The sequence below is a fragment of the Chelonia mydas genome, chromosome 4 (genome assembly GCF_015237465.2).
Source record: "Chelonia mydas isolate rCheMyd1 chromosome 4, rCheMyd1.pri.v2, whole genome shotgun sequence".
NCBI classification, from domain to species: Eukaryota; Metazoa; Chordata; order Testudines; family Cheloniidae; genus Chelonia; species Chelonia mydas.
The window spans coordinates 125634787-125756682 of NC_057852.1; the positions used below are offsets into that span (position 1 = coordinate 125634787).

Below are 121896 nucleotides of genomic sequence, written 5' to 3' on the forward strand. Positions count from 1 at the left end.
AGCCCTCAGCCCCTTAACTCTGGAGGAACCTCTTCCAGAGCTCCCACCCTTAGGAAATACTGCACCTCTTGGGCTAGAACTTGCTCCTGAGAAGGGTCCCTGAAGAGGGATGGAGAGGGAAGGTGTGAAGGGGGGAAAACCGAAGTGAAGGGTATATACCACTGCTATCATGCTTAGCACCCAGTGGTCTGTTGTAATATGGACCCATGCCTGTAGAAATGGGATAAACAGTCTGCAAATATTGGGGAAGTTAGATCCAGTTTCCATCCTGGTACATCGTCCCCAAGCGTCCCATCAAAAGGCCTGCTTGGACACACCAGAGTGTCTGTGGGAAGCAGGCATGGACATGGATGAAGGTTAGGAAGGAGGTCTTCTCCTAAATCCCCTGCTTCTCTTCCTGTGATCGTCCTGCCAGGCAGATGACTGAAAGAATTGAGAGGCCAGATTAGGCTTATAATGTTTCCTTGTAGGTGCTGGTGTATAAAGTCCTAAGGACTTCAAGGTAACCCTGGAATCCTTTAGACCAATAGTTCTCAACCAGAGGTACGGGACACCCTGGGGTGGGTGGGCCTCAAGCAGGTTTCAGGGGGGCTGCCAAGCAGGGCTGGTATTAGACTTGCTGGGATCGAGGGCAGAAAGCTGAAACCACACCGCATAGGGTTGAAGCGCAGGGCCCTGAACCCCATTACCCAGGGCTGAAGCCAAAGCCTGAGCAACTTAACTTCGTGGGGCCCCCCGTGGTGCGGTCTTAATGCTGCCTCCAGTAGGATAAATTTCAGTCTGGTGTCTATCTTTTTGGTGCAGGCCTCAAGTCCTTACAGATCTTATAGCACTCCTGCAGGTGAGCTTCTCCCAGGCACTTCAGGTGTTGCTCACAGGCACAGGCTTGTAGCATGAGGCACAAGGCTTAAAACCTGGAGACACAGGCATGCCCTGGCAACGGGCAGAGAATAACGCTGCTAAACAGAGTTCCGCTAACCTATCATAGAATCATAGAATATCAGGGTTGGAAGGGACCTCAGGAGATCTAGTCCAACCCCCTGCTCAAAGCAGGACCAATCCCCAAATAAATCATCCCAGCCAGGGCTTTGTCAAGCCTGACCTTAAAAACTTCTAAGGAAGGAGATTCTACCACCTCCCTAGGTAACGCGTTCCAGTGTTTCACCACCCTCCTAGTGAAAAAGTTTTTCCTAATATCCAACCTAAACCTCCCCCACTGCAACTTGAGACCATTACTCCTTGTCCTGTCATCTTCTACCACTGAGAATAGTCTAGAACCATCCTCTTTGGAACCACCTCTCAGGTAGTTGAAAGCAGCTATCAAATCCCCCCTCATTCTTCTCTTACCTATCTATCTATTAACAATAACTTTACTACTATGAACAAGAGGTAACTATATATAATAAAGAGAAAAGTCCACTGAGAGTGTATTTGCAGATTGCAAGGACAAAGTAGTTCCAGCGACCGTCATGGGCAGTAAGAAGGAACTGAGGTGGCTGTGGGTCAGCAGGGCCCTTTATATTGGCACTATGAGCACGTGACTCTAGGGAGTACAGAGCCTACCCGATGGATACCATTGAGGGACAATTTTCCAGCGGCTGTATTCCTCTATATGGTGACTGGCAGGAGTCAGGATTGCAAATCGACATTTTTGTTGACTCTGAATAGCCTCGGTTTTCCATAAAGCTTCCCATTTTATCACTTGGATAGCGGGGAACTGATCTGTCTGTGTGTCTGATCCCAAGGACCAAAGCCCCATACACCAGCATGAAATAGATTTGAATCTTATTTTCTTTTCTCCTCTCTTTCCATGGAGAATCCCTTAGAATCGATTTTTAAGTTGAGAGGGACCATACTTGAAATACTGTTCACCCATGTTAGCATTGCTTGTGAAAGCATACGTGGCACGTAGGGTGCCAGATGACAGTTTGTATTTATTTTTGTTGGCCTGATACCATCTGAGAGTTTTCATGCCCAAAGGAGGGGGCTGAGACTACACCTGCCAAGTGCTGGCTGCTTCTGAAGGCCTGTCCAGGACATCACTCTTTACAGATGAAAATCTCCGTCGGTTAGAAACACCAAGGCCCTGACCACTGAGGAAAATAGACTCAATCTTCAGTGTGTACCACTCAACATTTAAATCTGGTATCAGTACAAGGGACACTTCTAGCCTTATAAAATGGAAACCAAAAAAGAAAGAAAGGAAGAAATATTGTGTTGAGGCCCTTGATTATAGGCTGATTCTTCCCATATCTGGGCTGCTGTCTCTCTCACAACTCCATAGCTATCTGCTGAGGGTAGGAAGCGATGAGGCATGGCACCATGCCACAAAAGGTAGAAACAACAATCTGGACCATAGGGCAGGCTATGCTGACTTTCAGCAGCAGCTGGGAACATCAGCCCAGTATTGTCTCTGAAGTGTAAAAATATCATTAGGAAGGCCAAAAAAGAATTTGAAGAACAGCTAGACAAAGACTCAAAAAGTAATAGCGATTTTTTTTAAAAAGTACATTAGAACCAGGAAGCCTGCTATAGATAGAAGTGGCACCTGAGGGTGCACGTTAGGCCTGAAGACCCTTCCTGCATTGGCAGCATCCATACGGTGTCATCCATGATCCACAGCGAAATGGAGGAGGGAGGCAGTTGAGTTCCACAGTCAGAAAAGTAGCTGCTGGAGTAAGTTATAGGGACCCAGGTGCAATCCTCTACATGGTGCATTGCCCTTCTGGCTTCACTCCCTTCATGGAGATGGGAAAGGACAAGTGACTTGCCCTGGAGCCTATTCTTGTCCAATCCTGACTGCCTCCTCTCCTGGTTGGGGAGTGTGTTTGTGTGTGTGGGATGGGGGCAGCAAGGCAACCCCAGTCAGTCTGAACAGTGAGGGAAACTGCACTCTGCCCAGCAGAGGTCCCCCATGGGACAGTAAGGGAAGGAAAGAGAGCACAGGACAATACAGATCCATCCTTTTGTCTCTCCACATCACTCGCTCCCTGAAGCCAACAGGGGCTCCAGCCACTGCAAAGGCCTCAAAAGGGGAAGCAGAGTTGAGAGGACAAATTCCCCCAAATTTAAATTCAGCCTGGGACTGCTAGGAAGCAGACATTACTAAACTGAATTGTTAGTCTAAAACTTTGGAATTTCCCTCAGAAAAAGCTCTGCAGCGGGGAGGTCTGGGCGAGCCGCCAGCTGCTGTGGGGTAGAAAAAACCGAGGGAACTTCAGGAAGCGTGGCACGCTGCCAGGACCAACCAGCCTGGTTCCAGCTCCAAAGTGCAAGCAGGCTGAAGTACCCATTGTAATGGAGCTGTGAATCTTAGCATTCAGAGTCCTCTCCTGCATCCACCTGACTTGAAAAAAGAACAAAGGGCCATCAGAAGAAACCAAGTACCAGCACCACAAACCTCTGGGTTTTGGCTGAGAGAGGGGATTCTCCACCACTGAGCTTAGGAAGCAGGAAAAAAGAAGGGTCTCAAAGGCATTTGAGGGGAGATTTAGAATAGAGCAGGCCTGAACCAGGAATTTCCAGTTCACAGGAAATGTGAAAACAAAACCAATTTCTTTTAAAATGTCCTGTGAATTGGAAATTCCAGAAAGTGTTTGTTTTGGAAACTCTGACTCATTACATGGAGCCAGGCTCCTACATTTAGTGCCCTGGCTGGAGCCGGGGCTGCCAGCCTGCGGGCTCAGCAGGAGGGCAGTTCGCATGAGTAGGCTGCCCTGTTCCAGGATTCCCAGCAACCCCAGGAAACTAGGCAAGTTTCTGTTGGAACCCTGCTTGTGATTTGATGAGTTAGCTGAACCTGAGGTGTTTCTGTGAACATTTTTGGCATTTTCTGGAGTTTATGTTCATTGACACTCCAATCAAGGTGGATAAAAATGGATATTTAAAAAAAATTGGACTTTTAAAGATTAAATACATTTTAAAAGCTTTAGTATTAAATTTAAAATTGACAACCTGTTAAAGCCTAAAGTTACTGTAATCTACTAAATATCATTTAAATAAAAAAAAATGCTACCTCAAGAAGCTATCCTCAAATTATAATGAGTTAAAGGGTGCTGCTTTTTAAATTATATACAGAATCAGGGTGTAAACATCTTTATCTTTTGAGATCAACTCAAGCTTTATCGATGGGACACAAAGCTTGTGTCCCCTCTTCCAGTGTATGAATAAGAACCAGGTGGGAAAGGATGGGATCTATATCTAAAAACTTGAAGGATGGGAGGCCTGATTCTCAAACATTTAAGTGCCTAAACATGCAGATAGATGCCCAGTGGGATTTTCAAAAGTACCCAAGCAGGTTAGGTGCCTAACTCCCATTTCAATGTACACGCGTTGGGGTTTTTTGCATTTATTTATTTGGTGAGGGAGGAGTCTGAAATTGCTTTTGATTCATTAAAAAAAACCAACCCTTTCCTTCACCACTCTCACCTATCGTAGTGTGCAGCAATAATCCGTCAAAGACAACAGAACACAGTTCCATTTGGATCTCAGCAATGCTGCTCTTTCAGAGAGGCTTGTTAGTGAGTAATGTGCTAACTCTCCAAAAGGCAGAACGCACTGAACTCACAGTGTTTCAATTTCTGCTTCAGTGGGTTGCCACCTGGCTGGTCTTTGACAAGCCTGGCTGGTTTTAATACTACCTTGCTGGTTGCCTGTCAGAAGTAAGGTGCTCGTTATTTTGCTGAGTGGACAGCCAGCCAACCGTGCCTGGCACACTCTTAACTACCAGCTACGCTTGTGACAGCTGGGAGTGGGCTGAGGCCACCGAGTACCCATGTCCTGTTCTGTGGGGGCAGCTTGCCTGGGGCAGACACCAGCCAATGGGAGAATTGGCACCCTAGTCCTACCCCCAAATCTTGATTAGCTTTTCAAGAGCTCAATCCCTCCCCATGATTTCCCCTAGCCCCACCCACAGAGCAGCTGGTTTTTCTGTGCCTCAGAGTTGGCAACCCTAGGTTCACACTAACATTAGGGCTACCACATGATTAACAAAAATTAATTGTGATTAAGCATGCAATAAAAACATTCATTGCGATTAATCGTGCTGTTAATCGCACTGTTAAACAAAATAATATTTAAATAAGTGGCATTTTTGGATGTTTTCTACATTTTCAAATATATTGATTTCAATTACAAAAAATACGAAGTGTAGAGTGCTCACTTTATATTTATTTTTGATGACATTTGCACTGTAAAAAACAGAATAGTATTTTTCAGTTCACCTAATACAAGTACTGTAGTGCAATCTCTATCATGAAAGTTGAACTTACAAATGTAGAATTACGTACAAAAAACCCCTTGCATTCAAAAATAAAACAATGTAAAATTGGACAAACAAGTTTGTTTACATTTGCAGAACATAATGCTGCCTGCTTCTTATTTACAATGTCACCTGAAAATGAGAACAAGTGTTTGCTTGGCACCGTTGCAGCCGGCATCGCAAAATATTTACATGTCAGATGTGCTAAAGATTTGTATGTCCCTTCATGCTTCAACCACCATTCCAGAGGACATGCGTCCATGCTGGTGACGGGTTCTGATCAATAATGATCCAAAGCAGTGCAGACCCAGGCCTATTCATTTTCATCATGTGAGTCAGATGCCACCAGCAGAAGGTTGATTTTCTTTTTTGGTGGTTTGGGTTCTGTAGTTTCTGCATCAGAGTGCTGCTCTTTTAAGACTTCTGAAAGCATGCTCCACACCTCGTCCCTCTCAGATTTTGGAAGGCACTTCAGATTCTTAAATCTTGGGTCAAGTGCTGTAGCTATCTTTAGAAATCTCACATTGGTATCTTCTTTGCATTTTGTCAAATTTGCAGTGAAAGAGTTCTTAAAATGAACATGTGCTGGGTCATCATCTGAGACTGCTATAACATGAAACATATGGCAGAATGCAGGTAAAACAGAGCAGGAGATATACAATTCTCCCTGCAAGGAAGTTCAGTCAGAAATTTAATTAACGCATTATTATTTTAACAAGCGTCATCAGCATGGAAGCATGTCCTCTGGAATGGTGGCCGAAGCATGAAGTGGCATATGACTCTTTAGCACATCTGGCATATAAATATCTTGCAACGCCAGCTACAACATTGTCATCTGAACACCTTTTCTCACTTTCCGGTGACACTAATTAAGGAGAGGGCAGCATTATCTCCTGTTAATGTAAAAAAACTTGGTTCTCTTAGCGACTGACTGAACAAGAAGTAGCACTGAGTGGACTTGTAGGCTCTAAAGTTTTACATGGTTTTGTTTTTGAGTGCAGTTATGTCACAAAAAAAAAATCTACATTTGTAAGTTGCCCTTTCATGATAAAGAGATTGCACTATAGTACTTGTATGAGGTGAATTGAAAAATACTATTTCATCATTTTTACAGTGCAAATATTTGTAATAAAAATATAAAGTGATCACTGTACACTTTGTATTCTGTGTTGTAACTGAAATAGATATATTTGAAAATGTAGAAAAACTTCCAAAAATATTTAATAAATTTCAATTAGTATTCCATTGTTTAACAATGCAATTAATAGGGATTAATTTTTTTTAATCGGGATTAATTTTTTTGAGTTAATCGTGTGAGTTAACTGCGATTAATTAACAGTCCTAACTAACATATATTGATACTTATATGTATCTACGAATTACCCATGCAGCACCTTCTTTGTCCATTTCCCTCTGCCTCCCACAGGAGTGCACCTCTCTGCTACTTCCAGAAACACTTCCTCAGCAGACACTGAGTGAAACTGAAGATATTTCCAACAAGAGGGCAAGAAAATAGGATTCGCTGCCAAATTTACACCTATTTACACCCATGTGATACAATAATTGCACTAGCTTATGTGCATCAATAGTGTGTGTGTTTAAACACTCCATTCTCAGCACCTCTCTCAAGGTTCCCGCTGTATCTACCCCCTTCCACAGACTGGCTGCCACATACAGGATTAGAATCCGTAATTGTGAAACATTGCGGATGCCACACAACTGCATTTTCTTGGAAGGAGGCGCTGTTCAGAACTGCTTAAGGAACTATTGTGTTGATATATCCTCCAAAAGTAGTTTAACAGTCCACCAGAATATCAGAAAACCCTATTTGAGGAAATGCTGGATGGTGTTTGGATAAGGCTGTGAATTGTAGCACTTTTTTAAAAATCATATACAGAGTGATAATTTTAAACTAATCATGGTGATCTGGTCAGGTTGCTCAGTTTTAAAAGCTTGAAGAAAACTGTTATGACCAAAGATTCTCCTTAATTTTTTTCCACAAGATGACTGCTAAAGAAGGGGAACTTCCATTTTCAGAGATGTCCTTATAAAAGGGGAAAGAAACTTGTTTGCATTATAAATACAAAGCATCTTTCTAATTTTGTATCATTAAGAAATGGAAAACAATTTTTATTAACAGGTTTTACATGTACAATCTTTTATTAGCTAATCAACATCAACATGCAAAAATAAGCGCTAAATACAAACCTCTACAATATGGTTTTGTTTAAACTACAATGGTTTATTCTCTTGAAAAGTCATAAGGGTGTGTTCTGTAGTAATTAAAACTGAACTATTAGTTTCAGTAATGAATACTATTTAGACCCTAAAATTATGTAATCATCCTGCAAGGCATCTTCCAAACTGTGCCCAACACTTAAGGATACCAGCTGATTTTCATGTGAGTACATTCTCAAAGCAAGAAATAAGGCAGTAGCACTAATGATTTGATATTGAACCCTATGCACATAACTAATAACTTTAGAAGGACTTTAACACTATGGTAAACTGGAAAAAGAACATCCAAACAAGCAGTGTATTTTGCCTGAAATGTTCTCAGTTCCTCTTGATATTTATGCAACCTCCTTAAAAAATTTGGTTTTGGGGAAAAAAAAAGATTTCATACTCCTTCAAACCAGTCTCTCATTGATCCTCCAGTGAAGCCAGTCTTGTGTCAATGACATCAGTATCTTCCCATGGAACTAATTACAACGACCCATTTCAGGATTATTACTTCACAAGAGGATCAGAAAAGAAGGCAAAGAGCAGCTTAAAGGAGAACACACTCGTATTAACTGAAATCTTCGATAATTAACAAAAGGGCCTTGGACAATTGTGAAAAACGGAGGGAAGGAAAATGGATTTAGTTTCAAATCTATTGTAACGTTTCCCCCAGTGCAAATGTCCATCTTTAAAGAAAATTCTCCTTTGAAAGATGAAAGTATTTTTGAGATGAGTCCAATTTTTGACCTTATGTTACAAAACGCTAACAATCAAAATTTGTTTTATTTTCAAGTACAAACTTAAGTCATGTTTCCTCTCTTTTTAAGAGTGTGTACTGTTGCTCATTGATCTTTGGTCGCAAGAAACAATAATGCCACCGACAGGTCTGATCCCCAAGGTGGCAGATTTTGCTTCTTTGCCACACATAAGGCCGCCCTTCTCCAGGGCATGCCAATAAATCCTGTGTCAAAATTCCAGCGGCATTTCATCATGTATTTTATGGACCTACATGATATAGACTTTCTCAGCTTGTGAGAAGTTGAAGACTTCTTTGGTTCTTGGGCAAATTACTTTGTCATCTTGACGAATAGAAAGCAGGGACTGAAAAAAAAGCCATGAAAAGTGATCAGATTTTGAACAGTAAACATAACTGGTCAATACATTAACTTTCAACAGTTAGTGAACAAAATGTATGCTGTTTGTAGTAGCTACTTTATAATGTAAAGATGTTTCACAAAAACCTTGCTCAGTAACTTTTCGTGATTAAGAGTTAAAGATTCATCCCAACCCCATTTGGTTTCACATTTAAATTCATATTTAATAATTTCCTGATCAAATAATAAAAATAAAGTCTCTTAAAACAATGTTGTGAGACTCAATAGTTCACCCCATCCTTTAAACATACAAGATGCCTCAGATTTGCCTTCCGACAAATTCAAGAGCTCTCATATGCTACAGGATGTACACCCACCAGCCGCTCAGACTTCCAGGAGTCCCTACACGAAACACTTACATTGTATCCATAGACATATCCATTTGGCAACATCATGGGAGGATTATTTTCATTCATTACATCCCCTGAAATCTTGCAGACTAGTCGGGAGTTGGCACAATGTGCCATAGGCAGAGGCTGAGCCAGCTTGTTCAGAGATTTGCTACACACAGGGCAGTCTGGGTTTTTTGAACTGCCATCCTCTTTATAACACTGTCTGTATAACAGCAAGTCAAAGAACAATAGTCATCGAATGAGTCAAGAGTTAATTTGTTAGGACACTGAGTGAAAATGGCTGATAAGTTATCTGCTGTACACACGAGGTACGTATTCTTATGCAATTTACAGAACTTCAGTGACCCATGAGTTTCTTTGTTTCAACTTCACAAGCACATAAAGGGTAACTGATTTTGTACACTTCAGAACAAAAACAAAATAAAAAAAACAAGAATAAGCAGCAAAGGGGTGAAGCTTCTGATGTGGGAGAGGGATCTGCAAGAATCTTGTCTATTGCAAGCATGAAGGCCCCGGTCAGAATTCCTATTTTAAATGTTCTGAGGGAGGGACTGGTTAAGAAATTCAAAGATTTAGCACACTTCCTTGTATATTCACATACTCTTTACCCTAGTGCATTGTATTTTATGATAATAAAAGGAATTCTTTTTAAATTCTGATTCTAATCAACAACTACTGCAAATGTATTATTTCTAGGTCAAACCAGACCGCCGGCCAAGTATAACGTGTATACACTGTATGTAGCATCTGTTGTATTTTGGGGGTTTTTTTTGCATTTTGTTTTTAATTGCCTCCATTTGTTTTTACTAAAGTTTTTGTTTTAGCAGAGATATGCCCATTTATACTCATATTTTACAAATGAAAAGTGAAAGTATTCAAATTTCACATATATTCTTCAAAAAGTTTGTCTACAAGGCAATTTTTTTAATGCTTTTCACATTGGTATTCTGCATTAAAGGATACGGTGTTTTTATAGCTGAAAGGCCTGCCTGGAGTGTTATAGTAAAAACAGAATTGTTCCCCAGCTGATGTAGTCTGTAATTATCATATCTAAACTGCTGAATCAGCATTCTCCATCGTGCAGGGTCCAAGAGATCCTGTTTGAAAAAACACAGCTGTAAGTACTTTCAATATAGTTCTTGCAGAAAACTGTTTTAAAGTAGCAAATTACATACCACTCCCCCATGACTGAAATTAACATAAAATAAAGAGATAGCACCTTATAGCACTGGTGTATTAGGAAAAAATAAAAAATATTTTTACAAAAAAAGTCTCAGCTTTAAAACACGCCTTCCACTTTATACATGTAAATGCAATTGTATAAATATAACACCTTGGCTCAAAGAAAATGCTATAGTTTATATGGGACACACAACAGAATCAATTTATAGAAAAGGTTTGAGAAAATGATTGTTCTCAAAGATGCTTTGTATATGTGTAACAGTACATACACTCGTCCTTGCCCCCATCAAAAACAATGATCTGTGGGTGGTTCTAGATATGTTTGACTCCTTTTCTATTAAAGGAGATTATACGAACTCTTTAATGCCTGCTACCATTGTTAGTATTTAATTTTCTGGAATGTTGGCCCATTTATTAAACAAAATTAATGCTCTGGAATGTCTATTTTAAAGCCAGAAAACAAATGTCTGTTGAAAAGGCATGAACTTTTCCATTTCAAATCAGGCTAACCCTGCTGATGCTTGTTTGCAAGACAGGACTACATGGATGGTAATAAACAGTCTAATGCAGGCCATACAGCTCAATCTTTTTTTAAGCATTAAAATTCAACAGGAAGGTTGTTTAGTTTCAGAGAAAAGCCTTTGTTAATTTGAAAGCTTAGCATAACTTTGGTTTAGAGAAAACGTATGGTATGAGTTTGTTTCTGTTTAAGAATTCCCCTCCTCCCCCTGCATCCTTACAAGTACATTGTAACCCTGTGGAGTGCATATATAAAAAAAAACCCTGTAATTACAAAGCAGTTCATTTTCATGAAAATAAGACAGGGACGTTACACTTCATAACGGGAGTTCTTTGAGATGCGTGGTCCCTATCTGTATTCCGCATGTGCTCCATGTGCCTGAGACCAGAGAATTCTAGCAAAGAGCGTTTGTTGGCGTGACCCTTGCTCTCCTCATGCTCCATTCTGAGGGTATATAAAAGGAGCAGTGTGGACCGATGCCTCTCCATTTCTTCCTTACCACAAATCAGAGACTATTTGAAGCAGAGGGGAAGGAGGGCAGGTAGTGGAATACAGATAAGGCCCACGCATACTGAAGAACTCCAGTTACAAAGGGTAAGTAACTTCACTTTCTTCTTTGAATGCTGGTCCTTGTGTATGTTCCACTGTGAGTGAATGACAAGCATTACCCAGTGGAGGAGGTGTGAGGCTACAGGTGGTACAGAATCCTAGAAATACAGGGCTGGAAGGAACCTCAAGAGGTCAAGTCCAGCCCCCTGTGCTGAGACATGACCGAGTAAACCTAGACCATCCCTTTCAGGTGTTTGTCCAACTTCTTCTTTAAAAAACTCCAATGAGGGGATTCCGCACTTGGAAGTCTGTTCCAGAGTTTAACTTCCTTTGTAGTTAGAGATTTATGCGCATCCCAGGTTCCTGGGTCATGCAAGTGCTCTGCGCAGTGTGACTGTCCATGTGAGCCCCCCACCCTATCACACAGGATTCTGAGACATCCTGTTGGATATGGGCAGATGGGAAAAGCACGCCCATGCACAATTTTGCTAGATCCTTCCATGGGGTCAAAGGGGCCCTTACCATGGTGGGGACTGTCACTACAGTGTTCACGCTCTGTATGCTCGGTAAAAATACTGTTAGAAGCCAATCCTACTTACAGCAGAGGTGCAATCTGACGAATGGTGTTATATAAGTACATCATGCCATGTAATCCAGGAGAGAGAGAGAAATCTGGTCTGATGTTTGAAAATTGTGCATGATCTCATCTATCAGTCTGCCCATGGCTTGGAATCGGTCGATGAGATAAGCCCTTGCTTTTACTGTGTCTAAGGTAGTTCCTATGAAATGCAGAGACTGGGCTGGAGTCAGGGTAGACTTGTCCATGTTCATTGAGATTCTCAGAGATGTTAGGAGATGGAGCAGTGATGACAGTGAAGCTACAGCTTCTGGACGTGTTCTGCCTGTAAGCAGCCAGTCATCTAGATACGGGAAGATGGTGGAGCTGCCCTGTATGAGTTGTGCTGCTACTACAGAAAACACTTTGTGAAGTGGATGCAGTTGCTAAACTGGAAGGGAATACCCTATATTGATAGTGGCTGAGACCCATCACAAATCTAAGGAATCTTCTGTCAGTAGGGTGAATACTGACATTCAGGGAAGGGTGGGAAAATAAGAACTCTGCTCCCTTAGCTGGGACAGAGTACTGCTTTTCTGCCCTCTTTGGGTAGGGACACAGGTAGCTGGCATTTGCCATATAGTTCTTACCAGTTCCAGTATGGCCTCATTGACTGGGAGTGCCATTCAGGCAGATTTCATGGCTATAGGATGTCCAGGAGCTTGTGTTGTGAGTCCTGGACCACCTCTAAAGGAATCTGGAGCTCTTGTGCCACACTCCAAAGTGGTGCTTGGAACTGTTTGTGGCTGTCCTGAGGAGATGGCAAGGCAGGAGCAATTGCCTCATTGAATGAGGAGGATAGAATATTTGTGGGAACCAGTGGTGCTGGCAGATCTAGTTAGTATTCCTCCTCCTCCACAGGCTCAGGAGGCTCTGGTTGGTCTCTTGGAGGGAAGGAGTGGTAAGGATCCCAATTGGAGCACATGACCCTCAGTAAAGACAATATGAGGGATTCAAAGTAGACTGTAGTTGTCCCCAAGGCATTGGGTACCATCAGTTCTGAGAAGGGAGTCCCCACTTGGAGGGATGGGGATGGGAGTAGGAGACTATCTCGATCTGGGCTGACCTCCCTGGGAGGAGGGAAAGATGGTTCCACCGGTATGTCTGACTCTCCTGATGTTGGGAAGCTCAGGTCCAGTACCAGTGTTGGGAAGCTGCAGCTTGTGGATGGAAGATAGGCTTTTCCCTGTTAGAATCTCCCTGGTGAGGGTCTGCCCCAACAATAGGGGAGACTGGAAGAATGAAGATATCCTCAGGTGTGTTGTAGGATACTGGAGCCTAGGAGGCTGCATCTCATTGTCTGTTGCTGCTGGAGTCAGTGTAAAGGGACTCTTAATAATCAGTAGTTCCTTATGGGGCTCTGATGGTATTGCTGGTGAAGGAGCTTCTGACCACGTGGTCATCATCGGACAATTCAGTCCTTCAGTGCCCAGTGCTGGTGCCATGGTCGGTGTTTGATGACGATGCAGCAAATGGTATTGAAGGAGCTTTCATTCTATATGCCTTTGGATCACAGCCACACGGCTTAGGAGGACTTAACTCCTTGTGTCCCGTGTGCGAGGACTTGCCCGACCTGGATGAGGTTGGGAAGTGATCCCTTCTCTTAGTAAATCTAGGAGGGGGATCTGTTTTTATGATTAGGAGAGTGCCCCATACTCACATGACAAGTGACCCAGACAAAGGGTCCTTCACTCTAGTCATTCCCACTCCTCAGTCAGACACCAAGCCAAGAGGCGCACTTCTCTGTCACAGACTGACGTACAGGGAGGTCTATCCAGCCTGGAGCCTCATGGCATGTTCCATTAGGTGCTTCTGAAGCCAGAGTTCTCCTGCCTGCCATGTTTGACTGGGAAAGAAGTGTCAGATACTGCACTTAGCAGAGATATAAGTTTCTCTGAGGCAGTACTGGTGATCACCGCTGACTGAAAATATGCAGGGGCAGGAGACACAAAGATTATGCCCAGGCTTTAAGAAAAGTCCCATGCCGGATTTCCCAAAGCAGGAATTCTAACTAATTACTAACCAAACTTACAAAAAACTATACAAACTTTGAAATATTTGCATAAAAAAATTATCAAAGTGTCAGTTCTGAACACTGGAGTTTCCAAGCCAGGCCATACAGCGGTAAGAAGGAACTAGAGAGGTACTGGTCCACAGCGCCCCTTGTACCCTTGGCACAGAGCACAAGGAAAGCAAGAGTACAGGTGCAAACCAAGGGACACTACTTGCTAGAATTCTCCATTCTCAGGTGCATGAAGTGCATATGTAACCATAGTAGAATACACAGAATGACCAGCATTTGCAGAACTGTACATTATTCACAAAAATAAAGTTTATTTTGTACTCGAAGATTCTGCCTAGAAATGTTCTGCAGCAAAATGAAAACATATTGCTTATTAGTTTCTCTCAACGAGTTTATGTATGTCACACAAAGCTAAGGAATTCATCTTTTTTTAAACATGCCTTCCCTCTCTTTGTATGTATAACCTACAGTTGCTGCCACATGAAGTCTCTTCTACAGTAGTCACATTTTAGAAATAAACTTAGCACATAGTGTATACAGGTGTGATATTCTATACATCATTTAGAAATGAAGAAATTTGGTATCAATGGAAATGGAATGAAGAAATAAACCACTATAAGGTAAGGATGACATCACCAACTAGAAGACACTGCCACTAGATAGTTTATTGCTTAAGAAATAGATTGTGACTACCTCACCATTTTAATAGTTATACAAAAAACTTCTCATTAAAAATTTTTAGCTCCATTACTGGGAGAAAAGGCAAAAAATGATCTGTCCCCAACTTTAGAAAATGGTCTCTGAACATGTTTTGCTATATGCAACTTTAAGGATATGTGATCATAATAATTGCTGGGCAATAATGCTTATATCTCAAAAACTGCTTCCTTTGTATTACAGCCAGCTGTATATTATATGTACAGTTCTAGAGTTTTTCTGCCAAGAACAGAGACTCAGGAGGATACTGGAAGCAGATGAAATACACAGTACTCTGCCAAATAATTTAGCAGACTTTTGATAATCTAGTTTGGGCATCAACTTGTAGATCTCCCTTGAAATTGGGAAAGCTATGGAAGGCTACAGTTTGCTGCCAAAGTAAGGACAAGGAAGGATTGCAGGTAGAGGCTTGCCCTTTACTTACGTTGTACCCAGATATCCTTTTGTAGTGCTTGAATACAGAATTCCACAGCTAAACTAGAAGATGCTCTTGGGAGCTCTTTAGCCTAGTGATAAAATTCTGCCATCTTATTGCAGGAATGGTTGGGCTGAGTTCTCTACTTCTGATAACTTTATCCCCTCTGGAAATTCCTAAAATCATCTCTCCAAGAGATTACTTGTTTCTGGGGCTCACAAATATACCTCTGAAGAGTTTAAAAAAAAATTGCTTTTCGAAGGTTCATGAGATTGTGTTGGGCATTTAGTATTTTAAAAAAATCCTAATTTCTGTACCAAATTGATGACTGTGCTACAAAGCAACAGAGGGGGATTTTCAAAGTTAGTGGGAGCCTAACTTCTCTTTGTGCCTATGAAAATCTCCCCTGCATATATTTAGGCAGTAAGGTCAAACATTTCCAGCAAACTGCATGCCCAGTGATTTTGTCCTCTTCCTGGGTTATTGCTATGAGAAATCATTTTTGTTTAAATAGCTTTCCCCAGCTCCTTCTTCTCTGAGAGTACATGAACCCTGGCACATGGCTTATTACTGTTTAAAAAGGGAGAAATAATTCTCTGTACCCCTTGTTAACAGTTAACAAATCCCTGGAGAAGACTTGAGGCTTCTGATACGTTGTTACTAGGAGGCTGTGAAGCTTTTCTGTGATTGGCAGCGTCACCTCTAAACAATGTCTGAAACCATTTCCAAAGCAATCTGCTACCTATGGAAAACAAATAATATATAAAAATGGTCTCCTACCCCCTCTCCCAATTTGATGTCCCTTGCCCCACTTTATATTTAATGATTGATATACATTTTGATAGTGGATTCAGTAAGGGTGCACAGATTTTCTAGTGTCTTTAAATATCCTTTATAGTCTGCATCAATGTGACTATAATCTAGAAAAGTATTTTAAGATGTCAAAGAGGCTAAAGAAAAAAAAAACTCCTACTGAGTTCAAAGATGATCTGAATATTATTTCTTGGATACAAGTCAAATTCCAAAGATGTCTAATTAGGATTAATTCTAGGCACTTATAAAGTCAACAACAATGAAAAACCGTCAAAATAGGCCCCAGAGTTGGGAGCAGGCACTGACATCTATACCAAAAGCAAAAAACAACACCCCCCCCCCCCCACAAACATTCTTGTCAACATCCTTGTGATGTGGCAGCTGCCCCACACAGATTGATGGAGGGTTAAAGCAGCCCTCAGGGAGGCTGTGCAAAACCCAACCAATAAGAGGAGGGCTTGTGGACCCCTCTGCCTTTCCCCCCCCTCACTTGCCAAGGGGGGGGTGGCGGCCAGTATTCAGACTGAAGTTTACCCCTTGAGGTGAAGGGCTAGATCGAAGGCTGCAGTAGGCCACAGTGGCAAGCTGATGGACTACAGACAGCTGGTTCCCCCAGAAGGGAGGGGAAAGCGAAGTGGGGCACAGCCGCAGGGCCGTGCCCAGAAGAGGACACCGCAGTCTGGGGAGTGACGCAGGTCTTAGAGGTGGAACAGAAGTGATGGCAGTGAGACACCACTAGAGGAAGGTGCACTGGCAACCAAGAGTTAATTCCCAGTACAGCCAGCAGGAGGCGCCGAGGTGGTGAGTCCCGCGCCATCACAATCTTTATGTAGATTTTTATATAAAAATAATCCTTGAAGTACTATTTGTTCAGTACAACAATCTGGCTGAACAAACACTAGAGCATCTCTTACATAAATCAGGAATGTAAGCACTGGTTAGAGTCAGTGTGGACAAAAGCAGATTTAAATTTTTTTGGATTTTTATTTTTCGCTTTTTAAAAATAAATCTATTTAAAATTAAATTTGAAATAATGACAACCTATGTTAAGCCCTAAACATATTATAATTATTAATTATTTAAATTCAATACAAATAATATTAAGCACTATATGGTTGCTGTCAGGTTTCAAAGAAAGTCAAGCAACTGAACTGGTAGATTCACTGGCTAAGCACCTAGAACCACAGTTTGTTAAAGTGCTAAACCAACTTTTGACAGCAGTAGCCTCTTCTGCAGAGTATTTTCACGAGGTCAGTTTATTCAACCAGTTCAAGTAAGTCACTAATTCACTTGAAGTTGAGAAACTAGGAGTTGATTTTCAGTTTCCGTTCAAATGCAGCTCAACTCAAATTACAAGTAAAAAGTGAATTTAGTACATAAGAAATGTCATTCACCATTTTCTAATTAAAAATGTAAAACTTAAGCATGTATGTTAATCTATATAATTGCTTGAATATGTATTGATATTGCCTATCCTCATGGTTAGCAAAAAGCAGCACCAAATTTAGTGTAAAGGTTATATTTAGTTGCAAATCAAATGTGTTTTAATGATCACCAACCAATGAGTACCAACTTTTCTTTAGAAAAATGAAGTATAAAAGCCAAGCAAGATTAAAATCCATGATTGAAAACTAGGTTTCCGACTTGATTTAACTCACCAATTTTAATTATTATGTAAATCACTTTGAGTTAAAAACAATCCACTCTGGGATTAGAGTATTTCTATAATGCCCGCAAGATATTAGAAAGCAAGTTGAGATTTGGCTAATAAGTGCACGTCTGCTCTTCCTGGCTCTCAATTTATGAAAATGATCATTAACGAATTAGCACATAACCCCCCCCCCCCCTTTTTTTTTAAAATTAATTTCCAGAAAAAAGCCTGCATCATAACATTTGCAGTGTCCTTTGTTCTGAGATATTTATTTATATATATATATATATATATATATAAAAAAAAATAGGGTCATAGTATAATATCATAGTAGTTTCTTTTCTTGTACCATCACATTCAAATTCTGCATTTCTCCAAACTGAGATTTGCAGCAAAAACACAGGCTCCACGAAGGTCTAAACTCTCTGCTTGTTCAGCTAAGCAGAGCTTCATGAAGATGCACATGCATTCTCCTTCTGGTAAATAAAAATGTCATCTTAAAAAATAAGTGCTTTACACTTTCTACCCAGTAGTATGGTTCAAGAGAGACTTCTGGAAGATGATCCAATCTGTTTTCTCTCAGGCCTTTGAAATTAAAATAAGTTTTTTTTTTTAAAATACTGTTACCAACACAGTAAATTTTATTACTTATTTAAAGCATTTATTTACTAACTAAAATATTACTGAGTGTTTTGCTTTGTCTGTTCAGCTAAGATTTATACAAATGGCCAACAGCACAGCTATATTCACTTATGTAAAATGAATTGTTTTATCATTTTCTATTTTCTTGTCTCGAATGTTGAGAAATACTATTTAGCAGGTTTTCCTTTTTGGCATGCAAAGGAGATAATCAAAACTTCTTTATAAATAGGAATGTAATGTAAAAGGTAATTATGATTTGCAGGAAGTTTGTTGGTCATTGTTAACTCAAGTCTGGGTGTGGTTACTACCAGTAATTACTATATCTATACACCTAGTTTTAATACTAGACAAATATTGTGTGTTTAGACACTTCCTGTCATCATCTCTCCACTCACAAAGTAATGGATTTAAAAATGCAATTAATAAAATGAACCTAGTTGGATTGATTTTTATAAGCAAAAATTATTAAAATTAAGGACTATAGTGGATATTTAATGGATATTTTATGATGGATACTAAGCAGTGAAAATTAAACACAAGAATATTTCACATACAATTCATCAATATATTGTCCCAATGCTTACCTTGCAATTTTCAACCTGTTATAGATAGAAAAATTACCTTATAGGGGGAAATATGAGTGTCTGAAGGAAAGGCCAACATTCCCATCACTTGTCGGACCTCATCCAGCTGACTTCCTTCAGCCTGACTGAAATGCTTTCTTGCATGTCTGAAATATCGAATGTAGAACACTTGAATAAATATAAACTCATTTGAATGGATTTCTTATTGAAAGATAAATGCATTTACGTAATCTGTACAAAGGATCTCCACAAAAAACAAAGAGGGTTTAACTGTAGATTATGCACTCAGTACACAAAATCCAAAGATGACAATGTGTTTGAAATGCTTGAAAATACATCCCGCAGATTTGAATGCAAGAATGATTTTAATCTCAAAGAATTTATCCCATAACTTTCTAGGCTCCCCATGAATATTTCTCATCACAGCATGTATTCTATTACAGTAATACTTATGACACTCTATAAATATCAATTACACAAACTCAGGAATTCCTTATATTCCTCTTGATTCTATCAGAGAGTCTAGATGTGTAATACTTTGTACACACAGTATGCATGAGAGGAATGAGGGGAGAAAAGAAGTATGAACCAAGCATTTCAAGTTATAATATGTTTTCAAAAAACAAATTCATAATATCAGCATGTGGCTTGCTGGGACAAGACCATTACAAAAGCCATCCAGAAAACAAATCACCCATAACATGAGAGCATTTATTTAGTTTTGAACTACAGGGTCTTCAGAAAAAAAAATCACTTCCAATGAGGACTATTACAAATCACATGTTAATATACAATAGTGTAAAATTAGTAAACCTTCAATAGGAACAGTTGTTCCATGCAGACATATGTAAACATTTAAAATACAGAACTTCATACAGGAAATTAATTATACACACACACCCTGCTAAGTGTTTGAGTATTTAGAGGAGCAAGACAAAGTCTGAGCTACTGTATGCCTAAACAAAATTATGTTTGCAGTGTTGCTGTAGCCATGCTGGTCTCAGGATAAGACAGAGTGAAGCAGTATCTTTTATGAGACCAACCTCTCTTGGTGAAAAAGTTTTCGAGCTACACAGAACCTTCTTTCAGTTTGGGAAAGGTAATCACAGCATTATCAATTCGGACAAACATTAAGCGATGCCCTGTGTGACCAAATTTGTCTTTGGATTACACAATGACCGGATTGGGAAAAAGTTACTGATTGTATCAGTGCTTACATTCAAGAAGGCTGTTGAAGTAGCTATCATCATGGAAACCACATGGAAGAATCCTCTAATAATTTAGTGTGAACCGCAAAGACTACCACCTGAATAGGAAAGAATAACATAAGGAATTTCTGTGTGGTCACTGTGCACAAACTATGCATTCGTGAAGGATTGCCGGGCACACTAGGTCATTTGCAGGAAGTACAAGGAAGAAAGGACGCATTGCCATGACCTGTTGCACAGTTCAATGATCAGCTAGCAACTGTCCATTCAAGAAGACACCTATGATGACTGAACCTAAGAATGAACGAAAGTTGGAGATTCATAATATGGAAAAAGGCAAAAGCTCTAGTGATACTGACTAAGACCTAGCACTGCATGTGTTGTCAGAAGTTGGCATAAGGATCACACCCTCGATCGAGGGAGTTCCTACAAGTATGGAGCTTGATATGGAAGCTGCTGTTTCACTGACTTCTGCATCTACCTATCACCAGACTTTGTCACAAATTCCTTTGGAAGAAACCTCCACTTATACCATAGAAAAGTTAGTCCCAAAATGGATACTCCAAGTGAAAGTTCAACTAGATCAGTTGTTTTACCTTGGTATGTGGTTTGAAAAGTATCCACCATTATTTAGCAGAGCTTGGCCTGAGAAGCACAAGGTAAACTGGACCAAGATCAAGGTGATCACAAAAGCACCTCAAAACCTTCAAGAAACACTGGACAGATTTTCAAAAATTTTCAAAAAGAACTTGGACAGATGTGCAATGTGGCCGTGAAGATCATTATGTCAGACAGCCAGCCAAAATATTTGCAAATTACTGCAATATTGCTGAATCCATTGGACATGTAACTGATGCCATGGGCTTAAGGAAATCGCCAGAGAAAGAGAAGGGATTCTGCAAGTTCTCTGGTGGTAGTGCATGTCACAGTTATATTCATTCTTAGGACTGATTAACTAACTACTACAGTAAACTTCTGACTAATTCGGCGACAGTACTGGCACTTTTACATGAATTGTTACATGCCAAAAAAAAGGAAAAAGGATTAAAGAACGTGAATGTGCATTTAAGAAAGCACAGGAACTGACATCAGCCAATGTTCTTATGCACTTTGATGCCTCACTACCATTGCAATTAGCTTGTGATGCTTCACCATATGAAATGGGTGCAGTTTTTTCTAACATTTTTCCTAATGGCAAAGAGAAAGTAATTGCCTTCCCTTCACAAAGACTCACCGCACCTGAAGAACTATACACAAATGCAGCAAGAACTGTCCATCCATAATGCTCTCAGCGTTATCTTCAAAATTTGGAAGTTCCATACCTATCTGCATGGCAGACATTTTACCTTGCTGACAGATCACAGCTCATTAACTTCAACATGGAATTCTCTCATTAGCTGCTGCTTGTATGCAATGCTGGGCATTGCTATTTTTAGCTCATTCCTAGACTATTCAATTCCATAAAGGGATTCAACACAGCAATGCTGATGGGCTGTTGCACCTACTATGTCCAAGCTTCTGTCAACCCAAAGAAACCTCAGATAAAGTGTTTTATCTCAGTGTGATTTCTTTTATGAAAGAAATGGTACGACAGGGTACAGCGTCGATCATAAAAACCCCCAGTTTACACAATTCACAGCGTCATGTGAATTATCTGTGATTCATGGTTGCATTTACAGGGCCTGAGAGTGATCATTCCAAAATCACTTATGTATGGATGAAAGCCAAAGCCCGGAGTCATGTGGCCAGAGATTGACAGAGACATTGAGAGGAAGGCAAAGTGCTGTATTATGTGTCAACAAATTCAGCATAATCCTGGCTCAGCTTGTCTACACCTTTGGTTGTGGCCTGAGACTCCTTGATCACATATTCAGGTGGACTTTGCTGGACCATTCGAAGCTTGTATGTTCATAGCGGATACCCATTTACTGCAGCTACCAAGATCACCGCACATCTTTGTATCTTGTTTAGCCTATATGGTCTACTGTTACAGTTGGTGAGTGACAATGGACTTCAATTCTGTTAAGAAGAATTTCATTCAAATGGAATTCAGCACATTGTACTGCTCCAAACCATTCTGCTATACAAAGACTAGTGGAACACTTTGTCTAGACACTTAAGCATGCCTTAAAAACCGAGTCTATTTTGAATCATCAGCAGAGACTGGACAATGTCCTGCTTGTCTACAGGAACACACCACATGTTCTACACAGGAATCTGCAACTCTTTTTTGAAGCAATCTTTGTGTACCTGTTTGGACTTGCTACATCCTGATGTTACCTTTACATGTTGCCAGATACCAAGCTATGCAAACTGATTGATGATATGAGACTTGCCATTGTTCTTTTCAAGTTGGAGACTTAATGTGGACTCACAACTACGGTTGTGGAGTGAAATGGATACCTGCAGAATAGGTACAGGACAGGTAAAGGACATTTGTTGTCTGTGGTAAAACTATCCAATGGTACTTCAAAGGAAACGACATATGGGCTAGTTGCAGCCTTGACAAGTATCAGAGTCCGGGGTGTTCCAGCAGGATTTTCTGTTCCTGAAATTGAATCTTCTCCTGTTACAACTCCTAATGTCAATGACTTGTTGGAAGGAACTCTGGTACCAAAGCCAGTTGATTCCTTACCACCGACTGTTTCTTTTGTACAGAACAATACCATACCACCACCACCACATCATCAAGAGAGTGTGAAAATCAGTGATGTGCCTGAATTTATAACCTGTTTAGCTAGTGAAGTGCAAGCCCAGGGCAGATTAATCCCTTACAACTTGAAAGTTTGTGGTAGTCCACCCACAACTTTTAGTTAGGTTATACAGTGTTTTATGTTAGCCACATAAATGACAATGTATATATAGTTGGGAAGTATTTTTTAAAAATAGGGTGGAGGAATGTCATGCCATGCCCTTTTAAATGCTTAGGCACTCTGTACTCAGAGCAGAGCTTCACTTTTGTTTCTTGCCAGACAATAGTCACCACAGCAGATAGCGGTGTTTAAATCAGCTTCCCCCTGTGTCTGTCTCCTTCACTGCTGGGTCCAAATATAACAATTGCGTCACCCACCTTGTGTCTCAAATAAATTTTGTCTACAAAGACTAGAAAACGAACCAAAATAACTTAGTCAAAACAAAACTAAAAGTGATTTTAAAAAAAACTTTGAATGGATTAACATTTAAAAACTCCTTGAGAAACATGAAGTTACTAGGGCTTGCAGATACTTTAGGACTGCTCTCAGGAGCCTCTATACAGCACACTTAAAGTAGTCATCTTACGAATGCCCAGTTTTTTCAAGAGCTGACATTTTAAAAACAATCAATTAAGAAACAAAGCAGTATATTTGTGTGTGAGTTTACAATAGTATCTGCTAACCTTTAACAGAGCTAGTTCAACACTTCCACTATAAATCCCCTATTTTCAGTAGGATGCTGATTGGTCTAGTGGACTGATGACCATGTGACAGAGTCAGGAGATCTGTGGTTAAGGGGCGACCTGATTACAGTCCATAAGTACCTATGTGAGGAATAAATATTTAATAATGGGCTCTTGAATCTCGGAGAGAAAGGCATAACATGATCCAATGGCTACAAGCTGAATCTAAACAAATTCAGACTGGAAATAAGGTGTAAATTTTTAACAGTGAGGGTAATTAATTATTGGAACAATTTACCATGTGTCTCAGTGGATTCTCCATTGCAGACAATTTTTAAATAGAGACTGGATGTTTTTTCAAAAGATATGCTCTAGGAATTATTTTGGGTAAGTTTTATGGTCTGTGTTCTATAGGAGGTGAAACTAGATGATCACAATGGCTCTTTCTGGCCTTGGAATCTATTCCCGTCATCTCACTTTGACTATGGGCAAGCCACTTCTGTGCCTTGGTTTCCCCATTTGTAACATGGAGAGGATAATTAAACATCTTTGTAAACTGTTTTGAGGCCTTTTGCTCAGAAATGTTATGTTATGTTAGTGCAAGGTATTATGTTTGCTCTAGGCTGTAATAATTCTGTCCATTTTATACTTCTGGGGAAATTCTGCACCACTGCGGCACAGCAGAAAAATCGGAAAGCAAAGAGAAGCTGCACCAGTGCTCGCTCACCCCTCCCTGGCAGCTGGGGGACAGGTAAATCACTGGAGGCATGCGGGTCTGGGATATTAGTCCCAGATGGGTGGGTAGAGAAGGAGGACGGAGATTGAATTCCCCCTCCCCTGCACAGAGCAGCCGGGGCCAGGTCAGATCAACCCCCAGAAACTTCCCCTGGCTACAGGAAGCTCTGCACCATGGGATGGGACTTGGTGGTGGGGGTGGGGTCTGGGTGTGTAGGGGAGTGAGACTCGGGGTTAGGGTTCTGTGTGTGTGTGTGTGGGGGGGTGAGGCTCAGCAGGAAGAGGGGTAGGGGAGGTTCGGATGCATGGGGGTTGGATGGACAGGGGAAGCAGCTCCCTATGCACTGACCCCTTCCCCCACCCATGCACCTGGAACCCCCCTCCACTGAGCCCCCCTCACATCAGGAGCTCCCCCCACCCACCGAGTCCCCCAATCCCCCACCTTGCCAAGTCTCACTCCCTGCCAGACCCGGACCTCCATCCCACTGAGCCCCAATCAGCTGTACCCTGACCCCCCACCCCACCAAGCCCCACTCCTCCAGCCCCTACCCCCTGAGCTCTAATCACCTTCACCTGGACTCCCCTGCAGAGTCCCATTCCTCCTGCACCGAGCCCCTGTGCCTTCCAATTCCCCCCTGCACCCAGACCTGCCACCGAGCTGCCTGCAACCAGAACCCTGGTACTCGAGGGAATTCTGTGCCAAAAGATTTTAAAAATTTAAATTCTGCAAAGTTATGAATATTTTAATTGTCAAAATAACACAATATAATCACACCATTTTCAGTTATTTTGGTAATTTATTTCAAAATACTTGTCAGCAAATAATTGAAAATGGTGTGATTATATTGTGTTATTTTGACTAATAAAATATACAGAATTTTGCAGAAGTGTAAAATATTGTATACAGAATTTTTAATTTTTGGTGCAGAATTCCCTCAGGAGTACATTTTTAAAAATGCAAAAAGGAAAAAGCTAACCAGTTTCAAAATACTATTATAAATTCACAGCATTCTGCCGCTGCCCATCTTTTGGCTGAATTCAAACTGAAATTTGGAAAGTTATGTTCAAAAAGAATTTTATAAGACTCTACATTACCCTAGTTTTGGCCAGGTCATCAATACCATGAGAACACTCGTTAGCGATATTTCAGTATACCCACTTCCTCTTCTGGCCCAAACCACATCATCATAGAAATCATATAGGACAGACTGTTTCTACACAGCTCCCTATTTTGGATAAGTAATTTCAAGAAGGCAAAAATTGTTCTGAGTCCTGACTGTATTATGGTAGCAGCAGTCTTACTTTGATAACTTGGAAAAGGGGACCAGCCTCAATGTATTAAAAGAAAACTAGGAGGCAAAGACCCTCATCTGTATTCCACAGTGGGTACACGTGCACTCCATGTGGCTGAGCACAGAAGATTCTTGCCACTATTGTTCACTGGTCCACCCCTCTGCTCTCTTTCTCCTCATGCTCTGATCAGAGAATATAACAGATGGTGCGGACTGATAGTTGGCTATATAGAATTGGAGGCTGGTAGACATGAATGCTTTCCTCCCTAGGAGGTCCAAGCATTTGGCTTCCTGGTCTATAGGGACAGATGGTTTTCTACTTCTCTCTGTATCAGCCTGAATCACCAGAGAGTTTTGGTCAGGATGAGTCAAGAGAAATTCTGGTCCCATGGCAGAAAGAAAGTATCTCTCCTCTGCCCTATTAAAAGTGGGTGCACATATTGCTGGGGTGTCCCATGGCTCTTTGGCCAGGTCTAGGATAGCCTTGTTGATTGGGAGTGCGAACCTAGTACATTCTATACTTTGCAAAATGTCCATGAATTTGTGGGATGACTGACTTCTTCAAAGGAGATCTGGAGGACATCATCAACCCTTGCTTATGATTGTCTGGTGAAGACAGTGATGCTGGAGTAGGGAGGAAAAGGATGCTGTCAGGAGAGGAAGACTATGTACCTGACTGTAACACTGAGTCCGGTTCTTCTTCCTCCTCCATGGGTTCTGGGGATAGTTCAGGCTGGTTACTCAGAGGAGAGGTATGTGATGTTCTTTGTGGGACCAGACGGATTCAGAATAATGAATCTACAGGTTCCGCAGTCCCTAGTAGGGCCAGGGAGAGGGATCTATCATGGGTGGGAGTGGACCCAAAGGCATTAGGTACCACAAGTCCCGGGGGGGGGCGGGGAGGGGAGGGGGAAGGGGAGCAATCCCATCTTATGTGGTCATGACGGGCCCTCAGAGATTTTGGAGCCTCCATTCAGGCTCACGTCCCTTGGAGGTGGTGTTGAGAGTTTCTCTCATATGCCAGATTCACCCAATGAAGAAATTGTGGGCTCCATCTCCAAGGCCATTGCTGTCAGAACTGTTTGAGGAATGATACCAGCTGGTAGAGGAAATAGAAGACCAGTCTTTTCCATAATATTTGTGGCTAGATGGTGTCAGAATCTCCCTTGGAAGGATCAGTTCAGATAAGAGGGGAGGATTCCAGATCTGGCAGAATGGTGACGTCCTGCGAAGTGATGCATTTGTCAACATGATAAATTGTGTCTCTGTGAACCTTTAGAATTGGCACCGATGATGTATGGGGTAAACATTTGTCCACCAATACCAAAGACTCTACTGACTGATGCTCATACCTCTCTTTACTCTGTACCAACGGTCCTGAGTCCTGCTCCTACTGGTGCTGCTGAAGAGAGAAGTTTAATCACCGAAGTCTGTCATTTGGAACACCTCACCCCGCTACACAGATGAGTCTGCACAGCTCAGATATGACTAAGACCTGATAGCCTGCTCCATAAGTTGCTTCCTGAATTCCCACACTTGATGGGTTTGGGAAGGAGTGGTGGATTCTACACTTAGTGGAGATATGAGCTTCTCTAATACAGCAGAGGCACCTCAGGTGGTCATCACTGACTGGGAAAGATCAGAGGCAGGAGACATGAATCCCGGGCCTAATCAGTGTATCATGCCAGGAAGGAAGAGGGGGTGTACTCCCCCAAAATCTAACTAAGAAGAGTTTACAATATTTACAGTTCAATATTTACAGGAATGACGCTGAAGGGTTAGACCATGGACACTGGAGTGTTCTGTCTCAGACCATGTGGTGGTAAGAAGGAAATGAAGAGGTGGAATCAGTCCATACCATGTCTTATACCCTTGGATCAGAGCACAAGGTCTTCTGGTCTCAGGCACATGGAGTGCATATACGCCCAGTGGCACGCACATGGGGACCAACACTCAAAGAAGAGCTGAGAATTATTGTTATTAGTTATGGAGCCAAAGGGCAAATGTCACCTCAGTTCAGCAGCAGTCTATAAAACTAGCCATTATGACTTTTTCTTCTTGACAGTTCACTTTTAGTGGGAGCGTTCCAATCAAATATCACTCACTATTACACGTGCCAGGCAAACTGATAGGGATATCAAGTACGGTCCCAAGTTCACTGCACATGCAAAACCAAGCCAGAATTAATGCTGAGCATGCAGGGTCTTTTTCAGGGAATCATGAACCAAGCAGTGTTCCCAATTCAGTTCATTTGCATAAGCCAGAGAGCAAAGCTTATTTGTTTCTATTTATCTATTTAAATGTGACTACTCCATATTGCAGAAGACTGGAGCAAATAAACAGAAGCCAACACAAAAATCTCAAACATTTTCCCACAGTACGTTAACATGAAGGTTGTCCTATTTCTGTTGTTGCCAGCTGGTAAGTTTCTTCTCCAATTCCCCACTCCCACCTTTTTAATCTTTCCTCTCCTAGAGCCTCCTCTCCTAGAGCCCCCCACCTCCAATTAAAGGCTGAATTCATTACTCAGGCAGGCAAAAAGGGAGGCTAGAAATAGATGCAAAGTAACACTTGAGAAAAGGGAGGTGAGTTTGCTGCCCAAAGCCCCTGCTGTGAAGTAAGGGACAGTTCTCCCATACAAGGATATAAGACCATTAGATAGACTGCGGGCTGTTTATCTCCTCCATCCCTCTGTGTCAACTTTGTCTATCCTCTTCCATTGGTGTCTTACTTTGTCTCGTATGCTCCCATACACACCGTGCGTGAAACGATAAAGCATGAGATTTGATTGACTGAATTTCTGCAACTGTTATTGGAGCAGATGACAGAGTCTCATACAGAGATAATTTAATAGTGTGGATGGTGGAAGGGTTTTGTACAATACTTAAACTTCTATCCAAAAGAAAGTAATTTTAGTTAGTCAGGTCTATTCTCAGCAGCCTGACCAAGTACCATCAATAATTACCACTCAAGGAAAGGTCGTATCCTATCACACCACACCGACAACAATTCCTTCAGCTACAGGAGACAACTAAAGTCAGCAAGTGAAATTCTGGCCTTACTGAAGTCAGTGGGAGTTTTGCCACTGATTTCAATGAGACCAGAGCTTCACCCAGCATTTATACGATTAAAGTAAAACCCCCGAAGATTATATACTGGCTATTCCTTTAAATTCTTAATTGACACTGCAGGCAGATAAGAATACTGAACTAACTGATCACATGAAAGCTCAGATTCCTAACTGAACCTCGCCAAGTGAAACTCCTTCCTTCCCAAGAACTCAGTGAAGACATCTTGAAATGTTTATAGTATCTCTTAGGGCTATCCTGTTGAGTTCAAATTTTTAAAAGGGCTGCTACAGTCAAGAAAGTAACTGTAAAAATGGCACATCAGTGTGGCTTGAACACCACATTCGCTTACTCTTCTGATGGACCAAGTTTTTACTATCATTAACACAGGTGAATCAATACAACTATGACAGAATGCGCTATAAATGTATTCTGCCCAATACATCACCAAAATTGGTAGCTAAATTCTCATTGCAGATCATGGTGTAATAGGCAGAAAGAGCAGTTTACTCAAATCCTAGGATGAGTTTGTCAACTTTGGGGCAAGGACCTAGGTTTTTTATTAGATTTCTTTGTGAAGTTGACATACCTATCATGGGAGAGAAGCAATTATATAAAATAACTTCAATGCCATCATTATGTGTGTGTGTGTGTGTGCGCGCGCGCGCGCAGGCGCGCACGTGCGCGTGCACACAATTTGACACAAAACCAGAAACCAGAGCAAATCTGACTGAGAAAATCAAAGAGAAAATGAAAACACTCACAACGTTTCACTCACTACTCCAACTACAGCTGCAGTACACTCAGTTACAAGATATACAAGGCACATGGATCTCTACGCACGATATGACTGAATATATAATATTAATCAGGCAGTGGCAATAACTGAACACAGAATGTAAACCGTTATGAGGGAGGACATGTTCTTTATTCTGCTCAATGGACCATGTTAGAACAGCTTTCTTATCTCGAACCCCTTTACTTGCAGTCAAACAAGTTTGTACTGAAAAAGCACCATGAAGTTATTCCACTTACCCACCTGTTCAGAAAACAAAAATAGAATGAGGAAAACCAAGACTCTGGCCAACCCTAGACTTATTGCAAAAATGGATCTGAAATGCGTTGACTATTTCCCTTTTCTCCTTGTGTACACAGCACTATTTCCCCCGTCCCCAGCTCAGATCTAGTTGAGTACAAAAAGCCTTTATCAGCATCTGAATAAAGCCTCTCATGATTACCGACCACTAGTGACTACATTATATATCTTTTGCATCCCGACAGTGTTGAAAATCCCTGGAATGTAATAAAATATACAAAATTTCAGCATAGGTGTAAAAAAGTCTGACAACAGCCAGAAAGAATGAAGTTAGCATCAATATATCCCTAACATTTTTTGTAAAAGGTTTTGCCTTTGTTTTTTTTTTTGTTTTTTTTTTTTTTAAAAAGGCTGCATGAATTAAGCATGAGTATTAACCTGAACTTTGAATTTTCTACCATCATGTCATAGCCTTAGCATTAAACAGTTTTTGTATATTCTTGAAACTTGCTCTTTCAAGAGCACTCTGACGAACAACCTTAGAGCAACTCAGTGTGCACACATTATATTTTAAAAAGCTTCAGAAATTCAAACATTGTTATTAAATAAGATATATATTTTTAAAGCTCACATCAATTGTATCTTAAAAGCAATGTGTCACTTTAGAGGTTCTCAGCAGGCAGTAAGCAAAGCTTTCAAACTTATTTAAACACCAGCTGCGTTTCAACAAAATGTCAGCTCTCTGAGTTCCACTCATACAGGAAACTACTTGGTAAACAGCCTCTTTCTCTGCTTTCTAATGGATGCCTGACCTATTTATTGCATCATGGACACAATACTGAAAGAATCCTGCTGCAGGCACTTAACAGAAGCAAGCTAATAAAAACAGAAGTGGTAGTGGTTTGCTAAAAGCAATCCGAATTTTTATACTACACCTTCCAAAATAAGTTAGTTTTCAATTCTTTGTTATTCATGAAAATATTTGTTTTAAAGTTAACAAACCAGATGGATATTTTGAACATTTTCTGCTAGTTAACAGTATTTTCTAAAGCAAGTTTCTTTAGAGCTTGCAGTGAGATGTTGAACACAGAATGCACAGTGCTAGGAGTGAATTAGTGCTCTCAAAAGCATTGAATTAGACAAAGACATTCTGCAGTTCCCCCTTTTTTTTTTTATGTCAGAATAAAAAAAACAAAATAATTCAGACAGAAGTATTACAACTGGAAAAGTTTTAATTGCCAGTTGCATCTGTTGCGGTTCAGAACCAACTAAATATCTTTATAAAGAATACATATATACTTTGCCCTTAAAAATCGAATATAAAGATTTAAATATGCACTTGCAGTACAAGTTAAGGTGATAACTCGATTTATGGACTTACTATACAACTAGGAAATATTAATTCAAATGCAAACCTCACATAAAGGGACAGAACCTCTTCCCACCCCACACAAGTAGTATTTCAAATAAGTGACAATTCATACACTGATTTTGTAGTGTAGGTGTGAGCAACTGTTGGCCAATTAGAAAAAAAACGGGGAACAATTCCCTTTACCATATTGGACATTTCCTTTTACAATATAGGACATTGTTCTGAAAATCTAGTGAAAATATTATGTAATCATTGTAAGACAGGTGGATATCTAAATAGCTCCCTGATATGTAAATGAAGTTGTTTTAATTATTAGATACTATTCATGCTGGTGTGGTACCCACAATATGCGGTGTGCTGGGCGCACACACAGTTTGTATCCTTTCTTTTCTTGATTGCAAGCTCTTTGTGGCAGGGCACAAAATGAGGAAAGAGGGGAAAAGGACACAATAGACAAGCAAAAGCTCTGATCCTTTAAATTATTCCATGCCTGCTCGGAATCTGAATGAAGAATGGAGCACATTGCAGATCAGGGCCCAGAATGATTAGGGTAACAACTGGCAAGTGTCTTATTAGTTCTATGGAAGAAGGAAGGTTTGTTATACAATTCCTTGCCATTACCAATTTCCCACTATACACCGTTATTGTTTCGAGCCTTAGTTTAGTTGTACACTCATGGTCATTTGCCTTTGACAGCTTGCTTTCTGTAACCTTTAGCTTTTATTTTCTTTTACTTATATTATCTAATTAATTTCCCCCACCCTAAGACTCTCTTCTCTTATTTTCCATACGTTTAGAATTTTGGGGGGGGGGGAGGGGGCTATTTTTAAGATTTTCCATGTGTGTTCTAATCATTTAGATCTGTTTTATAGGAGTTTTACAAAAGGGCACTGTTACAAATGCTTTAGGCTTCCTCAATATAGCTTAATAATACAACTACAGAAATTTCAAGATAACTCACCCCAAATATTTTTTGCGCCCTTACAGTATGTACTCCTATATAATGTTAGGGTATTGTATTTTTATTGAATTGTTTCATTATAATCAGTCCCTGTTTCACTTCATTTTCCCCTGACCAATTACTACCACCCTCCCCACCGTCACAAACAATCAAGACCCCTTTAGCAAGAGAGGCCCAAAGAACAGTTTGTGATGTCAATGTGGTTCCCTGTTGTCACTGTTCTCCTTCCAGAGAGACGCAACACGGGCCTTTCATAGGTCACTACCTAAAGATGTATGGGTGGGGTGATTTTGCACACCCCTGTGGCTAGGTTGACCCAGCACACCTAAACTTTCTCTCTGCTGGGAAGTGTGGGAAGGGACTCACCAGCAAGTTACACAGAATTTTAGCCTTTGGTGCTAACATTTACTTTCTTTGTTCTACACAACAGTATGCACAGTGAGTTTTTAGAACAGGTCTAGCCCTAACCTCCATGAAATATTCTGCTGAAATTGCAACCAAATCAAAGCCAACTTAATGCAAATCATGAATTACGGGCTTGTGTACACTTAAAATGCTACAGCAGCACAGCTGTAGCGCTTCAGTGTAGACACTACCTACACCAACAGAAGGGATTCTCCCATCAGTGCCGGTAATCCACCGCCCCCAGAAGCAGTAACTAGGTTAGAGGAACAATTTTTCTGTCAACCTAGCGCTGTCTACATGGGGACTTCGGTCAGCTTAATACTGTTCACGGGTGTGGATTTTTTTCCCCCACACTCCTAGCCAATGTAGTTAAACCAGCCTAATTTTCTAGTGCACACCAGGCCTAGGTTATTTAGTGTTGACAATATACTGTGCTGTCATGCAAGAGATCAGGTTATGTTCCAAGCTTGCACCTTTGCTCTGATAATGACAGAGAATACATCTGGTCTCTCAAGCAACCTCCTTCCACCAACCCTGGAGTAACCTTAAGAAGATTTTCTAAGGGCTGGTCTACACTAAAGCTGTAAGCAGACCCAAGTTACATAACTGAAGTTGGTGTAACTTAGGTCGACTTCCATCAGTGTTTACACCACGCTGTGTCGGCGGAAGACACTCTCCCTCCGACTTACCTTCCATCTTTCGGGGAGATGGAGTACAGATGTTGATGGGAGAGCACTCTGCCATCAACTTAGTTTATCTTCACCAGACCCTCTATATTGACACCACTACATTGATTGCAGCAGTGCCAACTTAGCCGTGAATACAAGTCCTAATGCCGTGCCAGGAAGAAGAAATTTTCACAGACCCACAATAAAAACACTGAGCCACCTTCTCCACTTTGCCCCTGTTCTGGGCCTACCATCACTTCATCTATGCTTACACCATTGCCATGTCTGGTTTCTGAGTAACATAAAGAAGCTGCACTCCCAACAATGAAAATAGTGCTTTTAGAGCATGACTACCCATTGTCAGGATGCAGGACAGCCAGCTTGGCATAGAAGGAATTCAGAAGTAGGCAATAAAGCCATACAGCACAAAGACACCACTGTACTCAACAGATCTGGAGGGCATGTGCTTCAGAAAAAAAGATCAAGACTATCTGAGAGGCTTTCACGCTTCCCCACAAAGGTTGTACATTATTTTTTTTACATTTGAGAGATATATCAAAGCACCTTGTAGGAGCCTAAATGACAGCCCATGGAGTATTCATGCTTGTAAAGACTGGCATCATTTTCTAAAAAAACAAAAAACAAAACAAAAAACCACAACTGTTTAAAAAGAAAAACATTTTACAAATTACATAAAGCTGCTTCTTAGGAAGTTGAGCAGTGATATTGGGTTGGGTTGCGCGGGAACAAGAGAGATGAAGATTTGGGCGGAGATAGGACTGAGCAGGAAAGAAATGATGTGGAAGTTTAAAGTAAGCAGCATATTTGAATGGTTGAGTTGAAACTAGGTCTGGGAAACATAAGAACAGAGCTTTAATACTGAAGTTTACCCCAAAGAGATTTTCATTGAGAAGAGACCTCCCAATACTGCAGTAATTTTTACATACCCATACAGTGCCATTTTCTTTCATAGGCTCCCCTTCATTATGTCCAACTGTAACTTAACAAGTCTGTCTAAACTGCTGCAGGCCTTTGATTTCTGCACAGCTTTGTTATACTCATGTAGCAGATAGAATGACCTTGGTCCCACTGGAAACAACCTGAGACTAGATTAGCTTCACACATCTCTAAAAGAATTAAACCAATCTCTCTCACCCACACTGTATGACGTATGGGTGGGTGAAGGGGAGCTTCTACCTGCCTTCCATCACAAGATCTTGTGTTGGACACCTGGAATGAAGAAGGTATCTACTTGCAACCTCAAGTCCACATTGCTTCTTTACCCAAGGTCTCTTCCTTCATCTTTGCCGCACTCTAGGGCTCTTCAAGTCCCAATACAGACCAACTTTCCTTTCCCCAATGGGCCCTTCCTACTTGTTGCCCAATTCCTTATAAGACTTCTTTTGCAGTCCTTTGGTGGAGCAGCTCTTTCTCCCTCCAGGTCTCAGCTTTATAAAAGGGATGACACCGTCTATATACTCCTAATTCTCTGCGGTAAAGTTTGTAGCTCTCATACACCCTGGCAACAAGCCACCTACTGTGCCTGGCTAAAAACAGAAGGTAGACAGGACTTAAAGAGACCAACACAAACTTACTAAGTGCTACTTTAACTTTTTCTTGCATTCTTCACATGTAAGTTACAACAGCAGACACACTCTTACTTGTCAGTAGAGTGGTTGTGAGTAGATCTATGGAAAGTCTAAGTCACACTACATCACACACAACTTTTGAATTTGAAACCCTATCTCCAGAGCTCCATAAAAGTCTTTAAGAAAATGTAATTCTAGTCAGGTCCTAATTAAGTCAAACACCTTAGGCTCATCATCCCTAGAGCTCCAGCTCCTAGAGTCATGTGCTTATATTAGAACCTCAGCTTTTATTATATATAGAGAGAGGGAGAGGGAGAGAGCACGCGCGCACGCTAGCTAGGCACTCTTTGGAAATCTCAATCTAAGGGAATTAAGTGCTCACCCCATTCAGTCATTTTTGAAAGATCTACACCCCTAGCTCTGAAAGATGTAAAAGTGACCCAAACATAAGTGATGGCTTGTCTACACAGAGAAATTTAGGGGCATAATTATACTGGTAAATTTCGCTACATAGACAAGCCCTGAAGCAGTGATGTCTGATTGAGAGTGCAGATAGAAACAAGAACTCAAAGATGTCAAGTGCCTCATGCATCTCAATGGGGTATTGACTCACCAATTGCTGCAGGGGCCCTACCAACACCATCACAGAGTGATGTGTGTGTGGCAGGAGAAAAATGTAGCAGCTATGGCTTATCTACAAAAGTAGATACCCCAAATGCTGAAGACAACACTGGACCCCTGAACTCCCATCCCTCCTGGGTGGTGAAGGAGAGGGAAAGGAGACCCATGACCTTCCCCCTTCACGCAGGGGTCCACTCTAACCATAACTCCAGTGACAGGCCATTGTTGGAGAGCCCCAGATTGTCTCAATAGGCCCCCCAATTCTTGTAAAAGTCTCAAAGCTGCCATCTCAAAGAGATGGTGACTAGCAGCGTTGCCAACTGTCACTAGTTTATCATGAGTCTGATGTTATTTGGTATGTTTCATTTTGGTTTGTTTTTTTAAGGCCCACATCCTGGAATCCAGTGATTTTTTTGGAGAATTTTAGTTTTCATGAAAAGAAAAAAAGAAGTTTAGCCACAAAGCTGTGGAGAAATACTTGAAAGTATGACCCAATTATAACCAAAGGCTTAAACACCAAAACAATGTTTATTTTTTAAAAATATGAATGATTTTTGAACATTTGGGGTTTGCAATACTAAACAAGTGAAAGCACAGCAAGAACTAGAGGACAAGGCATGCTGAGAAATACTCTGAGCTCAGTGCACATACGCTGTTCTCTCCAGTACACACAGCTGTAGATGAACAGCTATGATGATATTCATATGGTATATTTCACTGGAATATTGCTATGGTATTCTTAATAAAACACATTCCAAAATCCTTTTGTTTGCTCTCTTCCAGTGCTTGCTGCACACTGATACAGGAAGCTGGCAGTTATGCAAAAAGCAAATTGACTATGCAACAACTGGCTAATGCAGAAAGCATAATTTGTCACATTTCAGACATGTGAATACGAGACAATAGCAATAACAGCGTCACAATATTACAGTAGGGCATCAGTCTAGAATATCACAGAGAGACACAGGTAACCCAGAATTAAGAATCCACCTTTCTTTTTCCTCCCTTCTGAAGATAATTCAGTATTCCATTTGGATCTAATAAAAAAAAGTGTTCTGTACCTAAAAATTGAGGTCCTGATTAAAAACGCTGAGAATTTTTATTTGTTTCTGTGATGCACCATGTGTATGGTATGACGGTGCACTATCCCTACCATAAAAAACTTCATGACAGTAAATGATGCAAGTATCCTACAAATATCCTGTTAGTTTCAACAAGATTTTATAAAGCAACACTAGCTAAACAAAATGTAGTAGAAGTGGTCATGTAATTATAACTATACCACTCTAAACTCATCAGAATCACCTTCTCTTATTGTGCAGTAACTTGGTAATAGAATACTACAAAATATTATCACATATTATCTGCATACCACGAGGTCCCAGCACAGGCATCCCATTGATTTTAACCGAATCAGTTTCCTGTTCTGAAACATTATTCGAACACCTTAGATTGAGACCACTGACTCAAAAGCTTATTCATTTTAAATTACTTCCTGACCCAATAAAATAAGAAGTATTTACCCAGAGACAAGCAAGTTGTCTTGTGGTTAGAATAAGGGACAATGAGTCATGAATTCTTGGTTTTATTTCCAGCTCGGTCACTGACTCTAAGACCTTGGGCAAGCATGAACTATCTTTTCCTACAGAAAATAGGTATAACATTTATATACCTCACAGAAGAAAGGAGTGTCTTATTTTTTGTAACATAATAGAGACCCTCAGATAATAGGTACTGTAGAGCTGCAAAGTATTAATATAATCCATTTAATAAGGAACTAAAATACTTCTAATAAATCCTAAAGTTTAATGGGGTTTAATAAAGATTGCATAATGAAAAACGCTTCAGAGCTGAAACAGTCTATATCCAGTTTTAGACAAGTGAACATTTATGGTCAAAATGTTCAAGTTAAATCAGATTCCGACCAGTCCACATAAAAAGAGAAACTTCTTTTCTTGAGACACAGGAAGTTTGGCTGTGCGAGCCAATCCCATCTACCCTCTTTTAGTTTGTACTCGAGATTACTATAGTAATTGCAAACTGAACTGTGTGTTAAAAGAAGCATTTGTCTACACCAAGAGACCAACAATGTAAAAAGTATATTTTTGATGACTATTTCTGAATTTTGAAGTTTTGCAAAGCCAGAAAGTTTTATTTTCAGTAACCACTTTAAAGTTTTTAATTATGTATCTCGAATGATAGCCTGTGCTTAAAATTCCAAATAATTCAATATGAACCTTAGTCTATTAAATCCCAAGAGAGTGTTTGATAATAACAATGCTGAGAAGACCATTTGTTGCAGTGGAGCTTCTGGGTGTGCAATAATAGTCACATGTTTCTTATGAAGTATAATATGTTCTTATTAAGAAAACTGTTTGGTAAGCATCCTAATTTCATACCTCACAGCATCCAGTCTCTTGTTCTGTCGAATGAGTTCAATGAACTCCTGAATCCTTAGGCTGAACTCCAGACAGCTCTGAGATTAAAGACAAGACAAGGTCTTAGATGGGACCAAAGCAGCATTGCACAATGTGTCTTATGTGCTCAAAGTACTCAGTATGCCACAAAATAGTGTTAATGGCATGCAACTTTGCTTGCTTTTAGGTATTTATACAGATAAAATAGTTTAATGCTGGCATAAAATTCCCTAAAAGCAAACAAAAAGCCTCCTACTCCTCACCCTCCTCCAAAAGAAATTGTCGTAACAGGGACCAATTGTGTCCTGATGACTAAAGGATTCCATAATCCTCATGGGTGTCAACGGACCAGCGGTGTTGCTTTGTACTACATTCCAACTGTAAGACAGCAGATACTGTTGAAATTTCTGAGACAAAGCAATAATTAAGGCAGAGGAACCCTCTTAGTTATGAGACACAATGGAATTGTGCAGGATTGCTGGGGCAAAAGGTCTCTAAATGCTTACTTGAATGTTCATGTTAGCATGAAAGTAGCACATTATTTTAGTTCACTGAGGGCCCTTTTCCCTTGCCGCCAAAGAACCCAGAACAGTGTTTTAAAGGCCATACTAAAGACAATCTCATTCACACTAAAACCAAGTTGCATTTACCTGCTTTTGGAAAAGGTAAGTAAGCTGACAGTGTCCCTTTAAATCAAATTTAGCACAGGTTCACAAAAATCTATAGGAAAACTCTGAACATGTAGAATTTAAAAAAGTTTCTCTCTGAAAAAAGAGCAATTCACCATGCTTTGTTATAGGGACAGAGTCAACTACTTTATTATCTTTAAAAAAAAAACCCACATATACGCCCTCTGAAGATTGAAAATAAATATGTATTCCTCAAATTTGTCTGCTCCATTCAGCGAACATTTTCCTCCCCCATGTTTCTAGTGAATGGCTGCCTTTTGTTTATTGTTTATCTGCACAGTAATATCGAAATTCCTCAATGACATCAGCAGGAATTTGAACGGCTCCAAATTTGGGTCAATTAACTGTTTGTGGTGCAGCACACATTTATGACAGCCATTTTTTTTTTTTTTAACAATTAGAAACTTGTAAAGAAATTTAAACTCAAACATCGTATTGATGGAATATACAGTTTTAAAGTGTAACTGTTTGAAAATAGGTTCTTTTTAACTCCCAAGCCTGACTGACTTTTTAACTCCCAAGCCAGAGAGAAGCAAGGACTCCACAAGATTTTAAGAGCTACATTGTCCTGTACTCTTAACTTTTGCTAAAGGCAAAACTCTTGAAATTTGAATCGGCAGACAAAACAGAGGAACTGACTTTCAGATGTTTTGTTTTAAAATATCCAGTTACTTAACTCTGCACATCATCACTCATTTGGGATTTTAGATTAGTTTATTTTTTGTATCTTTTAAAAAAGATCCACTCTTTAGTAATCATCCCCTTACAGATAATATATTCTAGACATATACTTTCTCCCTTTAAGATACATGGAAAAAAAAAAAAAAGTCTTCAGAAGTGTAGATGTCCTCCAGTGAACTGCAAGCCAATAGCTAAATTGGATTTTATAGACTGTCAGAACTTAAAAAACCTTGTGTAGTCAGTAAATTTCAGATTCATTACAATATAGCACAAATTTTGGCACAGTCTTACAGCCCTACTCACAAGAGTGGTAACTCAATGGGACTGCAGGACTTCTTCCCCGCCCCAACCCTTTCTCCTCCAGTTTAGCTTTTGGTTAGACTTGCAGGAAGGTGGGCAAGGTGTTAACACTAATAAGCAGCTAAGCCGCCTTACACTGAACAGAAATTTATTCCTGTGTGTTTCAAAAAGCAGCATAGTGATTTCCTCCAACTCTGATCTCTCACAGCCTTAGCTTTTATGTAAAGTAGGGCTTGCAGAAATAGATTTTTGGGGGGATGTGGAAGTTGTTTTATTCCCAGTTTTTATTTTTACATTGAATATTGCTGATGAAAAAAATTGAGAGTACTTCGGATTTAATTTCTTACGTTACTTAACATATTAACATCACACAAGGTTTTCTTGAGCAGTATAATTATGCAACAGTGTTTACATACCAATTCTGGTTTTCCTTTAATGGTTTCCATAACAAGATCATCATTTTCTTTAGAGTAATCACAGGCCGATTTACTTTTGCGTCCCATCTTCGGTTCGTTCTCATTTTGGCGCCCCTGAGTGACAGAGAATGTCACTCTTTGCTTGTCATTAAGTGCACTCAGACATTTTTGGTTAAAGAAAGCGCTTAGTTTAAAAAAAACAAAACAAAGAAGACACAAAACACCTTTCTGAGGGAGGCAGGGGTTTTGGTTAATATCAGTTAAAACAGATTTCTGCAAGCCCTATAAAAGATTACAGCATACTTTAAAAAGCAACTTTAAAGACACGGGAATTTAAACTAACTATATATGGATAAACACGGAGTGACTCCTTATCTTCTGTTCATGGTGTACAAGGGCTGGAAAGAAATGTACTTTGCTTGTTACTAGATTACATGCAGCTTTTTTGAGAAAACTACATTCTAACTTAGCATTATTGCATCTTATATTTCAAGTTAGCTCTCTTTTCTTTAAGTCATCATAGCTGGATAAAACTTTTTTAATAAGGTAAATTTCTCCCACTGTGTTAAGCATGAGACTATATGTTTAGCATTTCAATTGCTCTCCACACTTGTTACGGACAACTTCATATACACCCTGTGAAGTATGTTCTCAGCAGGATGCAAAGGAGTCATGCACATAAGTCCTCATGCATCGAGACGAGACTATACCCCTTTGCATTTAAGTTTCTGTAAATCACATTAAAAAGCAAGGTCATATTGTTATGTTATTTCACTGTAATTTGTCAAGGAAAAATCGTGCATCTAAAGGACCTAGGTTCAGGGTCAAGTTTAACCTTGGTGTAAGTGGGTACAACTGCTCCGATTTAGGCATATTAAAGGGATTTATTTTGTACTTAGGATCTTTAGTTTAGTACATGCTAAGTCATCATTCAGACCCAACATTTAAACTCAACTGGCTAAATCAAATATTCAAGGAGTTCATACAACCATGACAAAGTACATTAAGTTAAAGCTTTGTGCATTATAACTTCCATACCTTCATTTTCCTGAGCCTGGATTTGTTATCATGACACCAAGCCAAGCAAGTCATAGTTTCTTGCCTTTCCAAAGATTCTTCCACTTCTTTAGCCGTCAAGAACATCTCAATATTTACCAAGTCCTTAAGGAAAAAGAGAGAGCAAGACCGGTTGAGCTTTGTTTACAAAACGAGGTTGCTCCACAAAATCTCATTCTTCATAGCTAAAGCTAGGAGCTAATTTGTGAGATGCATGTTAAAATGTACATAATTTTAAAAACATCTTGCCCTTTAAAGCTTTTTCCTCTACAAATAAAATAGTTACAGTGTCTTCTCAAAAACTGTGATTCCCTATTTATTGATGTACGGTTGTCAAAGTAGAGAGCAAATTTTAAAACTGACTTAAGTTTGTTTGATGCCTTCCTGCTCTGTAAACAGTGTTAATACTTCTTACAGATTAACGCGTTTGCCAACAGTCCTTCTCTCCCACCATTTCTTTTCATATACTCTACCTGCATCCTTTTCTACACCGACTCCTGAGAGCATCCAGCAAACACCCCCTTTTCCTTCTGACCTTCATCCTTCTCCATTAACTCTCCTTTTGCCTCAGTCTCAGAGTTCTCCCTTCTTTTATGACCGGTCTCTTCTGTCTGATTCAGAGAAAGTAAAAGCCACCCCAAGCAGATCTACTAGGCCTAACAGAAAGAATGGAAAAATACGATGGGCCTAAACTCATCTGGTGGAGGGAAGAGAGGGAGTTCAGTTTCACAATTCAAGCCAGTGTTGAATTTTATAGCAAACCCCTCATAACTCTGGGGCTAAGGCCTGTCTCTAGAACTAACAAGGTTAGAGCCACATTGCACACCTCCTTAAGGAGGAGGCATGTACGTACGTACGCACTTGCATGCACAAAACCACCACAGAAAGCTAGGAGGCAAAAGGTCTCTGACACTCTTTAGGTATAAGGAAAGAAACAGGTGAGAATAGAATAGCAGCAAAATGTAACTCTTTAAAATTATTTTCTACACAATCCTCAACAAATCTATAGCAGACAGAAGCTTTCAGCCTTTACACTTAAGTCAGCCTTATTTTCCAGTTAGCTATTTTTTAAACTTAAGCTTTACTTAAGCTGAGAACTGTCAGGAAAAGCTTCCTTAAAACCCATGGTGGGGAAGTCGGGGGGTGCAGAGGGGAAGAGAGAAGGGAAAAGATGGTCTCAAATTCATATTTCAACCAATGTTTAGCAGTATGTGTGATACAAGTTTGGCGGATACAGACTATTTTCCACTGATGCCCATATCTGAAGAACTAGTATCACAACTGGCTCCCATTTTGGCAGCCTCAGTGAAGTTGTCAGTGGGGCAGTGTGAGATGGGATGTTTGTAATGAAGTTTCCGTATTCGTACCTGTTTTGCGGACAGAGGTCTGCAGATTTCAGTGTTATTAAACCATCACTTTTTGTAAGCATTAAATTCTTTTTTTTTTTTTAAAGTCACTCCAACCTTCCACTGATATACACTTGGTAATTCTAGTTTAAGGATTCGTTTTCTATAAACCATCCACGTACTTACAAAGAGCAGGGAGTTTTCAGGTTGCAGACATAGCAAATGCACAAAAATCTAGAACAGAACATGCTGCAGGAAGTGACACTACAGTTTTGCTGAATAAAAGACCCTGCTGATAAGAAATGGAGTTAATCCATAGTACAGTGTTAGGACTTCTAGGAGTATTCCTCTTCCTTCAGTTAATTTTTCAAAATATTAAGTTGCTCAGTTGTATACAATCACATTTAATGTGATTCAGCTTTGCAATGTGTCATTAAAGTGATTTGTGAACAGTTATAACAGATGCTTGTATTAATATTCTCTCGTCTGATTCCCACTCTTTAATGAGCAGAATTACATACAAGGAAGAAACTCTGGGCCTTTCTAGTTCCAACCACCTACTTGCAACTAGTGGCATTTCCATCAGTAGCATGTAAAGTTTTGACACTTCCATATGCTTCCTTTTAGTTCCTTAACATTTAGAAACTTTGCCTTCCAATTGCATTGGCACTATAATTATTCAGGCTGCAACATCCTATTGATCCCAGTGACTAAACAAGAAGTACGAGTTACAGTATTAAAATTCCCTTTTGTTGAGTGACATGAGACACTTCACAGGAAGTGGGAAGAAAAAAAAAACTGCTTGTGGTAAGTACAACCTATTAACAACCTGCATAGGGCAGATATTTAACTGTTCCTGTACAGCTTCATAGTTCACTAGCAGCTTTATACATTCAAACAGACCTAATCAAATGCAACTGAATGTGTGTATTTTTTTAAAGACATATGCTATTAAAGGATTCCTTCATGCATCTGTGGTGAAAGGGTTTAGGAAGTTGTTTTCAAACTAGGATGAACTGGGTACATTTTGAATTGGCATTCTCAGAGACTATTCAGAGATGCATAAATATGTCATACTGTGACAGCTCACACTTAGAGGAAGACAACACTCTGCAGGGAACTGTACAATTCTGTGTATTACTAACACAATAATTCAGTGCTGAGAATGTCTGTATTAGCGTAAAAATGAACTTGTTCCACCAAATTTAAGTATATGTACTTTCCAAAGCAATGTGCTGCAAACCATACAATTGAAATATGCTGAATATGACAGATACTCAGAATAGCTCAAGTGAATAAAGACACTGTTAGACTAGACGATGGTATTTTCACCTGTTAAAACACCACAGCTGAGAAAGTATGTGAGCTCAGTCTTAGTTTGTTCCTGCTCGGAACATTCTGAGATTTTAGACAAACGATACAGCTACCTGGCTTGTGTTTACATCCTGTATTTCATTTATCATGTAGGTTTTTTCTTATAAAATTATGATCTCTTAAATACTGACACTACCTAAGAAAAAAAGAACCAGAACTGCAGTGGAGGTTGTCATGGCCACAGGCCTGTTTACACAGTTGCCTATAATTTGCTTAGAAATAGTAAGTATAGCCTTTTTCTAAAACTTTCCCCACTCCTGCAAAATGTCTATAAATTAAGCCAAGACTTGGTAAGATGTCCACAGAGAAAGTTTTCAATACAACTACATAATTTAAAATTTCAGCCATCATTTATCAAATTAATTACAGTATAATGGAATAAATAAAATGTCCCAATTCTTCTCCCACACTAGTTCACCCTCATGTGATGTCCGTGGACATATAGGAGTTATTCGTGATTTACACCAGGGTGAAATCAGAATCAGGTGTAGCATAGGAGACTTTTCTGGACCACTCCCCCCATATAAAACAAAAATTATCCCCTTTGCCACTGCACTGATGAAAGCTGAAGTGATGCCAAGTTAGGGTGTCATTGAAGATGACTACTACTATTCATGAGATGAAGTTTTGTAGATGTGGTCAGCATCCCTGCCGGTAATTCGAAGTGACCTTGACAGAGGCCTCAAAAAGAACGGCGTGTACGATACTCCTCTGAATGGAAGTAAGGTGACCTAATGGCAGACCCTTATGTTACCCCCAGTACTCTTAAGATTGGGAAAAACTGACTGGCCCATAATAACAGCAGACTCATGATCTTATGTTCAAAGTATTTTTCCATATAAATCAACAATGAGTTCCATCAAGGGAAATCTATTCCACTTCATAATGTTGTAACCAAGACCACCCCCTGTATTCAAACCCTACACATTATTGTAATAATCTCTCAAAAATATGCCTTGTGAGGCAGCCGCGTAGCCAGGTGGAGGGAACAGGGGGAGCGATCCAAAACAAAGGCGCCAGGCACTGCGGCGCTTTTACTCACCCGGCGGCGCTCCGGCGGCCGGCCCTCGCTTGCTCCGGGTGTCTTCGGTGGCACGGAATGTCCCGCCGCTGAGGTGCCGCCGAAGACCCGGGGCACCACCGGGTGAGTAAAAGCGCCACAGCGCCTGGCGCCTTTTTTTTTTGGATCACTCCCCGTTCCCTCAACAGGGGAAAATTTAAAAGGCGCCAAGACATTGACAAAGCGCCACTTGTGCTCAGTGGGGGAGCGGCCGCTGCCCCACTCCCCTCCCAGCCTCACTACTGTGAGGTATCATTAAAAAACTAACGCAACACAAATCAATATTCTTGTGTAATGTCTGTATGAAAATGTGTATTAAAGTTATGAACATAAGCTGAAATTATTACTACAATGCGTTTACCAGACAAGTCTGGAAAATGAATAAACCAGTTTCTCAAAGACAAAGGACAAGCTGATCTCTCTAGAAAGATGTCATCAAAGTTGACTGCCAATCACCCCTCAAGTGGCCATTCTTTGGTAATGAAGGGGGACAGGAACAGATCCATCTACATTTTAACAAACAAAAAAAGGGAACCTCTTTCACCATGAGACTCCATGTCTCTGTCCTTACAGCTGGAATGAACATTATCTAGGGGTAACCCTCAGGCAAATGCATTTCAAAGGGTGACTGGACTATAAAAGTGAGGGGCAAAAAACTCCTAAGCTCTGTCTCCAGATCTCTCTCTTTCAGCTAACACAACAAAGGAACCAGCCTTTGATTTTGGAGGGAATCCTGTCCTGAGAATTTGGGCTGCAATGTCGCTAGGAACATGTGGTAAGGATTTTACCTTGAACCAAATCTAACTTAAGTTTTCACTACTAGAAAGCATTTTCTCATAACCATTTCTTATTTTAATACCTTGTACTTGTACTCACTTAAAATCTCTCTTTGTAGTTAAATAAACTTGTTTTATTTTTTAATATAAACTGAACTGCTTGGTAACTCCATTTAAAGTAGCAAACTTGAATATTGACCCCTTATGGGGCAATGGATCTCTATTATCTGAACTACCCAGGAAACGGCTGGACAATGAAGAACACACTTTTGGGGAAAATTTTGGACTGGGAGTGTGTTGGGGGTCACTCTGCAAGCAGTAACCAAGGCTGCTGGAAGGCAGAGTGTGACTGAAGCGTTGCTGACAGGCTGCTGGGGTCAAAGCTGTAGCTATACACATAAATTCAGGAAGTGACCTGCATACTTCTGGCTGTTTGTGAGCAGCTCAGGTTGGGAGTTACAACAGCAGAGCATTGTGAGGACCCAAGATTGCAGGGCAGGTGTTGACACAACCTTTCACTGGTCTGGATTGCACCCCGGAATGTGCCAGTTGCCATCAGCAATAAAATGCAATGTGTGTGCATAACTGGATTATAAATGAATCGGGTGACAAATTCTCCTTTTGATTTCTGTTAGGATTGTATCTGTACTTTTACTAATGCTCAGTAAACATGTCAGATTGAAAATGTATGATGTTTCATTACAGGACACTATACATATTTGTACTGATTATGTTTATTCCATACATATTATAAAAGCAATAAATATTCAACAGCCAAAGAGATCCTAGTCAACAATTACTGAATTGTAGTTTCAGTATGTTATCCAGTGTTACCATTATAACCACCCCCTGCAACTTAGATACCATAACTGTCCTTTTCCCTTAGCCAATCACTAGCAAAGTGGAACCAATGATGTTTAGACACAGATCACCATTAAGCAAGAAATAGTCAATGAATGTAGAAATAAAACTGGCTTATTGTGCTATGAGGTTTTGCCATCGGTCATCATATTACAAAACAGCTAAAAAAATGGCAGATATGGTAGGTCTTAAAATATGTAATGATGACATTGTAATGATGACATGGTTCAAACATGCTTGCTATTTTCTTAATGTTCACCATTTGCTCTCTGTACAGTACAAACAGTAGTTTCTTTCTCTGTATGTTTAAAGAGCTCTGTGGTATGCTAAGCAGAAAAGAAAGGACTTTTTGTTTTATCTTGTCCTTCAACTTGTTATAGTCAATAATTAAGCCTCAGCATAAAATTAAGTTAGGCTTCCTTAAAGTAGCATGAGATTAGTGTTCGAGATTTAAATTGCTTTGCCGATGAAAAAATATTTTGTATTATATGTATTTATCAGGAAAGCAGTAGTTTAGCAGACTTCAACTGCTATCAAACATGATTATAGCTGCCTTTTATTAAGCCTTTTTTACTTATTTTATGCAGAAAATGGCACAACCAGTGTTGAAAGTTACCTGCAGGCACCACAACCAGAAAAGATATTGTTCATGTTAGTTCTGCAACTGTTCCCTGTTATTACTGTCCTAGAGTTTTCTTCCAAAGAAATGGTCTCTTCTCAAGTTAAGAGTGGTGACCATTGTCCATGGAAGAATTTGCAGATAAGGCTCTTTGTTTACCCAGGTGGAATACATATATATCCCCCATATGTAAAACTAAAATAAAGTAGTGTCAGGCCAAAGTATCTCAATTTTAAAATTTCTAAAAAAAGGCTGATAGGCTGGCTTTTGGTGACATGACAGCAAAGCTTCACTATAGCTTATCTACCCAGTTAGAATGAAGTATATGTGCATTTATAAATTGCATTAGATTGTATACTTAAATACTAAAAAAAATTAACAAATGCTTACTTGAATTACTGTTAAGAATGCAGAAGCGAATCTTCAATTTCAAAGCATTGAATTCTTTTCCCCTCTCTTTAAAAAATGTGAAAAATGAGTTTCATGCCTGCAGCTGCTCTACCTGATTGGGTAGTTTGGTTCACTGCTTTCCCAGACAAAAGGGCCCCCACAAAATCAGAAGCTGTTCCAACACTTACAACAGATCTTACCACAGTTTGGGGCCTGCTTGATCTCCACACCCACATTCCCCCATCTCTATGAAATACAGAGTATTTATGTCATTTTTGAAACACATCTCAAACCTGTAGCACTCTCCAATTTATACACCACTATGGATGAATTTCAAGTTGAGATGGCATTATAAAAAAAGATTCAGTTTCCCAAACATTTTATTCCTAATTGTAACAAGTCGTTGATTTTCAAAAAGCGGTCATTCACTATCATCAATGATGGCTTAAAGTTCCATGGGCATGGACCATAGTAAATTGTGTCTATTCTCTTTAAAAAAAACAAACAAACAAAAAAACCCAGAAAACCCCCCCACACCCTAAAAAAAAATGTCAGGGCGTAAAAGGAGTTGCAGACACAGAATGTGTAAGATTTCATTTTTCAAAAGCTCATTTAACCAAAAATAAATTTAAAGTTAGACTCAGCAACAACCTCTGTGTTTACACTTCAGTTTACATGAATCAAAGTATTACATACAAACACTATGGTCTTGTCAAAAAGTACATTTCCAGAAAGAGGCTCATAATAAGCACATAATTTTAAAATATTTTCCAATGTATTTATTTTGCCATTTTAGAAATTAAGTGTTTCTCATATTGAACATGGTCTTTTAAAGGAAAAAGATTTCATAAATTTTTGCCTTCTTTTTGCACAAGTATCAGCAACCTCCATGAGAGGAAACACATCCAGGACTGAACTGGCATCTAATTAAACAGGATTTCTTTCAGAATATGCAATTTAAATTTTATTTAATTTTATCAATAACTATAAGTCTGGCTTGCTCAATGACTGGGTAAAATGCTATGGAACAAGATATTACAGCAGTAAAAGGTCAATTTCCAAAGGAAAGAACTGTACAATTACTGCACTAGATGTCATGTAAATTAAATTACTAGGTAAAACTTCTAAATTATAGGAGAACAATGAGAAGACAAATAATTAAGTAGTAAACCATAAGAAAATATGCATTTCTGGATCTCTGGTGGACATCTTGGGCATATGCTAAGGATAAAACCTACAACAGATTATTTACTTTGATCACCCTATGTCAATAGATAGAAAATAATACCAGCTATCTTTAATATATTTCTGCTCACAATATAGTAGGGAAGCAGTATCCCCATTTTACAGATGGGGAACTGAAGCAGACAGAGATTAAATGATTTACCCACAGTCACGGTGTTGTGGCGGGGATTTGAACACAGCTCTCCCAAGTCCTAGACTAGTGCCCAACCCATTGGCTACCCTTCCTCAGCACAAGCGGATTTTGCTTCATGTCAGATACACTGCAAAAATTTTTAAGGGGGGAGGGCAGGAGCAGAAGGATTTCAGAGGATCAGACAGAATGATTAGTTTATGTACCACTATAGAATAAAGAAATTTGTGTTTATTTGTATTCCGTTTTTATATAGTGAGGAAATCATCCCAGAATACCTGAAGTTGCTAGAAACTCCATGAAAAAAAAAAAATCGAACGAGAACATTCACATTAAGGCACTGGTCCTGCAAGTGTATGCATGTATTTAACTTATGCATAGAAGTAGACCTGTTGGCTGGGGAAGACATGCAAACATTGTTTTGGGTAAGCAGTGCCCAAATCCACATAAAACTGATGCTACTCCTAGGGTGACCAGATGTCCTGATTTTATAGGGACAGCCCCAATTTTTGGTTCTTTTTCTTATATAGGCTCCTATTACCCCTCACCCCCGTCCCGATTTCTCACACTTGCTGTCTGGTCACGCTAGCTACTCCTGGGGGAATTTTGCACCACTGGGCATGCACGCAAAATTCATGTCAAGCGCAGGTTTCTTTGCTTCCTTGCAGAAAAATGACTTTCCGATGGGGAAGCAAAGGGAAGCTCTAAGAGTGGTCATGAGCCCCCTCCACAGCAGCAGGGGCGCATTGTTTCTGGCGCCCAGAGCAGCCAACAGAGGGATAAATCACCACAGGGGGAGAGGGATAAATCACCACAGGGGGAGAGGGATAAATCAGACCCACCCCAAGTCTGCCCAACCCCTATGCATCTGGATCCCTCCCATACCCACACTCTCCAGACAAGCCTCACCCCCTGCACACAGAACACCCCAATAAGCCCCCTGCACCCAAACCCTCACCTGATCCAGCCTCACTGCCTGCCTCCAGAGGGCCCCGCCCCCCAGTCATCCCCACCGAGCCCCACCTCCTGCCACCCTAGTCCCACCCCAGCCGGTGGCTCCTACCCCGGCGCTGGGCTCACTACTAGTCCCGGCTGGGCCTGCATTTCCCCTGACCAAGACCATCCCCCGCTGACCCCTCTGCATTCCAATCCTCACTCTGATGAGCCCCACCCCCTATGCACCTGGACCAGCCCATGAGCCCCTGCACCTGGATCCCCACCCAGCTGCACCTGGACCCCCACCCCACCAAGCCACACTCCCCCAGCAGCCAGCCCATCCCACTGAGCCACTCAGCCTCCCCTACCAAGCCCCAACCCCCTCTCCCCCCAGATCACCCCTACTGAGTCCCATCCACCTTCAGAGTCCCATTACCCCTGCAACTGGAACCCCCCACCCCTAATCCCTGTGCATCCAGATCCCACCCCACACCAGGACCCCCCCTCATTGCCCCACACAGAGTCCTCTCACCCCACACCTAGATTCCCCCAACACTAAGCCCCTCCACACTTGGATCCTGCTGGGCTGAGCCGGCTTGCCCACACCTGGTGCATATGAGTCGGGGCTGGTAACCCTGGTGAGCTGCTTCACCTGTTACTCCTGAGGGAATTCTGAACCAAAAAAAAATTCTGCACACACAATTTAAAATTCTGCAAATCTTATTGGTCAATAAATAAATGTTGTGGCTCCAGCATGGCAGCGGTAAGCACAGGCCACTGGCTGCAGGGAGGTAGGAGATCACCCTGCAGCCCTCCCTCCCTGGGACATGGACTCTGGGGCAGGCCTGCCCCTTGCACTGTGTCAGGGTTGAGTGCATCCTCTCCTCTGAGTCCTGGTGTTTGGGGGGGTGTGCATGCGCAGGGTGATCACCCACCTCGACACAGCAAGTCGCCTGTGTTTGCCCACCGCCATGTTGGAGCCTCATCATTTATTTATTGGCTGATTTAGAAGATTATTTTTTATTACCAATTCCACAGAAGCTGAAAAGCAAAGTTACTTGGCAAGGTAAAGTGGTCTTTTCTCCAAATATGCAACATTTTGTTTCTATTTGATATGACATTGGGTGCAAATATTTTCTGGTTTACATGCTCTACCATAATGGTGGCATGCTCCAGGCACTATACTGTGAACCTAAATCCCCTCATTCCACTCTTGAAAGTGCAATTATGGTTAGAAGAGAGGCTATATAATCATGACCAATCTGCTCTCATTGTTTATGAATCACACTCTAATCATGAAAAATAATTTACTACCTTTTACTCCAATTCAGATGGCAGAACTAAGATCAACTGCAGAACTATTCCTGATGACACAACAACAAAACGTTAAATCCCAATGGTGGGTCAAATCTGTTTTCGGATACACTCATGGAACCTCACTGAAAACTGCTCCAGCAGGTCCAAGTGGAGGTGGAAGGCAGAATCTGGCCAGTAAAAGTATTACTGGCAAGGTGCTCACAAACCGAAAAAGGAACACAGCTTGACTTTCCAGGCCGAATTTGCAGGGTTGGCAGTTTGAAATACTGTCTTTTTACATGCAAGCCAAACAAACTTGATCTGAGAGTTTGTAACACACAGCCATGGAACCCCATGACCACATTTTAAAGTCACCTTTTGGAGTGGAGTTTCATTTTAAAAAGACCTAATGAAATACAGCTGAACTGATCATGTTTTGAGGCTATTTTCACATCTCAAGTACAGTGTGTCAAATGTAATATGCATTAACATACAATTTAATGATCAGACTTAATCCATTTACAAATTTCCTTTCATTTCTCCATCCTTGTGTTTTTATTAAAAAACAGATACCCTACCAAACTATTCAAGAGAGGCTGGACGTCCAGGCCTGAAACTCCTTGTTTCTCCAAACACACAAACATCATAACATGTGCAGACATATTATTAAAAAGTGTTTGTAGTTTGCATTGTATTTTTTATTTTAGGGCTAAGGACAAGAAGAGAGAGAAGGCATCTTCCCTAGTACCATTCTACAACTCCATGAAGTAGATGACTGTGTCCCTAACAATAGGATTGCGTTTTATAAACCGAAGGAGTTACTGGCCAACTATGCTATGAAATTAACAGGACCTCTAGATGAGTCCCCACATGAGGAAAAGGTGTATGCTTACCACAGTTGTCTTCAATAGAATTTTATCACATCTGAATTACTATATTAACTAACTCATAGTAAGAATACTAGGATAAAAAGGTGTAAAGACCAGGCCAATGCTTCTGTCTTAAGGGACAAAAATTGTGTAGTTTTCCAATTGCGTTTAAGCTAACCCAACTGAAGGACAACTCTCCTCCCCGCCTTTTGCCTGGAAGTAATCTGCCTTCAACCAGATCTGAGAGCTCCCAGTGAATCCTGCCCCTTACCTCCCCTATCATGAATATTAATTTACCAGCTGTTAAAACCCTACCACACACACACACACACACACACACTTCCATGATATTTTTCAAAACCATCCCATATTATTCTTCTTCATATCTCATTCAGAGCCGTCCCGAGTGCTCCATTTTCAGGAATTTTTATTTGTTTTGGTTTTTTTAGTCCCTAAAGTGAACAGATTTTCAAACAAACTGATAGGATTAAAAGGACAACATTTTACCTAATCAAGAATATAAATTAAAAAGACACTGAAAACATTTACAAGTTCATTTGTCCATCACATTAACTTTATATTTTACGTAGAAAACAAATACAGACTTACACACTGGGGCCAGCTCCACACTAGAAACTTTTGCCTGTATAGGGTTTTTTTTTTTTTTTTTTACACGCACAACATTTCTAAGCTAAGACTCCTTCAAAATCTTTGTGTCATTTGCAAACCTTATCAGTAATGCTTTTATATTTTCTTCCAAGTCATTGATTAAAAAAACCAGTAAAACACATGTTAAATAGGGCAGGGCCATGAACCAATCTCCAGGGGACACCACTAGAAACTTACCCAATTGATGATGATTCCTTATTTCCAAATGCATTTTGCAACCTGCCAGCTCATTTTTAATCCATTTAGCGTTTGCCACTTTAATTTTGTATTGTTCTAATTTATCTAGTTTTTTAAAATCAAAATATTGCAAGGTAACAAGCCATATACCTTAAAGAAGTACATTACACCAATACTATTACCTTTATCACCCAGACTAATTATAAAAAAAAATTAAGTTAGTTTGGCAAGAGCTATTTTCCATAAAATTGTGTTGATTGGTATTAATTATATCACCTCCTTTAATTCTTTACTAATTAAGTCCCTATATCAGCTGTTCCATAATTTGGCCCGGGGATCAACGTCTGGCTGTAAGCCTATAATTACCCAAGTAGTCCCATTTAGCCTTTTCAAATATTAGCACAACATTAGCTTTCTTCCAGAACTTCCCCAGTGTTCCAAGAGTTATGGAAGATCAACATGAATGCCCAGCAAGCTTCTCAGCCAGCTTTTTAAAAATTTCTAGATGCAATTTATCCAAACCTGTTGATTTAAGAATGTCTAACTTTAGTAACTGCTGTTTAACATACTCTTGAGTTACAATTAGAATGGAAAGTGATTCATCACCATATAAGATTACCATATATGTTTTTCCCCAAACAAAGAATAGAAATATTTATTGACTACTTCTGCCTTGTCTACGCTATTACTGACAGTTTTACCATTTCCATCTACTAATGGTCTAATATCATAGTTAGGATTCTTTTTGTTCCCAATATATTTTTAAACTTTCTTATCCTTAACTCTGATGGCCATAAATTTTCCCTTTTGCTTTCCTTGTCACTCTCTCTTTTCTTAAAGAATTCCTAGCTTATATTTTATATTCCCCAATTTCCCCTTTTATTAATTAAGCAGAAACTAAATGGGGAATCTGCTCAAGATCTTAGATGTCTATACACAAATGCAAGGAGTTTGGGGAATAAATAGGAAGAACTAGAAGTATTATTACTTAAGCGAAATTATGACTTCATTGGCATCACAGAGACTTGGATGGATAAGCCTCATGACTGGAGTATTGGTATAAAGGGGTATTGCTTGTTTAGGAAGGAAAGCCAGGGTAAAAGGGAGGTGTTGCATTATACATCAAGAATATATACACTTGTTCTGAGGCCCACAAGGAGGTAAGAGGCAGACCAATTGAGTCTCTCTGGATAAAGATAAAAAGGGTAAAAATAGGGATGATGTCAGGATAGGGGTCTGCTATACACCACCAAATCAGGAAGAAGAGATGGATGAGGCATTTTTAAAACAAACAGAAAAATCCAAAACACAAGCTCTGGTACTAATGGGAGACTAACTATACAGACGTCCGTTAGAAAAGTAATGGGGCAAAACACAAAATCTCCGATAAGTTCCTGGAATTTACTGGGGACTTTTTGTTCCAGAAAGTGGAGGAAGTAGCCAGGGAGACAGCCTTTTTGGACTTGATTCTGACTAGCAGGGAAGAATTGGTAGCGAATCTGAAGACTGAAGGCAATTTGGGTGAAAGCGATAGTGAAAACGATAGATTTAATTACATGAAGGAGTGAGAGCAACAGAATAAGGACAATGGACTTCAAAAAAAGCAGACTTTAACAGACTCAGAAAAATGGTAAGTAAAGTCCCATGCGAAGAAAATCTAAGGGAAAAAGGAGTTCAGGAAAGCTGGCGGTTTCTCAAGAAGATAATACTAAAGGCACAACCACAAACATTCCTGATGCAAAGGAAAGATAGGAAGAGGCCAACATAATTCCATCAGAAGCTCTTTAGTGACCTGAAAAATCAAAAAGGAATCCTACAAAAAGTGGAAACATGGATCAATTGCTAAGGAGGAGTACAAAAGATAGAGGCATGTAGGGACAAAAATCAGAAAGGAAAGGCACAAAATGAGTTAAATCTAGCAAGGGACATAAAAGGCAATAAGATGTTCTATAACTATATTAGGAACCAGAGAAAGATGCAGAGAAGTGTAGGTCCCCTCTTAATGGGAAAGGAGAGTGAATAATTGATAATATTAAGAAGGCTGAGGTGTCACATGCCTATTTTGCTTCAGACTTCACTGAAAAGATTAATGGCCACCAGATACTTGACACGATTAACATTAAATAACAAGGGGAAAGAATGTAAGCCAAAATAGGGAAAGACCAGGTTAAAGCAGGAGTTCTCAAGGTGGTTACATGGGGGTCGCGAGCGGTCAGCTCTGTGGGGCTGACAGCCCCGAGTTCCCATTAAATTAAATTGCCTCCCCCCCCATTTTTAATTTATAAGGGGGGGCAGGGTGTCAGACTCAGAGGCTTGCTTTGTGAAAGGGGTCCTCATTACAAAAAGTTTGAAAACCACTGGGTTAAAGAATATTTAGATAAATTAGCTGTATTCAAATCTGCAGGGCCTGATGAAATTCATCCTAAAGTACATAAGGAACTAACTGAAGCAATCTCAGAACCATTAGCAATTATTTTTGAGAACTCATGGAGGATGGGTGAGGACCCAGAGGGCTGGAGAAGGATAATCATAGTACCTATCTTTAAACAATCAGTTTGTAAGCACCTGTAGGATAATAGGGTTATATGGAATAGCCAGCATAGATTTGTCAAGAACAAATAATGTCAAACAAACCTAATTTCCTTCTTTGACGGGGTTATTGGCCTAGTGGAGGGGGAAGCAGTAGATATGCTATATTTTGATTTAATAAGGGTTTTTGCACATTGTATTACATGACATACGCAAACTACAGAAATGTGGTCTATATGAAATTACTGTAAGGCAGATGTACATCTGGTTGAAAAACCATACTCAGAGTAGCTTTCAATGGTTTGCTGTTAAACTGGGTGGGGGGACATATCTAATGGGGTCCTGCACGGGTCAGTCCTGGGTCTGGTGTGATTCAGTATTTTCATTAGTAATTTGGATAATGAAGTGGAGAGTATGCTCATAAAATTTGCAGATGACACCAAGCTGGGAGGGGTAGCAAGCACTTTGGGGGACAGGATTAGAATTCAAAAGGAGCTTGACAAATTTGAGAATGAGAGAATCTGATATCAACAAAATGAAGTTCAATAAAGACAAATGCAAAGTACTTCACTTAGGAAAGAAAAAAAATCAAATGCACAACTACAAAATGGGGAACTACTGCTTAAGTGACAGTACTGCTGAAACGGGTCTGGGCACTATAGTAGAATATATATGTATAGAATATGAGTCAACAATGTGATGCAGCTGCAAAAAAGGCTAATGTCATTCTGGGGTGTATTAACATAATCATCATATGCAGTGGCTCTCAACCTATTTATCATTGTGGGCTGCATGTGCAGCTTTCTATGTGTTATGTGGGCTGCATCCAAACAAAATATATATATATATACACACACACACACACACACGCCACCGGTATGGCCCTGAGGATGTCACATGGACTGCAGCTGTGTGCTGACTGGACCGCAAGCGGCCTGCAGGCTGTGGGTTGAGAAACATTGATCATATGTAAGACATGGGAAGTAACTGTCCAGCTCTAGTTGGCACTGGCAAGGCGTCAGCTGGAGTATTATGTCCAATTCTGGGTGTCACACATTAGCAAAGTACTGCTTATTGTATTTTTCACTCCTTACATCTAATGAAGTGGGTTTTAGCCCACGAAAGCTTATGCCCAAATAAACTGGTTAGTCTCTAAGGTGCCACAAGGACTCCTCGATGTTTTTGCTGATACAGATGAACATGGCTACCATTCTGAAACCAAAGGCCAAATGCTTTTCCGCATTATTATAGAAATGTAGGGCTGGAAGGGACCTTGAAAAATCATGTCCAGCTCCCTGCACTGTGGCAGGACCAAGTGAACCTAGACCATTCCTGACCAGTGTTTGTCCAACCAGTTTTCAAAAATTTCCAGTGATGCACACCATCAGCAGCCATATATCCAACCAAAAGTACTTTTATTTATAGGTGTCTTTTGCCCTGAAGTTTCTTAAATGTGCTTTACACTATTCAAGAGATATAAAGTATTTCCACTTCACCTGCTACTGAGATGCAGCCTCTTTGTAGGGTAAGACAGCAGTTTAACATAACTCAATAAAATTACTCAAGAGATCTCAGTTTTAGGTTCCTATGGTTTTTACCCTTAAATAATTTGTATTTAAAAAGCTGTCTTTTTAGTATGACAGTATCATCAATACCACTGTGATTCACTCTAGGGGTTCTTACTCTGGTATTTATTGATAGAAATTTAACATGCGTGTACCTTGTATTTTTCATTTTATTTTGGAATTTCAGCTAGTTTGTCATAAAAAAAAAAAAAAAAAAAAAAAAGATGGTCTCTAGTGTGAAACTACCTGTCAAGCAAGTTGGTCGAGCAAATTAATGCTTTCAGCATTAACTATGAACTGCAATATAATTATAATAATAAGGTAGCACACAAAATATGCCAACATATACAGGAAGGTTCTGCCCTTGTCCTGAAGCACTTACAATTCTTAAAAAGCCGCCACCAATAAGAAACCCCAATATTGACTAAATGGCTCACTCTTAAATCAAGTAATTTTAAAACAAAAATGTTCTTCTGGCTCTATGGTGTCATTGTCTGCAACAAGTAGTCCTGTTTTGGTGACTAAAGAGGATTACTGTGATCCTGAGTTATTAATATAAAAATTATTTTGTAATTTTAGGCATAGTAAAAGCCCTTTGAATTGGCCAGTAAATTAGGCATTTCTGATTAAAGATGAACACTGTCAGCCAATCTTTTAAATACTAAATGCCTTTTAATGGCAAGATCCTATATGTGATTAATTATGCCTAAAATAAGACACACACTACTTGGATAAAACAGGGACAGTGTGTTCAGAATGACCCAAAATGGTTTTAGACTACTCTAACAAGCGGAAGATGTATTTCCTTCATAAGAGAAAGCAAGAATAGACATTTGATTTTTAGTTTTTGTAGGGCCCACGTGGATTAACAGTTTTTAGTTTAAAACTAAAGGAAATAGAGAGATTTAATCTGAGATGTATTTTAAGAGTTGGGGTGATAGGGTCAAATACCTCCCCAAAGTACTCTGCTTCAACCAGACTACATTTCCTTCATACAAAGTTTTGAAAAAGCCAGGAAAAACCCTTGTGCTGAAAAATCCTAAAATGATTTGCCTGAGTATTTACATGGAAGAGACAAGAGTCAGTATATATTTTGTATTTCAAGTACTAATCCTATGGAGGATCTTAAAACCAAATTCAATTTTATTGAACACATGTTTATTTTACAGGCAACATTTACTTTGCTATGTTCTGTTTAATTGGTGGTCTGTATGATTACTTGTAACAGTGCAGCTCCTGGGCCATGGCCTTTCATAAAACAAGATGCTTCATCTCAAAAGATCGTGCAAAATTGAAAAGTTTTTCACAGCAAAACAAAGCTGTAATATGCAGTTCAAATAGAAAGAGATAACAGATTTTGTAAACTGATAACCAAGAGACTCCTGACCAGTTTATAAAATAAGTTTTTATAGAAGAGACCCGCTAATTGTTGTGAAACACCTCATTTGTGGCATTTTAGCATATTCAGAAAGGATTAAGAGTTCCATTTATCAAAATTGTACTTACATAGCAATTTATGTTATTGTGACTCTAATATATTAAGCATGTAGCACAATAAGCATGGATTGCTGGCACTACAGAAGTGCTGAAAATATACCAGTAAACACTGAGTTGCATGCAGTAAATCACCAGGAGTGTGAATTTCAAGTCTGATTATATTTAACATGCATATAAGTTATATACGTAAATGTACCATGGTACCATACATACTGTCGGTTTAAAAAAAACAAAAACTAAAAACCAACCCCAAAAAACCCAAAACCCAAGAAGAGAGCAGAAATGCTTTTCCGGTGCTCTTCAAATAAGGACCAAAAATCAAGTGTTCACCTATCCCTAGCTAATAAACACAGTATGTATACAATATAGAACTCTAATACCATGTTGTGATATCATAACAGTTTAAATCAAAGATAAAGGACTTCTTACGATACATATTTTAGAGCTTATTTTTAAGCTTTAAGTCACCAGCCACATTCTATACAACTGCTTTTCAATTAGCAACCCAGCAGCATGAGGTGCAATTTGGGGGATGAGGCAGCAAACTACAAAGTTAGGCTAAGTTTGTCATTGAACTCTGCTTTAAAATGTTTGCTATTATTACTCTTCTACACTTAAACATATCACAAATTAAGTTTATGGTGTACTTTTCACGTGGGAACTTCAAGGACTATCTAGCATACCCTGACTAATACTACACCACTACAAGTTGTTACATGTTGGAGGAGGGAAGTGGATGAAAGGAGCCAGAAGACAGACAGGCGAGTCATACACATTCCCACATGGAGGGAAACAATAAAATGAAATTGGCCAGCAGAGGCAGGAAAAACAAACATGTGCCAAAGAAGTATTGCCCAGGGGGATAGGGCTGGAAGAAAGAAGAGGGGTGGAGAGAGAAGAATGTCATCACAGAGGGGAAGGCAGACATTTCAACGGGAGCGCCTACGCCTACTGACCCAACTGAGAGGAGTGGATAGAATCCTGCTGGTAAAAAAGCATCACTCCGTTGAGTTAGGTTCATAGTGTTCATAAAGAACAACGAGCATAATTCATCTCAACATAGTTGGAGTGTAGGGGAAGTACAAGGTACCAAGAGAACTGTGGCAAAAGAAGAGGTCACAGTAGAAGCCGAAATGGTTGGGGAACGTCAAGGTAATATTGGGCCACACAGAGAAGGATAGTCAAAACAAAGCACAAAGTAAACAACAGATGGCCTCCCTTCTCTCAATCATTCACTTTATGCTCATGAAACAATGGTGTTCAGAAAGCTATTACACTGCATATTAAAAGGACTATAGAGAAAAATATAAACTCAATGAATGTCCTGCTGCAAAGCCATTTGCACAGTAAGTTATTGAAAACTAACATATAGAATAGCCAAACCAAAGACTGATGATCAAAGAGACCAGAACAGCTTTTGTTTAAAATTCTGCAGTACTGCAGAGTGTATACATCGGCACTTTTGTACATAGAAGGTATAGATTTGCCTGTCAGCAAATAATCTTGCCGAAAAATTAAAACGTTTGCTTGATGCCCTAATAATTTACAAGTGAGTAATCATTTAAATTTTTTGCCTCTGTTTAAATTGCAAATACACACACAGAAAATTCATATTTTTAGGATAAAATAATTTTCAAATAGATTATGCATACTATTAGTTTTGGCCTGTGCAATTATTATTTGTTCATTAGCAAATTATTAATACATGAGATTCATACATTTTTAAAGCCAGAATTATCTTGTCTGACCTCTAGTAGGACACAGGCCATTAAATGTCACTCAGTTACCACTGTATTGAGCCTAATAACTTGAGTCTGACTAAAGCAAGTCTTCCAGAGAAGAATGTAGTCTTTATTTGAAGACATCCAGAGATGGAGAATCCACCACTTCCCCGGTAGTTTGTTCCAATGGTTAAACTCACTCTCACTGTTGAAAATGTGTGACTTATTTCTCACTTGAATTTGTCTGGTGACAGCTTCCAGGCATTGGATCTTGTTATGCATTTTTCCCACTAGATTGAAGAACCCTTCAGAGTACATAGTACTTTCACAGGGAGAAAATACCAACAGTAATCAAGTCACCTCTTAATCTTCTTTTTGCTAAAAAAAGAGATTGAGGTATTTAAGTCCCACTGGAAGGCATTTTTCTCCAGACCTTGAATTATTTTCTCGCTCTTTTCTGCATCCTCTCCAATTTTGCAATATTCTTTATAAAATGCAGATACCAGAATTGCGTCCAGTATTCATCTCATCAATGCCATATACACGCTACTCTTACTTCTATTTATATGTTCAAAGATCGCATTAGCCTTTTTTTTTTTTTTTTTGCCAGCCTTGCTCACGGAACTCGTGGTGAACCTAGACATTAGCACGTTGTCTTATCAAAACTGCCCTCCTCCTGATTCAGCCACTTCTACAGATCAGTAACTGGCCACACCCCACACAGTAGTATGTAACATGTAGACACACAAAAGCAAACAGCTAACTGTCAAGCAAGCACAGTGTGATGAAGCCTCCAGGGCTCATAAGAGGGCTTCAGGAGTCGGAAATAAGCTTATTCCTATTTCCCAGTTTTCAGCTTCCCCCTCTCACCTCTGCATTGGCTGCTTTCTTTAGTGGCCTTCTCCCTGCTACCACAGGAAGATATGCCCCTGCTGGCTGGGCAGGAGCTCAGCAACCAGGACCATCTTCTTTCACCACCTTCGCCAGCTGCTTGCTAAGGTTGTGCTAACAAAAACTACTCCCTGACAGTAGAATGACTAACCAGGCTAGGGCGAGAAGTTGGAAAAAATGGCTGATAGAGAAGACATTAATATATTTAGACTTTAAGGTCTTTGGGGCCTGGGGCATCTCGTTATCATTAATTAACTAACTTATTTTACAGTGCTTAGAACAACAGGGCCTCTAGTAACAACAAATTTAACTGCCAGCCCACTTATGGCAGCCAATCAAGTCCAACTCATCTACCCCACTGTGAGGCAAGTCTGATGAGGACAAGGGGGAAAAACAGGAAGATTCTTATGAAGTGGTGTGTGGATAAAGAAAAAAACCTCACAGAAGCATAACTGAAAACTTCTCAGTCAAACTTGTAGGCCAGGTGTTTTACTATACAGATACCTTTATCATTATTTGCAATGCTCTTGTTTCCCCACTTCCAGAGTTGCATTCAAACCACACATCCTGTTCAATATCTGGATATGTCTTCATTTTAAAAACAACAAACATCCAAATGACAAGATCTACCAAAAATACAATATTTCTAGCAAGTGTTCCTGACCTACTCCTCTCGCTCTCATTTTAACACTGACAGTATACTTACGGTCCCCTTTCCCTCTTATTATTCCTGAAGAAAAAGACAAATTCTAAGCCAAGCTGATTCACTAGGGCTTGATTGGAAGCAGAGAGAATATGTCCAGTCAGGAAGTGCTGCAATCAACATTATGAACTAGTTTGAAAGTTTTGTGCACCCTCTGCTATTATATACCACTCACAGTCAGGTGACCCATTTTGTCTCCCCAAGTTATTTAATAAATAAGAATGAAGCTAACCGGTCCAGTGCCAAACTATGGCTTTACATTCTGCTAATAGCTACATAAAATGGATAGTTTGGTAAAACTGAGTTCTGTATAAATCTTGACTATTTCACTTATCTACTGTACAGCTTCTAGTCAGTCATTGCACAAGAAGCTGCAACATAGATTCATAGATATTTAGGTCACAAGGGACCATTATGATCATCTAGTCTGACCTCCTGCACAACGCAGGCCACAGAATTTCACCCACCACTCCTGCAAAAAACCTCACACCTATATCTGTGCTATTGAAGTCCTCAAATTGTAGTTTAAAGACTTCAAGGAGCAGAGAATCCTCCAGCAAGTGACCCATGCCCCATGCTACAGAGGAAGGCAAAAAACCTCCAGGGCCTCTTCCAATCTGCCCTGGAGGAAAATTCTTTCCTGACCCCAAATAGGGCGATCAGCTAAACCCTGAGATGCTGGTAAGGACAGCAAATCACAAGATCAACAATCATTTTTCTTTCAGGTTTCAGAGTAACAGCCGTGTTAGTCTGTATTCGTAAAAAGAAAAGGAGTACTTGTGGCACCTTAGAGACTAACCAGTTTATTTGAGCATGAGCTTTCGTGAGCTACAGCTCACTTCATCGGATGCATAGCATATCGTGGAAACTGCAGAAGACATTATATACACACAGAGACCATGAAACAAAACTTAAGTGTGTATATAATGTCTTCTGCAGTTTCCACGATATGCTATGCATCCGATGAAGTGAGCTGTAGCTCACGAAAGCTCATGCTCAAATAAACTGGTTAGTCTCTAAGGTGCCACAAGTACTCCTTTTCATTTTTCTTTCAGTTAATCAAAAAGTTCGGCTCTCTTGCCCCCACAAAAGACATTTTTCAGAGAAGCTGTTATTGTAATGTCAGACGCAGAAAAAGAGCAAAATAAAGAAAATCAATCTCAATAAATTGACACCACTTGGCTTGTGTAGCGTCCTAACCTATGTCCACATTTCGCCTCTTGGAACTTTTCCCCTTTTTACAAAAATTAGAATAATGATTCCCTCACGCTAGGTAGTCATCTCTCATGACAATTTATCTGAAGACAGACAAAATCAGCCTGCCCACCCCCAATCACTGGATGAGGGAAGAAGCTTACTGATTAAAATGGGACGTTCATAAAAAATAAAAATACTGAATTAGTAGACTACACGTAACTACTACTGATGCCAGACTGGTCCTCTCTTGTACATCAGCCTTTGTGAAAGGACTTCCCATTTCAAGGTTCCTGCTTAGCCTCTCTCTTGGTTTCTATTTAATATGTTGGCAAAAGTTTACTTTTGAGTCTTGTGACACTTAAATTATCTTCTATATTCAGTAGACATTATTGCTCACATCCCACAGAGCTATTCAGCAAGAAGAGATCAGTGGAGGTTTCCTACAGAGAACAGAATTGTGGGTGGAGTCTTCATTAACTTAAGAATAATACACATAATACTGTAATTTTGTAAAGGGGTTCTAAAGACAAAAAACCTCACAAAGGCAATGCTAAAATCTTAATTTCTGCATGTTATTGGAAAGAATGCAATGCAGTTCTGCAGAATATATATAAAATAGGCTTCATGAAAAGTGTCAGCACTGAATATCTGAACTTCTCACCTACTGTCTTCATGTACATTTAATACATTACCTTTTTGTTTAATAAATTATACCTGTGTGTTTACAAGTTATTCTGTGTGAAAGAGACATTAAGAGTTGGTACACCTTCATATCTAAGTTTGTGTATGTATATACACACACAAAATATTTACACATATATATTTCTGAATGTTACATGTTTGTAACACTTTTTTCCCCCCACCATTGAAATGTGAGGTATTTTTCTGAGTTTTTACTTAGGTAACTTTGCTTCAGTCAGATATAAGTATAGAATAATTAGGAAATAATTTAATATGAATTTTACATCTCGCCATGTATTACAGTACCTTCCTTCTTCACAGAATACTATTCCTGATTCACCAGAGGGGCCCCGCCCCCACATCCTGTTGTGTGACTGCAGATTTTAAAATTCATTCAACTCAAAGATTAAAATACCTGATTCACTTTAGGCATGCAGAGTAAGCATGAATTACCAGTTTTCCCTTTGTGCGAGGAGATTTAGCAGACCTAATAGTGCTCAAACTTGGGGCACATGTATGTTTCTGGGACATGCCGATACTGCTACCGATCTGTTACGGATGAGCAGAGTGCCACTATAACGTCGTATACCATTTAGCAGAGAAAGATGCCAAAATAGAAGACGACAGCTTTTAGAAAACAGAAGTGACCTCTTATCTGGAAGATCCTCCTGCTGGCAAATAATAGCAAATTAAGTCACATGGTTCATTACAAGGGATCACATCTGCTGGCAACTGTAAGCATTAAGCCATCAGCGAATGCCTTTATCCTGAATATACTTTCTAATGTGCCTCAATACTGTGAATTAAACATTTACAGAGAAAATTTACCTTCAGCTCAGCCAGTGGGGAAACCCAGAAGAATCCATTAGGTTCATTAAATGCTGAGCTGTTCTTAAAAGAAACCAGAGATCAATTTCATGAATGATACAAACCTGGGAAGTTTCATCAATACCATACTTTGAAGGACAGGATAAATACTGTTCAGTCTTGATTAACTCAAGAAATCAGCTGGGCATTCAGGAGTGGCTTTACTGTCTCAACTGGGAAGGAAAAGTCAACTTCAAGACCTGTCTCGAGTCTCCCATTTGGGAGGAAATCCACAAGAAGATTGGGGCAAGGCAACTCAGGCAAAGGCGAACTTTCAAAAGTGGTGAACACAATAAGGGTCTTACATGTGATTCCTGCAAAGTGACTATTTTCTATGTCTATGACTATCTTCTCCCTTTTGTCTTCAATTGAAGGCCTGCCTTCAGTTTCGGGGAACCATATTTAATAAGGAAGAATAAAGGAGCTTAGAACAAGGAAACAAGTAGGGTAACGTATGGAAAAAATAAAATATATGAAAAGTTGATCACAAGAACATTCCCTCTAAAGAAAGAAAGTGGTCTAGGAAAGACCTGACAATTGACCAAAAGTAGGTAAAATTAAGTTAAGACAAATCAACAGCAAGTAAAGAGTTAAAATAGTTGAATGAAAATTTAATTAAAATTAGACAATGGGATATACTGTCACAAGAGTTTGCAGAAAGTATCTTTTGAGATATTCAAGGCTAGGCCACTGTATACTCTTCCATTAGGAATGGTTTCTGAATAATGGAATCAATACTGTCATGATGCAACAGGGAAGGGGGACAAGATGGACTAGATGGGCGACTTCCACCCTTTTCATACAGCAACTCCCATTTTCAGCCACTTACTACTTCAGCTTCTCATATTAGTTCCCATGGTGCTTCGAAAGGTATCCATTCTGAAAGTATTTCAACCGGAGACACAATCTTGTGCAACGGTTTGAGAAGGGGGAAGGCAAAGCAAGGAAGAGTAGAATCAGTAAGGTGCACCGAAATGGATTTCAGTAGAGCCCTGTGCGGATACAAAATTTGCATCCACATCTGATCCACAGATATAGAGTGGATATCCGCGGATTTGCAGGGCTCTAGATTTGAGCCTAACTTTAGGTTCCTATTTTTGGCGAACAAATCCCACCTGTTGTACATTTTACATTGTAAGGGCATTACGGGAAATATATTTATTCGCACTTCACAGGAGATGAAGCCAGAATGAAAAGTATGATCAGAAGAATAGGATGAAAAATTTGAGCGCCTCTAGAATCTTAACACATAATGAAAGATGAAACACCAAGTCATATGGTCAACACCCACAGAAATCTCATTGTTGAATAGGGACCGTACGTTACATATTGCACATTTGTGCTCACTAGTCTCGTAAATCCAAAAATAAGGGACCATTTAAAAATTCGTGACATATTATACAAATATTTTATTTAAAACAAAAGACGAAGGATCAAATTTCTCTGAAAATGACTGCTACTGATTGTTCTACAGATTACTTACTAGAAGACTTTCACTAAAATTGGATTTTACTGTTGATGAATGACAAAAATGTAATTATAATATGTAATGTTGCAGAACATGGAAATACAATGCCTAAATTAACAGACACCTCTGCCAGCAAGTTGAATCTGTATATGAATTTGCAAATAAAACTATGCATTTCTGATGTTGGCTTTGCAGTTCAAGGTCATAACAGAATCACAATAAGATTATTACTCAGTCCAACAAACTAATACTGATGAGCTTCATTTATATGCCATTATATAAAAAAAGTTTTTAACAATCTAGCTTTTATTCCTCCACCCGATTTATCAGCTCATTAGGGAGCCAGAAAAAAAATAAAAAAACCCCAACGATCTACATAAAATGAACAAATGTGAGCAGCCCAGATTTTTCCATAAGCATTATTTGGAGAGACAGACATTTTTAGTCCTCGATTATATTTTGGTATCATTTGGGAAAGTCAACTAAAAATAATGGTTTTTATTTTTTTTTTAAAAGGGAAAGGAATCTAGTTACTACACATTAAATGTTCAGTGTTATTTTATTTCCCATTTTCAAGATAACCTGTATTTAAAGATTTTGCATGCCAGAAGAATTTTATTATTTTTATTTTTTCCCTTAATTTGAGCTTCTGCATAGCTCTGAAGCCTTTAAGGTTTTCTAGGTTCTTTACATCCAGCACCCTTCTCCACACAACAGTTAGGGTTGCCAACTTTCTGATTGCAGAAAACTGAACACCCTTGTCCTGTCTCTTCCCCGAGGCCCTGCCCCTTCTGAGGCCCCACTCCTGCTCCCTCTTTCCCCTCTCCCTCCATCACTCACTCTCCCCCACCCTCGCTCATTTTCACCGAGCTGGAGCAAGAGGTTGGAGTGTGGGAGGGGGTGAGGGCTCCGGCTGGGGGTGCGGGCTCTGGGCTGGGGCCAAAAAATGAGGGATTCAGGGTGTGGGAGGGGGTTCCAGGAGCAGAGGGTTGGGGCATGGGGGGGGGTGCGGTCTCCAGCTTGGGGTGCTGGCTCTGGTGTGGGGCTAGGGATGAGGGGTTTGGGGTGCAGGAGGTGGCTCCGGGATGGGGCCACGGGGTTCAGAGCGTTGGAGGGGGTGCAGGCTCTGGGAGTGAGTTTGTGTGCAGGAGGGGGCTCAGGGCTGGGCTGCGGGAGGGCGTGCATGCTCTGGGAGGGAGTTTAGGTGTGGAAGAGGGCTCAGGGGGCTGGGTGCAGGATGGGGTTCAGGATGTGGGTTCCTGGCAGTGCTTACCTCAGGCGGCTCTTGGAAGCATCTGGCATTTCCTTCTGGTTCCTAGGCGGAGCCGTGGCCAGGCAGCTCTATGCGCTGCCCCCGGCTGCAGGCACCGCCCCCGCAGCTCCTGTGGCCATGCCACCGCATAGGAGCCAGAGGGAAATGCCGGCCGCTTCCAAGAGCCACAGAGAGCCAGAGTAGGCAGGGAGTCTGCCTTAGCCCCGCTGACCGGACTTTTTAAAGTAGAGAGCAGGAATTGTTTGCTCAAGACTGGTCTAACTCCTTCTAAAAGATGCATAAACATGGAATTCACAAACTGCATCCTGATACATAGTCAGGCATCCAGAGAAGTTAAGAGAGATAGGGAATAGGCAAAAGGGATATGGGACTCTCACCTGACAGGTAGCTTACAGGAGAAAGCTACCTTTGCAAGACTCCCCCAGACACTAGAGTCTGGGGGGAAAAAAAAGACCTGCATGTGTCCTCTCCCATCTGGATTCATCACAGAGATAGAGTTAAGGAAGCAGATTAAGGAGAGGTTGAGTTGGAGAAAAATACAGTTCTTATTTGCCAAAGTTTTGTAAACCCTTCTTCAGGTCTTTGCTTTAGCCCAGGGGACTCCTACAGTGGTCAAACTGCCTGCTCAGTGAGTGTGCCTCTTGTATTGAGACTGTGGACATGTGGACAAGCCTAGGAGGAAAAAAGCCTGTGAATAATCCTGGTGGGAGGCAAGTTAGTTGTAGCCTACTACAGAATTAACCATGCCTATCCCCAGCAGCTGCCTCTTGAAGATTACAGCAATGTGGTAGTGGCTAAGACACTTACGTAGCCTAGGAGATAGAATAGGGCTGCTTTGGAGAGAAGAGAGATAAGGTAGGTGAAGTAATATCTTTTACTGGACCAACTTCTGTTGGTGAAAGAGACAAGCTTTCGAGCCACAGAGCTCTTCTTCAGGTCTGGGAAAAGTACTTCCAGCATCACAGCTAAATGGAAGGTGGAACAGAGTATTTAGCACAAGTAGTTAGTACATACTGAAAGGGACCATTCAAGGTAGAGTCTGCAGTCACAGGACAAAAAGAGGGGGTTACTGGAAAGAAGGAATTCACAAAATCTAGCAACTATTTTCTACTTGTTACTGTAACTAGACAATGAGGGGACATGTCCACATTAATGGGCTCTCTAGCAGAAAGGAAAACACCATGAGGTGGAAACACGTTTAGCTTCCAAAGGTTTGTTAGGGAAAGTAGGCCAAAGCAGCAGGCAGCACAAGTCAAATACATTATATTCATGCCTTACAATTAAAGACATGCTTAAGTATTGTTTCTAGGAAAGGGCTGGGGGTGTGGGGGGTGTGTGTGGAAAGGGGGTTACTAAGTCCTGTATCAACTGTATCTACAAAATTCCAAATAAAGTGTTGATTCCCACCCCCCACCTCCAATGCTTTAGGTATGTCATCAGGATTTCCCCAAGATTTTAAGAAGGGTAAGGGCAAGCTATCAAAAACAGTCCATGTGTGGGAAGCTTGGAAAGTTAACGTATGAGTTTATCTAGCCTTTCAGATTATTTTAAAAGTGTAAAGGAAAACTTTTAGAGAAAAGAATATGTGGTAGGGTCTGCCATTAAATAAGGCTTTATTGAAAACCCTGCTACTGTTGAATCTAGCTTTGAAATCTTATTCTGCACAAGTTCACTACTATAGTCTAGTGATCACTGGAGTTATTCGAATACATTTCATTTGTGAAGGGTTTAATAATCTATCCATTAAAATTTACTCCACTGATTTTTGGTATGACTGCGGGGGGGGGGGGGGGGGGGGGGAGGGGGGAGGGGAGAGAGAGAAATTATCTATCTATCTCTGCAGGGTCAAGGAAGTCCATCTGCCTGCTCTTTGGCAGGTGAATACTACTTATTTAAATTTACAGTTCAGGGGAATTTTACTGAAAGTAGTTAACCTATTTGGTTCAAACTAGCTCAGTCTTCTCTTGCCTTTGTACTATTTCCCCCTCCCCCCAAATCTTCAGCTAGAATCCCAGGAGGATCACTTCTATGGAACCATGCATCACCTTGTTCTGTGAGCCAGTAGCCTCTATTCTGCTAGAGAAAATAAAAACTATCTAGAGACCCCCATATCTGCTTGGTAAAATCAGGAAATTCTGAGCAACAACTGAATATTAACATTCCCTAAGTCTGCACCACAACATGAAAGACCTCAAAAAATGGTTTCAGAGTATTTCTGCTGAGCAACAGTTTGCTTTGATTATAATTAAATTCTAATTCACTTAAAGAAGTCTGTTTGTTCAAAACTCTTAAAATTATAAACAGTAGTAGATCTACTTCAAAAGAGTCAGATGTGACAGACACTCTTTGCATTAGTGTTTTCACTTTCCTCTAATGAGAGGTTGTCTACATTGGAAACTTGGCCCCATTTTGTCAAAATTTAGATTCCATGCAATTCAGTCTTAACATATAAAGTCTGGCCAGACAAAAGCCAATAAAAAGGTCTGTGCAACGCTTCCTGAAGGTATTCAGGACTGAGTCTCCTTGTTACTCATCGGACTCCTAGAGAGAGAGAGACTTACTTGCTGGTGCTAAACTGAACGTCAGCTCCCTGTCACGGCATCTGTTAGCCACCCAAACAGTCTCCTCAGAAGCTCTGCCGGCCGTTACTGGGGATTACAGGTAAACTAAGTGCACGCAATCCTTGAGCCTCCTTGAAGAGCATTCCCCTATAATATCCAGCCCATCATAGGACACTCACAGACATTAACAACTTCACTATCTCCAAAAGGGACAATGTACACAACAACCTGTTTGGTGCAGCTGAGGATTCATATTTAATATTACAGCACTGAGATGAATTTATAATAAAACCAAGAATAAATGTATTAATAAAGAACAGAGAATTTAAGTGCTACCGAGAAAGGACAGTAGAAAGAGAATTGGTTACAAATAAAACAAAAGTATAACATGCTTCTAAGACCAAACATAAGAAACAGTTACCTACTGTAAGTTTAGTTATTTGAGATGTGACACAGATATGTATTCACTTTGGTGTGAGTGCACCCAGGTCATTGGAGCCAGAGAAATTTGCCTAGCAGTACCCTTAGAGGGGCAGTGCTCTTGCCTTGTGACCGTAGCCCTTCCCCTGGCTACAGGAGGCGGCGCTGCCCCAACCCTCCCCAAGTGCCTTTGCACTGAATGCCTGGAAATTGGACTCCAATGCAGAGAGGACAGAGGGTGGGTCATGGAATACAGGTCTGCATCACATCTCAGAGAACTACCATTACAGAAAGTAACCATTTCTTCTTCAGTCATGCATTCCACTTAGACGACTCACAAGCAGTACCTCCTCCCACCAAGGAGACAGGGCTTGGAATCCACCTAAACGAGGACTGCAGGACCGCTCTACCAAAGCTTGCATCTGCTCTGGAAGATGCTGTTAAGGTGTAATGGTTTGTGAGCATATGTACTGATGACCACATAAGCAGCTCTACAAATGTCCAATATGGAAATTGGAATGAGAAATGCTATGGACATTGCTTGCGCTCATATAGAATGAGCTTGCACACACTGAGGGGGAGTAGCCAAGGCTATTTTGTATGCAGTCTTGATGCAGGATGTTACCCATTTGGAGATTGTCTGTGAAGAGCCTGCCTGACCCTTCATGTAGGCTGCATGTACCTGCACAACCAAACAAGACAATGCAAGAAACGGTTTAGTCCTGTCCAGATAAAAGGCTAGACATCCTCTGACTTCTAAGGTATGGAGAGGCTGATCCTCCAGAGGAGAATGCGGCTTAGGAAAAAGCACAAGTAAATATACCACCTGGTTCAAATGAAACAGACCACTTCAGACACAAATTTTGGGTGGATCATAGAGTCACCTTGTCTTTGGAGAACTGTGTATAAGGATGCTCTCCGATCAGAACCTGCACTCTAACACTTTCCTTGCAGATGTTATCACTACCAGGAAAGCAGTTTTCTGACAAGAGCGGGAAGGGACAAGATGCTAGACTCTCGAACAAAGAATCTTGTTACCATAGGGTAGAATGATCTTCTCTGAAGAGGGGGAATGAAACGCCAATAGTACTGCACTTTCAATTAACTAAGTGCAAGCCCTAACAACTGAAGGTGTAGCAGGTACTCCAAGATGTGCTGGCTTCTGTCCAGGATTGGTTGGATTCTGAAGGCTAATGACAACACAGAAAACCACTTCCATTTCACTGAATAGGCTATTCTGGTACAGGACTTTCTGATGTTGAGCAGGACTTGTTGGACAGCTGTTGAACACTGCTCTTCCTCCTCATTCAACCATGCAGCAGCCATGTCGTAAAATGCAGGGAGCTGAGCCTGGGATGCAAGATGCGGCCGTGATTCTGAGTGAGTAGGTTGGAATGGAGAGGAAACAGTATGGGAACCTAAATAGACAGCGCAAGAAGGTCGAAGAACCAACACTGTCTCAGCCATGAGAATGAACTTGGCTTGATCTGCCTTGATCTTCAGAATGACCTGAGGAATGACTGGGACCAGAGGAAAGGCATACAGGAAAGCAGACTGCCAGCTGAGGTAGAAAGCATCAAACAAGAAGCCAGCACCGAGGCCCCACTGAGAACAGGACAGACAACACTTCTTGTTGGCTGTTGTAATGGGGTTGCCCCAAGAAGTGAAGATGACCCAGAGAACACTTGTCTTCAGGGACCATTTGTGACTTGGGGAAAATAACTGCTGAAATGGTCTGCAAGATGATTCTGAACCCCGGGCAAGTGAATGGCTACTGGAGCAATGTTCTCCTCAATGCAGAACTACCACACCCTGATCTCCTCTAAACAGAGCAACGTGGTGTGTGCTTCCCCTTGTTTGTTCACATAATACATCACAGTGGTATTGTCGGTAAGTACGTGAACCACTGAGTCACTGATATGGTATTGAAAAGCATGACATGCCTTGTAGATGGCCTAAAGCTCCAGCAAGTCGATATGGTGTGAGGACTCCCGCTCTGAGCACAGTCCCAGTACTTTCAGCAACCCCAGGCATGACCCCCAACCCATCTGTGAGGCATCGGTAACAATTGCCTTGGTTGGCGAGGGCCGGACAAAAGGGAACGCACTGCCAAATGTTCTCTGGATGCATCCACCACTACTGTGAGTAGTTCAGGACCAGTGGAGGGAGATGAACAAGTCTAGAGAATGACAAGCAGGACAGTAGGCCATCCTGAGCCACATCTAAAGTGGGCAAAGGCGCAACCTTGAAAATTGGACTACCTGCATGCAAGGGGACATGTGGCGCAAGAGCCTCAGATGCCTGAACAGTCGTGGAATGCTGAGACTGCAGAGAGGCAAAAGCGGCGAACTGTCTAAAACAGTCATCGGCAGAAATGTTCTCAATATTGTGGAATCTAACAAAGCCCCAGTGAACTCAATTTTTTGAGTGGGAGCCAAGGTTGACTTGCAATGTTTAGGATGAGACCCAGATGGTCAAGCAAGTGCAGCGTTGCCCTGACTTGAGCAAGAACTTCCTTTCTGGATCTGTCCCTCAGTAACCAGTCATCCAGATACAGGAAAATATGAATTCCCTCCTTTCTGAGATGCATGGTCATTGTTCTGGTGTACTTGATAAAAACCTAGAGGGCAGAGGAGAGGCCAAATGGAAGCACTGTGTATTGAAAGTGGCGTTCTGCCATGATGAACCAAAGGAACTTTCATGTGGCGATTTTGCCAAGCCACAGAAAGTAAGCATCCTGAAGGCCCAAAGCAGCAAACCAGTCTTCTGAGGCAATGTGGGGAGGATAGTAAATAGAGTGACCATTCAGAACCTCACGTTCCTGATATATTTGTAGAGTCCGCTAAGGTTAAGGATGGCTCTTACCCCTCCCTTGGATTTGGGTACCAAGAAGTATCGGAGTAGAAGCTGTGACCCTGGTGTTCCTGTGGAATCTCCACCACTGCTCTCAAAAGCAGAAAATGGACCAGCTTGAGGAGCAATATCTCATTAGAGGGGCAGGGAGGGAATATGGGGAGGTGGTGTGGAGGGGAACATAACTGGACTTGATGGTGCTTAGGACCCAGCCATTGGTGGCGATTGACCCCAAGCACTGTGAAAGCGGGCCAACTTGTCCCGGGGGGAGGGAAGAAGAGACTATGAGGAGGGAGGAGCAATGATAGAACAGTGCTCTGGACCAAGGAGTCAAAATGGGCACTTGGAGGACACTGGGACAGGAAGTGTGGAATGATCGAACCCCGAGCCCATCTACTTTCTCTCTCCAGGATGCTGCTTCCGGTGAAGGTTCTAAGCTACTTGAGTCTGTTTCTTAAATGATCTGCAGTTTGCACAATGCTCCTTGATGTGGACCTCACCAAGACAGAGCAAGCACTGTAAGTGGGGATTGCTGTTGGGGATCACTCCCCCACACGAAGGACAATGTTTAAACCTTGGTGAGGGCACCACCAAGGGAAACACATTACTACAGCTGACACTACTCTAACACCAAGGTTACTAACAACTATACACAAGACAAAAAAACTAAACTAGTTGAGAGGTTGAGAATACACAGAGCTCCCCCTCCAGTTATGGGTGGTGAGAAGAAACTGAGGGAGGGTCAGGGTGCACTCTCTTATGTAGTCAAGGAAGAACAGCAGAAGGGGAGGGAGGGAGGGAGGCTATAGGTAGGGGAGGGGCTATAGCCATGATACACAAGAGCTGCCTTTCTATGGGTACTGCCAGGCAAATTTCTCTGGCTCTGATCTGCTGGGCGCGCACACCCATAAATGGAATGCATGGCTGCATCTACTTGAGGAAGAACTTTAGCAGTCTACACTCCTTTGCCTAAAATGGTTTCTCATCCTCAAAGACTTTCTGCAAAACCTGCAGATTTTCAGTCAAAGCATGATCCAGATTTCTCCATGAGTCATCCCCATCTGCCAAGGGTGTTCCTCCGTGAAGCAGATAACAAAAAGTCCTTTTGCTTTTACTTATATTTTCTCCAAACTCATTGTTTTGATCCTAGACGCAAGACAACTCGCCCTGTGGTTTTAGTCTTCAGTGTCTTCCCAGGCTGATTTCACATCACCGTCAACCAGGCTTTTCCTGTTGACTTACATGAAAATGCAGCTCCCATTGTGTTTTAGATTTTTCAAAGCTCAATTTACATCAGAGACCTAGACAGACAGGTAAATCAACATTCCTTTGTCTAGGACAAAACTTGTTTATCAACCCTGCCTTGTTATAGGATTTAAAACATATTTTTAGTACATGCATACAACTTCTTAATTATCACCCATACACACATCACAGACCATTTACAATAACCAGTGAAATATATGCTATCATTTGACACCTCATATGACCTTCTTTACAGACAAATACTACAATAGCAATATGTTAGGTGTATGTTAGGTCTGACAGGAGTTGCTGTTGAAGGCAGTAACCCTTTGCCAGTTGGCACTGGGCGGGTCTTAAGGTCACAGACTTTCTTTGTTCACTCTACTCCAACTACTAAGTTTTTCTTCAATAGTTAAATGATTCAGACGTTAGGCAATTAAAAGTGTTTAGAACTGAAGGCAGCGGTCAGGTGCTGATGAACTCAAACATTTTAATCCAAAAATAGTTTTCACGTTTGCTAATAGTTATCTATGCAGCAGATGGAAGTGGAAAGTCATGAGGCATCACAAAAAAGTATTCTGCTCACTCCTGCAATGCATTAGAGAACAGTCCCACTCTAGCCATGCTCACTTCAAAACCAATGTTATGCCTTTTCAGTTTAATTAATGCTCAACAGGAGCTGCTACATAGGGGAAATAATCTCCTTCACCTCTTTATTGCTCTGTAGCTATAGCTGATACATACAGAGGCATGATGATTCAGCAGAAGATTTACAGCTCCTGTTCCAGTGGAGGAAAACCTCCTTTCTGTCAGCAGAGGACCAACAGGATTTCAGATCATGCAGTTCCAGCTACATGATACAAGAACAGTAGTACTTTATTTTTTAGGATTCTTCTTGTTACATGGCCCTTCTTTACCAAGGACAATGACCTCATGAGCAAAGAGATGCCTATGATTTGATGTTCTCCTCTTAGATAAGATTATTCTACTCATTTTTCACTTCCTTATTTTCCTTCCTCCCCCGTTTCATTTTCATATTATTGAAGACATTGCTGGCCAAACAAGATCAGATTGGTTGAAACAGCCATGGAACTAAGAAATAGGTTGGAGTTAGAAGCAAACAAACAATTACATTAATGCTGTAGCTTTTGGTATGGCTAGCAACTAAGTTCCCCCTTTCTGAACTGTGTCCAATTTAAAAATATTCCCTCCCCTCAAAAATTAAAACAAAACCAGAAAACCATACATGCTGATAAAACTACCACCACCACCATCTTCTTCCTCCTCAAAAATATGTTTTTAACAGTAACAGCCATGGTCTTTCTAGTGTCAGCAGTGCTAAGACAGCTTACAGTACTGAGCCGGGGCACTTCTGAGTCCCAATGGCACTTACCCCCACAGCTCAGCAAGACAAAAATAAGCCAGTTTCCAAGGAGAAAGACTCCAAATTCTCATAGCAACCAGCTTCTTCCTAAAACATTAATTTCATTTTCCTCTGAGTTGCAGTTGCTGGAGGAGCACAAAAGCCTTTCAGGATCCAGTATGGCTCAGCATCTTGCATACATAAACCATGCAAAGGAACATGAAGCGTATAAGCCCTGAAGTGTTGTTCGGCAACATGATTCAGCAACTTTACGGAAACTTGTAAGTAGAAGGAAGGCAACACATAAAATAAAGTGAAAGATGACCAGAGGATGTAAATAAAATGCACAAAATTGCTGCTTTGGAGCAAAACCGTAAATGGAAGGGGAAGGAAGACACTCGGGCTACAAAACCTTGACAACTATTAAATGGATTATTCCAAAGTATTTTATAATTCAAAGTGCCCCTAAAGATGTTTAATAGTAGTATAATACAACAGAACTCTAGATAGCCTATATGTTACTGTGATCGGCCTGATTACCTCAAGAATTGTGAAAGTATGGCTGGACAGATGGGAAGCTCCACTAACTACTTAATCAGCAGTCTGACATTCTTTAATAAAAATGTAACAGTACATTTGAGGAACCGGGGGGTTGGGGAGAGGGAGTGTTGGTCTAGGAATTAATTTAACTTTATAACTTCAACACTATGATTCCAATTCTAATTTCTATTTAACACACAAACATGCAAACCTATACTGAGAGAACAGACTCTAGAGAATTGGTTTAGAGACTAATTTAAATGAAATATTAAGAATTCAGGCATACTCTAGTACACAAAATAGCTAGCATATTACTGATCAACGGCTGTGTTTCCACTAATCTCTCTTTAATACAAACTGACACTCAGATACCATAATGATTAGCACAGTATAAGAATCTATATAGAACAGAAGTTGGTACCAACCTCAATACCACTCTGCCTGGCTAGTTTTACAGCTGTATTGTAGTAACCACAGCGCAAGAGATGTTCCACCATCATGCGATCCATACGTTTTTTCTTCCACATGTTGGCAGCAGCTGGCTGGTCACTGCTATGTTCTTTAAGGTGCTCAATCCTGCGTTTACAAAGTTTTGCGCTCTCATCTTCAGCCTGGATTGATTCAACTGCCTAAATTTAAGAAAGAATTATCCAATTAATAATTAAAGCAATTTCAGCTGCAGGGAATAATGACTTTTAAAGCAATATATAACCTTTATTGTACAATATGTAGAATGTGTACCAATCCAACAAACAAGATTACACATTGCCCAGAACAAACAAAACAAAATCCATATAGTAGCCTATGAGTTACAAAAGGTTATTTCACTAAGATAAGTAGAAAAATACAACTGAACTGGTAAAATTATGTACAGGAAATTTCAAAATCGAGCTTGGCCTCATTGAAACTTCTGGGTGCTACTGTAGTATAAATCTTTCTCAGTTGTTGACCTGAATTTACAGGGCTAATTTATTATGGCTTGCCAATGATCCGACCAGAAGATACTTAGGTTCTTGTCCTAAATTCAGGCTACAGAATCAGAGAACATAGGGAGTTCAATGTCTTTTACGGACCCTCGGGATGCATGGCAAGGACACACACACTGATAACAAAACCAAATTTTTAATATCTTTATTAAAATAAATGGGAGAGTAATCAAAGCTATAAGCCACAAAGAAGTAACACAGTTCTATAGTCCCTGGTGGTAAAATCCCTTTTCTAAAAGGCTACTTAAACTAGCACACTCACATCCTTCCTTGGAGACTTGATAGTGGGAGACAGAGGATGAGCCTCATCTCTAGCATGCCTAACAAGTTTGATGGTCCAGGCTCCTCAATCCCAAGCTGGTAGAGGTCAGGATCGAGTGTTGAGTAGCTAAGCTATATTGCAGAAGCTGAACGGATAGCTTAACAGAAGATAACTGAAAAAAGGAGCAACCCCTCTGCATGGCAGTTTGCCCTTTTATAGAGTCCTAGCACTGTCCTGAATATTTATATTAATGCTCAACCCTCCATGCCCAAATCTTATTTCCTCACCCACTTAAATCTTCGGGTACGCTTACTCTATAGGCTAGCATATCCTGACAGGTTAATATCATATTCATACATATTAATATTGATGATCTCATCCTCAAAACCATTACCTTTGGCCTACACCATTACTTCCATGTTCTGCAGTCTACCTTGTAGTTACTGGTGTGTTCCAGAATTTTGCTAAACACATTCAGTTCTCCATTCAGTTTCCCAAAGTCAAAAGGTGTAACCGGTAGGCCAGCGGTTCTCAAACTGTGGGTCGGGACCCCAAAGTGGGTCCCGACTCCATTTTAATGGGGTCGCCAGGGCTGACTTACACTTGCAGGGGCTCGGGGCTGAGGCCCAAGCCCGAGGGAATCAGCCCTGGGCAGCGGGGCTCAGGTTACAGGCCCCCTGACAGGGGCTGAAGCCTTTGGACTTCAGCTTTGATCAATTGGGCAGTGGGACTCGGGCTTTGGCTTCCCCACCCAGGGCAGTGGCACTTGGGCAGGTTCAGGCTTCGGTCCCTGCTCCTGGTGTTGTGTAGTAATTTTTGTTGTCAGAAGGGGGTTGCAGTGCAATGAAGTTTGAGAACCCCTGCGTTAGGCCATTTATCTATGCCAAAGGTTACAAACTAACACTTACGCTACTTTGCTCTAGCTAATTATACAGGATACAGGCCTGTAGGTTCCTTGCATTACAGCCAAGTATAATGAAGTAATGTGTACTGGAATTATTCAATACAAAACATAAACCAAGAAAATAATATAATCAAACCAATAAAGAAAATAGATTGTATAATATAGCAAGCTAGCCCCATGGGCTACAAAATGGAAGAAATGTAAATGTGACCACTTTAGTAGCAGCTGCCACCATGCCTTACTATTCATACCCCACCGTAAGTTCCATACAAGTTTGTTGCCAATGGATCTCAACAGTTGAAACCCATTAGTCTTGCACCTATGGTCTGCCCTCATTTCACCCTCCCCATGCAGCAATGCTGCTCTTCAGGGGACTGTTGCAGAGCAACCTGTACGGCCTCTCCACTTTTGCTTTCTTTTGTCCTCTTACAGCAGTAGAGCTATGTATTGGGACTTGCACTAATGGACTGAGAGAGATGATTTGGCCCTCACAGCATCTTTCAATCAAGGATCTCAACTCAGTTTGCGGTCAAGTCTCAGTATCCTTGTTAAATCAGTAGGAATTATCTTTATTCTACAACACTCGTTAAGGACTTCTGCAGACTGTGTCCTGCCTCCAGTGCTCCTGGCAACATGGGTCTACTGCTGGAATCTTTTACCTACTAGTTTTACCTTAAGCAAGCCAGGATGACAAGTTTTTCCCAGCCACTCTTACAGAATGCCTAGCTCAGAGAGTCAGCACAATGAAAGCCTCTTTCCACAACAATACTATTTTTACCACATAATCACACTCTTCTCTCCCCCATCCTATCACAATTAGATGGCTGATTAATCATGCTGCATGTTTCACTTAGCAATTAATTACAACCACATTTGCAACTTGAGGCTAGGTACTTATGACTGCTGCACATTACACCAGTAGCCAATTCAGATCCCACAAAATAAGTCAATGTGCATAACCTGACAGCAGTTTTATTTGCTATTATGTATTATAATGAAATCTCTCATTACTAAGAATGGGAAAGCAGCGGGTAGAAGATGCACTGGTTTAAACTGTCTAGTCTCTCTCACCTAAAGCCCCAGTTAAAGAGAGCAATTTCATGCTCTCAAGTGGAAATCCATGAGAATTCACAGAGTATTCATGGGAAGGTCAGTTTTGGAATGCCTGGTCATGGGCCCCAATTGCAGTGCATTAACAGAGCCACTAAGAAAACTTCCCTAGTTCTTGTCCACACTAAGCCTGGCTCTAGTTCAACCTGTTTTATTAATCCAAACTTTAAAAATCCTCATCACTCCTTAAGAGAAAAATGGTTCACTGTAACTGAGGTAACTCCCACTCACGAGGGTGTTTCATTTTTACTACAGAATTTTTCAGTGTAGGGTCCAAGACAATTTAAAGAACAAAAAACCCAAACAGACTCTTGGTAAATAAGTTGTGAGCACTTCCTATTTAGCAAAAGAGGATGTTTGTCATAAAAAAAGAATTTTGGCTTGACATTAAATTTCTGAAGAGGAAATGGGTCTGAAAAAACAAGATTATTTTGAGGCAAACATGAAGGCTGAACTCTATACAACTCACCTGAAAAGATGTATGCATCTCCTTGGTTGAATTTACCTTGGAACCAGAGCTGCTGCCATTTTGATCCCCTTGTCAGGACTGTTAGGAGAGGGGACACATACTTTCCTGGGCCTCTCTGCTGCAATTTTGTGGATGAGGTAAATTCAGGGAGTCACTGATGGGAAGTGTGGTCAGCTGGTTAAAGGGGTAGGCATGGGAGAAATGCATGACTCTGGCTTCCCCAACAGAACCAGTGACATGAATACCAGAGATGTCCCCATAGAGACATCAAAAATGTGGACTGTTGAGAGCTAAGGAAATCAACCTAGAGAGTCCCTTACCAACATCTCAATAGTTTACTGGGTCCTTGCCTGAACATGTTCTTCATCCATGGCCTTGCATTTAAAGACCAAAAGGGGCCACTGTTGGAAATGCAAGTAGCAACAAGTGACAGCCTTGGCTGTTTACCTTGGATGAATGTCCCTCAGGCTACTGCTTGCCTTGACCTTCACCATGAGTAAGTGTAGGGAGAAGAAAAGCTGGAAGGTACCATTTGTCAATTCTCTGCTAGTGCTCCCTAGCTCTACATGGGTTTCTGCTAACCAGAGCAAAGGAAGTCTAGCTAGCCCTTCTCCAAGCTGGTCTGAAGTGTGAGAGGGCTTCCCCCACCACAAAAATATAACAGAACACATGATCCAGGAAGCAGTGCAGGTTTTCCCTATATGCTTTGTCTGTCACACTGGGATCAAGCAAGGGCTGCAAGAGGACATGTTTGGCTGTAGTGCAGGTAGCCAGGAATTAAGTGGATTAGCCCAAAAACACGCTCAAAAGTTGGACATAGATCAAGCTTAACATCCAACTGCACCAGAAAGTTAACTTTCATGGTTTCAGTTTTTAAGAGTTTTATATCCAAGGATCTGCAGCTCTAAGGTATCTAAAGAGGCAGAACCAAACTGGCAGGCTCTTAAGCAAGCATTATGTATCCTTGAGCTAATGATTGATATCTGAGTTCTGCCTGCAAAATAAATACCAAGTTCTCATCCATAGACATCAAAGCACATTATGAAGAAATTAACTATCATTACCGCCATTTTGCAAAAGATGAACAGAGCCACAGGAGGTGAAGTGAAAGCTGCGAACCAGCTGAAGATCCATTTTAGGATCTGAGAACCCTTCTTCAATGAAGAAAGAAGAGTTTACCTGTCATGCACACATCCCTAGACCCTGTTCCAATGCTCAGCCCTTAAGACTGTGGGGAGTGAGTTCAGGGAGCACATGACGTGGTTCATGTGACTGCAGGTTGCAAGGAGCGCCTGACACAAATAGCAGCTGCAGTGCCTAAGCAGTGAGACCACCATGAAAGGACCCAGGAAGAGGCTCTTGACAGTAGTCAGAAAGTGCTGTGTTATCCCCCGTCCTAGATGTGGAAAGTACAAATAATACAGCCCTGTTAAGGGTTCTGTATTATTTTGAACCTTTCATGTATTCTCTTAATAAACCTGCCCAGAGGATGTGCAACGTCTAGAGTCCTTTGGTATTAGTCAGACTGTCCTGCCCACCAATTTATAGCAGCCTTTAACCCACTTCAAAAAGAGAAAAAGAGTACTTGTGGCACCTTAGAGACTAGCCAATTTATTTGAGCATAAGCTTTCGTGAGCTACAGCTCACTTCATTGGATGCATACTGTGGAAAATACAGAAGATGTTTTTATACACATAGACCATGAAAAAATGGGTGTTTATCACTACAAAAGGTTCTCTCCCACCCCACCCCACTCTCCTGCTGGTAATAGCTTATCTAAAGTGATCATTCTCCTTACAATGTGTATGATAATCAAGGTGGGCCATTTCCAGCACAAATCCAGGGTTTAACAAGAACGTCTGAGGAACAGTGGGTGGGTGGGGAGGGGGAGGTTTTTGTTCAGGACAAAGTGACAGACTAAATCCTGTCAGATCTTGAGTCAAGGTCTGAAGTTTGAGATGGTTTTCATTTGACTATCAGTACAAAGTATGGACAGTTCCCACTACTGAAATAAGCAAGGCCGGGAAAGAAGATCTTCAGTATCAAGCAGAGGTTTGAGGACAGCTCTATACGTAAAATGCTGCACCGGTGCAGCTGCATCGCTGTGGTGCTTCAGTGAAGACACTACTACGCCAATGGGGGAGCGTCTTGCGGAGGTGGATTAACTACACTGACGGGAGAAGGTCAAATTTGACTAAAGAACTTGTAGAGACTAGATCAAGGGGCTGCTGCGGATGATACCCTGGCAGCACCCCCTTTTCTTTTATGAGGAAACTGCAGCATCTCTGTTGGCTGCAGCGGTGACAGGATGACAGGAAGAGAAAGGTGATGTCTCAGAAAGGTGTGTCCCAAGATACATTGTTGTTATTCTTCAGTGAATCTCCAGCCTGGCTACTGTCTATCATATAGAAGAGAATAGTGGTCATGCTGTGATTCTTTGTAGCATGAGATACTGGGCTCTCATCTAATCTTGCTACTTATTCAAATTACATTCCAGATTCTTGTGTCTATTTTGTAATTAGATTTTTGGGGAAGACAGTTTGTGCTCTAAAGTTATCCGAACAAATGTACAGACTGAAAAGGACATCTCTTTTCCTTGTGCTTAAGTCAAAGATAAAAGTGTGTTCTTTTGCAGCCTCTACTACAGCTTCATCGATAGATACATAGATTCCAAGACCAGAAAGGACCATTATAATTCTCAAACTTCATCACACCATGACCCCACTTCTGACAGACACACACACACACAAAAAAAAAAGACTACACAACCCCAAGAGGGGAGACCAAAGCCTGAGCCAACCCGCCCAAGCCCTACTGCCCCACACGGAAGGGAGGCGGCAGGGAGGAAGGTGGTGAAACCCTTGCTCTTCAGTCCTGGACATTGGGGCTCGGGCTTTGGTCCCAAGCAAGTCTAACAGCAGCCCTGGTGACCCCATTACAATGGGGTCACAACCCACTTTGGGGTCCTGACCCACAGTTTGAGAACCGCTGAACTAGTCTGACTTCCTGCATAATATAGGCCATAGAGCTTCCCCATACTAATTCCTAGAGCATGTCAGTTATAAAAATATCCAGTCGGTTTTAAAATTGCCAGTGCACCACTTGCAAACTGAAAAACAGATGCACAGCTGGCGTTGATGGTATCTTGCTGGAGCTGCTAAAATGCACTTTTCCCTGTAGTGGAATCACTTGTGGCCATCTTTCACCTGATGTAGAGAACTGGAACCTTTCCAACCGCCTGGAAGGGCAGTATTGTAATCTCACTTTATATGGGCAAGAGACTATGCAGTGAACGTTAGAGAGAAAGAACAATCATTTTGTTGTCCATGCCAGGGAAGTTGTTTGTGCATATTCTGCTAGCGCATTTAGAGCCCCTGCTACATTGGAAGCGTCACCTCCAACAGACAGGCTTTACAAGGAACGGGTTCACATTAGATGCCATTTTGGCCACCTGCTTGTTGTCACAGACACATCATGAGTTCAAGAAATATGTAGCGTATATTGATCTTAAGGCTGCATTTGATTCAGTTGATCGAGTCATGCTATGGAAGGCCTTAAAGGGCATAGGTGCCTCAACCACTCTACTGGACTTGATTAGTGAGCTGCATAATGGAACCACTGCCCATGTATATCTGGGGAATCGGATGTCAGCACATTTTAAATCAGTATCTGGCGTCAGGCAGGGCTGAGTCTTGGCCCCTGAACTCTTTTGCTGGGCAATGTAACATTCTGTCAGATCCATAGATTCATGGTCAGAAGGGACCATTATGATCATCTAGTCTGACCTCCTGCACAACGCAGGCCACAGAATCTCTCCCACCCACTCCTGAAAAACCTCACCTACGTCTGAGCTATTGAGGTCCTCAAATCGTGGTTTAAAGACTTCAAGGAGCAGAGAATCCTCCAGCAAGTGACCCGTGCCCCATGTTACAGAGGAAGGTGAAAAACCTCCAGGGCCTCTTCCAATCTGCCCTGGAGGAAAATTCCTTCCTGACCCCAAATATGGTGATCAGCTAAACCCTGAGCATATGGGCAAGATTCACCAGCCAGATACCCAGGAAAGAATTTTCTGTAGTAACTCAGATCCCACCCCATCTAACATCCCATCACAGGCCATTGGGCCTATTTACCATGAATATTTAAAGATCAATTAATTACCAAAATCATGTTATTCCATCATACCGTCTCCTCCACAAACTTATCGAGTTTAATCTTAAAGCCAGATAGATCTTTTGCCCCCACTGCTTCCCTTGGAAGGCTATTCCAAAACTTCACTCCTCTTATGGTTAGAAACCTTCATCTAATTTCAAGTCTAAACTTCCTGGTGGCCAGTTTATATCCATTTGTTCTTGTGTCCTCATTGGTACTGAGCTTAAATAATTCCTCTCCCTCTCCAGTATTTATCCCTCTGATATATTTAGAGAGAGCAATCATATCTCCCCTCAACCTTCTTTTAGTTAGGCTAAACAAGCCAAGCTCCTTGAATCTCCTTTCATAAGGCAAGTTTTCCATTCCTCGGATCATCCTAGTAGCCCTTCTCTGTACCTGTTCTAGTTTGAATTCATCCTTCTTAAACATGGGAGACCAGAACTGCACAAAGTATTCCAGGTGAGGTCTCACCAGTGCCTTGTATAACGGTACTAACACCTCCTTATCTCTACTGGAAATACCTCTCCTGATGCATCCCAAGACCGCATTAGCTTTTTTCACAGCCATATCATATTGGCGGCTCATAGTCATCCTATGATCAACCAATACTCCAAGGTCCTTCTCCTCCTCCGTTACTTCTAATTGATGCGTCCCCAGCTTATAACTAAAATTCTTGTTATTAATCCCTAAATGCATAACCTTACATTTCTCACTATTAAATTTCATTCTATTACTATTACTCCAGTTTACAAGGTCATCCAAATCCTCCTGTATGATATCCCGGTCCTTCTCTAAATTGGCAATACCTCCCAGCTTTGTATCATCCGCAAACTTTATTAGCACACTCCCACTTTTTGTGCCGAGGTCAGTAATAAAAAGATTAAATAAGATTGGTCCCAAAACCGATCCTTGAGGAACTCCACTGGTAACCTCCTTCCATCCTGACAGTTCACCTTTCAGTAGGACCTGTTGTAGTCTCCCCTTTAACCAATTCCTTATCCACCTTTCAATTTTCATATTGATCCCCATCTCATCCAATTTAACTAATAATTCCCCATGTGGCACGGTATCAAATGCCTTACTGAAATCTAGGTAAATTAGCTCCACTGCGTTTCCTTCATCTAAATAATCTGTTACTTTCTCAAAGAAGATCAGGTTGGTTTGGCACGATCTACCTTTTGTAAAACCATGTTGTATTTTGTCCCATTTACCAATTACTTCAATGTCCTTAACTACTTTCTCCTTCAAAACTTTTTCCAAGACCTTGCATACTACAGATGTCAACTAACAGGCCTGTAGTTACCCGGATCACTTTTTTTCCCTTTCTTAAAAATAGGAACTATGTTAGCAATTCTCTAATCATACGGTACAACTCCTGAGTTTACAGATTCATTAAAAATTCTTGCTAATGGACTTGCAATTTCGGGTGCCAATTCCTTTAATATTCTTGGATGAAGATTATCTAGGCCCCCCGATTTAGTCCCATTAAGCTGTTTGAGTTTCGCTTCTACCTCAGATATGGTAATATCTGCTTCCATATCCTCATTCCCATTTGTCATGCTACCATTATCCCTAAGATCCTCTTTAGCCTTATTAAAGACTGAGGCAAAGTATTTGTTTAGATATTGGGCCCTGCCTAGATTATCCTTAACTTCCACTCCATCCTCAGTCTTTAACGGTCCCACTTCTTCTTTCTTTGTTTTCCTCTTATTTATATGGCTATAGAACCTTTTACTATTGGTTTGAATTCCCTTTGCAAGGTCCAGCTCACTTTATCCCTACATGTTCTGACCTCAATAAGGTAGCTTTCCTTGCTGATCCCTCCCATCTTCCACTCCCTGTATGCTTTCTGCTTTTTCTTTATCACCTCTTTGAGATGCTTGCTCATCCAGCTTGGTCTACAACTCCTGCCTATGAATTTTTTCCCCTTTCTTGGGATGCAGGCTTCCGATAGCTTCTGCATCTTTGATTTAAAGTAATTCCAAGCCTCCTCTACCTTTAGATCCATAAATTCTTCAGTCCAATCCACTTCCCTAACTAATTTCCTTAATTTTTGAAAGTCAGCCCTTTTGAAATCAAAAACCCTAGTTGCAGATTTATTTTTGTTAATCCTTCCGTTCAGTTTGAATTGAATTAGCTCATTATCACTTGAGCCAAGATTATCCCCTACAACCATTTCTTCTATGAGGTCCTCTCTACTCACCAAAACCAAATCTAAAATGGCATCCCCTCCAGTCAGTTCAGCAACTACTTGATGAAGGAATCCATCAGCTATCACATCTAGGAAAATCTGAGCCCTATTACTATTACTAGCACTCGTCCTCCAGTCTATATCTGGGAAGTTAAAGTCTCCCATGATCACGCAGTTTCCATTAGTATTTACTTACTTAAAAACATTAGAAAGGGCTCTATCCATATCCAAATTAGATCCTGGCGGTCTATAGCACACCCCAAGCACTATCCCAGGGGAGGCTCTAATAGTTTTCTTCCCCAATGTAACTTTTGCCCAGACGGACTCTGTCTTATTCATTCCAACACTTATTTCTTTACATTCTACCTCATCATTGATATACAATGTTACTTCACCACCTTTACTTCGGTCTTTCCTAAACAGCACATACCCTTCAATACCTGTAGTCCAGTCTTGACTACTATTCCACCATGTTTCTGTTATCCCTATAATATCTGGTTTCACTTCCTGCACCAGTAGCGCTAGTTCCTCCATTTTGTTATCTAGGCTCCTCGCACTGGTGTACAAACATCTTAATTTTTGTTGTTAGGCCTCGCTCACATTCTGTACCCTATTAGGCACGGTCATTCTACAGCCAGTATAACCTATTAGACTGGTATCCACACTGCCCTTCCTCCTTATATACATTCTCCTACCCAGGGCTGTATCCTTTCTTACTTCGTTTTCTTCCCTCTCAATGCTAAAATCCGGCGTGGAGATTACCTGGACATCTCCCAACCATCTCCCCCAAATTCCTAGTTTAAAGCTCTCTTAATCAGTTGTGCCAGCCTCCATCCTAGAAGTCTATTTTCTTCCCTACTCAGATGAAGTCCATCCCGAGAGATCTGTCCTCTGTCCATGAACGCCTCCCAGTGGCCATACATCCCAAAGCCCTCCTTATAGCACCACTGCCTAAGCCATAGGCATTAAATTCAGTGATCTCTCGCTCTCAGACCTTGACTATGCAGATGATGATGTTCTTCTAGTACAGAGCCCGAACAGGTTTTGCAAGGCACTCCAGCAAATAGAGGAGTTGGCCAAAGTTGACCTCCATATTTCATGGTCAAAGACAAAGCTTCAAAAGCTAGGATCAGGTTCACCTGCGACTCCAATCTCTGAATAAGGAAACAGTCAAAGCAGTTTCCAGCTTTTGCTATTTGGGTTCTATACTCACCAGTTCCTCCAACTCTGACACAAAGGTTCTCCATCAGATTGGCACCACAGTGTCTGCCATGGGTCATTTATGAGAAATATAGACTCAACATCATCCTAGCACAACCACCAAGTTCAGGATCTATTCGAGCTGTATCCTCTCTATACTGCTGTACAGTTGTGAAACATGGACACTGTGTTGCTCAGATTAGGCAAAGATGGAGGCTTTCCACACAAAATACCAATGTTACATACTGGGCATTCATCACGCAGACGTTTATGGTTGCTCTAGTTTACAGACTACCGGGGCTATTGTCCGCAGCTGGCATATCGCCAGAATGCCACAAGACGTTCCAGTGAACATAATTCTTTGAGTGGCTTGCAACATCTGGGATAAAATTCCACCAACCAAGACATGGAGGCGGCCCAGATCCCCCCCTACATGGGTGCATCAAGTCTATTCCGACATTGGATTTTCGGCCTGTCAAGCCCTTGCTGCTGCACAGAAACAGAGCAAAAGGCGAACGATCGCTAGAGCAGACTCACTGACTAAGAAAAAGATGAGGAGAAGGAGAAGAAAAAAAAAGTGATGGAGAATCCACCATGATCTTTGGTAAATTGTTCCAACAGTTAATTACTTTCATGGCAAACAATTTACACCTTATTTTCAGTATGTGTTTGTTTAGCTTCAACTTCCACCATTCGGTCTTGTTATACCCTTTGTCTCCAAGACTGATGAGCCCATTATCAAATATTTGTTCCCCCGTAAGAAAAGGAGTACTTGTGGCATCTTAGAGACTAACAAATTTATTTGAGCATAAGCTTTCGTGAGCTACAGCTCACTTCATTGGACGCATGTAGTGGAAAATACAGTGGGGAGATTTTATATACACAGTTATAGACTAATCAAGTCATCCCTCAATATTCTCTGTGTTAAGTGAAATATAGTGATAGACTCAAAGAGCTTAATCCAAGATATGTTTTCTAATCCTTTAATCAGTCTCATAGTTTTTCTCTTAACTCTCTCCAACATTTATTGACATTCTTCTTGAACTGTGACTACCAGAATTTGACACAGTATTCCAGCAGTGAATGCGTGAGTGCCAAATACAGAGGAACATAGCTGGTCTACTCCTAATGGAGAGTCTCCTGTTTATGCATTAAAAGGATTGCTTTAACTCTTTGGCTGCAGTTTTGCACTGGGAGCTCGTGTTCAGCTGATTAGCCACCACTGTCCACCAAAGTTTTTCAGACTCACTGCTTCACAGGATGGAGTCCCCATCCTGGAGATATGATCTACATTTCCCCCCTAGATGTATACATTTACATTTAGCTGTATTAAAAAACATTGTTTGCTTGCACCCAGTTTACCAAACAGTCCAGATTGTTCTGTATCAGTGACCTGTCCTCTTCATTACTTAACACTCCCCCAATTTGTGCGTTTGTAAACTTTCAGTGATGATTTTGTTTTCTTTGAGTTCATTGATACAAGTGTTCAATAGTGCAGGGCCAAGAACAGATTCCTGGGGGACCCCAATGGAAACACACTCATTCGACAATGATTCCCTATTTAATGTTACACTAAGACCTATGAGTTGGCCAGCTTTTAATCCAATTAGTGTGGGCCACGTTAATTTTATATTGTTCTAGTTTTTTCAAAATGTCATGTACTACCACATCAACCGCCTTATAGAAGTTTAAGTACATAATATCAACACTGTTACCTTTCATCTACCAAACTTGTAATCTCATCAAAAGGAATATCAAGTTAGTCTGACAGGATCTATTTTTCATAAACCCATATGTTACGGGATAGTCTGGCCCTTAAGGGGAGTCCTTCCAGCCACTTGGCATGGTTCTAAGAATTTTGGGTGGTCTGTACACAAAGCCTGAGGAGCTCTGGATATAGAGGAAAGGGATGTCAGGATCCCTTCTAAATGCCACTTCTTCCTGTTACTATATCTTTAAGGGCCTGGGACATGGAGCCTTTCAGAGAAGTGGGACAAGATTGCCCTCTTACCCAGCCAATGAAGAATGAACTGGGAGCATAAATGCTGCCTCCTCCTTCATAGCAGAGCCGACTAAGGTGGCTCCTGCAAGGCGCTGAATTAACTATCAGCAGACACCAAGAGAGGGCTACCAGTCCACACGTTCAGAGGGTTTAAGTAGGGATAGATGAATTAGATAAAGTATCACCAACCTCCATGAGGAGAGCTGCGGTTCCTGCCATGAGAAGAGACTTAAAGACTAAGGCCTGGTCTACAATATAGTTAGGTTGACATAAGGCAGCTTAAGTTGACCTAACTCTGCAAGCATCTATACCCATGGTGCCCAACCTTATCACGTAGGAGGACCACATAAACCTAAGCACAACTTCGTGTGTGCGCCAAACAGATTCTACATATTTTAATAAGCTTTAAAGTTACCTGTATTGATTTATATTTTAACATTAGCTTGTTTCATAAGTATTTAGATAGAAACAACCTATGTACAGTACTGTCTATTCACAACTTGTGTAAACTAAAATGATGTAACATGATGACAAAATACTAATGAATCAGCTGTTAGTATATTGCGTTGAAGCAGGCCGTGAGCCTTATGAAAAGCTCCAGTGGGCAGCGTATGGCCCGCACAGTGGGCAGCGTATGGCCCGCACAGTGGGCAGCGTATGGCCCGCACAGTGGGCAGCGTATGGCCCGCACAGTGGGCAGCGTATGGCCCGCACAGTGGGCAGCGTATGGCCCGCACAGTGGGCAGCGTATGGCCCGCACAGTGGGCAGCGTATGGCCCGCACAGTGGGCAGCGTATGGCCCGCACAGTGGGCAGCGTATGGCCCGCACAGTGGGCAGCGTATGGCCCGCACAGTGGGCAGCGTATGGCCCGCACAGTGGGCAGCGTATGGCCCGCACAGTGGGCAGCGTATGGCCCGCACAGTGGGCAGCGTATGGCCCGCACAGTGGGCAGCCCGGTCTACACTAAAACGTAGCTCCCACTGATTTAACTCACCCACTAAGCTGACTTAATTTCGCCTCCATGAGAAGTGTAGTTCTCAAGTCGATGTAGTTAGGTTGACACAGCATCAGTGTACACACTGAGTTGCTTACATCAACTGTTGCTGCCTTTCCGAAACTGTCCCACACTGGCCGTTAAATTCATGCAAACGCTCTTGGTGAGGATGTGCACTGCTGACACAAGGAGCGTAGCATGGACATGTAAAGCTGATTCAATTACTGCGGTGACTGTATCTCAACATAACTTAGGTTGACTTAATTCTGTAGCACAGACTTGCCCTCGTAGAATGTTGTAGGAACTTGAAATAGAGCTTAGAGGGCAGGCTTCAGAGGAAAGCTTTTGTTTATTTGGGACTTTTGTTTATTTGGGACTTTTTGCTCTGGCCTTTTTTGTAAGAGGTTTTGTAATAAACAAGCCCTAAGAAAGGTATTATTGAATCAAGAGTGACAGAAATGGAATTATTGGCTTCCTGAGAAGGGAAATTGAGGCAGGGAGTACTTGCAACTCCCTATTAACGCCACAGAGGATGCTACAGGGCATGCAGAGCCTACAACACCATGTTGAGTGGGATTAATTATATTACCCTCCTTTAATTCTTTATTACTCGAGTCCCATATCAGCCTCTCCATTATCTTGCCTAAGGGCAATGTCAGGATAACAAGTCTATCTAATTACCAGAGTTATCTAGATTACTCTTTTTAAACACTGGCACAACATTAGCTTTCTTGCAGTCTTCTTGAGTATCTCCAGTGTTTTGAGTCTTATTGAAAATCAACTTTCAGAGCCCAGCCAGCTCCTCCGCCAGCTCTTTTAAAACTCTCGGATGCAAGTCATCCAGACCTGATGATTTAAAAATCTCTAACTTTAGTAGCCACTGTTTAACATTCTCCAAAGACATTAATGGGATGAAAAGTGTGTTGTCATATATGACATTGTCTCCCAACACAAATTTCCCTCTAAATAAGAGCAGAAATATTAAATACTTTTACTTTTCCTGCATTACTATTGATAATTCTACCATTTCCATCTAGTAATGGACTAGTGACATTGTTAGGATTGTTTTTGTTCCCAATATACTTAAAAAAATCCACTATAACTCTTCATTGATTCACAGGCAAGTTTGCAATGCGAATTTTCAGGTGAAGACGAGTATTCTTTGAGTGGCTATCAACATTCCATGGATGAAGCCAAAAGTAGTTCTGATCACCAAACTGAATGCCATAGATGTGAAAGCAAATATCAGAAACTTTAACAAGATATCACATCACCCTCTTCCAGAGAGAGCCATAATCTCGAGTTGTCTAGCAATTCTAAGGCTTCCATTTCAGAACAGATGGCTGAAAGAAGTGTGCTCCAAGAGATTCCCCCCAGTAAGCTTTCACTACCAACGTTATCCTCGTTCTTGGGACATTTAAAACTAACCAAAAACAGGAAGGCTCTCGGGGCAGGAAATTTCTTTCTTTCGGTTTATACGGAACCCAGCACAAACCTAAATTGGGGCCTCTGGCTGCAACTGTAACAGAAAGAATGCAAAACAACAACAACAAAAAAAAAACCACACACAACAACAAACTACTCCACACTCCCTTTGGAACACTATCTTTTTGGATGAGAAGGAGAGGACTTCTCAGATTCCCAATCTTCTATTCTGATCTCTTCTTAAATAAAGGAACTGGAAATACTGATCTCATAAAGGAAACATTTGCTTGTATGACCATTTTGGGGGAGTCGACAATCCCTCTCACCTTCTCCATGCTTGGAGAATTTACTTTTAAAATGACTTGCACAAGAAGCATAAAAAGAGAGCACAATATATGTTATGAAGACCAGAATAGGTGAAGGAGACCAAATGTCCTTTTACCCATACTAAAAAAGGATGGGGGAATTTCTACATTAAATATCCATATAATTTCAAACTTGGAAAACTCGGTGGTGACTTAAGAATTATTAAGTCTGTAACATCACTAGAAGCTAACCAGGAAAGCTGGGGAAATTCTTTAGTCAAACTTTGGTATAAACAGACAAACCAATTTAACTTCAATGCTTAACCGCTTGGAAGAAAGGATATCTTATGAAGATTCAACACCTTTACACCACTATCTATTCCATTCCAGTGCGAGACTTCATGATACATCTACCAAAGCCCTTCTGCCTCCACCAGAAATCTTCCTGCAAAACCAGGGAGGACAACATTTGACATTCCTGTTACTTATGAAAGTAAAGCACCAAGCAGGAATTTTTTAAAAAGCCACCACCCCCTAGTCCTCCTTTATACATCATAAGTCAGGAACAGTTTGCCAACCCAAGTATTAAAAGACCCTTTGCAAGTTACCTTTTAAATATACAGTTGGACCAAAAAAATAAAATAAAATAAAAAATAGAGAACCAAAAAGCCACCTCCCATGACAAATCAAGCAGATGTCAGAATGTTATTTTGAAGGTTCACTTGCTGCAGTCTTCTTGCAAGGCTCTACAATGTGTGCTGTAAACTTATTCAAGTCTCTAAAGAGCACGCCTGTTCTCATAATGCTCATTTGATCTTTTAAAGTGCTGCTCCAAAGTATGGGGAGCAGAACCTATTCTCATTCTTCTGCTATATTTCTGAGGTAGAAATACAAGAGTGTTGATTTGTCTCAGACTGAAGAGGTAACATTCCCATTGAAAACAGGGATTTAGTATATAGTACATTTTGTAGGTCTTGGACTTACAATTTGTTCTTCTTAAATGGGCAATAACCCAAAAGAGGCAGAGGCTGAGACATTGCTGAACTATACCCTGACAGATTTTAAAAAACTGAACAGCTACAGCAAATAAAGTTTCTCTCACTATTTAGTGTTTTCTACCAGCACCATCCCAATCTATGAATTTAATACTCATGAGAAGTATGTAATTGACAGTTCTGGAAACTCAGCATTATCCTGTCAAAATGCTTCAGCTTTGACCTGCAAGAACCTCCTCTAGGGTTTAGAGGGTAGCTCAGCTTCTATGCTCTTCCCATCCTTAGCCTGTCCCCCAAAATGGTCAACAAATGTGCCCATTAATATAATTTTAGTGGTGATGTGATGCAGATACCTCTCTGCTGGGAAGTGGAGTGATGCAACCAACTCACTTAACTGCTGTTACCTCTTCTGTGGTAACTTCAGTCTCCAGGACTGTCAGATAGAGAAGCCTCATCTACTGGTTTAGATACATAAAACAAGTCTCAGATGGCACGTAGCACTTCTGTGCTGGCTATTCAAAAAAGAGCCTATTTTTTAATATACATATTTCTCCTTTAAGAGATTTAGTGATACTAAATCATGGGACACGAAGTCAAATTTCATAACCACAATGAAGCAAGATACAATCACTTTCTGCTATTTGCTTTACAATATAGCTTTAAAGGCTCTCTCTAGTGCCATTAATATTTATTTCTGGACCACAAGAATAAAAGTGTGGGGTAACTTAACACAGTGACAGAGGTAATCTTCTGAAATGAGAAATGAAGATATAACAAACAGTAGAAATACCAGTTACCTTTCTTTTCAGAACACTGAGCTTTTCAACTACTCCATCAAGGAGACTAACAACTGAATCCACAGCAGGACAGCTACTCAATGTCTTCTCCAGCTCTGCAACAACCATAGTAACGTGGCTCGTCTCTCGATCAATATTTTTCTGTGCAGCACGAAACCGTTTGTTCAGTGTTTCATAAGGTACCTAAAATAAAAATTGTTAAGTATTTAGCATTCATGTACTTAAATAGACACCTCTGGTAGAGAATTTCTGTTGAATAGTGGGAAAGTTATTTGAGATAAAATAGTTAAAAAAAATTATATATATATATCAATTGATGTGCAGTGCCTCCCTTTTGTGCCCAAGCTGAGACACATTTGAGGGCCTATGTTTTCAGGAAGTGCTGAGCATCCACCCTCTGAAAACCAAACCCCTTTTAGCTGTCTCAGGATGCACACCCAAATTCACTAGTGAGTTTGACTATCTTGGGCTTGATCTCCCTATGTTTAGTTCCCATCCATACAATGGTAGTTACAGTTCCTTTCCCCCACCCTGTGTCTCTTTTTTCGATATAGCATGTAAGCTTTTTGGAGCAAGGACTGCGTACGTAGAGCACTTAGCACAATGCCACTCCCCCCACTTTCAACTGGTGTAGCCACTATACAAATTATAATGGAAGACTATTGGATATTTTTCAAATAATAGATAAAAGTGAGGAGAGATCTGTTTGTGAACTATCTAAGCAGAAAAGAAGCCAAATTTCACTCAGTATAGAAATTAGCACATACCAAGAGTAAATGGTTAGATTAAATGTAATAGTTAGATTAACAGTAGCTTTCTTTTTTTTTTTTTTTTCCTTTTTTTTTTTTTTTTTTTTGAAATATGGAAAGCCATCTAAAACATTTCCTTCCCCAAGTTTCTCTACAATTTTCTGTGCACACTAAGTGCTTGTTGTAGGGTTGGTATGGCACTTACTGGGGGCCAGAGAGGTGCCTCACAACTCTGGGTACTACCTGCCCTTAGCATGAGGGAGTCTTGTCTGTGCCTGATGTGAATCAGCTTCCTGATTCCACCAGCCTGTGGCAACACAGGTCTCTCAGATCTCGCTGTCTCTGTACAGTTAGTAATATGCACACATCAACCCAAGTCCCCTGAGCATACATCGGGAAGGCCCACAGAACTCTCAGATCCTCTATTCCAGGGGTTTTCAAAATGTGGGTCAAGGCTGGCGTTGGACCCGGGCCTAGCAAGTCTGAAGCCCAAGCCCCACCACCCAGGGCTAAGGTTACATGCCCCGCTTTGGGCTTCAGCTTTGGGCCCCCGCCCCGGGGTGGCAGGGCTCAGTCTTCGATCCCCCATCCTGGGGTTGTGTACTAATTTTTGTTGTCAGAAGGGAATCATGATGCAACTAAGTTTGAGAACCGCTGCTCTATTCCGTAAGGAACAGTGCATAGATTCAATTGGGGATTACTACTCTGCTTAACACACAGCATTTAGATATATTTATAGTGAAAACAAAAATATGTTTATTATCAAAGAACAGAGATTCAAGTGATAGAAAGTAAGACTACCAGAAACAAATGGTTACATATAAAACAAAATTATGGAACAATAACAAAAAAAGTATGCTTTCTAGAGTCTAAATTTAACTCATAAGACATTCTAATTTCCTTCAGAACAACTTACCCCATTTCCCCGCCCCAGCATTTTCAGTCAGGATGACCGAGATCCCTTTTTCATGAGATCACATCCAGTGGCAGCTTTTCCTCACTAAGCGATACCAGTGGATCTCTCTGCACCCCCAAATATATCAGACCAGACCTTTTGATCTTCACCTGAAAACAGGATTCCCCCTCCACCTGCTGTTTACCTGTTCCTGTTAATTTCCATCTGAAGTTTCACATGCTCTTCATTAGCATTTGACTGAATACGCTAATAGACTTCTATTATGAGACACACAATACACAACGGTCCACCAGGGAGATAAATGTCTCCCATCTGTGGTGTGGAGGAGAAGTTTGTCGCAAAGCATGTTACCTTTACCTTTGAGTTACCTGCCTTTAAACTACAAAGCCTAGGGAACATAATTTTCAATATATATATATATATATATATATATATATATATACACACACACACACACACACACACACACACGCCTTACATATTTTCCATACACACATTTTGCAATGAATAGGATAACCAGTGTCATATAGGGCTTCCTTAGAGACCTTACATAACCCTTTTGGGTGAACCCAGAGGATCCCTGTACCCCTATGTCCCCACCAGTAGGCATCAAGAGGTTCTTGGGTCACAGTTCTCAATCCATTTTTAGAAGAAATAACCATTTTAATGCATATTTATAAACTTCATCCATGCAGAGCCTTATAAGGACTTTGCAAATAAGGCTCTGATCCTTTAAATGCCTATGGGCACAAATCTCAACTACTCCAATGGAATTTTCACATGTGGAGCACTTCTAGTTTGGATATTCTATGATTCAAGGGTGAGTGAGTTTGGACCAGGTGGAAAGTGTGCCAGATCTCATGTCTGACATTCTTTAGATAGCATCCAGAAGAAATCAAGTTCCTGGCACTAGTTTTACTTTCTGTAAAGTATTTTAATAATTAAAAAGTCAAAATAAAGTCCAAGTAATAATTAGGCAGTGAAGGAGTTAACTACAGTTATGGTAATAAGTTTGACTCTTAATATCACAGAACAGTCACTGAGAAACTGCTGGAATGAGAACACAAAGCAACAACAGCATATTGGACAACACAGCACTACTGAGAAGGCAGATGCTGTAATAAGCATTTAGAAGATTTGACGAGTGTCCTGAAATCCAGGGAAAATTAGAGAATCATTACAGTCTAAGATGGTGTCACACTGGGCTGTAAACAGACTTAAAGATGAAATAGTTGCACTTAAGTAGCTCCTGTTAAAGGCAGTCGCTATAGTGAACAGAGGGGTTGTTAGATCTTAGGAGTAGAGAGGAGTTAAGAAATAAAACGTCAATGGAACAGGACAGTATGTTTTTATCCTGAAAACACAAACATAAAATACTTACACAAAACAAAAAATAGCAGTTTGTTGACAAGAGAATTGTCAGTATAAAAGTAGGGGACATATTCTGCATCACAAAGCAGGCTTCAAGCCCATACAGCGAGTGGATCACTCCAATATAGGTAATGAAGGGCCAGAGAGGCAGTTTCCCTATACTACTCCAGCATAAATGGCACAAGTAAATCTAAAACAAATCACTATATTCTGTAGAATTTTTTTTCACTTGAATCATAGAATGTCAGGGTTGGAAGGGACCTCAAGAGGTCATCTAGTCCAACCCCCTGCTCAAAGCAGGACCAATCCCCAACTAAATCATCCCAGCCAGGGCTTTGTCAAGCCTCACCTTTAAAACTTCTAAGGAAGGAGATTCCACCATCTCCCTAGGTAACGCATTCCAGTGTTTCACCACCCTCCTACTGAAAAAGTTTTTCCTAATATCCAACCTAAATCTCCCCCACTGCAACTTCAGACCATTACTCCTTGTTCTGTCATCTGCTACCACTGAGAATAGTCTAGATCCATCCTCTTTGGAATCCCCTTTCAGGTAGTTGAAAGCAGCTATCAAATCCCCCCCCTCATTCTTCTCTTCCGCAGACTAAACAATCCCAGTTCCCTCAGCCTTTCCTCATAAGTCATGTGTTCCAGTCCCCTAATCATTTTTGTTGCCCTCTGCTGGACATTTTCCAATTTTTCCACATTCTCCTTGTGGTGTGGGGCCCAAAATTGGACACAGTACTCCAGATGGGGCCTCACCAATGCCCAATAGAGAGGAATTATCACGTCCCTTGATCTGCTGGCAATGCTCCTGCTTACACAGCCCAAAATGCCCTTAGCCTTCTTGGCAGCAATGGCACACTGTTGACTCATATCCAGCTTCTCGTCCACTGTAACCCCTAGGTCCTTTTCTGCAGAACTGCTGCCTAGCCATTCGGTCCCTAGTCTGTAGCAGTGCATGGGATTCTTCCGTCCTAAGTGCAGGACTCTGCACTTGTCCTTGTTGAACCTCATCAGATTTCTTTTGGCCCAATCCTCCAATTTGTCTAGGTCCCTCTGGATCCTATCGCTACCCTCCAGCGTATCTAACTCTCCTCCCCATTTAGTGTCATCTGCAAACCTGCTGAGGGTGCAATCCAAACCATCCTCCAGATCATTTATGAAGATATTGAACAAAACCGGCCCCAGGACCGACCCTTGGGGCACTCCACTTGATACCGGCTGCCAGATAGACATGGAGCCATTGATCACTACCCGTTCAGCCCGACAATCTAGCCAGCTTTCTATCCACCTTATAGTCCATTCATCCAGCCCACACTTCTTTAACTTGCTGGCAAGAATACTGTGGGAGACCGAGTCAAAAGTTTTGCTAAAGTCAAAGAACACCACGTCCACTGCTTTCCCCTCATCCACAGAGCCAGTTATCTCGTCATAGAAGGCAATTAGATTAGTCAGGCATGACTTGCCCTTGGTGAATCCATGCTGACTGTTCCTGATCACTTTCCTCTCCTCTAAGTGCTTCACAATTGATTCCTTGAGGACCTGCTCCATGATTTTTCCAGGGACTGAGATGAGGCTGACTGGCCTGTAGTTCCCAGGATCCTCCTCCTTCCCTTTTTTAAAGATGGGCACTACATTAGCCTTTTTCTAGTCGTCCGGGACTTCCCCCAATCGCCATGAGTTTTCAAAAATAATGGCCAATGGCTCTGCAATCACATCCGCCAACTCCTTTGATGTGCATTAAAATTAATGTGGTTTTTATACTGTACAGTTCAGCTACAGCTAAGGAGGGCACAGGGTAACTTAGGGCAGGGATTCTCAATGGTTTTCTTGCTGAGGCCCGCCTCAACATGCTATAAAAACTCCAGGGCCCAGCGGGGGCGGGGCAGATTCAGGGCCGGGCGGGGGTTAGAAGAGAGAGACGACCCCTTGGGCATAGGCATAGTTTGACTTCTATGGGGGGCGGGTCCAAGGGCTGCAGGGGCTTGGGCCAGCTCCGCACAGCGGGGTCCAGGAAGGGAGCACCACCTCCACCCCCTGACTCACCTCAGCAGGCTACCCAGCCTGTCTGGATTGTGGAGGGATGCAACAAAAAAAAAAAAAAATAACTCAGAGGGGGACTCAGCTCAAAAAGTTTGAAAGGTGTCAGGGTGCAGGCAGGGGGCAGCTAGGGGCTGCGTACAGTGAGGAGTGTAGCTCAGGGTGCCGGCAGGGGCTAGCTAGGGGCTGTGCATAGGCAGTGGGGGTAGCTCAAGTTGCAGGGAGAAGGATAGCTAGGAGCTGTATGCCAGGCGGGCTCACGCTGCAGTGGCTGCTCCCCGAGGCTCTGCCAGCCCTAGAGCTGGGTCCCCCCAACCTGGGTGACTCTTACCAGCTACATGAGCAGTCAAAGGGGGCCAGGAGCAGAGTAGCCGCCACCAGCAGCAGACAGGGGAATGCCATGACTGCCCGCTCCATGGCACCACCAGCCAAATAAGCAGCTGCCCTGCGCTGCCTGGCTCTAGCTTCCCATCTACAACCTGGCCAGAGGGCTGAGCATCAGGGGGGCTGGAGAAGAGGAGGAGCTGCCCCTGGACTGCCACACTCTGGGTAAGGCACTGCAGTTTGGGGGGGGGGAACACTCTTGTGCCCCCCAATTCTGCCTATGGGCTCAGGGCTTCTGCCCGCAGAGAGCTGGAGCTCCAGTCCCATGCAGCTCCCAGCCCCTTGCTGGGCTTCAGATGGGGGGTGGGGGGAGCGGGGCGGCAGCTTCAGACTTAGTGCACCAGGTTTCAGGAGTGGGGCCCCCCAGGGCCCCTGAAATGGCTCACGGACCGCTGGTTGAGAACCACTGACTTAGGGGACAGTGGAGGGGTGGTTGAAAAGGCAGCTACTTGCTCTGTGCTGGGGCAGGGAAGGTGTTGCCAGGTCCCAGAGCTTCCCAGGACACTGATTATGGTTTCAGCCCCTTAGGGCTGCTGGCAGTCTGTGCAAACTAATGCAGTCCTCAGGGTGCAGGGCTGGATCTGGATTGGGAGAGTGCGTTAAGCATCCTTTGCAAGGATTCCTCCCCCAATTCTACTCTAAGTCATGCTGTGCACTCAGCTGCAGCTGATCTGTACATACCACATCAAAAACCCATGTTATTTTTAAAAGTCCAAAACAATTCTGCAGAACTGTTTTTGATTTACTTGCACCCTGTCTGTACAAAATGCTGTTTGGGAGCTTTTTTGCAGCACAATCTTTTAGAAGCAAGTACTATTGCCAAACCTAACCATTCAAAAATCATGAGTGACCTCAACAGAAAAAAACCCAAAACATCTTTCTAAAATAATAAATTGCAAGCTCTTTAGTTCCCTTCTGGTTTCTGAGCTATGGAGACCATGTCAGTCACATTTTCAAACTTTTCTCTGCAAATATGAGGGCTGGAACTTTCATTTTAAAAAAGCTGAGATTCTCACTTGACTCCAGGAATAATGACTACATCAAATGTGAATTTTGAGATAAAATAATGAATCTGAATTTAAAAAAAAGGAAAAAACCACCACCATTTCTTTCGTAGCGATTTGTCCTGCTGGCTGACTTTTACAAATCTGCATCTTATTTCTTTTTCATTTCAAGAATATATGGAAGGATATGAAGTTCAGAAGAAAAATGTTGCAGAACCTGTTAATGGGGCATGCAAGGTTATTATTTATTATTATTATTATTATTAACAACAACTGTGGAAACACCCTACCACCAGTAACAATAAGGAGAAATTCTACTTCTCTCTCTCATCACGTTGAGGTCAGCACCTCCACACTTTAGATATTCAGTCTAGTTGAGAAATAATATATTTACAACTGAAAGTTATGTTGTTTTGAGCGTATTTGACAGTCCTTTAATTTCGAGAGCCACCCCTCAGACGCATTTGTATGAGTCCAATTCCAAAGCCCATTTTTCCTCTCTTTTTTGACTTTTTCAAATACATCTATAGGCACCCAAGTCACTGCTCTAGCATTTATCCCATAAATTAAAACACACACAAAAGGAATCAAACAGAGACTGCCGGTAAATATATCCGCCTCAGCTCATGCTCTCCCCAGAAGCCTTGGACGAGGAAAAGAGATGGGCTTTACAACATGTCTTGGGAGATTAAAAATCAGAGTTCTAGTGGAGTATGACAGAGTGCTGGGAACCAACAGCTGAGCCACCACTCTGGTCACTGAAACACCAATTAATTCCCCCCAGGGTGGACCAGATAGGATTAGATTAGAATGGCCTGCTGGAGGACTAACAAACAAATTGGCCCAGGTATAAGGAAGCACAGGAAGGAAGTGCAGGGAAGAGAGAGGCAGGCTAGCAGAGCAAGAACCAAGAAGGATCTCTAGGTAGAGATCTCCTCCCTCTCCTCAGCAGAGGACAGAGGTGAAACTGAAAGCCTACATAATTATAGTGTATGGATCTGTAAGGTGGTGGGAAGAACAAATGTAAATAAATTGCACGGAGGTGTCTGACAACTGAATGTCTCGGAGGCTGCAGAGAGAGCAGAGGACAGGAGTGGGATGCACCCTGCCACACCTAGTAAGGAAACCAAGTTCCACAATACAGTACACCCTCAAAGAGAAGACCATGCCAGCAGCTTCCTTATTTATAATGAGGGGAAATCTAGCTCAGATGCTTCTACTGATCTGCACTCTGGCAGTATGCTATAGGAGGGATGATCTCAAGGTCTAACCACATGGACAGCACATTACAACAATCTAATCTGGAGATGAGAAAGGCATGGATAATTGAGGTGAACCTTGCCAGAGAGAACCGTCACAACCATCTTGCCAGGCCTAAATGAAAAAAAGTGCTTGGCCACAGCTGCTACCCAAGCACCGAGTAGGAGCCTAGGCCCTACCACCACCCTCAAGCAGCGCGTCTGTTTTACAAATGGCGCTCTTACACTCTGGCAGGCATGCAGATATACACGTCAGCCAAATCTTCCAGCTTCTTCCCCCACTCCTCCTGTCTGGATTGAGTCACAGCCAGAAAACTTTTCATCCAAGCCTCAATTTCATCTAGGCACTGGGTGTAGCATTTCTCCACCCAATCAGGGAAATTAACACACTGTAAATAGATGTCCTAGACAGCTCTTAAAAAAAAAACCCCAAAACAAAACCCCAGCCTTAAAGAAAAAAATAAAAATACCAAAGCACTGTCCCCACCCCACCCCCCGCCATTTGTGAAACTGTCCTGGAACACTTAAGAGCTTAAAAAATCCACTCACAAGTAGCAAGGAGAAAGTTTTCTGGTGTTGGTGGACTGGATGTGGATGGGAGAGTTGTCTCTGCAGCATTTAAACTTATTTTATTAGGTTTAATAAGTGCTACATTTCTAGCCCTTTATTGTTGAAGGCAGCATTCCAAATGTTAATTGATGCATTGTTATCTGTCTGAAACGGCAGTTAAAACAGTTTAGTGTCTCTGTTGTGGATCATAGCTTTCCCAGACAGCATAACAAAATTGACATCATGTAATTGTGTCCATTTCTCTCAAAACAACCCTTAGAGAAAGCTAGGAGCTGCAGTAGAGACATGTTCCCACCCTCTCACAAACACACAAAACACATATGAAAATACATTTATACTAGTCCTCCAGTACAGCAGTTCCCAAACTGATCCTGTGGAGTACAAGTAGTCTGGGGTAAGCAGGCTGATCATACAAGACGGTGCTGGCTCTTCTTTTCCTACCGCTCCTTAGCTTCTACATTTGTAGAATCCCATTGTAGAAGAGAGGCTGGAGAATTGTAAACACAACTGGAAATAAAGAGTCAGCCTAACTTACTCTACTCAGTAAGAGAAGAGGAAATAGGAGTCAGTGGGATGGGAGCTACAGAGGGGAAGAATGTCCAGGGAAGCACAAGAAGGAGAGGAACAAAATGGGACCAGAAGGCAAAGCAGCATTTTTTTTTATGAGGGGTGGAGAAGACAAATAATAAACGGGGGAGGACAAGACATGGCAATTAAATACGACTAATTCCTCGCTTAATGTTGTAGTTATGTTCCTGAAAAATGCTATTTTAAGTGAAACGATGTTAAGCAAATCCAATTTCCCCATAAGAATTAATGTAAATACAGGGGGTTAGGTTCCAGGGAAAAAATTTTTGCTCGACAAAATACATCTCGTATATACACACACAGTATACATTTTAAACAAACAATTTAATACTGTACACAGCAATGATGATCGTGAAGCTTGGTTGAGGTGGTGGAGCCAGAGGGTGGAATATTTCCCAGGGAATCCCTCACTGCTAAATGATGAACTAGCACTCGGCTGAGCCCTCAAGGGTTATTAATGTAGCCTCACACGCTATAAGGCAGCACGAATGGAGGGAGGGGAGACAGCATGGCAGAGAGAGAGAGAGATGGAGATGCATATTGCCCCTTTAAGTATGTTGACCCCACTCTACATACACTGCCTTTTTAAGTAGATCAGCAAGTTGAGACACCAGCCGCTGCAAGCAAGCTCCTTCCGTCCTGAGCCCTGTCATGTCCCACCCCACTCTGTGGAGATGGGGTACAGGAGCGGGAAGCAGGAGTGAGGGGAGGCGGACACCCTGACATTAGCACCCCTCTTCTCCCCCTCCCGCCCCTGCACAGCAAGCAGGAGGCTCCCAGGAGCAGCTCCAAGGCAGGGGGCAGGAGCAGCACATGGCAGTGGGTGGAGGGACAGCTGAACTGCTTGGCAATTGATTGCCTGCTGGGCAGCTGCCACACAGGGAACTTAGGGGAGCTGATAGTGGGCTGCTGGTCCACCATGGTTCCAACCCCTGACCACCTAGTTCTAACAGGCTGCTCTTTCCGCAAGCAGTGGACAAAGCAGGCGGCGGCCAAAAAACCTTATAAGGGAGCACTGCGCAACTTTAAACGAGCATGTTCCCTAATTGATCAGCAACGTAACAACAAAAAAACGTTAACCAGGACAACTTCATGTCTGTATAAGATGGACAGCTAAAAATTCAAAATGTTTACTTTTCCACATACATAAAAGAAGTTGTCATCACAGGACTGTTTTGCAGTTATAAAGGGAGGGAGCGTGCTCCATGCAATCACAAATCCAAGTACATGGAACAATCTCTCCGTTATGATTAGTCCTTTTAACAGAACTTTTCAACTCTATCAAGTGCGTGCACATGTGTGCACCTGTGCATGTTTTAAATAATCTCTAGTTTTGGCCTAACATCAAGACATGTAGTTGAAGCAACCACTCTTCACTTACATTTGTAGTTTTGTAAGAGATATCTGAACTTTCCTACCCTTGTTAGTAAAGCTGTTTGGCATGAGTTACTGATTCTGCAACTTCTAGCATGGCAATGTCAAAACCACAACAAAGTCTCAGGAGATTTTTTTCTTCTTTAAACAAAAAAAGTACCAGAATGAGTTCATACATGTGCAGTATCCAGCTTCTTGCCTTATGTTTTAGTATCCAGGGCAAGTCTGACGTGAACACAATACCTTTAATCATGGTGAGCATCACTTCTGCTGATGTCCCCATGTTCTCTCTTTCTTTAAAATTAATAGAGTTACTAATAAAAAACAGAAGAAGATTCTTGATATGAAAGACGTCCAAATGCTAACTAATACAAAAGTACCTGTGTACAGACAAGTGCATGTAAGTAAGACATATACACATGGGTAAGTTTATGGGGCAGTTGCTTAACACAGTATTAGCAAGGGAGAAGGATCTGGGGATAAAATAGGAAAAATAGGTTAAAATACTTAGATAAGTTAGATTTACTCAAGAGAGCAGTGTCTGAAGAAACTTCCTAACATACTTAAGGAACTAGCCAATGCAATCTCTGAACCAGCAGTGATTATCTTTGAGAACTCATGGAGGATGGGTGGGATTTTAGAAGACTCGAGAAGAGCAAAAATAGTACCCATCTTCAAAAAAAGGGATAAAGAAAGACACTGAGAATTAAACCAATCATCTTAACTTAAATACTCAAAGATACTGGAACAAATTATTAAACATTCAATTTGTATGCACCTAGCGGATAAAAGAGTGAGAAGTTATAGCCAACATGGATTTGACAAGAACAAGTTATGCCAAACCAAACCAACATCCTTCTTTGAGAGGGTTACTGGCTTAGTGGAAAGGGGGAAATTTGTAGACATGATGTATCTGGATGTAACTAAGGCTTTTGACACTGTCCTACATGACATTCTCATAAGTGAACTACAGAAATACAGTCTAGATGAAATATTAGATGGATGCAAAACTGATTTAAAGATCATACTCAAAGTGTAATTATCAATATTTGCTGTCAAACTGGGAGAGCCTATGTAGTGGGGTCCACAAGAGTCTGTCTTGGCTCTGTACTAGCCAATATTTTCCTTAATAACCTGAATAAAAGGGGGGGGGGGGGAGAGAGTGTGTTTGTAAAAACTTGCAGATGACACCAATCTGGGTGGAGTTGCAAGCACTTTGATGGACAAGATTAGAATTCAAAAGTGATCTTGATAATTTGGAGAACTGGTCTGAAATCATAAAGATGAAGTGCTACAATTAGGAAGGGAAAAAAATCCAATGTACAGTGCACAGAACGGGGAATAACTGGCTAGACAGCAGTACTGCAGAGGAGGATCTGGGGAGATTATAATGGATGACAAGTTGAATATGAGTTAACAGTGTGATGTTCTGCAAATCCACCACGGGCAGGAAAAGAAGCAATCAGCTTACTTTGCAGCAAGGGAGATTCAGGGTAGAAATTAGTTTTTTCCTAACAATAAAGAATAGTTAAGCACTTGAACAGGCTGCCTAAGAAGGTTATGGAATCCCCATCTTGGTGATCTTTAAGAACAGGTTACACTAACACCTGTCAGGGATGATCTAGGCCTCTAGGTATACTCACTCGTGCCTCTGCACAGGGATGATGGCCTAGATTACCTTTTAGTCCCTTCCAGCCCTACATGTCTATGATTCTATGACTGTTGGAAAAAATGTAGAGAGAAACAAAAATTGGACTGGTAGGTTTCAGTTTCACATGCTCCCTTACTAAATGTGGGTCAGAGCAGATTAGCCCAACCAGCTTATCCAGTGATTAAAGAATTAGCATAAAAAGGATCCTAGACACATTTTAATTTCTTTGAGCCATGCATCACGCCTGCTTGTGCTTCTTAACAAAAAAGTTCTTGATCCCAGTTCGGGCCTTTGGGTGCTAGTGCAGTACAAACACTATTTTTATTAGAAGTAGTATTAAAGTTAAGAGAATCCACAAACTGTGACCACTGCAGTCACATGATCACAAACCAGTCTAGTGGTGAATAGAAAGGGGATTTAAAAAAAAAAAAAAAAAAAAAAAGAGAGAGAGACCCCTAAAATATTGCATCTAAGGCCCTGATTTGACTGGAAAAAAAACCTTTGTTTTTTCCTATCATGTATTCTTAACACAAATTAAAAGCACTGTAAACACACAGGATAACGTGCCTGAAGCTGTGTTAGCTGGCCATGTTTTGGCCTATGCTTCTGTGTTGGCCTGCATCTTTACAGGCTTTTCATTCAAGATAAGCTAAATTCAAAAACAAAACCAAACGAACAAAGGAGCCACACACAAGGCCACATCCTTTTTGATCTATTAAGACAGGGGTTAAATTTTCTTGGGTAACTAAGAGAGAAAAACAAAGTCAAACGGTGGCAGTAATGAGACAATCCCCAACAGCAGAAACGTGAAAGAGTGAACTAGGACTGTTGTACGCAAGAGGAAAGGTGCAGTAGCAGGGAAGCAGAGGCAGAATGCAATGCCGCCTAAATACTTTAAATTGTAAACAAGGGGGAAAAAAAAAATCCCTAAATCAAAATGGAGGTCAACCCATCCAGAACATACCTCTGAGCAGCAAGCTCTCTTTTTTTATACCGAATAAGGTCCACAAACTTGGACAGGATATGTAAAATAGACGAGGAGTGCAGTACTATCATTCTTCAGATAGAATAACTTATTCTGCACATGAGACTAGATTCTTTTGTGGACCAGCAATAGGTATAGCATTTTTGTGTAGGAGTAATGCAATAAACTTATCACTTGTATTCTGTAGCTCTCCATCTGTCGATCTCAGCATATTTCACGGAGTTGAGCTAGCATTATCTCTATTTTACATATGGGTGAGAAAAGTAATTTACATTGCCACTAATTTGAAGAACCATTAACAGAACCCAATTCTTCTGATTCCAAGCCCTGTTATCAGCCCACTAAACCATGACCCACTGTTTTCCTCTGCAGCGGTAATAATTTTTCCTGGAGTTGCTGGCCCACCTTTAGCCAAAGGCTACTAAATAAAATAGATAAGAGACCTAGAGGACCAGTGGCAGAGTTTAAATTTTTATTTCTTACAAGTGTTCATATCAAGAATTAAGAGCCGAAGTTCAAAGGTAGAATAAGTTTTTCTGTGCAGTAATGTTAATTTTCTAAGTCTGTGTGGTAGGTGTGAGACTTTCCAAAAATTATGACGCTTAGCAAAATTTAGGAACATTAGATTTGCATTTTTCAGTGGGGGGAAAAAAAATGTGCAAAACATGAACTTCCCTCAGTTACAAACATATCAGTTTCATAACATTAGAAAGATAATACTATTTCACTTTAATATCATTTGTATTCAAGGGTTTTTAGCTGCTCTAAACTGGACACTGAAAGATATCTATCTATATACAAAAAAAAATAAAAGATCACCATTCAATACTGCTCAGAATTTTGTCTGCTATTTCAACACTTCAAGAGAATGAACGGATAGTGTCTATGATAACAAATTGACACAGTTCAACTAACATACACACTTGTACAAAAGCAGCAAATCAAATATAGATTTTTGGGGGGGGATTAAGCTTTTCCATAGGCACAATTATACAAGAAAATGTAATTAATCTCCTTTAGTCACCTGTGTAGTTCCGTACAAGTTTCTCATTTACAAAATTCAGCCAACATCTTGCTAGATCATTTTGCCGTTGTACAATGATCTTTTGCGTGCTTATGCAAGCCAACTGACATCCATCTTAGGGTTTGTGTAGTGGCATACGTTAGAAATGTGGTGGAAACTGTCAATCCCACCACACTTTTTTGTAGCTGCCATCTTTGACTCCCCTTCCAAAAGCAAAATTCCACTAGACACTTTTTAAAGCTTTGTCCTTCTTTTAAGCAAAGTATTTGAACACAAAAGTAATGTCAAAGATATCTCGCTGTCAAGAGTCAGCCTGGCTCTAACACAGTCTTCCTGTGTGACCTTAAGCAAGTCACAGAATCATAGAAATGTAGGGCTGGAAGGAACCTCAAAAGGTCATCAAGTCTAGTCCCTTGCACTGAGGTAAGACCAAGTATATCTACACCATCCTGGACAGGTGTTTGTCTAAACTGGTTCTCAAAAACCTGCAGTGAAGAGGATTCCACAACCTCCCCTGGTAGCCCATTCCTGTCCTTAACTATCCTTATAGTAGGAAAGGGTTTTCCAAATATTTAAACCTAAAATCTCCTTTGCTGCAGGTTAAGCTGATCACTTCTTATCCTATCTTCAGTGGACAAGGAAAACAATTGATCAGCCCTTAACACATTTGAAGACTGATGGGTGACCTGATAACAGTCCTCTTTTCTCAAGATTAAACACGCCCACTTTAAAAAAAAACAAAACAAAAAAACTTTCCTGATGGATAAAGTTTTCTAAACAGTTTATCAATTTTGGTGCTCTCCTCTGGACTCTGTCTGATTTGTCCACATCTTTCCTAAAGCATGGTGCCCAGAATTAGACACAATATTCCAAGTGAGACCTCAATAGTGCTGAACAGAAGACCATAATTACCTCTTGGGTCTTACACCTTGGAATAACAGCCTTTTTAGCAACTGCTTCACATTGTTAACTCATATTCAATTTGTGAACCACTATAACCTCCAGATCCTTTTCTGCAGTACTTCTGCCTAGCCAGTTATTCTCATTTTGTAGCTGTGCATTGGATTTCTCCTTGCTAAGTATAGTATTTTGCACTCTTCTTTTATTGAATTTCATCTTGTTGATTTCAGACCAATTCTCCAACTTGTCACACTTGTTTAACATTCTAATCCTGTCTTTCAAAGTGCTCACAACCACTTGCTCTTGATGTTATCCATAATTTTTAAAAGTCTCTCTCTCAACTCCATTATCCAAGTCATTAATGAAAACATTGAATAATATTGGGCCCAGGACTGATCCCTGCAGGATCCTACTACTTAGGCCCTCCTAATTTGACAGCAAATCATTGATAACTACTCTGAGTATGGTCTTTCATCCAGTTCTGTGCACCCACCTTATAGTAGTTTCAGCTAGATAATATTTCCCTAGTTTGCTTATGAGAATGTCACATGGGACTGTCAAAAACCTTATTCAAAAAAATTAAAATCTATCACATCTACTGCTTTCCTCCTAGCCACTAGACAAATGCCCCATGTCAAAGAAGGATAGTAGGTTGGTTTGGTATGATTTGTTTTTGACAAATCCATGTTAGCTATAACAGATTACCCTACTATCCGACCTAGGTGCTTACAAATTATTTATTTAATAATTTCATCCAGTATCTTTCCAGGCGTCAAGATAGGACTGACTGGTCTAATTCCCAGGGTCCTCTTTGTTCCCCTTTTTAAAGATAGGTACTATGTTTGCTCTTCTCCAGTCCTTAGGGACCTCACCAATCCCCCATGAGTTCTTAAAGAGAATTGCTAACTGTTCAGAGATTGCATCCTTAAATACTCTAGGATGAATTTCATCAGGTCCTGCAGCAACTTGAATACACATAAGTTATCTAAATATTTTTAGCCAATTTTCCCCCCTGTTCTGGCTTATGCTCCTTCCCCCTTGTTAATATTTATTATGCTAATCAGTGGATCATAATTAACCTTTTTAGTGAAGACAAACAAAACAAGCAAACACGTCAGACTTCTTGGTGTCATCCATTATTAGCTCTCTTTCCCTGCTAGGGAGGTAGACCTAGACTTTTCTTTGTCTCTCTCTTGATCTTAATATATATTCTTAATATATATATTCTTATTGCCTTTAATTCCCTTGCCAGATGTAACTCATTTGGTGCATTATCCATTCAGATTTTCTCCCTACATGCTTGAACTGATTATTTATACTCATCCTTAGCAATTTGTCCATGCTTCCCCTTTTTATGATTTGTGGTGGGCAGGAGGTTCTTAAACTGCTCCTGATACAGCGATATTGGCCTCTTACTATTCTTCTTATTTTTCCTTCAACCAGAATAGTTTGCTGTTTTGCATAGACAACATTAAAGGCATAACTGCCAGCTCTCCACAACTCTTTTTCCTTAGATTTTCTTCCAAAGGGGACCTTACCTACCAGTTTCTGTGTTTGTTAAAGTCTGGTTTTTTCCAGGTCCATTCTCCTCATTCTGCTACTTTCACTTCTTTTCCATAGAATCACAAAATCTGTCATTTCATGATCATTTTCTCCCAAATTACCTTCAGTCTTCTGATGTACAAAAAGTTACTCCCTGTTGGTAAGAATCAAGACTAAAATGGCTGTCTCTGTTACTTCCTCCACTTTCTGGGGGGGAAAAAAAAGAGTTGTCCCCAGTACATTCCAAGACCATATTGGAGATTTTGTGTTTTGCTATATAAATTTTCTAGCAAATGTCTGAGTATTTAAAGTCCCCCCACCACCCCCATTACCACCAGGTCTTGTCTTGTGTTTTGGATATTCCGGTTATTTGTTCCAGAAATGCCTCCTCCTCCTGATTTGGTGGTCTAGAGGACACATTTACCATAATACCCTGTTTTCCCCCTTTTCCTTTCACCCAGAGACTTTCAACTGATGTCTCACCTAAGAACAAGCGTATATATTCTTGATGTATAATGCAACACTTTCCCTTTTTCCTGAACAAGCGATACCCCTCTATACCAATATTCCAGCCACGACATTTATCCCATCAGTTCTCAGTGATGCCAATTCCACAGGATCTGTACTATGCCCCATCTTTTAAACAATTCCTTGGAGGGACCCCTTCAGTATGCCAGACCCCCAAGGGTCCCACTCCCTTAAAGGTGGGTCACAGGGCCTCAACATCTCCTAGATTGAGCCTCTAGCACTTCAGTTTCACAAAGTAAGCTCTGCCCAGTTAGTCCAACTGAGAGAGACTCCCAGACTTTTTGCATTCTTGAGGAATCAGATCTCCACATCTATTTTCAGTGACACCAGGTAGCCTTTTCAAAACAAAGTAGGGTTTATTAGTCAACTGGAATACAGAACCTGGAAGTCCTTAGGTTAGCAAAGAGAAACAAAGGTGAAGAAAGAGGTCAGGCTGACCAACGTCAGCACTTTACCCAGTCACGCGGCTGCAACACCCATTTGGTCTCTGCCTCCATCTCTCTCGCTCTCTCTGTGAGCCCAGGCGACAACTGCTATGTCTCTCAAAGGCCAACTCTTGTCCTAGCCTCTGATCACCTTGTGGTCCATTACGTTCCTCCTCCACACCCAGGCTGAGTTCACATATTCAATGACACCTATCTGTGGGAAACTCAGGCAGGCAGCTCAGTCCTTGAGGTTCCTATTGTCTTTCCAAATCCTCTATTGATATTGACCAGTTTCAGCCAATCATTAATGACCCATTCAGAGCACCCCAGACACTTACTTGACATGAACATCTTCAATGCCACAAGGCACCCACTAGTTAAAAACCTCAATCAAGTAAGTCACTACCATGCACATATTCCATAAAAATATTACAGAAAGTTTCCACTTTATCACATCAAGTCATAATTTAGCTCATGTACTAATTAGGACTGTTGATTAATCACAAGAGTTAACTCATGCTATTACCTCAAAAAAATTAATTGCGATTTTAATTGTCGGTTTTTTAATCAACAGAATACCAATTGAAATGTATTAAATATTTTGGATGTTTTTCTACATTTTTAAATATATCGATTTCAATTACAAAGAATACAAAATCTGGAGTGCTAACTTTATATTATTTTTATTACAAGTGTTTGCACTGTAAAAGTGACAAAAAGTGGTATTTTTCAATTCATCTCATACAAGTACAACTTACAAATGTAGGGGTTTGTGTTACATAACTGCACTCAGAAACAAAACAATGTAAAACTTTAGAGCCTACAAGTTCACTCAGTCCTACTTCTTGTTCAGTCAATCGCTAAGACAAACAAGTTTGTTTACATTTACGGGCAATATTGCTGCCCACTTCTTAATTGCAATGTCACCTGAAAGTGAGAACAGGCATTCGCACAGCACTGTTGTAGCTGGCGTTGCAAGTTATTTACATGCCAGATATGACCCTTTAGCACATGCCTCTTTATGCTTCGGCCTTCACTCCAGATGACATGCTTCCATGCTGATGAAGCTAGATAAAAAAATATGTTAGGATAGAATTGTATGTCTCCTGCTCTGTTTTACCTGCATTCTGCCATATATTTCATGTTATAGCAGTCTCAGATGACGACCCAGCACATGTTGTTCGTTGCACTTTCACTGCAAATTTGGCAAAATGCAAAGAAGATACCAATGTGAAATTTCTAAAGATAGCTAAAGCACTCCACCCAAGATTTAAGAACCTGAAGTGCCTTTCAAAATCTGAGAGGGACGAGGTGTGGAGCACGCTTTCAGAAGTCTTAAAAGACCAACACTGATGCGGAAACTACAGAACCGGAACCACCAAAAAAGAAAAATCAACCTTCTGCTGGTGGAATCTGACTCAGATAATGAAAATGAACATGCGTCGATCCGCTCTTCTTTGGATAGTTATCGAGCAGAACCTGTCATCAGTGTGGACGTACATCCTCTGGAATGGTGGTTGAAGCATGAGGGACATATGAATCTTTAGCGCTTCTGACATGTAAATATCGTCTGATGCCAGCTACAACTGTGCCATGCAAACGTGTGTTCTCACTTTCAGGTGACATTGTAAACAAGAAGCAGGAAGCATTATCTTCTGCAAATGTAAACAAACTTGTTTCTCTTACTGATTGACTGAACAAGAAAAAGGACTGATTGGACTTGTAGGCTCTAAAGTTTCACATGGTTTTATTTTTGAAGGCAGGGTTTTTTTGGTACATAATTCTACATTTGTAAGTTGACGTTCATGATAAAGAAATAGCACTACAGTACTTGTATTAGGTGAATTGAAAAATAGTATTTCTTTTGTTTATTAAAGTGCAAATATTTGTAATAAAAAATAAATAAAGTGAGCACTGCACACTTTGTATTGTGTTGTAATTGAAATCAATATATTTTCAAATGTAGAAAACATCCAAAATATTTAAATAAATGGTATTCTATTGTTTAACAGCACGATTAATCGCAATTAATTTTTTTAGTTGCTTGACAGCCCTAGTACTAATAGTTCCAGTTCTTCCTCTTTATTTGCCATACCCCTTATATTTGTGTGCAAACATCTAAGATGTTGTATAAATTCCCCCACTGTTCTCCCTCTTGTTATTCCTATGACCCAACTGTAATTTTCCATTTCCCACCCTCCCGCAAGATCTAATTTTAAAATTGCGTTTAAAAAACAAACAAACAAACTACCCGTGGGCTTTTGTCACTTGCCCCCTTTTTACCTAGTTTAAAGCTCTCCTCATTAGGTTGGCGAGTGTATCCAAAGATGGTTTACTCCTTCTTGGTCATATGGACCCCATCTATTCCTAGCAGTCCTCCTTTCCGGAGCAGCATTCCATGGTGAAGAAAGCCAAAGTCGCTTCATCGGTTTCTCTGTTCCCTCTCCAATCTTTTGTCTGTCTTGTATAGCTTGATTACAAACTCCTCAGGGAAAGAGACAGTCTTCAATGTGTGTTTGGACAGTGCCTAGCACAATGGAGTCAGTCTTGGTTAGGGCCTCATAGGTACTACTGTAACACAAATAAATAATGCCACAACTCCTACTGGATCCTATAATATCCTTCACCTCTATCATAGTTCAAGTGACAGCACTTCACACAAGATGTTTATACTTGTTTGTGAAGGAAATTTGTATTGGGATATGTGAAAAACCAAAGTTACACTGTATAAATGAGCTATGTTTATGAAAGTTAAGAAGATAATTAAAGTAGAGAGGTTATGCAGCAGTTAACTCATGGGGTTTGGGCCAGTTAAAGCCATCTGGCCTCAGAGTGGCACTTAGGTGTCGTAGCATCCGCCTGCATCTTGCTTTATTTAAGCAAAAAGGCATGACAATTTCACAATTTGTGAAACATGCTACACTAATGTATATGTAAAGTCTTGCATATGAGCATACAGTATTTCTACATAGTATATTTTCAGGCCCTGGGCTAAGAAAGGCCAAGTATATCATGAAGGCAACATCTTATGTTTACAGGCACTGAATGATTTTGCTGTCATGCCCTGCCAGCAAATATATGGCTGCCAGAACAGTTGTTTGCTAAATATATAGGCCTAGAGATAAGGTGCCACACTGATTAATACATGGATTACTATAGCAAAGGATAGTGGGGAGGGGTTTAAAAGAAAGTGAGATACATTGAGGAAGCAAGAGCTGACTAGAGAATGTAGGACAAAGAAATCTTGCATTTATTTTTATACTATGTTTCATGACACTTAAGCTCTGAAATGCTCTTCATCCATGATTTAGCAAAAATGAAGAGAATTTGATAAGTTTCCTTTACTTCTGTTTTCTAGCAGCTTTCACTAATTCAGATAATTTTACAATTATATAATAGTATTACAGTAGTGCCCAGAGACCCCAAATATGTTAGGTATTGTACAAACATAGGAAGCCAATGCCAGAGAGTTAATAATCTGGAAACAAAAGTGATACAAAGCATTGTTGAGGAGGGATGAGGGCTACAAGCAAATATTCTACAAGTATAACTTAATTATTAGTAAAAAGAAAAGGAGTACTTGTGGCACCTTAGAGACTAACAAATTTATGTGAGCATAAGCTTTCGTGAGCTACAGCTCACTTCATCGGATGCATCCAATGAAGTGAGCTGTAGCTCACGAAAGCTTATGCTCACATAAATTTGTTAGTCTCTAAGGTGCCACAAGTACTCCTTTTCTTTTTGCGAATACAGACTAACACGGTGCTACTCTGAAACCCTTAATTATTAGCGTCCTGTCTTTGAAGCAAATGCTAATAAGATCCCCCCTCCTCAAAGTATCAGGAAATTCCATGCTTAAAATGATTTTCTGCAGGTGCAACAACTTACTGGAAGTCAGAAAATGAAATCTACAGCCTATAGCTTCTCTAATACCTGTTTATAAAATTATGCATGTCTCTGCTCATAAGTACATTTCCTTACTTTGGTTGTACTAAACAAATATACTTTATTGCCAGGGCAAAGGAGTGAGTCCCATTAGATTCAAAGCCTGATGGTTCTTCAACATCAAAGTTACTTCAAAGGGTTGCTATAGGAGAATTTAGAGAATGCTTGCACAGAGCCCAACAGTAGAGAAACAGCAGTAGTATGTCAGACTACCCTCTTCTCAGCACATATTTTATTTAGTAAAATGGATGGGGTTGCTTGCAGGTAACAGCAAGATCATACTCCTATTCGTAAATCCTCTTTTTTTGTACCATCTATGCTGTATCAAAAACATGTTAAAGAGTATGAAGTCTTGCCTCTTCTGTTCTCCTTCTCTTCTCTCCAAATCACACCCACTGAAATAATAATGCAGCTATTCCCTCAAAAGTTTCTGATGATATTGTAAGTCAATTGAATATTGCTCTTGGACATTTCAGCAAATCCAAGACCCAATTAGAACCTTAATTTATTTACAGGATTTTGTTTGACAGTCAAAGCTGGCCTGAGCACAGGATGGGAACGACATATACTATATCTATTCATGTTCTCCCACTGTCCCACTTAAGGTGTACTGGTAAACTACTCTGCACAGCTCAGAAGACCTCGGTACCTTCCATCAGAGAATTCTACACTGAGTCCAGCTCCACTACTTTAAGAACAGAAGAATGGCCATACTGGGTCAGACCAATGGTCCATCTAGCCAGGTATCCTGCCTTCCAACATTGGACAACGCCAGATGCTTCAGAGGGAATGAACAGAACAGGTAATCAAGTGATCCATCCCCTGTTGCCCATTCCCAGCTTCCTGCAAACAGAGCCTAGGAACACTTCAGAGCATGATTTTACATCCATGTCCATCCTAGCTAATAGCCATTGATGAACCAATCCTCTATGAATGTATCTAATTCTTTTTTGAACCTTGTTATAGTCTTGGCCTTCACAACATCCTCTGGCAAAGAGTACCACAGGTTGACTGTGCATTGTTTGAAGAAGTACTTCCTTTTGTCTGTTTTAAACCTGCTGTCTATTAATTACATTTAGTGACACCTAATTCTACTGTTATGAGGAGTAAATAACACTTCCTTATTCACTTTCTCCACACTGGTCAAGATTTTATAGACCTCTAAGATATCCCCCCTAAGTCATCTCTTTTCCAAGCTGAAAAGTCCCAATCTTATTAACTTCTCCTCACACAGAAGGTGTTCCATACCCTTAATCATTTTTGTTGCCCTTCTCTGTACCTTTTCCAATTCCAATATATCTTTTTTGAGATGGGGTGACCAGATCTGCACACAGTATTCAAGATGTGGGCATACCAAGAATTTACATAGAGGCAATATGATATTTTCTGTATTATTGTCTACCTCTTTCCTAAAGATTCCCAACACTGTTTGCTTTTTGACTGCCGCTGCACACTGAGGGGATGTTTTCAGAGAAAAATCCACAATGATGCCAAAATCTCTTTCTTGAGTGGTAACAGCTAATTTAGACCTCATCATTGTATATGTATAGGTGGGATAATGTTTTCCAATATGGATTACTTTGCATTTATCAATACTGAATTTCATCTGCCATTTTGTTGCCCAGTCACCCAGTTTTGTGAGATTCCTTTGTAATATTTCACAATCTGCTTTGAACTTAACTATCTTGAGTAGTTTTGTATTATCTGCAATTTTTGCCACCACAGTGTTTATCCCTTTTTCCAGATCATTTATGAATATGTTGAACAGGACTGGTCCCAGTACAGACCCCAGGGGGACACCACTATTTACCTCTCTCCATTCTGAAAACTGACTATTTATTCCTACTCTTTGTTAGCTATCTTTTAACCAGTTACCGATTCACGAGAGGCCCTCTTAGCCTATGACAGCTTACTTTGGTGAGGGACCTTGTCAAAGGCTTTCTGAAAATTTAAGTACACTATATCCACTGAATCCCTCTTGTCCACATGCTTGTTGACTCCCCCCCCCCACAGCTTTTCAACAGCTGCTTATGCCAGAAGTTGACCAATGGCCTTCAAAAGGGGCTAAAGCCTCCCAACACTGCTCCCAGCTCCCCTTCAAACTAAGCAAAGCTACTTTCACTGATACTTGGCTAACAGCTGCAGCCCAGAGTCCCAACCTACCATCACTGGAGCAGCCCAGGTAAAAATATTTTGACTTCTAGTCACACTTCTCTCTACCAGTTTCTGGTTCACTTCTCGTTCCATCCAGCTTGATAATAGTTATTTACATTTCCAAAGATACAAATGAACTACATTATTTTCTGATGTCACTTGTTTATTTGTACATCATCTCTGAACTATGCTCAGAGTGTTGACACCCTTTAATTTCCTTTTGTCAGTGCATATTGGAGGCTTCATGTATTATGCTTTCAGATGAGCTATAAAGCAAAATTCCCTATCAGTGGGGTTTATTAGAGATCGATGCAACTTTTTTGGGAAAGATAGCAAGTAACCCTCATGTCCTGAGGAGGAAAACAGCATAAGTAGTTATATTCTGTACACTTAAATTACTCCCGCAGATTCAGCCGAGTAAGTCACTTTACTTTCCCTTGAAAAATAATACCGTACAGAATTGCTGAAGCAGAATGTTGCTGCACTTCCACTCCAGAAATTACCTCAATTTAGCATTAAGAGGGATTTTCCCTATAGAGAGGGTCATAAGCACTCCTTCCCATGAAAGGCACTCTTATGGAACATACTGTAACGTAGAGCTATTACACAACTGCTATTATCTAGTGACTTGGGCATGAGCAAGTTAAAGGGAGGAAACAGGAAGGATATAAATGTAGTTCTGACTTCCTTATAGTTTACTTACATCAATTAGAGAAAATTGCTAGTGTCCACAGATGGGTAACAAAGTATTATAGCTGCCACCACAGTGACCATAATAAGTTTATATGCATGTGTTTTATAGACTGTTTTAAGTTCTTAAGAACCAACTAGAGATGAAAATTCACTCTGTCCTTTTCACCTCTACCAAAAAATTGTTTTCTCTAGCATGGATAATGGTTTGAAATCTTCACAGTCAAGGAAACTTAAGGGGATAAATGCAAGTTGTAACTAAACAGTGACTGCTTCAAGAGGTTTTTTGTAATAAGAACTAATATTAAACAGAAAGGAAGCTTCTGGAGCACTGAGGGGTGGGGGAGAGACAAAACACAAAAAGAATTAAGTGCCATCTAAACATCACCCTTATGACATTAAACAGCCTTGTATTAACAGTGTTATTCAAACTAAACAGCTTGAGTTATTTCATGACAATAAAAGGAATATTTCATTATAATTAAAATGCTGCAAAAAATCCCTCATCAAGAGTAAATAGCAGACTTGAAAAATGCCTTAAAAACTAGTTTAAAATGACTGCCTTCTTCTTCAAATGGGTGACAGTAGATTGCCTTAAATGGTATAGAGAGAGAGAAAAAAGCAAACCATTGTCTCTCACTAGATGTAAATACTGAGGAATATGACAGAGATTGTCTAAACACAATATGAATGTGTCAATAAATAAACCATTGAAACAGGCTTCTTTGTCGATGAATTTCTTAACATTGTTGCTGGCTGTGGAAAGTACCAACAGTGCCTTTCTAAGGGGACTTAAAATTTAACCCAGATACTGTCAAGCTTTAAGTACTTCAGGATGACAGGGAAAATAAATCTTCAGATATAAAATGGGAATCAAGACAGTCCCAAAGGTGAAGAGGAAATGAGGGGGTAGGACAGGAGGAGGGAGGGAAGAGCAAGAGACAGATGGGAAGAACATGGGCAGAAAACTGCAACACAAACAAACAAAAAAACCCAACCACACAACACTCTGTATATTAAAGTAAAACATGACTTAAGCCCAAAAGTTTATTTTGTAAAACATTTTTGGTACACACTATATGAAAAAATATATTCTAGTTAAATCAGACATAAGGGATGGAAAAGGCCTATTAAGCAGCCCAGCTCATCTCTCCTCACTCCCACTTAACCAGCACAGGATTAGTTCCCTACAGTAAATTCAACTGCAGTTGAATTGGTTGATCTAATATATATTAAAAATATTCTAAATGATCAATTCACCACTTCCCTTGGGAGACTATTCCCCAGTTTAACAGATCTTATTGTCAGCAATATTTACCCTTAATGGTCAGTTTAGATTTTCCTTTGCTCATTTTATGATGTCTGGCCAGCCTATGCAATTCACCTCCCACCTGGGGAGTTAACACCCTTCAGATACACTCAGTTACTACATCAGCCACCCCAACCCTTTAGTAGTATCCAGCCAAGCTATGGATATTTAACTCTTTCTTCCTTATAAGCTCTCCAGTCCCTTTAATCATTTTTATCTCGACACCCTGCTGTTCATCTCCATCTTTGGGAACCAAGATGCCAAGGAACCATATTTACACCCCCCCCCCCCCACTCACCTCTTAACAATGATACATCGCTCTAACTCCTTTAAAAATTCCTTCTAAATAATCAATGCTCACAGCCCCCTTAAATCATTTCCATTGCCCTGCACCCTCCAGTCTGTCCCAGTCACACCCCTCCCCACACAGCACCCTTCAGTCACATCTTTGCCATGGCATATTCAGCTCTTTCCTTCTCCTAAGTCAGCCCCTCCAGTCCTTCAATCGTTTTCATTTTTGTTGTTGCTCAGGGGACTCCACCCCACCTACATCTTCAGGGTCTGGAACTGCCCAGGGAGGGCATCATATTCCAGGCACGTTCCTCAACAACAAAAGAAAGAAAATAACCCTTATTGGTATAGGGCAAGGCAGATGGAGGGGGGCACTGAAAGGGGTCCAGTGAACTGGGGTCTCCCCACATTACACACCTTGGGGCCCGAGGGGTTTATAATACAGGGCGTGGGGGACCACAGCTTGTCAAGCCCCGAGCTCCCTTTAGCCCTGCCCAGCTGGGCCATGACCAACCTCGCCCAACCCCTGCCTGGCCCTCCCCTCCCCACAGGCACCCAGGATGCCTAGCACCCACCTTGAGAGTGGGATACTCCTGCACCTTCAAAGTCATTGAGAGCTGAGCAGCTGATTCCTGCACCGCCATCTTGGATTGGGCACCAACCTCCTCCCACCCCCTCCCCGCGCAGAGTCCAAAAGAGCTACCTACGGCGCGCGTTGCATGGTGGGCAATAAAGGACTTCCTCCTCCTTCCTTTCCCCCGCCCCTCTCGTCCCTAATGGAGACGAGCTGAACCAACAGATTACCTCTCCCCCTCCCAAAGCCGGGTGGTATGAGCCACAGGACAGTGGCGGTGGAAGAGAAAGGAAGAGAGTATCCATCCAATCATTGCATCCCTTTCGCATCGATCACTTCATAGGCTTTGTCCCGCCCTCTAATTTGTGAAAGCGTGTTTGATTGGATAATATATGAGAGTCAGGGAGAGCTACGCATTCCCGTAGGCGGGGATTACATCTAGGATTGACAGTTTTATTTTCCAATCAAGCTATCCAGACTTTCATTCGGCCCAATCAGAATCTCCTTTCTGTTTGGGTGGGCGGGACGTAAAAAGTACATTTTTACGGTGAGTTTAAGAGGCGGTTTTAACTACCCGCCCTGAGGTGTCCGGAGGGGGGCACCGCAAGCAAAGCCAGGACGCGGAGCCTGCCGCGTACGTCTCGATTGGCAGGCAGCGCGGCCAATGCACGCAGCAGACACGTCGACGGACACAGCGATGAGCGAATGGGAAGCGAGGGTGGCTGGGGCAAGCGGGTGGCAGCGAGCCGCCTCGATTGTTGCCGGAGTTTGTGTGCGGGGAGACGGGGAGGGGGTGATCCCTAGTAAGCCGCGTAGGGAGGAGCGGGCGTGAGGCGGCGGCGCCGGCGCCGGGAAGAGGTTTAAGTAGCGGAGACAGAGTGAGTCCTCTCCCCCTCAGCCCGGAGCGGGGACTCCCACCTTACCCGCCTCCCGGGGGACGCCACTCTCCTCTCCCCCCACCCCCGACCCGGCCCCTTCGGCGGGGCAGCCCCAGCCGTTGGCGGGCGTTTGTCCGGGGCGTGTGGCGAGTGTGGGTGCCGGGGCGTGTGGGAGGTGCCAGCGGGCCTCAGCCAGGGCCAAGCGCTGGCCGGCCAGCTCCGTTCACCGGGCGCCTTCCGTCGACGGGCCGCAGAGCCCCCCGGCCGCCTGGCAGGGAGAGACGCACCCTTCCCGGCTGCCCGGAGCGCGAACCCCGGAGCGAGGGAGAGTCTGCCACCCTCCCCTCCGCTTGCCCCAGCTGTGCCTGGAAAGGGTGCTTGTTCCAGGCTGAGCCAATAAATAGTTCCCTGTCTCGCTGCACTCGGCGCCGGCCTGTTACTGGGTTGCCAACTTTGGTTGGAGGTATTCCTGGAGGTTTCATCCCATGACATCATCTTTAATTAAAGATTAATCTTTAATTTCTGGAGCGTCCAGGACAATCCTGGAGGGTTGGCAACCCTAGTCTGTTACCATGTAAGAGGGCCGGAGCCTGCAGTTTTTCTTATGGTTACTCCCGTTGATTTCCTGTGGCAGTAGACAGACGCATGGGAGTTTTTGCAGAATCAGGACCTGACCCAGCTGCTCTCCAGTAGTGATCTGGGGACTAGCAGAGAACCCTTCTTTATGGTCTGCAGAATGAAACATTTTGAGGCTATCCTTTTTAGGATCGTGCATAACACTCATCACTGGTTTCTGAGCACTTTAGTGGGTTGGGATGGGAGATGCCCCATGAAAATCTTCTCTGAGGAATTAGCCTGCAGAATGAAAAAAAGATGGAGAACCACTGATCCAAAAGTTGGATGTGAAGGGAAAGGTCACGAGTTGTTTCTTACTCTGGTGACATCTATGGCAAAACTATTGACTTCAGTGGTGCAGGAAGCGATCTTGTATGACCCTTATACTTTGAGAAGTGCACCTTATTGATGAACATGATGGTCCAAGGTTTAAAAGTGCATGTATATGAAATGTCCATGGATAGTGACAGTGACTTTGCTGTCCTTCCTGGTTAAAGTTTGGCTGCATTATTTCTGTTAATTTCTCAGAGTGCAGCCACCAATTCTTGCTGGTCGCTGTGACAAATTTTCCTAAAATACTTAACATTAGAAAAAACAAAAATATGTACATATACATGTCCAAATAA

General features: G+C 41.2%; 1 protein-coding gene across 8 annotated transcripts; it reads right to left on the minus strand.

Moving 5' to 3' along the window:
• Window positions 1-7364: 7364 nt before the first annotated feature.
• On the minus strand, window positions 7365-120151 carry MAEA (macrophage erythroblast attacher, E3 ubiquitin ligase). 8 transcript variants are annotated; one of them, XM_027826178.3, is made up of 10 exons: window positions 120008-120148; window positions 93505-93687; window positions 76140-76343; window positions 40575-40697; window positions 39537-39650; window positions 37433-37509; window positions 18740-18848; window positions 9954-10087; window positions 8997-9192; window positions 7365-8584 (listed from the first exon to the last, which is right to left on the minus strand). In XM_027826178.3, the coding sequence occupies exons 1-10, from the start codon at window positions 120104-120106 to the stop codon at window positions 8489-8491; spliced, it is 1335 nt and encodes a 444-aa protein (XP_027681979.1). In that variant the 5' UTR covers window positions 120107-120148; the 3' UTR covers window positions 7365-8488. The 8 variants fall into 8 exon arrangements, with proteins under 8 accessions (XP_027681979.1, XP_027681980.1, XP_043400778.1 ...); XM_027826179.3 differs by having other exon boundaries at window positions 119779-120144; XM_043544843.1 differs by lacking the exon at window positions 120008-120148 and adding an exon at window positions 119911-119948.
• Between the last annotated feature and the right edge of the window lie 1745 nt (window positions 120152-121896).

What these genes read in the sequence shown, in the direction of transcription:
- MAEA (XM_027826178.3), bottom strand. Translation starts at nt 120,106, where the DNA reads ATGCGAAAGGGATGCAATGATTGGATGGATACTCTCTTCCTTTCTCTT. An exon ending in CCAGGCAGAGTGGTATTGAG is followed by an intron (nt 40,698 to 76,139) that starts GTTGGTACCAAC and finishes TTTTTCCTTAAG; the next exon opens with GACTTGGTAAATATTGAGAT. An exon ending in CCAGGCTCAGGAAAATGAAG is followed by an intron (nt 39,651 to 40,574) that starts GTATGGAAGTTA and finishes TCTGTCACTCAG; the next exon opens with GGGCGCCAAAATGAGAACGA.